Genomic DNA, 144,179 nt, shown 5'->3' on the forward strand with positions numbered 1-144,179 from the left:
GTTTGAAGTGATGTGACAGCACTGGAGAAAATCTAAAACCTGAGTAAGAATTTTGTCTTTTTTTCTTGCATCTCAGTGTGATTCAAACCAGCAGATATATTATGCCTAGGTGTAACTGTATTTATGTAAGATACATAAAACACACTGAAAACACACTGGAAATGGAAATGGACAGTTAGAAAATATTTAATACAGGATACTGTCTTAAAAAAAAAAAAAAACAAAACACCCACAAAAACAAATTTAAAAAAAAAAACCTTTTCATCAGCTAACGATGGTTGAAAGAGCTTTTAGATGCATTATTTCATCTTAGAAGTGATGTAAAATTGCACAACAGTGAGAGATAGAAAATTAAGTGCAAGAAAATGACATGAACAGTTGGCATGGTTGATTTATCTTAAAAAAAAAAAAATCAATACATATTTTATATTTAAGTTATATACCCACTGATGTAGATGGGTTGTTTTCGTTTTATAATGAGATTGCAAAGTCAAAGTCTATTCTTAGAAGAGATTAGAATCCTTTTCTAACACCTTTTAGAAACTGACAAGCAGAAATCACCAGTACCAAAAAATGCAAAACACCAATACTATCTTCTCAAAGTTCTCTTCCCTATCCCATCAACAGGTATTTTATTTCATACACTGAGCAATTCATCATGAATTAGACTTCAGGGCAGATTTAAAAAAATATTTAGGCACCTACCACTTCTTCATGTGTGTTTTCATATAGCCATCTAGTAAATAATTTTCTTTACATAACAATTTTCTCCTGTGTGAAGTTACAGGAACCATTCTGTAGAACTTAGAATACTAAAAACCCCTGTAAAATTTGATTAAGCAGCAGCTTTTTGGAACTAAAGCCTTTCTTTACACAGACATATTAAGATGCTGTAAAGTTCTAACTAAAGTGTATGTATACATGATATATATACTCCATTTATAGTATATACAGACCATTCATCAGCTACGCTACCAAACCTAATTAAATGGCCTTGTTTGCATTTACGTAAAGAAATACGTTTTCGTGGTGCTTTTTCTTTGTTTCCCAAAGGAAAAGTAAGAATAATACTGTTTGTTAACCAGATTAGAAAGAAATGAAAAAGAAGTACCGTGGATAATTTGAATAAAACATATCTAAAACTTTACTGTTGAAAAGCAAGGGAAAAAAAACACCTGTTCAATTGAATTATCAAGAAGTTACCTTCAAAAATGACAAACAAACTATTGAGAAGAAATATACAAATTATTGCACAGGGTTGTAGAGATATAGGCATGCAGCGTGCTGCAAATTAAAGTCGTTTATTAAGGACAACTGGAAAAAATATGTAAGAACAACTGCTTAGTCAACAAACATGAGTCAAATTTTTTGTTGGGGATAAAAGAATTCAATGGGATAGTTTGCAGTGTGTTAACCAAGTATTTGCTGTTGTCAAAATAGAAAATAATACAAATATGACCTAAACACAGCCACTAAATTCATCGTCCTGAACACTCTTAACTACTTCATCTGCAAGGATAAATGAGGACACAGCCAAGAACCCCACTGCGTGGATATACAGAGTTCCCTCCACACTTCTCTGTTCTCTGTCATTATTAAAAAGGTCAATTACTTATGTTAATGATGGGAAAGAAAGTGCTTTAGACAGATCAACGATCTGACAGACATTTGAGGGAGAAAAATAAGTTAGCGAATAGTTCAGAGAAGGAAACTGTAGCTGAAGGATATCCTTTCACATGAAGGATATTGCATTAGGGTTTCTGATATACATCTGGAAGACTTCCATAAAGTCTGCAGCTGCTGAGAAGTTCATCTGAAATTGGGTATAGTTAAACTTGAGAGTTATTTATGTGCAATATGAATGGTTCCTGTTTATCAAGAGTGTTGTATCTCACAAAAGAGCAATAGGATACTATTTTCCTTCTCCTGGTACAATTAATACATATCTGGTAACTAGGTAAGACATTCATAGGTTGGTCAAAAGAAAGGCCTACAAAAAACAAGTTCTTTTGGATCAGTGATAATTTACAGGAAGCTCTACCGCCTCCTTTGGGTTTGCTTTGCCCCTTTCACTTCCAGTTTTGGAGGTAACTCCTCTTTTCTACTTTAGTTGGGCTGACAAAGTGGTTTATGCACTACTTCAAGTGGTGAGCAGAGCCAGAGACCCATTGAGAAAACAAGGCAGGCAGCAGCAGAGGCTTCACAGATGAAAGGGCAGTCCCACCATTCCTGAGCAAGACAAGCAGAGCAGATCTGGAAAGGGAACCAGGCTTAACCCACAGTTCAGCACTAGATAGAGTGATCTGAAAATCAAGCCCCTCAAACAGAGTTTGGACCAGGGCAGGACAGAGGTATGTCTGCCCCATAGCTCAGCCAGGATGACCCTCAGGAGCACTGCTCAGTTGGCTCTCCTTGCAGACACAGTGGTACAGTTAGCTTGTCCTAGTTTCATGATTTTTGTTATTGGACATAACTACAGCAGGTTCCCAGTGCCGGCAGCTAAGCCATCATGTGGAAGGGACGTGTTCTGGGTCCTGACACCAAACCTCAACACTAATCTGTCATACGAGAGGTATGATGCAAGATCACTTCAGATGAATGGTGGAGTACTAACAGACTAGTAGTTGGAAGGTTTAAGAAATGGAAACAATCTCAGTCCTCCTATACAAAATGGAAATTTTCACACTAATGCTTTTGAGAATAATGTCTAATCTTTTAAAAAATCCACACTTTGTCTCATTTTTGTGGTGCTGATAAATGCACAGGTGTACAATAATAATAATATGTATTGCTATATCACATAAGAGAATTCCTAATGGAAAGTAAAGCTAAAATCCGATATTATGATTGTTACAAAATTACCCAGACCCAATATTACAAAGGAGAAAAGATCATATAAGTCATTTGTTATGCTACAACAATCATTCTCTGCTTTCCCTTGCCATTAAATTCTTCTCAATTCTAAAACAACTCTGAAGAGCTGGATATCTATTGAGAACTTAAGTGGAATTATATATAGCGTGTTTTGTTTCATTGTTAAAAAAAAAGAAAAAGATACACTTTACAATATAAACAATAAATTTGAAGCTTCAAATTCTGTATTATCTTTTACTGGCATTTCTTATCATTGCAAGGGTAACACAGGTAATTCTAAATAATGAGTGGTATGGTGGTTATCACGGTTAAGCTCTGTACTGTTTTTATATTGAATGGTAAATGCTTAAATATTTGCAACTAATCCAACAAGTAGACTCAGCAGGAATGAATCAGCCATATAGATGCAGGTCTCTTTCTCCTCTATTTATTTTGCTCTTATAACCAAATTTTCCCTTTCACAAGTGCTGTAATTTTCCTCTGCATTTTTGAAGAGGAGGTTTATTCTTATCTCTAAAAAGAAACATGATACTCAACATTATAGCCTGCCGATAAACCCAGACTTCAGCTAGAGCTGAGAGGTTTCTCACACATCTCACTTCATTACTAGATGAATGCTTACTTGATTTCAGGCATTCAGTATGATTTAGTTTATTTGTCCTCCACAAATAACATGCCAAAGCAGTAGACAAATGTCTTTCGAATTAAATCTAATCAGTTCTATTTACAGATGTCATTGCACTGAAATACACATCTTCTGAATACGATAATTCATGAATTTTAAGATCAGCAAAGATATCTTGTCAAGCAAATTGAAGTAATTTAGTTATTCGAATAAATAATGGATACAAACCAGACATTCCAAATTCAACAGTAAAATATTACTAGAACATTTTTGTGTTGCTCTTTAGCTGTGCCAACATGTAGGTGATAAACTGGAAGTAACATTTACCTCCACACAGGTCATAAATGCTTAGGAACTCAACCCACTTACTTTGGTGCATATATATGAATTTAGCTGCTTTACTTTGGACACATAATAGCTACTTTGAATCACTCAAAACAAGAGCTGGATACTGCATTTAAATGCATTAAAATAATTTCCTAACCAAATTAAGCATAAAAGCAAGTGGTACATTTTCAAAACAGTTTATCCACAAAAACACATTTTATTTTAAGGCAAACATTTATAGTCCTGGGGGATACATGGACTCTAGCATCTGATAATGTTTCACGAAGATGATGAATTAATGATATGACACATTACTCAGATTAAGGACTGGGCCTTCAAATTGCTAGGGCTGCTCCTTTGCAATTGCCTAATTGCCAGGTATGTTTTCAGGTTCATGTAACAGAACGAATTATATTTTGCCAAATACTACATTTCCATTACATTAGGCAATATTTATGCTACATTTTTTTATTGCATATCTGCCTTCATCATAGAACTGAAAGCTGTTTTTTTTTTGGTTGGTTGGTTGATTGGTTGGTTGGTTGTTTTTTTTTTTTTTTTTGCAATGCCCTGCCTCTGCTGCCCAGATTGATTTGTGAAAGGAGATGGCTTGGCAATAAAAGGAGGGGAAGATACTTTTCAAACCTGTCATGGGCATTTCTATGTATTCTGTGGTATTTGAATGGTATGTCCTTTCTGACAAAAAGGCTATTGCCTGCTGTGAAATAGATCAATGGGTGATATTGTGCAGTGATTGCTATTTGTTTAAGAGAAATCTCCCTGACTGACCCACTTCCTGTAATGCATAAAAAATAAATGACAGAAGTAATATTTTTGTTCTTGTTTCACTTTCATTCATCTTATTTGATCAGCACTGAACAAAACTGACATCTCATCAAACCCTAAAGTGTATTTCTACACTGGGTTCATCAGAGGTTGGCATTTAAAACACAGACATTGCAGGAACAAATGTATTTGCTAGCTCTGTCCATCGATGTAAACCTGACCTTTATCCCGTAGATTTATTGACACTGTGCTGCTTTGTATCATATTTCATTACTATGTGGAAAACCAGGAAAGTCCTTCCTGTAAAACCACTTTTGATTCTCATCTACAAATTTTTGCATCTACGGTAGATTATCTAAAGACCAAGAAAACCTTAATGTGTCTCATGCTTATTTAAAACAAAGTGATTACCTACACGTTTAAAAATGGCTGTGCATTGCTCAGTTGTACCAGTCCATAAGGACGTTATGCAAGAACAACAACATCGCTGAAGGGCATTTTTCTATGGTCTCTTCTACCTCTCCCCAGACCAAACATACTGCAATTTCTAGGAAAGAAGAATCTAATACTAAAAATGTTTCAATTAGGTTTTATAGGTTCAAAATAATCAGATAAATTTCATGCACAAAACATGATCTATACTCAAATACCACGCTGCTAAAAGAATAATGGATGTGCCTTGCTGTTAAGCAGTATGCTTCTACTTTGTTCCTACAGTCACCTAGGAGATATGTAAGCTCCTCCATACACAGGATATTCTCAAGCAACATCTGATTGATAAATAGCCATTTTAACTATAGATAACTGCTCTGTGACTAAATATTTTGTTCTGTGTGCGGAAATTTTAATGAGAACAAATAAAAATTAACAAAGCTAAATCTGATCATGCTGAAACAACACATTTTCCTAACTAATTGGCTAAATAATGGTTTGCATTTCTGCAGTATGTTCTCTTCCTAAATCCCCTGGAAGCTTTCCAACAAGCCAGAACACAGAAGCACCATGCTGGTGATCCCTATGTGAATCACATCTGTGTTGTCATTTTCAGCCTCCTAGGCTTGAACATATTGAAACAGTCAATGCTTGGCTGTAAAGCAAATAGGCTGTTTTCCCTAAAAAAGAAAAATCTATTACTTGTGCTAGATTCTCAAATCCTAATATTTACTCTTGTCTGAATGATGGGTAATTGAGCACTAACATAAACTATCTACAGATTTCCTTCAAAATGATTGTTTCTCTTCTTAAGAAGAATTGGAAAGCAAATCATTCTTTCATTCTCGTATTAACTGAGGATGAAAGATTGGAGCTAAGTCCTTGAAGTCAGAGGAAAGACATAGGGCAGGTGGCAGGAAAGAGGGGGAGGAGCATTTCCACTTGTCTGCTTAATCTCTGAATCTGCACCGACATCAGTATCTGAGGTAGCTGTCTGAGGGGAGATCTCTATGCCATTAGAAATAAATAGGCAGTTCCAGAGGATAGGCCTTCTGAGATATCTTTAACATCTTCCTTTGGGATCTGACAAACTGATGCACTCCAAATGAGCTTCAGGTGAAGAATCTCACTGGGGCTTTGAATTTCCTGTTATATGAATTTTTGGGATTTAAAACAAAGTTTTTCAAGGGGAAATTTTACAAAATAACAGAAGCAGGAAAGAAGCAGATTTATGACAGAAAGATGTAAATTCCTCAGTTACTACATTCCTCTAAAACATGAAGATAATTTTCAGCATATATAATTAAGAGTTACTGATTTTATTTCCCTTCATTAATGTTGCCATGCTTTTTGTTTGGCAAATACTATGTGAAGTAAGAATCACCTTCAGAATTAATAACATTTAACTGATTTAATGGAAAACAAACATAAAGGACAACTCTAGCAGTTCTTACAGAGCCCCCCATCTAGTAGGAGCAAAATGGAAGTGCATCCAGTTTTATGAAACCATACTTATTGGCTGGAGATTGTCAGCTTTATGTTTATTAATTGTTAATTTTATTCAAAATATAAAATATAAAATGTTAATTTTATTTTAATTAAATTTATTAATTAAATGTTTATTACTATTATTATTGTTATCCTAGCAGTAGTGAATGAAGTTCATTTAAAATTAAGACTTCCATAATACTTCATTAAAATTGAAGTACAGTACCTTACTGAAGGCAGTGATTCCTGGATTATACTCTCTGTAACCAATTAGACTGTCTCATCTACAGAGCACCATCTTAAGTGATGAAAAAAGTCAGTGTAGAGGAGATAAATTAGATGACCTGACTACTCAGCTCCAGACTGGTTTGAATCTTCCTTTTGGCCTTTATAGACTAGCAAGGAAGTGCTGGAAGTGCAGCCCAGAAAATGTGATTGCCGCCAAAAAGATACAGATGAGGAGGAGATGGGAATAAGGAAGGTGACTGCTTTAGTTGATCAATGAAAGTGGAAAAACAGATGCCTTGTTTCATAGTTCAGATATCCCATCGGGGAAAAAAAAAAAAAGATTATAGAGACATAATATGCACATAAAAGAAGCATGATTTGCAAAAATATTTCTCCGCCATCTCTACTTACAAATAGAAGATCTTTGAGCCCTTTGGCTTAATTTGATGGCTGTCATTCAAATTTTACTGACTCCCAAATTCTATGAGAAACTCCAAGACCAATTTGAATGCAAAATTCTTATAAAGGCTTAGCCAATTGGGCGTATATATGGCAATGGTCTTTTAAAATAAAGACTATTAAACAGTGAAATGAGTTCAAATGAAAACAGTGTTGTCAGTTGAGACTGCTGGAGCATCCCTGAAATTGATATTTTCCTTATCTTATATGAATACACTGTCTTGACACTACTATCCCTGTGTCTACTGCAGAAAACTCAGTAAGTCTATAGAAGCAGTTCATATTAGTTTCTTCAACCATCTAGAATAGTACAAATTTTTAGTGATAAAGTTCTTTGCCTGTACTAATCTTTTCTACTAAATGTACATCTTAAAATATTTTGTAAGTACAAATTCACATTATTTAGGCAAGAGAATCAGACTGGTTTAGTATTAGAGTATCAAGTACTTCAGGCTGTTTTTAAAAACTATTTTTCAAGCGTATCAGAAAGAAAAAGACACTGTATCTTGTGTCTTTTCTGCTCAAGCCTGTATGGATTTTTATAACTATAAGGGAGGGTTTTCAACTACTTGCTTGCACAGTCTAAACACATAGCTGGCAAATAGCAGTGATTGAATCTCCAGCTACTTTTGAATAATCAAAAAACAGGGACTATCATTACACTAGGTAAAAACTATCTGAAATGATATTTAGTTTTTGCTGTGTTCATAGTACTTCAGCTCTGGTTTATAGTAGCAACTATGAAAATCATTAACAATCACCAGTAATTGTATCAAGACAAACACTGTCAGCATTGGAAAAATACGTTATTTGCAGATCACCCCGGACACAAACTGCTTTTTTTACTGCCAGGATGACAACATTTTCTTCATCAGCCACATATACTCAACTGAAGACGGAACTGGATTCGGCAACAGTAATGTTAAAACATTTTCATGCGTCAGCTTTATCCCAAGTATTTAAGACTATTCTATCTGGTTGTCTGCTGTCTTGCTCTTCGGGACATAACACATTCAAGGTATACTCTATGAAAAGCTTAGCAATGATTCCTTGCTTTTGGATCAAGAGTCAAACATTTGCCGATGCTGTTTTATATCCTGGCTCAGTTAACAGGGAAGGGTTGGGAGAAGCAGTTATTATGCGCTTCTGACAAATTGCTTGACTAAGCACACTTTTTGTGCTGTCTGCAGATGTTTATCAGAATCATAGATTCATGGAATTTGACAGAGATTACACTGACATCTCCATATATATACTTGATATATGCAAATACAATTAATTTGCTATAAGCCATGTCAGGGCAGTAATTACTAAACTGCGTAATGTTTCCAGATATAATTCCACTGATATTTACCTGAGTCCTTCAGATTACATTTTTTCTAAGTGTTCTGCACCATTGTCCTTTTTTTCTTAAAAAGGCAAAACTTCAAAGGTTTCCTTAACTCTTTCTTATGATTACAAGAGTTATGATGTTATAATCAGAGTAATAGTATAGAATTAGTATATAGTAATAACGTAAAAGAGGAAACAGGTCCTGTTGAAGTAATGGCATAACTTCTGTTTACTGGATCTTGGAGAAATATGTGCTGATAGCACTGATGCATCTCTTTTATGAAGCTAAGTTTTTTGCTGTCTTGTTCATGCTTTAGCTGAATAATTCCTTAGGTGGAGATGTTCACCATGAAGCATACATACATACACAAGCAGACAATAGCACCACAGAGTGTCAAAGATAAAAGCAACCTTTTTAAGCACAAGAATGTTTGCAATCTAATATGTCTGTAATAAGTTTTGTTCACTTACCTTGACACAGCCAAATTTTCTTTTGCGGAAAACCTGCAGTTCCAAGACACAGAACAATACTGAGAGCTAGAAAGTAGAACAAGAAAAAAGAAGAATCACTGATGGTAGGAAAGAATCATAATCTCAACAAAGGATTGTATGTGTACAGTAAAAAACTGCAGCACTTCTCATAGAAAACTATTTCAGTATGCTATTAGAAAATAAGATAGATCTGGTCCCCCAGTTGACACTGCATTAAGCAGAAAGAAGTAAACAGTTCAGAGGGTGGTTTGCCTTCAAAGCAGAACAAATTCTGGATGATTCAAAGTCCCGGACTGATCCAACTTTTGTAACACAGGTCAACTGAAAAGATTTAATCACTAAAAAAAAATCCACTTAAGCTCAAAAGTTAAATATACATATGCAAACTTTATTCCTCTTATATTTTGAAAATATATTGTAAATTGGTTTACTAAGACACATACAGCTGTTCAAACTGCTGTATCTCCTGCCTCTTCTACTACTGAAGCAATTTTTTTTCCCTGTATCTGAGGGATCAATGATAAGCATCCTTAAGTGTCTGAAGGACATAAATACCCAGAATAGGAAAAAACTTTTTTATGTGGCCCAAGGGGGAGGAAAAATGGAATGAAACTGAGCAAAGGCAGAACTTGGAAAGAAAATGCTAATAAATAGATGTGTCTGCCCATTGAATAATCTTCTAAAGGAGTTCCTTGAAATTCTGTAATATGGAGTATTTGAAAATGCAAAAAAAAAAAAAAAAAAAAAAAAAAAAAAATTGCTGGAAAAAAAAATACTTTGATATGGACACATAAAAAAATGAGTGAGCAAATCTTGCTTCCTGATAACTATTTTTTTCTGTGAATTCTTCTTCCAATTTCAGGGTAACAATGGATTTTTATATATTTAATTGCTGTATTGTTTTCCTACCACTTCCATCCTCTGTTCACTTTCATTCTGACATTTTTCACTTTACTGGAATGCACCAGATTTAGTTTTTGCAAGGAAAAGTTAAAATGTATTTGTACCCAAACTCAAGCACAGCCTGTCTGGAATTGATTCAGGGCAAGAGATCAGGATCAGAGATCATGAAAAGCTTGTAAGTAATATTTAATTATTATTTATTTCACCAAGTATCCCATTCACAGCAAATTGTTTTTTTTTTTTTTCCCCTCCATTGTTAGACATCGTCACAAGGAAAGGAGTTCATGAATGACACTTATAGCAAAGGTAAGAGATGTTTCTGAGTGGAAAAAGAAGGCAGCTGCTCATCTGGAATTCTCTGTTTTTTCCTCCAGAAAACCTACTCTTCTCTTCTCCTGATGCTCATACACAGAATTACTGACGTTGTATTAAAATGCTGCAAAAGACCTCAAAAATATCACTCCCTGTAAACAGCAAGTAATATCCCAATAAATAAAAAGCTTGGCACTGTTTTGCACAAAAGGAATTCTGTAGTTACAACCAATACTATCGATAAACTACATCATAGTCAGAAAGAGAGAAAATGAATGTCAATATAGTAATAATAAACTATAATTCAAAGTAAAGAGTTCCAGAAGAAAACATAAGGTTGGAGAACACATTCTTGTGGTCGTGAGTTTCTTCTTTTCCTTAGCCAATGAGAAAAACTATTTATCACATTTTAGTCAGATCATCTGAGTTCTTCATTTTGGGATACATACCCTTGTTTATATTTATATGAGTTACTTGGATATACCCAAGCTGTGTTTTCCCATTTTGTAAGTTCAATTTCCAGTGACCTTTTCTAAAAATACACATAAATTATGCAAATATATGCAGATTTTTGTCCAAAAGATAAAGTGAAAAGCTCATTAAAAGGGAAAGATCTGCATGACCAGATTTTAGTCTTACATGAAGGTGCATTCATAACATAAACTTAAAATTAATGATTTTAAACTGCATGGCCACATGTGTAAAAGGCATATTTCTGTATGGAAATGCTATGCACAAATATAGAAGTAGTATTCAGGCACTTCAGCTTTAATAGATCAGAGTGCTTTTTTAAATTGTACATTAAAGGACATAATGCCCAAATAGTTATGTAAAACCCAAAGGATTCACAGCCAACCTGAACAGAATCAATTCACTAAGCTGATAGTAAAATCTAACATGGAACTGAAGTTTTATCCAATATGTAGTTTGGAAGATAAAATTATCATATTTATTGAAATTGTAAAATATAGCAAGTTTGTGTTATTGTCCATGTTTTCACATCTGAATTGAATGATTCTTTCCCAAGCAAGTGCAAAGTATACAGAAAAATTTCAGTCTGGAATCTTTCTGTGCAATGGTTAATTACTAAAACAGTGAAATATAGATGAAAATGTTTGGTTTTGTTTTTCAGTATAAAAAGCGGAAATATTATGGATCAAATATAAACAGTAGAACGAGGAAGTACAGGAATAGCAAAAGCACAGAAAGTTTCAATGACTTATTGACTCAAGAGCACATAGTAGGTCAGCCTCAAAGAAAACAAAATGCGTGCAAGCAGTTTTACAACTATTTCTCTGCATTACAAACCAGCTGTATATATACAATAATTTGAATGCAAAAGCTAAGGATCACAACAATATTTCATATTTCCCTGGGATGCATTAACTTTGGTTCAGACCTTTACAACACTGTTATTCTGCTTCTGGTCGGGAAAGATACTCAAAAGTGTCTCCCAACTGCTCTGAGTTGGCAAACAGCTCTAGCTACACAGAGACAGACGTTAAAAACAGTTGTGATATGGAGGGAGAAATCTGGAGGATGGCTGTACTTGGAAGAACAAGTTAATGCGCTCTGGGGACTAGCTTTAATCACAGCAAGAAAGATAATGTCCACTCAAGTGTGATGAAGCATTCAGCATTTCCCCTACAACAGACAACAGACTGGAGACTGTGTGAAAGGCAGCAGCTGTCCTGCTTGCAGCATTACTACACAAGGGCCAGATTCTCACTGACCAGCTCAGAAGAAATCGGTGCTGACCCAAGACAGCACAGCAAAAATTATTCATGATTGCTGTCCAGCAAAAAGAAGAGTCCAATATATCAGCAAAAATGATGAGAAAGAAAAAGCTGACAAATGAAAAAAGAAAACACTAAACATAGGGACTTTCAATCTATTTAACTAATTCAAGGAAAGAAGTGATTTCTCAATGAAAAAGTGAAAAGCAGTCATAATTGTAGAGCTATTGCTCTCGCCCTTCAAAAATAAACTACACTGTACAAAGACCATTTTATCAGTACTTTAGGAGTTGATGTAGACAAGTTTCTCCTGCTGAAGGACTAAATTTAATGACTAGTATAAGAAAAACTCCTGTAAAATAACGCATTGTATGTTACCACACCAGAACAGGTAATTGTCTGCTATCATCATCTTTGATTAGAAATCAAGAAGGAAAAACAGCTTTTTAGTGTGCAGTGATAAAGATTAAAACAGCAACAAGCTATAAGCAACTATAAAGGAGTCAAAGTCCAATGTATTTACCAGTTTCTAACAGTTTAACCCAAACAGCGTAGAGCAATAACAGTAAGAAAACAAACTTCTAAGTGCTGGATTACATAAATAGATATTAGGCTACCCAAATTCCTACAATCTTATCCAAGTTTTATTAATACTGTAATACAGGTAAGTAGGTGCTGGAGTTTGAAGTAGCTAACACAAAAATCAAAACTACTGATGTCTAGAACAGGAGCTCTCTAATGTTAGACTCATTAAAAATAAATAAATAAAGTGAATAAAATTATCACAATCCAATCTCTGAAGTCCCCTGACAAACCTAGAATTGAATGGATACAATTCATTAAAACCTAATTACCAAGAAATCAATAGTGCAATTTAGCCCAAACCAAAACTCATTGTAATGCAATGAACATTTGAAAACCCAGGTCATTATAAACAGGGTTTAAGTGACATTGTATATTACATCGTAGAGTGTCTCTGTACAGCAATTAGCACAGGCTGCCTGACTTTACTCAAAAAGGATATTACTGCATGCAGTCTTAGTAGTAGTGCATCTGTAAACACCCACTCTCAAAGATGCAACATAAAAAGAAACAACCTTGCTAACAATAGTCCAATTAAATCCAATTCAAAAGAAAAATCAACTACCCACAATCCCAAATACACACCTCTCAAAATTCACTTTTGTTATGAGTGTCTGACGAACTAAACAGGCACACTTTTCTTTTAGCTATATATATGTAAATGCACTGACACCTCTGACAATGAGTAAAAAAAAAAAGTACAATTGTGTGCCTACAATCACAATTTTCAGAATTGATAAAATCTTAATTAAACACAATGGAAGAGTAACTGAAGATTATTTTTCTACTACAGATGCCTATAGAAGTCTCTGAAATCATATACTCTGGCTTCTCATTCTCCAATAATGCTCGGGTATCATTTTAATCCATATGACCTTCCCTCAAAGTAAAAGAACTGATGCATCATTTGAAGCCATGCAATAAATTGTATACATTGTCTAACTCCTCAATATTTTGAGCAGACAGGTGTATCCTCTGGTCAGTCAACTTTACTTCAATTAATGATGACCATTCCCCATTGAAGCTTCATGTGGATCTAAGTAGAACTACATGGAACTAAGGCAACTCCATCTCAGCCATGTCATTCTCCTACACTACTGAGTGGAATGGCTATTTTTATTTTCTGAGCCAGAGGCATAAACATAAGATTCACCATAGGTGAGTCCTTCAAGTATTGGGAATCTGCTCTGCCAGTGTACTTCAGTGGTGCAAGTAATAATGTGAGCTGGTTTAGGAATCAGCATGCTGTCCACCATCTAATTCTGTAGAAGAGTAAATTCCCAGAATTTAATGGGTGGAAAATCTGTGTAATTAAAAAAAAATAAATAAATGAAGGCATTTGTATGGAGGGCATTACAAGTGTATGAATCCTGAAAAACGAAAACAAAACTGAGATTAGCTTACACATAAAAATGAAAAGAAGAATGGCCTAGGGTGTTAACGAAGAACTCAGGAGACATGGATTCAGTTTCAAAATGTTTCATGAGTCAGATGCTGCAGTACACAGAAGTTTATGCTAATGATACTTTTGGGAGCACTGCTACACAGTGCAGTACGGGGTGAGGATACAAGATCTGTCCCATTAGCACTCCTCAGTCAATCCCAGCTTTGAGTTGTGCTTCATCTGCATGTATGGACAGTCCTGAGAGACTTGGTTTATGAACCCAGGCACAGTGCCACCACACATGCCAATCCCAGTTCTCATCTTGATATGGTCTTCACTATTTGGAGTACCTCTGTATTCCTAGGGCTGTATGCCTCTAATCTTAGAACGAATTCACATAATAATAGAACCATAGAATAATTAACAATTGGAAAATACCTATAAGATCATCTGGTCCAGCTGTCAACCCCTGGCATATTCTGGCCGTACATATAGTCATACTAGTAAAGGCTGCACAAGTTGTCTGACATTCATGTACGTTTCTATTAAATTTCACTAACCTAAGTGGTAATGTACACAAACAAAAAAGTAAAAAAATCCCAAACAGGACACTGCAGACCATCACCAATGAAACATAATCTTTAAAAAAGCTTTATCTAGTCTGTATCCTAAGCATGCTTCATTATCCAGTTAGAGCTGAGAGCTTAAATAACCTCTAATAAGGAGAAATGAGGATCTAAAAATGATGCATGGTGACAATGTGTTAAAAAGGTAACAAAACATTCCTGCACTAGCTATAATTGCAATGAAAATAGCATATAAACTAATAAGCTAAACATTGAAAGAGAGGACTTACAAGGGCAGAGATAACAAAAATAGTATTAAAGGATAACTCGGTAATGTCACTTAGACTTCATAGAAGGTCAACTCCTTCAATAATTCCTGATAAGTATTTACAAGCAGTTTTTATGGCATTACACCGTCTAAAGCAGCAGAAAGTGTTATCTTTGAATCAGGAGATACATTTTAGTGGCACACAAGGACTACCGAAATAGATGTTATATCCAGCCAGGCTGGTTTGGTAGCAAGGTTAGAAATTTTTTGCATATATAGGCAAAAGTAAATTGAGAATAACGTCTCTTTCTCTTACATGCAATTAATTTTTATGTATTTTTATTTTTGTATGCATTAAACTGACACCGAGCTGAAGGACCGATGATGTCCTTGGGCTACCATTCAAGATCATACACACCAGCACAATTTCATTTGAACTGTCATCACGAGATTTCTGGCACTCATCAACTCATCAACACCCATCAACTTGGGTGCCATCTGATCTGCATACAGAAACCAGGCTTGCATTTATCTTTCCAGTGTGGACCAAATACTCGTATCATCAAGATGAAAGTTGAAATTCAAGAGCATATTATGGATTCAAATTAAAATCTTTCCTTCAGTGGAAATAATCAGCATGCATGAAGGCCCTACAAGTTTCCTACGGTAACAGAGAACACAGAAACATAAGCCATAAATAGGTCTAGAGGCAGGAGCAACACTGACAGCAGCACGTGTATGGCTTCCCCACTCTCACAGTCTCATGAAAACAGCATGTGCTACACTGGGTAGTAAAGTGAAAAAGCCACATTCCTCTCAGCTCTTCTTCAACTACACACATACATCCTTTTTTCTCAGCGATGTTTGCGTAATTCCCACTGGAGTGACTTCCAGCCATGTATGGTAGCAGCCCGCATTATCATGGTACAAAGAAGTCACTAGATGCATATTAATTTATTTTGATATACAACAAAGTCTGCCTTGTGTTTGAAGAAAATAAGTTGTGTGGTTAAGTTGCTAGTTGCAATAAAACTGGTTCCCTGTCGCTCTAAGATCAACACCAAAGGCACAATTTATTTTTTGGTTTTACAGTGTTTGGCTGATATTTTGGAAACAAAATTGCTCACATCTTGCCTGACCATTTCTGCTTAAGAACTTTCCAAGGTAAATTAAATGAAATACCTGAAGTGTATAAAGACTATTTGGTTTAATTCATCAGGTTCTCTTCCTATCTACAAAACCTACACACGCTGCAATTCAACACAAGCTAAACTCTAATGAAAAACTCACAATGCAAACATAATTTTTAAAATCTCAGTCTATTATTTAAAATATGAAGTAGCCTTTTGTATTTATACAAACAACCATCCATTAGCCCATACTAACCTCATACAACAATTTCAATTTGAAAGTGAAAAAAAAGTTCCATCTTTCTTCTGAATTCTTGCAGAGAATTTGGAAAAAATGTACAATGGAATGAGTCTAAAACAATTTCTATAATATGAAGTTAGCTGGAGAATAGGGAGAAGCGCAGAAGCCTTCACTTAAGTTTCAAAATGCTCCCAGGGAAGAGAGTTTTAGTGTTTCCTATGTGGGAAACCAGAGAGAGGAACAGAAATCAGGCAGCCCATGCCCCAACAGACCAAGGAGCTGACAGAAAAGAACCAGTGAATTCCTAGATCTAAACATAATGCTTGTTCATACAAGCTGTATCAGACATTAATGCCTAACCTGCAAAATTAATCATGAAAAACGATGAATTAAAAAACAAATAAATAAAACTAACCAGGTAGAATTTAATGAAAATGCTGATTACATTTTGTGAGCTATTAAAATACCCGAAGTACATAATTATTCCCAAAATATAATTACAGATACTATATATTTATATATAAGCAAATCTAGAGTGCAAGTAGCGCTAAGCTATTAGTGCTCGAAGAAAAATAATCAGCAGTTCTTTGAGTTTTTTCTTTGATAAAACAATAAGCTCTTCAATCTATCAGCAAGGCTCCACTAGGTTTTTATTTAGAGTTTCGAAATTTCAAGGTTACATTGTGCAGGCTAGAAAATTCTGTTTTAACATAAACAGAATTTATTATTTTTAAACAAAACATTAATAAAAAGCTTATTTAGAGACAATCTGATGTTCTTAAATGACTTATTACAGAATAAAAGTTAATAGTGCAAACAGGATTTCAGCCCAGAGCATATCCTTAAAGGATGATTCAATGATAAGGCACAGAATAGAGCAGAAAATAATCGCTCATGTTGCCAAAGGGACCTTGGTAAGAATATGCTTCTCCGGAGGAGTCTTTTAGAAGATGATGCTGGCCACAAGGGATTTCAGCAGAGAACATTTTTTGGCTCAGAGAATACATCTGGATGTGGCTGCACCACTAAAACAGCCAATGCTAGCTCCTCTGCATTGCTTCATTGCACTGATCAAGTTATTCAGAATACCCAGCAGCTGGCAATTACCCAGAGGGTGTTGGGGTTTTGTAAGTACCAGCATATATGCACACAGCCTTCCTTGGCAAAATGAAGAAATGGAAGCAGAAAAATTCAAAGGGTGCTATTAGATCCAGGCCTGTGACACAAAGGTATACTTTCTGTCTGAACCCAAGGAATTTGCAAGTTTAGATCCTATAACCATCTTTCCTCCCACTCTCACTCATCCACCTTTTCATTTTCCTTCTGTTTCCTCAGTGTTTCATTTTTTCTCTTTATTTCCACAGGCTTGGACCATTTGCTTCAGACACAATAATTCTTAAGAACAGAGGAGAGGCAGTCACTAAAATGACGTTTCATGAAAAACAAAAAGATAATAATATATGTTTAAGTATACTAAATCAGTTTAACATCACATTACAGGATTACTTGAAAACATTTCCTCCGTATTTAAGCAGTGCTTGAAGTGTTTTGGCATGTAACACAATTAGTTATGGTTAAAAAATAACAACAATATGCTTTGGAAAGAAAAGAAATACTGTAGAAAAAAAATCTTATCAGAAGAAAATCGTATGACACATAGAGGAACAAAAGATAGACTATAGTTTATAACACTGCCAATTAATACAGCAAGATGTAAAACATTAATACAATCAGACACCGTAAGGTACAGCACAGTGACTAAAACCTCAGTCTTCACAACTCCACAAGATCTCTCTGCAGCAATGGTGCTGTATCTATGTATTACTATTGTTTGAGGATTCATTTTTGGTTAAATTATGAAGATGCTTTCCAATTCAATTGAAACAAAACAAAATCTAATTAAGCCTGATGGCTTCTGCTTTCCAAGGCAGGTATTGTTATATGTGCAATGGTAACTATATGATAATGCCCTCTTTCATCTGAGGACAAAATGTATTTTCATAAAGGTCAGCTTCTGCTAGGAATATATTTTAATTCGCTAGAATTTCGAGGATGATGAAAATCTCACTTGGAAAAAAAAAAAGTTAAGAACCGCTGTTGACAGCACGTCTCTGTTTCTCATCAGAAAGTGTTTTCTATATTTATTTTAAATTACACATAGATTATCTTTTAAACAAAAAGGAGGAGTTTGATTTTTTTTTAATCTCAGCTTTAAGGCAAGATCCTATCTCTGACTGATGGCACTCTCCTTAGAGTGCCTTCAGAAGGGGCCATACTTTGAAAAAAATGTTTAAATTATTAAGGTTGAGGTAAGATGGAACATGGGCTACCGTTTAGCCAAGTTCCCAAGAACCAAACGTTAAAGCATTTATTTTCACCCCAAGCTTCCCCATGTTCCAAATCCTCAGCAGATTAAATGCCAATTCATTTCTAGTAATCCAATTACCAATTACACTGTTGTCACTCTGGAAATATTTCAGAAATGATTAGCCTTCAAGTTTCTGATAGCAAGTTTAATAATCTCTTTCATATAAAAACTGAAGAGCTGATAGGATTCCTAAATAACTACAATTTGCTAAGCTCATTATTTAAAGTGAAACGATTATCTAATAATAATAATGAACGCATATACTATTCCTCAAAAATGAAAGTCTGTAAGGAAGACTTCTCTGAAAATATGGTACAGGGAATAGTTTATTTTTTCCTTAATTAGCAACCAGCTCTCTCTAAGATTATTCTGCAGCTAATCATCCTGCTGCCAGCAGCAAAACAAAACAGACTCCCCTGAAGTAAGTTTGTCTTGGTAAGATTTCAAGATAACAGATTGTGACATAAACCTCCTCAGGTTCATGCATTTCCACTGTTATGCCATTTTAAATAAACACTTCTGTTAAAATGTTTATCCACTAAACATACAAAGAACATTTTCATCACAAACACTGTTTTTAAATAAATGAAGGAGATGGCAGTATATGCACTAGAATCCCAGAGTCTACAGTTTCTTGATATTAAAAGTAAGCATCCAAAAACTTCTGAATGGCTGAAAAAGGCTCTGTCCTCTGCTATAATGAAGTGCCTTTGAATTCTGGATAGCTACTAGTACTCCTAGTGAATAGTTTTCCTACTTCTAAAGAAAACAAAACAGTATGTGCACATCACAGCTTAAAACTCCACCTAAAACTCTACTAACACCTACTCATTACCTATAATTCACTCATTGAGTCATTCTCTCCCTGAAAACTAGAAATAATATCATATACACTTGCAATATTATTTTCACACCTGTGATGAGAGAAACTTGTTGTTTTCACACTCTGAAGAAACCACCAACTGTCAAGACCCTGGAGCCAGCACTTTACTAGTCACAACTGATTCCTACTGGCAACAATCACCAGAAAAATGAACAATGAAACAGATGTCTCTGAATGCACTGAGACACAGATCCTAACATTCATATTCTCACAGATGCCTTTAAAAATTGCAACCTCACCCACGGGTTGCTCAAGAACAGCCCTGTTCAGCTACTGTCTGTTTCTGTGAGATTCTTGAACTGACACAAATGTTCATACAGTTTTTTTTTAGATTTTTTGGTGTTTTTTTTTGTTGTTGTTGGGTTTTTTTGTTTGTTGCTTTACTATCTGCATTCCTAAGCATTTCATGTAATCTTCTATGATAGCAAGTTCATCTACAGCATCACACTTATAAGCTTTATTTCAATATATACTTTTCTACATTAAAGTAAACATTAGTTTCTCCAATTGCTTGTTTAAAAAGTCAGGTGTCAGGAGTACCCTGAGAGAAAGTTTAGTGTGAGAACATGTTTCTTATCTGAGGAAAAATTAATACCATCTAGGTGGGGCTGAGGGCTGAAGTGAAAAGCTTAAAACTTACTTTGTAGTCAATGAAGACAGACAAGCTTTCAGGTAATAATTCAGAGATAGAAAATATGATCTCTAAAATTGGCTGAATGCTTCCTATTCCGTTTCTAGGATCTAGAAGTATGGCTTAGGTGTTTTGAGACTCACAGGTAAAGCTCAACAGTTGAGAATGAGACCCAGGGAGCATTTTAACAAAACAAAGAGATGTTCAGAACTAACTAGCTAATACGAAGGGAAGAAAAATCTGTAATCCCTATCTGTCTTCCTGTGTGGCTTGCCTATCTGCCCAGTACAAATGCTGAGTCTAGAATCCCCAGAAGGCAAAGGAAGGCATTAGTGCCAATCACTTTTCTTACCAGGTTTATAGCCCCAGATAAGCAGCTCTCCGGATCTTGGATTTTGAAGCGACCATCATATCTAGAATCATTACTAAGATAACTGCTGCAGATGTTCAGTTTGCTGAAATTCTTAATTATTGGATGACAGAATGGAAAAGAATGAACCAAACAAACCCAGAAAACAAAAAGGGCAAAACAAAACAGAGAAAATGGCCTTGCTATACATATTTAATGAATCAGTAAAAATATCCTGCACAAAGGCTTAGAGAGTTAACTGAAAATGTGTGTATGATAAATGGATATAATACTGTCTATGTAATGGGCTTCCTATTTAAATTTTGCGAGGATTTAATCAGTTGGGCACAGCTGTGCAAGATGCACCATAAACTATGTTGAAAAATATGTAGACATGTACATTTATCTGCTACAAATTAAGCTCACTTAGAGGTGGTCTTAATGGACCATGTAGCAATCATTACAAGCATAAATTTTAAACTGTCTGTTTCCAGTGAATTTGCTTTGAAAAAAAATTAACGCTCATCCTTAGTGGAGCACAGTAATAAATGGAAGTACCCTTAATCTGTTAAGCACTAATAACCTAGCAATTATTCATTATGAACCCCATGCTGTATAATGTATGTCTGTTTCACTTTTATTAGTGATTCTTTACTTAATCTGTAAAGGCACAATTTTTATTCCAACAAACACCTGGTAATAACATGACGTTTTAAGTGATACGCCATTACATTTACAGAATGACCTGCCTGCTTGGTTTATTATGAGACATTTGTACAGTACAGGACTGCTAAGGATAATAATAGAATAGAATGATTTTTGAGTTTCAGATTTTGCACTTCTACAAAAGGCAGCAACACCCACCTTAGAGATCAAAAAGCTATGACTTGATTACAGTGAGACATATAAGTAACCTATACATTATTTAACACAGGAAATGAGTAACACTGCAATCAAAGTGAATCAGTGACCCAATTGGCACAGTCTAGGAGGTTGCAGCAGTTGTATGTTCCCCTGCTGAAGTAGTCACTTGAATGCAGTGGCACGCTGGTGTATCCCATACTGGACTATCACTGGTTTTCCAGAGATGAAAAAGGAGATCACCCCCATTCACTGAAGGGCCTTTTCTCCCCAGAGACAGCAGTGTTGCCCAGAGTAAAAATTTTCAAACCACAAAGGAGGAAATCCGTGTATTTGAGTAACTTCTGCTGGCTTACTTTCCTGCCCTCCACCAGTTAGAAAGGACGTCATGCACTCTAAGAGAGCAGGTGAACCCATCAAGCTTTTTCTATAAAATACAAAGAAACTTGGAAGTTACAAATCAAGTGCTCAAAGCAGCAACAGGGTAAGTTATTGTTGTGGATAACTGACCTGTCTCAGCCCCATTCACAGCTATAGAAATTTTGCCATTCAGCACCTTCAAGAACACTTCCTTTCAACCTCAGTTTTCAGGAACATTACATAACATTATATTTATTTTAGGTGGAGCAAATAAAGCTATATAATAGGGTAACTAATCCTTTTCTTCACAGAAAGTTGTTTGCTAGTTTCTTTGCCAATTTAACTGTTCGAATCACAGCTTTCCAACACCCGTCTCCGCTTTGCCTTTAATGTATTTGCCAAATTCTCCATCCAGCTTTAACCCAAATTCAAGAGGACAAACTTTGACATTTTCTGCTATTGCCTTCTGAGAAACAAGGAGCTGCTAGCTCTCTGCACCTAAATTATTCCCTCACTGGTACTACTAGCAAGAGAAGCAATCTGACCATAATACAAAAAGAAAGGAACCAGAAATGGTAAAGCACGAGGCATAGTTCTACACAGTGGAAAGGAGGTTAAAGCGTGATCATTAAAGCATGCTTCAGTTAAAATGAAAATGAGAAGCTGAAAAGACAAATGTGTACCAAAAAAAAAAAAAAAAAAAAAAAGGAAGGAAAGAAAACTGACTACATGAGAGCTATTACACATATTGTATGTATAACTAATACTTTAAGTTCAGTGGCTGATTCAGAGACACTGTCACATCAGATTCTCTATATTGCTCTGAAGGATCCTTGTGCTGAAATGTCAGCCGGTGAAATCACCTAAAGGCAAAAAGAAAATTGCCCTAACATTATGCATAGCAATTCTATTGCTCAGTGCTCTGTAGTCCTGTTTCCTAAGAATAGATATTTCAAAAGGAACCTCTTCTTCAGTATGAGCCAGAGGCAGCAGGATTTTACCCTAAAAGTGGCTATTATGCTTTGTAGAAACATTGAGGAATATTAAATATTCCTGTACTTGATTGAGCAAAATTCAGAAGGATAATGGTATCAACTGAGTGTCTAGATTAATCGTTGATGTCTAGCTTAAAAGTAAATATTTTCAAATTAAGGTAACTCTGAAAAGTAAGAGGCCACTAAAGAAAAGAAATTTTTGGATAATCCCCTTTTTGTTAATGTAGGTTAGTAGGTGTTTCTGAGGTCACTATTTCTCATTCCAAACTGGCATCTAGCCATCTAGCCATTTAACTAGAGGGCTATGCCTTGCAATCATAGACTCATAGAATGGTTTGGGTTGGAGGGGACCTTTAAGATTATCTACTTCCAACCCTCCTTCTATGGGCAGGGACACCTCCCTCTAGACCAGGCTGCTCAAGGCCCCATCCAGCCTGGCCTTGAATGCCTCCATGGAGGGGACATCCACAGCCTCCTGTGGGCAACCCGTTCCAGTGTCTCACTACCCTCACTTTTAAGAATTCCTAATATCTAGTCTAAATCTAACCTCTTCCAATTTAAAACTGTTTCCTCTTGTCCTGTCACTATATGCCCTTATATAAAGTCCCACCCCAAATTTCCTGCAGGCCCCCTTCAGATATTGGAAGGCTACTATAAAGCCTGCCCAGAGCCTTCTCTTCTCCAGGCTGAAGAGCCCCAGCACTCTCAGCCTGTCCTTGCAGGAGAGATGCTCCAGCCCTCTGATCATCTTCATGGCCCTCTGGACCCCCTCCAACAGCTCCATGTCCTTGTGTTGGGGGCCCCAGAACTGGATGCAGTACAATGACACTGTGCAGATCTCAATTTCCATGGAATTCAGTTTCCTGTGCTCTGCTGCTCCACCTTTCTCTATAGTCTTTTTTCTTTTTTTCCACGCCTCAATCCATATCCTATCTTCTATCATTGATGTAAGCTGTATTGCTTTAGACACCACATAATAACTAAAAGGGAAGCTGGAGACTGGATGCTATAGATGTCACAGAAAAAAAAAAAAAAAAAACCAATGGAATTATATATTATGATATGATATAAAACAAAACACAGAGGAGGCATAAAAAAGAAAGCTAAAATACACCAATGTATTTTATCTTGACTTCACTTAAATTATTATCAGAAATACCGAGTTGCTAAAAATACCACATGCTATCTCCTTTGTCCAGTAGCAGCATGTTTTCTTAACTGCTCATTTAAAACACTGGTTATACTCCACCTCATGCCAATTGGGGATACCACCTTTTTATAGACATCACTCAAATCTGTGATTTCTCACTACCACAAATCTCATCCTGAATCCATAACATACTGTCCCATACTGACACCTAAATGTGGAAACCAAATTAGGAACTGGGGATTTGTGTTGCCATTTACTGTTGCAATGAAACAGAGAAGCATTGTTGTCATAATACTCTTGAGTGTAATTATGTCTACAAATTCCCAATTTGTGGACATATGTGTGCCGCTTACAATGAGTTCTTAATAACTAAGAATCATAAATATAATATAATATAATAAAACACTAGTGCATGAATACAATGTACAGATATTAAAACCAATTATATTGCATTTTCTTGGCTAAATTAATTCACACTTTACAGTCATAACATTAGAATACTATATATTTCATTACTAAAATTTTATAATGGCTGGAAATTATATTCTTAGGCAGCCCTTCCTTCTGAGTACTCATGTATATGTCTGTATAAATACATGTGCTATATTGCAAATGAGAAACTTAATTTAAAAAACTTAAAAACGAAATAACTTAAAAAAATTTGTGATTCCCTGGCAAAAAGTTATAAGTACTCTATAAAATAAAGGAAATAGAGTGATTTTGAGCTGTTATATAATCAATTTAAACTTTTTTTCTTAAATCTGATCAGAATATAAATCATCTAAATTTGGCACAGATTATATTTTATCAGATTGAGAAAGAGTAAAATATAATCCAGTCTATCATAAGTTGCATTGCTACCTTAGTAGATGGAGCAGCACATCTCCATCTCTTAAGAGGACAACTGATGTCCCAGACAACTAGAAAAATTATAATATATACACATATAGCATATTTTTTTTGCAGTAAAAAATAAAAGATTGCAGAAACTAGCTGTGCCAGAATCAAGAATGACATCAGCCAGTATTTCACGTCTGATTGGAATTGTGTTCCTAGGTGTTTGCTTGTAACAGACACGCTTCCAAGTGAAGAACTATCGTTCTCTAAAAATAAACCCCCTTTCACTAAATTTAAAAGTTTCCTGTGGAGTATTGTCTACAGTTTTATTGTGGTAGACAAATAGAAAGAACAACTACAGTGATATCATACAGTGTTAAATAAATAAAATAGAAAAAGATCCTGTTTCAGTTTTGTATGACTTCATTCATTCAAAGCCATCACCTAACTAGGTAAAGGTTTTAGGGTTGCACTTTGTGAACAACTGCATACATTCCTAGGACACCATTGTAGAAAAAGCACTTTCTTTGGAATAGGAATAAATGAATTAAGATCAGTCTTTGTGTAGTGCAACAAAGATAGCATCCCTTCACCAAGACACTGCAGTTCAACTGCCAAACTGGTGCTGAAGTACTGCTCCCAGATAACAAAGCTGTCCAAGTTTAAGGACACCAGTCAGGCCTCTCATCTTCTTCTTTTTTCCCCTAGTATTACATATATATATATATGTAAAATTATTTTTTTAACTAAACTGTGCCTGAACTAAAGAGCATTCTGCTATTGCTTCCAAACCAAAGTTAGCAAATGCTAACTTAGCTTCCAAAATCATTATTTCATATCTGAAAGCATCAGCTATTCCTAAAAAAGATCCATATCATAATAGTTCTCAGGAAAACAGTACAGTTCAGTGCCTTTCAGAAGGAGATTGGTCCAAATTGCTACAATATGATGAAGTGGTTGCCTAATTAAAAGGTCTAGCAGATTCATTTAGAGCTGTACTCAGGCAAAGTGATCATTTCTAAATGAAAATAATTTAAACAAGGCTGATGATAGCACTATTTCATGGCAGAAATGTCAAGTAAAGAAAGCAGTAAGAACATGACATTAAAGCCTTAGCTCTTCATAAAACCAAGTTACATCTTCTACACCTTTACTGCTGTTGTAGACATCAGGATTTCCCAGTTGCATATTATTTCTAGAACACATACCTTTTATACTGTGCACTCCCCTAGTCCAAAGTTAAGTCCTGTAAATGAAGTCATGCAGACACAAAATAAACCAGCTGAGGTTTGGCACATTTCTGAGGACCCAAAACACCTCTTCGTCTATCTGACAGAACCCCAATGTTCAGTGTTACTTTGCCTAATATACTCAAGACTGCATAATCCTTGATCACCTCATACCATCAGTTTAAACATCCTTGATACAACATGATTCTTCCTTTAGTGAATATAAACAATGAGATATAATAATAAATATCAGGTCAGTAAAGTTTCATAAATGAAGAGTGCACAGTTGCAATGAAACTGTTCTCAAAACCACCTCTAGCTGAAGTTTGTTCATTTACATCTTGGTATCCCTCATCACAACTCAGAATACTTAAAAACTGTCAGAACAAAATGGATTTTAGTTTTTATGTTCTACAGAAGGCCATTAGGACTACCACATCTGTTCATGCCTCTGTAGTAAATCAAAGAAAAACACTTTTCTTCTCTTTCAAGAACTTAATGTTTTCTAATTTTGTTTATGTTACATCATTTCTCATGACTTCTTTAAATCTTAACTTTTTTATACTAATAATTTGAGAAGAGTAGTATAAAAAATTTGTGTAACAATTAGGAAAGGAACTGCTCCGTTAGCTCTTGGCAAGTTGTTTGTGGCAATATGACAACAGAGTACTGAACACAGCTACCTGAATAGTTCCAGACTTTTTTCCTACTGCATACTTACCAAGTCAGATCATTTACAACTTGCCCAGTGGCATATTGATCTATTAACCGAGAGGCTATTCTAACTCAATCTGCAGATAGCAAAGATCAATATAAACTGTGGAAAAGATGAGGTAAGAAAGACCCAGTTGAGGTAAACAATGTGAGCAAGGATGAGGCGTACAAGTAAAAACAATCTCTAATAATTTTATTTTCCCTACGTAGGTGGGAGTAACAGCAAATAACAGTTTCTGTCACAAGAAGGATTGCTTACACTTTTAGATAGACTTTAGTTAGACTTACTAGCTTCATTTTTTTAATACAGATAACACAGTTCATACTGAGGAAATAGCAGAAGAAGCAATAACCCTTAATGTGAGTATTCAAACACAGCATTCCAAAATTGCACGTTGCAAATTTTGCCAGGGTTCATCGCAGTTTGGTAAATACAAAAAATTTTTTATAAATGCTTAGAATTTTCACTAGAAACAAGTTCATGCTTTGTAAAGCTGATTCTCATGTAAAGAATAAGTTTTCATACAAATTGCACTTCTAAGAGTGATGGCAATTTAACAGCAAGTTAGTAATGATAATGTCTATTTAAATGTTGCCAGCACTACTAGCTTCAGCATTCAGAAAAACACCAGCAACTGATTACTGCAGTTAAATTAAACCTGATATACACAACCACAAATCTTCCTTCTAAGAAGCTCTAAGCAAACTCAGATCTAGTTAACGTCACACACATTGAAAACTAGATGTTTCTGACTAGGTCAGAAATCCTACATGATGTGCCACCAATGCAATTCAACATCCAGCATTTTGATGCTTGGAGTGAGATTAATAGAAGAAAATTTTCTGTACCACAGTCATGAAAATACCACAGAACTACCAAACTTCCACTGCCTATAGTGTCTTTAGAAGTGGGAAAAAAAAAAAAAAAAGTCTTGTGAAAAACACGGAACCATCCAGAGAATCAGAAACAGAGGGAAATCAGTCAGAGAAAAGTTACTGGGACAAAAAGAGCAGGGAATGAGCAAGTAGGAGATGGATTAGGAGTAGGAGAGGAGCTGTCTACAAGGAATCACTTTTACAAAAACTTGGAATATCTAAAACATGGATATAAACGACTCTACCACTGAATTCTTGAGATTCTAAGTTTTAATGCCGATAACTATCTTCATGTGTGTGAAAATATTGCAATAATGAATAATATATGTGCAGGATGAATAAATTATATGCATTATGGAAAAGAGATACAAAATATTTTTTAGATCATACGTTCGTTATCCACTGTTCAAAAACAGCTTTGAAAACAAGCTTTTGTTAGAATAAATTCACTAAGAACCAGAGTGAAATTAACTAGATTCCAGATACTGCCAAAAGATTTGGAAGTTAAAAAAAAAAAATTAGATACATATGCATGCTTTTTAGCTTGGAATGTGTACAACATATGAAAGGTAGATAGTAAAAACAGAAGTCCATAATGGGTTTCGTGCAGTCCTGATAGCAAACAACATGCAAGCACTGATTCTCTTTACTGATAAAGTTTATCTTTAAAAGAAAATCCATTCCTTTACAACTGGCTTTACAGCAGCTACAGCAATTTGCATAAATGTAGCAATTCCTGTTATATAAATCATTGGTACACTTAAAGAATTCTTACCATTAAAAGTGTACTCTGACTTTCCACAAAAATTTTAAGCAAACTTGGACGTAAACAATGAAGTTGCATTTGAGGGAATGATGACTTCATATGTTACTGCTAACCACCTCACTACATAAAATACTAACTCATTTAGGTAATACATTAACAAACTGGACCTCCTCACGAAGAATTTAAACTTCTGTTAATTATAAATTAGCTTTTTTCATAAATATTGTTCAATAGAAAAGGTTTAAAACACTTGTTTATGTGTGATTTAGTTTGTGAGATCTCTTAACTTTCAGTAGTTCAATGGTACCACATGCAAATTTCACTCAGCTTCTCCCACATTTGCTGCAAATTGCAAATTTTCCCCAAAACAAATTGAGAACAAATAAAATAAAATAACAAATAAAATAAAATGAGGACAGTAACTCACCCTGCTTAATTTCTTATTCATATTTTCACCTGTTGATGTATTATCTGCACCCTCATTCATGCTGCCTGCTCTTTTTTTTTTTATCTATAAGAAGGTTTTTATACACATTTGGCAGTGGACTAATGTCAACAGCCATTTGGGAGCAGACAAGGTAATAGTCTACTGCCAATGCCTGAGTTCTGGCAGGACTTCAAATCACAACAGTGAGACACTTTTTCAGCATCCTGATCTTAAAATAAAAGGATAAAGATAACACAGTAAGCCTAAGTCATACAAATATGAAAATCCCTCGTGTTTGTCTTTCTTCTCAAGCACAAATATCAGGAAACCAATGGAGAATTGTTTTCAGAATCAAAGGACAGTCCATGATATAACTGTTACATCTTCTTAGAACAACACAACCACTCTTACTAACAATGCATTACATAATGCTCATCAACGTAAACATAAGTACTAACTTATCTGCAATACTTAAGCCACTAATTTCAACACAAGATGGTCATTTATTACAGAAAATTAACTTTTTTATTGAATTGCTTTATTTTTAGCTTTGAGCTGAATTCAGGGAAGTCCACAAAGAAATATTCTGAGATAAAGACAAGAATGGAGAAGCTACATCTATTTTTGAGTTGCATGCAAAAATTCTGCCAAGTAAAAAGATGAAGCAATGACAAAGGGCATTTGTTTCAAATATACCTAGTACAACAATTCTGAAGATTCTAGCAAGGCCTGCCTTTGAAACTTCTTTTGATTATTATTATTATATCTGCGTGAAGGTCTGCTGCATTGATATGGTCTGTAAAGCATTGCCAGTTAGTTACACCTTCTCAAAAATTAATTACTGTATTTTTGTAATGGCTCCCCCTGATTTTGGGTGCTGAAGCATAAATTCTTCTGAACGTAGTACATTCCACTCCTGGAGCACAATATGAAAAGCTCTCATATAATACAAACACACACACACACACACACAAAAAAAAAAACCCAAAAAAAACACCAAAAAAGTAGATCTCCAATATAAAACACTCATAAAGAGTACTCTGCTCTGTTGCTAGCATGCACATGACATAATAAAGAGAAAGATAGCCTGGCAATATTTGCTCCCTGCTGCACGTGTAAGAGGAAAGAGCAACACAGAGGTTAAGGCTGAGGGCAAGTCAAGATGACCAACCATGGGCCATCACTCCAGCAGCACGCAGCCAGTTGGCACTGACACTTCTCAGGCCCTGTGGCTCCTTCCATGAAATGATGCCATATGGCTCTAAGGGAAATTCACTGCTCCTTTTTGCTGCGTAAGTAGGGACACCACTGAGCATACTGTCCCCACCACCTCTGAACCAGTCTGTCCCACAGAATATTTTTGTAAAGTACTATGATGTAATTGAAAACCATTAAATCTCAGTCTACAGACAGTAAAAACAGAATGCTAAATATTACTTTTATATTCTGTAGTAAAGGTATACAATCATTTTATTTGGCAACTGATCTAATCTAGTTCAGAATATGAATAGAAAGCAAAAAGTAAACAATAGAAACAAAAGTTAAGCAGATGATACTTTTTTATTTTTTAGTGTGGTGGTTAAATCTCAAAATGAGGAAGAAAAATCTGAACTTTCAGAATTATTTTCTGAATCCTCAAAAAGAGACGTTTGCATTTTCTCACGTGTTCCATACATTACAAAAGTTACTCTGAAAGTAATGCCTCCTAATGATTTCCATGAAAACTACAATAGATACAAAGAGTACAATAACACTGTTTGATAGAGCAAACACTGCAACAAAATGGCATTTTTCTACAAAGCCACCACCATTAACTACACATTTTTGTCAGCCATGAACAAGACCCCACTTCACACTCATGTGACTGTGCGGAACGTGACTTGTCTTTCATGGTGCTGTTACTGCTGAAATGCATCATTCACAACCACACTGTGCTCACATCCACTGTTTCATCTCCACAAATGTTCAGCAAGCATCAGTGAATGGCAGTGGGTGCCATTTTGTCTCACACTGAGGAAATCAACGACACACCTTTGCTTCATCTGCACTTCCATATCAGACACCATTTGATAAGACTGCCCCTCTGCTGCCATTTGTCACCCAGGAACAACATGTAAGGGTACACTGGCAGTAAGGTATTAAGCCTCTCCTGCCACATGTGAGGTTGTGGGCTGACATAATAAAATAGGAGGCATTACTTTTGGAGCAGCTCTAGTAGATCAATTTTGAATTCAAGAAGTAACTTTGAACTTTATGATAAAAATCTTTATAAAATACTGCATGAAAATGTCAGTGTTTCATTACAGCTGAAATGGTTTGACAAGCTCAGCCTGTAGTCAAAATCAGAGAATTTCATCCCACTGAAATAATATTCTTAAAACAAACAAACAAACAAAAAAAACCAAAACACTGTTGATAAAAACAATTTCTCATATGTATACACAGTACCTCAAATAGCTGATGCTACCAGAAACAGAATGGATACCAGTGTCCTCTGCACAACCTAAATTTGAAAGAATGATTCACACTCTTAACTAAGACCATAAGATATAATTGCATTCCCACTATCAGAATATGGTACCCATCCCACCATCGTCTGCATAGACACGCAAAGTCTTCTAAATCCGATATGAAGCACTGTTAAACAGTATTAACTCACTTGCATTTAGGCACAAACATGGCATATAACTGTAATTTGGATGACATATGAATATAGCCCTAGGAACCAAAACAAAGTACCAGTGGGAACTGTGATAAATAAAAATATCTGAATACATATATATAAATATATATTAAAATATAATAAATACATAATTAATAATAATATAATATGTAATATAATAATATAAAATATGATATAAATACAAGTATAATGTAAATATAATAATTATAATAATAAATATAATAAATATATAATAAAATATATAATAATATATATATAAAAAATGAAGACAAGAGTTTGGATATGCAAAGAAAGTGAGCAGTAACACACTAGGGAGTTGCTTATTTGCACAGGGACAGCGTACTGCAGAGCACCTCTTAAACAGCTACACCCATCTGTGAGCAACAAGAGGGTGCACTGTGATGCTACAGTGGAATGAATCCGTAGCACCAGGAAAACTGAGCTACAAACACAGATTATGGCAACCATCTGAAGTGGTCTGCGCTTTATTTCTGAGCATCATATAATAAGAATTAATGAATGTGTGAATTTTGAGGGGCTTTAAAATGGTTTGGGAAGATATGAAACTGTGCAGAGGTTTTATGCTATAACTGTACATCTGGCACCTTCTTTGGCATTTAAGGCTCATTAAATTCTGAATCTTGTGTTATCTGCCCTTAGCTTAAAATAGTTTTGTGTGAACCTTTCATCTCTAACTTCCTCTTTAACAGAAGTTGTTTCTGTCAGTCTCTTAGCCCCTCCTATCTTCTTTACCACATCATCTCCTCAGCAACAGCAGAGGCTCAGGTTATACCTCTGTCCTCCAGGATTTGACTTCCTTCACGTTCACTTATAGGAAAAAGAACTAAACAGTTTCAGTTTACGTAGGACCAAATCTTCTATGAGCAAAGAATAAAGACATTCCAAAATCACTGTTAAAAATATATATATATATATATTTTCCCAGTTAAATTAAATTCTAAGTAATTTTTTCAAACTCAGTTTAGTCGAGTTTTATTATACGTAGAAGACTCTAACAGTAATATTTTCTATACAGATAGTCTAAGAATTGCCCACACATTTTCTTTTCTTCTATAAAAATGCATTTAAGAGCACTGAAGACGCTGACATAACACAATCCAGTAAGTCTCAAGTTGCTGTGACATGAAAGGTTTCTCGTTATAAATCAAAAGACTCACCACAATAGCAGTGTTACATCCCCAAAGAAATGCACGTTTAATTTAAAGCAACTGCTTCAGATTAATAAAACACGACCAGAAGTCAGACGTTTTTACTGAAATCAAGAAATATCACATTACCGCTTTCCGATTTCAATAACTGTTTGAAGTTACTGGGGAAAAAAAAAAAGACTCATTACAGGTTGGCAGCGCAGATCTTATGACAAATTTCTTCCCCGCTGTAAAGACTTTACAACTGAAAAGGTAGAATGCTTCATAAAATGAAGCATCTTTTTCTAAGATAATAACTGTTAAGGTTTTCCCCAGTGCTCATACGCCTCTAGCTTATTTTGTAATGATATAACACCTGCAATGGATTAAATCTGTACAGTAACTGCAGCAGATAGTGTAAGAAATGTCAGTTCTCATTAGCCTGCATATAAATCTGCCTGTTTTGGTAAGCAGGTTAAAGGAAAGATCGGTGAACCACTAGAAACCCAAAGCATATGTTGTTCACGCAAAAAGGACATTCAGCAGCAGGGATCTTTTCCACATCATACTCTTTCGGAATTGGAATAATGTTTTTCAGGAAGAAACAGAAATGTACAAAAATGCATTATCATCAACTTGTAGCAGTTTTTATAATTGCCTGCTGACACAGCTGAACAGTCATAAAATATCATAAAGAGTAAATGAGTTGATAATGTAAAGCAGTAATTAGGATTTTGTGTGTGTTTATGCTATTTACATATTTTAATGCTTTGATATTAATATGTCAACTTTAATAGTATGTAAATGAATTCCCTTGTGTGAGATTTATCCTCTTTGGCATTGGATGTATTAATTCCCAGCAGCTGTAATTTTCATTCCTTCTTTGTCTTTTTAGAAAAATTTTTCAGGACCTGATACAAAACATTCTCCCTACAACGTCCTGTCCAGATTCATTAAAGAAGTTTATAGCTCTAATGGATAGAACAGCAGTAGCCACCGGCTCACATATCACCATACTATAAAAACACATGCACACAGAGAATCTTTTTGTGCCTGGAGGTTTTACAGCCATCTAAATAATAACAGATTAATCAGCCACCTTGTATTCCTGTCTATTTCTGCATAGTGCTGATGCTTGCTAGAAATCTGATGCGACATATTTAAGCTGAGAAGGATAACAACACATGCCATAACAGTTGATGCCTCAAAAAAGGCATGGCCTGTCATGAAGGTATTTCAAAAGATGCAGGAAAAAACCATAAGAATGCCATTTGATTTTTTTTTTCCCCACTTCACTCCATTCTTGATCTTTCTGTCATCTACATATCTGGAAAGTTTACATCCTTTTGATGAATCCCAATTAATTAGAAATAAAACAGTTGGAAAACAAAGGCATAGTATAATGAAAAAAATAGCACAGCCTAACATCAGCTATTGCTTTACAGTATGCTGCAATTTAGTTCTGGGTGTGCTGCAGAACACTGCATAATACAACTAGAGTTGCCTGGCAACAAACAGCAACTACATCAGAAGCAGCAAAGGTGTGAATGAATAAACAAAAGCGACAGTAACACGAAAATGCCCTGTAAAACCATGCTCAGTACGAGAACGTCTCACCCAGTTTTCACTGTGTTTCAAGGGGAATTTTGGGTCAAATCCTTCTCACAGTTAAATTGGAATTAAGGTAGGTACGTGAGAATTGGATTTGACTAAATAAGCACAACATAAAATCTGGAAATATAATAATATTTCAAAATGCATTATCATCAGTTTGCTACTGAATACAAACACGGTAAGAATAATCAACAGTACCCTGAGCAGATATTATTCATTACAACTCTTGACTCTGCTCTTGGTGGTCATCAGGTAAGAATTCTGGCGCTAAACTCCCAGAAACCAAGCATGCTCATGTACACACACACACACACACACACACACACACACACACACACACACACACACACACACACAGCTTGAAAGCCTCAGCCAGACTTCTTTTCACCCTGAGATACTCAACTGCTTTTCTACTGTGATCTTTATTTATACACAGATTACACTGAAATAATACCTCCTTCTTATCTCCATGAAAACTACAACAGACACAAAGAGCACAATAGCACTGTTTGATAGACCAAATTCTCAGCTACATAATACCATTTTTCAGCACAGCCACTACCATTAATTATGCATTTTCACCAGCTATGAACAAGAGGCAGCATGCCACACTTGTAACAATCTTCTCCAGTGGAAGTAACCCACTATAACCTCTGCTGAAACACACCACCCACTGCCCCCCTGGTTGGTCTCTATGTCCAGCAAGTGGTGATGAATTGTCAGTAGGTGCCATTTTTTCCCCACGTGGGATTCAATGACATCCATTTGCTTCATCCACACTTCCAAGTTAGATAGCATTTGGTCCAACTGCCTCTCTGCTGCCATTTGTCACATGGCAACAAAATATAAGGAAATACTGGTGAGAAGGTGCAGCCTCTAATGCCATACCAACAACATCCACCTGTATGGTTGTGAGCCAAAATAATAAAATAGAAGGCATTACTTTTGGATCAACCCTTATATATTTGTAAGATTCTTTTGTTACGACCATCTCTCTCTCTAACACAAATGGCCCATCATAGATAACTGCATTTCATACCAAAGGGTTTAGCAGTATTGTAGGCACTGATGCAACACATTATTTTTTTATAAAAGCAATCTCATCTTAATATGAACATATAATTAGATGTGTTAGAACTAGTTGGAGATGGTAAAAGTCCAAACATACTGACATCTCTGAGAAGCGTTCTGAACAGGAACATATTTCACATTGAGAAGACTGTAAAATACAATTATGATATTAGCATTATTAGGATAATTAGTCATGATACATTAAATATATGTGAACTGCCCATTCAGCTGACACATATCAGAGAATTTCAGAAGATCTTACAAAGCTAAGGTACTTTATAATAGCTAAGGCGATTTGTTCCTTAAAATGATGCTGAAACATCTTCCTTTTTCCTTTCATGTAAGTAAAACCCTAAGACAATGTGAGCAAGCAGAGATTGATTAGTCAGAATTACGCTGACGTAATGTTGGGGCAGAAAGTTGCATGAGGTCATCTTCCTGAACAGATGGCCTAGAGATATTGGTTTTAACTAGCACATGGTTGAGTAAATAATGTTTAAGTTTTCTTTGAGAGCCTGGGGAGTGAACCAGATAGAGTTGAGCGAAATACCTGTGCCTCCTGCCCACATCATCTGCTACTCCTAGGGTTTTCATTTCCTGCACTGTTTGTGCTTTATCACACGGCTCACTGGACAGGCAGTCTGTGCCCTTGGTTCAAAAGCTCTTATTGGAAGATTGAGGGAGATGTACACTTATTTTCAATTTGCAATTTCTTTATGTATGTGATTTGCTCTTTATAGGCAAAAATACAGTTAACAAAGGCAGAGGTGTATGGCTGTATTGCTTTCAGTCATTATTATTATACCTAATAATAAATTAATATAATAGTTATAATAAAAGTTCATCTTATGAGTGATTTAGTTTCTGTTTAGATACCCATTTGAACACACCTACACTCGTCTCCTAAACAAATTAGTTCTCGCGATTGCATCATATGGGCACCTATATTTACAATTTCAAAAGGACTATCCAGGTTCTTACATTATATCATATTGTTTATATCCAGTTCTTACCATTTTATTTAGAATTAGTTGATGAAAAGTTCATCAGATTTCACTAAGATTTTTAATGCTCTGAACAGGAACTCCTCTAATAAGCATAATCAACATAACAAACTTTCAATAATGTCAGACTAATGTCTCTTCAGCCATATTTGCTTTTCATGGTACCAATCCTGGAAAAGTCATTCTTGTAATGTTTAAATAATCACTCCGTGACATAAAATGGTATATTAAATATGAAAACAAAGCACAGGATTCAAACCCAGGGTAATTATTCACAGCCAAGTAAACGAAGACATACAATTAAGTACTGACTATAAGTTACATTCTAGCTAGCTGCATTGAATAGTATTTTAAGACCTTAAATTACTCCAAATACAATTGATTCACAACTGTAAGTTATTTTGGGAAAACATCAAAATAAATCACAGAATCATAATCATACTGTACACAAAAATGAAAAAAATTAAATATACTTGCACAATGACACAATATGGTAACTATTTGAAACAAATAATGTCCGCATTACCCATTTAGAGGAAGCATTCAGGTGTGCAGGTCACCTATTTAGTTATTCTTATTTAAAAACTTGATACAGTTCTCTTCAGCTTCACTCTTTAAGAACTGTTGAATGCTGGCAAACTTCCACATTTCTATTTTAAAAGAACGCATACATAATTTTCATACTTCACTAATCTCTTCTTGATGTTTATTACAAAGGATTAAAAATAAAATGATGAAGGAAAAAGAATAAAATTGACATTCTGATTTGTCTCATTAAAGCCCACCTTTGATCGGAAGTGATAAAAACAAGAAAAGAGCATCACAGCAATCCCAGAAAAGAAAAATATATACAGCCTGGCCATAAGGCATGTGTAATTTTTTTAAACTACAGATGGCACTACATCAAAGAACTCAAACATCATGCTATAAATGGCCTTCTGCAAACCGTCCAAAGGTACATAAAGGGAAGCAGAAGGGAGACAGGTACTGTTTTATATGTGAGCTACAGAGATTAAGAGTCAAGTAAAAACTTCACTTTCTGATCTGAATTATTTTCCCATTCACATCCCGTCTTCTTTATCACAGGACCATGGTGATCTGTGCTGATTGACATCCCCTCTCATTTTCAACAACAGAAATACCCATTTCCCAATTGTTTATAGAAGTACCTTTATAGTACCCACATAATAAGGCTGAACTCTTGTGGCACCTCTATGGAAAATTTGCAATAAAAAACTTCTACTTCACTAAACTAGATCCCTCTTATAAATAAACCTGACCATCAACCTATTCAGTTTGCAATATCAAGTTCCACTCGAGATACCAGTAGCTAGCTGTAACACCACTGCTAGTATTATTGCAGATAAGTACTTTTCTCACTGTAATGTCATTCTTATTTGACTTCATTGACACTACATACAGCAGAATTGCTTATGACATAATTATGGAAATACGCAGGTTATTATTGCATGATAGCTTTACAAATCTCATGCATGCATCATTATGCAAATATGAATAGTAGAGCAAGTGTTGTTGATGTCAATATGTCCATGACAGAAAAAGCTAATCAAATGAAATATAGACCAATTAGCAGCATGGTGGGCTACCTTAAATAAAAGGAGATGCTCAAGGGAGGAAGGAATACCTAGAAATTAGTGCAAAAAATCTGACATAACTTCTGAAATAAAGTAAAAATTTCTATTCAGTTGATCCCTTGACATGAAAACTCAAGGAATCATGGATATACACAACAAATACAAAGTCCTCTAAAACTACATAACACCTAATTTAACTTCTACGAAAGTCAGAAATCCCATCTAAGCTAGGTTTGTAGTTACCTCTAATGTTAACAGAGAAAATAGGGAGGGAACAAGGAAGGAAGAGGAGGGAGAGAGACAGAAAACTCTGGTGCCACACATGTCTAAAGTAAATTATTTTATTTAAAGTACTACTAAGTTACTTTCTGAAAGTGCTCAAATCCTTTCAGTTACTACAGAGAGAACCCATAGTAAATACATTTCAATCTCTAAAATGAATTAAGACAAATGTCACAATAAATGTTTCACACATCTGTGAAACAACACACATATCCCATTGTAATCCAACTGTCCATTGTTATTTCTCTGATCAGACAGCACAAATCCATTCTATATAGAAAATACGAAGGGAGGATGTGGCAATCTCATATAGATTCTAATGTACCATATTACTTGAAGAAGCACAGTGTTTTTTTCAGCTAAATAAAAATACCACTGGAAGCAAATTGAATTTTGAAAGCTCAATATTCAAGTTTCAAAGGGGAAAGGATGCTTATGCTATCACTCAGCTGTACGGATGCCTACACTGTCAGACTGTTGACTCCTGCCTACTTTCAACCTCTCTCTCCATCTTCAGAATACCCTGAGAAGTCTGGAGCACATGAAAGCACATTAACATTGGAAAAACAGGTTTGCTTGGTTTTGTGTTTGCCATGTGAATAACAAACAGTATATAAAAGCTTGAGGAAAATGACATTTCACAAACTGTGCACTTTTAATCAACAAGGGAGCCAATAAATTTGACGTAAAACCAAGATTGCATTTTACTTGGACAAAAACATGAAAGTGTTCTTTAAAAGTTACTGTGTTTATGGACCACCAGCTACATAATTTCCTATCTCACTGAAAGAACTACACAAGTGTAATTAGTATTTGTTAAGTGCTGAGAAAATATATGTAAGTAAATAACTGACTGATTTTTTAATTGAAATGAATGATAACAAATCACTGAGATTTCTGTTAGATATTTGCTGTTTTCAAGTCCTTTCCAAGCAGATTTAGACAGACAATTTCCAGGCTGCAGAGAAATCACTTCAGAACTATACAACAATGTATGGTGTGAAATAAATAAGTCATTAGCCAGTATTTTTTCTAATCTATGACTGGCTGACATATCATTTACAGGAAAATAACAATTGTTATTCTCCCCACAAATGTACTCTGTTTAAGAGTCATTTAATATTCAGAAACAATTCTTTAACAAGCAAACAAGAGTGACATTAATTCAAATAGTTGTTTGTTTGTTTTCCAAAATTGTATTCATTATCAATTTTTTAATTATTTGACTAAGTTTACTAGCAGAAAATAGGCCACAAGTTTCTCTGTTCCTCCTGATCCCTGGAAATGGTAACTGGAATTAAAGGAGGCTGTAAACTTCTAATGTTTTATAAAGCAAGAAACTCATTTTCTTGAAGACAGGTTTTCTTGCTTGCCTCCCATTCATGCAGGTGAATTTCCTGTATAATGTATTAAGGAATTATGTATTAAAGATAATCATAATAATATGTTAATTAACCAACACAAATTTAACAGCATCAAAAATACATATGACAAATACCAGACTTCAAAGAAGTATTGAGATGTATATCATTAAAATAAGTAACTAGAGCTTGTTGTAGACACAGAAATTTTCTCACAGTACAGAGATACCTACCTGGTGAAGAGCTCCAGATTAATTTGCTATCATGCTCTACAGCTTATTCCACTTTTCCACTAAGGAATCAAATAGTCAAGATATACTGATTTCAGGATATGCAGTATCATATCATTCTACTATTCCAGACACCATCACAAAATAAACAAACAAACAAACAAATAAAAAGCACAAAGAAGCTAGACATATTTGTTCACAGTTACACTATTTCATATGGTACTGGTCACATATAAAATACTATCATCTCATTTAATTTACAATGCTCTTTCAAATCTTCATTTTTTTTTTTTCCTTCAGTCGTGTCTAGGAAAATAAAATTTACAGACTTCATTGATCAACTACTGTCCTCCTGAAGCTTCTGTGAATCAGGAGGGATGCAATGCCTGTCCACATGTGCAGAGTAAAAGAAAATCAGGGAGGACGCAGGAGAAGCAGCAAAAGACATTAAGGACATTAAGCTTTGTTTCTAGACAAGCACCCTTCTTATCAGGCCATCTTACTTATGCCAATCTCACTACCTACCAGCCATGAGCTAAAGTTCAGGGTTGCAGTGAGACTCACTGGCCTGAGCTCTGTTGGTTGCAGAAGAGAGTGGGAGCAGCAGGCATTCCCAGCAGATGGCTATGATTACTGTGTTGGATACAGAGGGCACATGCACTTGGCATAGCTTCTGATTTAATGGAAGCATCTAAAAATTGTATGCAAATAGTTGCTAAGCAATTGGTTTACAAGGGAAAATACTGACACCAGACCAAAAAAACAGGCATGAGACAGCAGAGCTTGGGGCCGGTTTGTCCCTTCTACTCTAAAAAAATCCACAAAAATACCAATACACAGGTTGACAGTGATTCAGTTTCTAGTCCATGTATGATATCCCACTTCTCCTTAGATATGCATCTATATGACCTTAAAAGTCCCATTGCAGGATTTTGACTGTTTTAACACAGACCCTATGCATTAGAAGGAAGGCATCAAGCTCCTGGAAAACATCACCTTCAATTCCTGGATTAAAACCTTGATTACAGAAGTTCAGCTTTCAGGTCCAGACAAGTCTATTTGCCTCTCAAAAAAAATTTGATTAAGAAATTTAACAAAAAGATTTTACATGCATTGATAGTAAGTATATTTTAAATGTCTGAACAAAGTCAGTACAATAAATGGTTCTGTCAACCCAGTTTTGAAACCCAAAGAATATTCGATTAGTAGATCAGCTCTGGAATCGAACTGGAATTTTGCTATTAAGTATGGATGCCACTCTTGGAACTTGCCAGCAGAAGTTGTCCATTCTGTGATACCACTTCTGCACTGTTGATCGTAGGACTAGCTTGGCATTTAAGTCATTGTCAGCAAAAGCTGATAGCTAAACTTTAACTTGCACTATTTGGAGTACCCTACAGCTATTCCTCATCTTCCCCAGAGATCTATATCATTGTTTGCTATGCCAGTTTAACAAGATAAGCATTTAATGCTTTTTAAAGCCATGTATATTTAAAAAAAAATTTCAAAGCACATTATTTTTTGGTATTTCCAAGATTACAAATGGTCTACATCAAAAAATTATACTCTTCTGAGTGTACTCGGAACAGTTTGCAGGTATATCTTGTATACACATCCTTTATTCTTTTGGAAATGAACTGAGTACAATATTTTGCCTAGATCCTGCTCTTTATCCATTGACATGACATATTGCAGAATGTCCACAATATAGATTTCAATTTTGGTGCCATCTTTCACCTGTTGAACTCCTATAGTGACAGAGGATGAGAAATCTTTTCTGTTCTTTGACACAATTGAATCACACAATCCCACACCTACTTCACTTCCTCAGAAAGACAGGGTTATAATTATGACTGATATCTTTGCTTAATCACCTCCCTCAAACATAAACGCTTTCCTTCAGCATCAACTGAGATACTTCTAGCTCACAGGTCATTTGCTTAATCAGCAGTTAGATTAGTTCAACAAACAAGCAGTTCAACTCATTTAAACTTCACTTTTTCTACTATCTTGTGACTCAAATTATATTAATTTAAACTAGTGACTTTTGTGTTCTTCTGTGTCCTAATGTAACTGTATTCACTGTAGAAAAAAAAATCTTATCTGAAACCACCTGTAATTTGAAACATTGAGGACTCAGAAATCACTGGGATTTGACTGTTGGCCAGCTGGCATAATAGATGCATTAAACAAACTTCTTAACTGGAAATCATTTTTTGTCATGCTGAAAAACTGCACAAGATTGTTTTCTATAACCACTTACATCAGTTAACAAATGTGATCAGTGTCAATGCTGAAAACCATTAAGGTCTTAAACAATATTTCCTATTACTGCTGCAAAGCAATCTAGATGATCCAGGCAAAACCTAGCATTTCATCACTGGTGAAGTTAGTGATACTGCACAGGATGTACAAATTTTAGCAAGAAATTTTGGTACAGTTTGCTTTTAACATCCTCCAGAAAGTGTCAATATTATTGGAAAGAACACATCTCACTGTATATATATGTGTGTGTGTGTGTGTGTGTGTGTGTATGCAGGCCCTATTCTTCTGTATCCTATGAAGATCCACACAATTGAAGTGGCCAAGAGTTATAAAGCACTACTGTTGCCCAAAGACTATATGATAGAGCAGGGTTGGGTTATAATTGAACAAATCATTCTAAGGTATATTAAAAAAAAAAATTGGCTGATTTCATTTACACAGTAACCTGCTGAAGATACCATGAAGTCAAAAAGAAAATTAATTTGACTACTAGCTCATCCAAATGCCCTTTGTACTAGCTATTTTTCAACCAAGATGAAACTATAAAAATACAGCAACTTCATAGTGGGAAAAAAGTGTTTTTGCATTTTAATTTTTAATGTAGTATCACAGAATGACCTGGGTTGGAAGGGACCTCAAGGATCACGAATCTCCAACCCCTCTGCCACCTCCACATTTAATACTAGACCAGGCTGCCCAGGGCCCCATCCAATCTGGCCTTGAGCACCTCCAGGGATGGGGCATCCACAGCCTCTCTGGAAAGCCTGTTCCAGCACCTCACCACTCTCTCTGTAAAGAACTTCCCCCTGACATCCAACATAAATCTTCCCTCCCTCAACTTAAAACCATTTCCCCTTGTCCTGCCGTTATCTACCCTTTCAAAGAGTTGGTTCCCCTCCTGTTTGTACTTTAGGTACTGAAAGGCTACAATGAGGTCACCCCGCAGCCTTCTTTTCTCCAGACTGAACAAGCCCAGCTCCCTCCGCCTGTCTTCATAGGGGAGGTGCTCCAGTCCCCTGATCATTTTCGTATCTCTCCTCTGGACCCTCTCCAACAGCTCCCTGTCTTTCTTGTTCTGGAGGCTCCAGACCTAGACACAGTACTCCAGATGGGGCCTCACAAGACCTGAGGAGAGGGAGACAATCACCTCCCTGCTGGCCACCCACTCTTCTGATGGAGCCCAGGATACCATTTGCTTTCCTAGCTACAGGAGCACACTGCTGGCTCATGTTAAGCTTTTCATCCATCAGGACCCCCAGGTCCTTCTCTGCAGGGCTGCTCTCAAGAACTGTTCCTTCCAGTCTGTATAGATCCCTGGGATTCATCTGGCCCAAGTGCAAAACCTTGCACTTTGCTGCCTTGAACCTCATGAGATTCCATGAGAAAGGCCCACCTTTCTAGTCTGTTGAGGTCCCTCTGAATGGCATCCCTTCCTTAATATGAAAGCTCATGTGGCAAGTACAACTAGCAGATAATTACCAACACTTTACAGGTTTATGAAACATTGTAATTATTTCAATCATTTGTTAACAGTAGGCTAATTCATATTTGTATTTGAGTACCAGTTTTAGAACAACTGAACAGGTTAAAACATTTATCTTCCACAACCTAGTAAGTATTCAAAAACTCCTATTGACTGAAATGGCCATGCTTTCTGCTTCCTATAAAGATGTCTAACAGCACAGATTGTTAGCAACTCCAGCAAGGAATTCTCCCTGCTTCAAATTCTCTTCTCTAAGGAATGTCACCATAAGCTTTTTTGCAAAAGTCCCTTTTCTAGGGGAGCAAGGATGCAGAGAAAAAGTGCTGGTCTGATCTGGGGTTAACTTCTTTAAGGTTGTATTCTGCTCAACACTAGGTACATAAACCAGGTATGTCTTGGAACTACTTTTAATATTAAAATTATTTTACCTGAAGTAGTTATGAAAACATTTGTCCATGCAGAAAACACTGAACTGAACATTATCACAAAGTGAGTTTAAAGTGTTAAAATTCTATTAGCTTGCTCATTTAATGATCACTGATGGCTACTTAGCACACAATTTTATTACAAAAATACCTGTTTTAGTCTAGCATAGCATTTGGGAAAAATGAGAGGAAGCAAAGTTCCTTCACTAAAATGAACCAAAACAAAATCATAGTTCTATTTTGCCTTTTGTTACTGGAGGTGAGAAAAACTGTTCATATATACTATCAAAAGTAATTGAATTCATGAGAGAGTGAAAGAGGGAAGACTTACAGTACTAACAAGGAAGGAGATTTATCTCTGATCTGTACAAAACTGTGACATTCTCATTGAGACCATAACATGAGAAATCTTTCAGTGAAGGAAGGAAAAATGAAATATTCTCTGGAACTATCTACAATGATGATCATGACCTTTGCTTAAAAAGATGAACTGGAAAAAACATCAGCAAGGGTATTAGACTGAAAATATACATGGACAGCTTGAAAGAGGATGGTAAAAGAACTTGGCTCACTCAGTCCAGCAAAATGAAGGCACAGTGGAATATGATGGCTCTCTCTAAATAAAGGAGGGGAAAGAAGCATCACTGTGAGAACAGCGTTTCTTAAGCTTATGAACAATGGTGCCGTAAGACCAAATAGAAGCAAGCAGAACACAAATTAATTTAGGTAAAAAAATTTAAAAAGAGCTTTTGAATAGATAGAGCGTCAAAAAATTGCTTTCAGTCATATTCTAGTTCCTTATTCATGATTTCTATTCTAATCGTCACATAAAAACCAGGAATTAATCTGCTAGGCTGTATTGCACAAATACTATTACCTCTGTATTACCATGGAGAAAGGCTCTCCTCAAAGACAGCCTTATGAAGACCAACTTCCAAACCTTTCACAATCCTAGTATCCATCCCAGCATCCCAGTAGATGCAACTTTCCATTTCTATCCCATCTTAGGGCTCCTACACCTTCTCATCTTTTTTCTTGGGTAGCAGATCTCTCTATTTCACTAATAGCAGTTCTACTGCTAGCAGCCATGTGCAACAGGGGCAATAATCTCATCTGATTCCATCCACAAGTATTCAGATGTTTTTACAACAAATATCCTAGCACTCCCCTTTCAGCAACGCTACAGAGACATCAACCTTGACCCTTTATCAAGCCAAATAAGAACAAGAAGAGTATTCACACAGGCTCCCCACAGTATCACCGTAACATGACAGCTGAGAACCATTTCGACTGTCTGGTGATCACTCAACATTTATAATTGTAGCTATATTTCAACCTGAAAAATCCTGTTTGGAAAAGAGAACTGACAAAGAGGGGAGTTAGGAATTTAGGAGCCTTTAGACAGTATAACAAAGTCTTCTACAGATAAATCATGTCAAGAAAAACTGTCTCTCATTTATGTTTCAATATATTCCTGTGTAAATCTAGCTTATAACTATTTTCCTTCTTTCTTTCTCTGCCAGTGGCCATAACTGTTTTCATTTTCATGAAAATACGCAGATACAAACATCCACAAACACAAAGGGGAACAGGGCTAAAAGTTGAATAGGGATAATGAGGAGCCATTGGATATTATTAAGAGAAAACATAGCTACTGCATCTATCAACAAACATCAATCTATTAGTTCACCAGAAAGCCTTCCAAGAGATACCAGAGAAGTTCTGTCACTGGCAGATTTTAAATTAAGTTTGGCTTAACATGAAGAACATCATTATTTTGGAAGGAACTCTGCAAACTCTCCTAAACAGACTAAAAGCTACTTCTTAAAAAAAAAAAACAACAGATCTATAACCAAAAAGACTACTCCGTACCAAGATGAAATCAAAATCTTTCAAAAGCAAACTCCCAAACAGTAAAGCAGACAAGAAACACCATTGTGCTACGCAGAATACGTTGACGTAGCCTTTCCTAAGGTAAAGTCCTCATTCAGATACCTGTGAACTGGCAAAAATTGTTGCTGTTTATTTAGTTAAACTCTGACTGAATTTGTGACCGAATGTGTTTCCTTTGTAACATCACATTTTGCACTTTACATTTGTACACATATTTTCTTCCAAGTTCTTTATAAGAATGCTTTAGATTATTAAACACTGAATACTCTCTCCCGCAACTAAAAACAAAATTGCATCTTTAATGCTAATTATGTATTTGCAGGCAGCTTAAACAACTAATGGGACTGAAATCTGATTTTCACAGGCAAGTCATCAGTTCAAAACCTAACTCAGATCAGAAGCGACTGAAAGATTCTACACTTCGATAGCTGTTCAAATTACCTTTATGAAAGAATATAATATCACATTCAACACTACACAGAAAAGCACCCATGTCTTAAAAGTCATGCTCAGAACTGATTACTGTCAGTTGAAATCTGTGCTACTAAACTCAGAGAGGAAAGCAGATCTGGAAACTGAACTGACTTGTCTCACTCTGCAATCTCCTCTAGACTAAGAAAAAAGTAAACCTCAAGGTGGACCAGAAAAGTTTGTACTCCTATGGCTTCTCTCGTTCCTGATTCAAGAGAATAGAAAGGGAAGGCTTATGCAAGAATGCGTTCAATTTCAAAATTAAAGGACAGTATAGCAACAGGCCACAGACTACTACTCTATGCTTGCAAACTTCTTTTTTCCTGTCTAGGGACAAAATCATCATCCTTATAAGCCTTCCTCAGGGAAGAAATTACAAACAAAAACCCCACACAGATTCCTTTAGAGAAGGTAGTGAAATTTTTCATCAAGTGCTATCAACTCTTCAATTTTCCCCTTATCAGGCTTTCTAAAAATTAGATTATTGGACTATACACTAATCTTATACTAACTGTTCTTGTTACAGAACAGTATCAAAATGCAAGTGTGCTGGAAACCTCTTTTTGGCTTTATGTCAAAATTTCAACACTTCTGTGAATTAAAAAAAAATGACAATCGAGACATTTTTGACTGGTGTGAATAAAGGCAAGCTATATTCTCCTATATTTCAAATTGTGCCCTTGAGCAGTGTGAAGAGCCAAAATGTAGTCATATGGATTTCCTCTATTCCCTGAGGGAAGGGTTGCTATCAACTCACTTACAAACGGAAAGAGCTCGCACCTCCACCAACTGCAGAGGCAGCCAAGGAGAGAAGAGAGCTGGTGAAGCAGAGAAGTGTTTCACTTTCCCATATCAATTCTCAGGTGGACTGGTACTTCTCTAACTTATGCAGAGACCACAGCAACCACAGCTTTAGAATAAAGTCAACCATTTTTCCAAAAGAAGTTCTCACCTTTTTACACAGATCTAGTTACAAGGACTTAACTCAGAAACTCCAAGGATATTTATGACTCGGCTCTGCAAGTTACCGTTATCACATAGCCTACAATTCTCAGTCCAAGTTTTATGAGGCAGCAATTGTGAATCTCTGCAGTTTGTGAGTAAAAAGGAAATGGCAGATCTGATGTGAATATGCATTCTTGGGATTAACAGAAACACAAGACATCAAGATTTCTACGTATAACCCCATACTCATAAGGACACCCCCAGCATGCACACAAAATATGCATTATTTGTAGCTTCTCCTTCTCTTATTTGATAAATCAGAACATGCAGTTTCATTAAAAAGCTCTTAGAGTACTCAGGCAAAGATATAACCAAAACTAAAATATCTTTGTTGTTTTGAAGCTGGTGGGCTTCACGTTTTCAAAATACCAAAAGCCTGTTATAAAAATTTACTGCCTACAAAATATTACTTTCAATTCTTAATCATCAACTGACACACATTTAATTAATACTTTTGCAAATGACGAACCATATTGAATTACTATAAAATTAGTCTTGTTGAAGACATACTGAAGATTGCATTGTACACAATAGTTAAAATCTAAAATGTTTAAGACATTAAATGACCTGCAAAATTCAATTTTGTAATGAAAAATAAATCTTTTAACAAATGGATGCAACTGAACAAGTTTTTCTACTCTGCTGCCTTGTGAATACACAGGTCAAATGCTAGGAGGCATCCCTAATGAGCTCCTGCCACAGAAGCTTCACACAAACATCTTTGCACTGTTGTCTCATCTTAAATATAAAACCTACTTTCGTTGCCATAAACATCTGCAATTGCTGGAACCTGGTGACCAAGTACAATTTCAATGCATCAGGTTATTCAGGCTCCAATAGGAAACTAAAGGTCTAGGACCTCAGCTATCTTCTTCAGGGATGTAATTATTTTGTAGAAAATGGGCACACAAAAACAGTAAACCAAAGGGCTCTACCTTTTCTCAACCGGCCTAAATTTATCATCTGAAATTTTAGTCTATTCTCAGAGGCTACGTTAAATTACATACATTTAAACATGCACAGTTCTTGGTCACCTATATTGCTAAGGCAGAAAGGCAGCTGGCAAGGTGACTGATAAACAGTCTGTAACCTGAAAAAAGAAATAGTGCATCCACGCTAAACGAAATTCCCACACTCTTTAAATATCTCAGCAAAACCTCCTTGGATTCTTCTTTTTTCTTCTTTGACTTGTCTCTGATTATTGAGCAGTGAAAAATTGTTTAGCTGTAGTAGACAAAGCCAACTAGAGTTGACAGAAACGGCAGCAAAACCAGTCTGCTAACTTTGGTTGATCCTCTTGCAGTAGGCTAATCATTAACTGAGGAGAATGACAAAGGCACCCTCCCCTTATTTAGTCAAATTCACAGTCCTAGTGTAAATATTCAGGCATAACCAAAATCATGGTAATGTCAGATTTAAAATTAACTTCAAAGTTCAGAGTTTTCTTGTCCTTGTTTTTAAAAGGTATTAAACAGCAGCTGGCAAAGGAATTTCATGCCAGTAACAAAAATACACTGAAAAATAAACAAACCACAACAAAACAAGCAGTGAACAAACAGCAGAGACCACAAACAGCAATGGAATAGTAATAGTTTTATGATCCCTATTCTTCAATAAAATTTAGCTAGGCAATGACCAAAAAATCTGGCTCCGCTGCAGCTAAGTCTTCCACGATTGATCGAAGTATTGATATTGATTTTTGTTCCCCATCTTTTATCTGCTTTCACTTCCCATACCGCAAGCTGCTTCACATAGAAATTTGATATCGCTATGTATGTATCACATTTTGCTGCCCCTCAGAATTATCATCTTTATTTTTATACTTAATGTATTTACATTTTTAAGTGTGTGTAAATGAAAATAAGATGAAGCTGTGAGACTTTTTTTTTTGTTTTTTTAACTGTCAAAACTCAAAAACTGTTTGATTAAAGAGACTTCATTCTTGGGCATATACAGAACTCCACTGGACGCATCCCTGAGCACACCGGCACAGCGTACCCTGCTTTGATTAGCAAAGCACGGGACTGGGCTCCTCAGAAGTCCTCTTCACAACCTCACATACTTTTTGATTCTATGGTTTTTAATTCTGTAATTCTGGGAATAAGTTAATAATTCCAGCAAATACTGTATAACAGGAACTAGACATAGTTTTAATATAAAAACTGCCTCAGAATACAAAAAGAGTATTAGGAGAACTCAGCATTATTGTATGTGTTATTTAAAGCTATTTATTTTACATGCCACTTTGGTAAAGAGCTGCTCCACACAAAATCCAGTTATGTTCTATAAAGGTGTAAAAGCAACATACATTCATATTCAAATATCAGATTAGTTTATTAGTAATAGAAATCACTACTTATATTTTCCTATTGTGAAAATGCAGCTCAGCACTTGATCAATAGTGCAGTAAGAATTTGTTCCTCACTGGTTTAATAAGCAAAAGTCTCCAATAACAGTTGTTACTACTAACAGATTTATTTTTCACTGAAAAAGATGGATGCAGAAACACTTAACCAAGAACTAAACCTTTTTTGCTTTTTTTTTTTTTTTTTTTTTTCTTATTTCTTTCCTGCTATAAAGAAAAGCACTTTCTTATCTGCTTTTGGAAATATATGAACTTCACAGGAAAGGTCAACTATAGACCCAAGACCTGGAGCATCACAGTACACCTAAGCTACAAAGCTGCTAACTTGAAAATACAGCACCTACCAGATCCTGCTCCAGGCCTATCTTACACACTTCCCTCAGGCTCCTGCACTTTGCAAAAGAAATCACCATACTATGGCAGAATCACTGCTCTCTACTTTCTGACAGTGGGTCTCAGTCCCCTCTGCTTCAGTACATACAGAACAGTCATCATAAACAAGTCTATAGGCAGGTTAGATAAAAGGAAGTTTGGCAGGAAGATGCAAAATCAAAACTTTATGACTATTTATGACAGGAAAAAACACACTAAGTTCAGGGGATAATGGAAGGTAGCACCCTTACAGAAGTCTTTTGTGATGGAGTCAAATAGGGAAAAGCAATAACAAGAAAAACTTCTAATGGCACAGTCACCATAAGTCGCACAGAGAAGGACAGCAACAGTACCTGTTGCAATAGCTTGTTCCACGCCATTCTTCTTGCCAACCTTCTCCTCCAAAGCCTTGGATTTATTTACGTTAGTATTCATTTAGTTATTTTGCTTCCATTCTGCCTGTTCGGGACAAAAACATTTATACTGCAGACTGTCACATTTTCCTTTTTACACGTGATCACTGAGAGGTACTTTCATATATGTTAATGGAATTAACCTAGGTAAAGTCTACAAGAAAAACAAATCCTACAGGTAATAATCTAAAAAAGTTTCCAAAATTAAAATCTCTTGGTTTGCTCTTGAAACTGTCAGGGACATCTATCTACACATGGCCTGTTTGCCTTTGGAGAGTGCATTTTGTTTCCCCTGGGAGGCTCCTTTCTATTTTTCTAAACTGCAGAGTATTCTTGCCTCTTGTCCTCTTTTCTCCAGATTAACCGAAAAATCCAGAGAGGGTGACAAGGAAAATTTTTGTACCTAATGTATCACTAATAGAGCAGGTTGATAAACTTAGATCATACATTTAAATGGAGCACCCAGGGGGAAAAAAAAAAAAAAGAGATATGGCTACTTCTGAAGACAAAGCAATTTATCAAAAGTGAATTCCTAGCATGCGGTAACTAAGCAACAGTCCACCTGAACAGGGTCTTTGATCACTTGACAAAGCAGATCAGAGCAGCACAAGGAGATTACAAGGGAACAAAAAGGCCTTTTCTTGGTTTAGCAAAGAGAAAGATAGGAAATGTACCAAAAGCAGCCTGGTGGTTTGGAGAAAACAGCAGCTGGAGAATGAAGCTTGTGAAAATTTTAGTAACCATAATTTATACTTCTGTTGGCCTCTTCCACTTCAGTATCTCTCTTGCCTCTACCAGCGATGACAGGAACATTTGGGAGACTAAGAACATCACCTCTTCTTAATTTCAGTCTTGACGGAAAACAATTTTCTGCCCTTCACACACCTGTTACACATGTGGAGAGAGACCTTGGCCAGTGAAGAAAAAAAAAATGGATGTACAAAATATCATAGGAACTGCAGAAAAAGACCAGCAGAAAAACTGGGGAGACAGCTGCTCCTAGAGCAAAATCCATTTCAGGACACAGCGATTAGGAGCACACAAAGAATTTATAGGTGGGGAACTGTCTCAGTGATGCAGAAAAAATGCACAGGAGATTAGACACAGAGATGCAAGGTACAGGAATTAGAAGAACATCTACAGCAATCACTGTCACAAGCTCTAGAAAAATTACAGATGGCAAAGCAAAAGACCTCCAGATATCTTATAATTGCATTGAAGATAACATGTCAGTTTAACTGCTGAGGCTAGGAATACAAAGCAGTCAATAGCATAACCAGGAGCAGGGAGATGATCGTCCCACCGTACTCAGTTCTGGTGAGGCCACACCTTGAATACTGTGTTCAGTTTTGGGCCCCTTACTACAAGAAAGACATAAAGGCTCTAGAGCACGTCCAGAGAAAGGCAACAAAGCTGGTGAAAGGACTAAAACACAAGTCCTGTGAGGAGAGGTTGAGGGAACTGAAGCTGTTCAGACTGGAGAAGAGGCTCAGGAGAGACCTTTATTACCCTCTACAACAGCCTAAAAGGAGGTTGTAATGAGATGGGGCTCAGCCTCTTCTCCCAGGTAGCTAGCAATACCATGAGAGGAAACAGCCTCACGTTGCACCATGGGAGATTCAGGTTGGAGAAACTTCTGCTCCAAAAGAGTGGGCAGCTCATTCCAATGCCTGACCAAGGAGGTAGTAAAGTAACCCTCCTCAGAAATATTCAAGAAATGTGTAGGTGTAGTGCTGAGGGTTTAGAGGGCAATATTGATGGCAGGTGGATGACTGAACTAGACGACTGTAGAAGTCCTTTCCAACCTTAGTTATACTATTGATTCTAAGGTATGCATCAAATTACTACTATTTCTCTACCAGGATAAAGCAGAACAGTTCTTAAGCTGCTTCTCATACGAATTAAAACTGTATTTGCCTTCAAAAAAAGTTGAAAACTGGGAAAGAGAAGATTAGGACCTGGATATGTAAGTATTTATTTTGGAGAGAGAACCTGTACCAGCCTCACAGACAAGAAATGAAAGAGTTATAGCATCATGAGGTCAGTAGTCAGACTGCTGCTTCTTTTTATGAGAAACTTGCTATCTTTTCTAGTGCTTAACGAAGTATCTACACTCCTGAGGGAAAACAGAGGAGAATATTTTAATTAAAAATGAACAGCCACAAAACTTTATAAGCCATTTTTGCAATTTCATTATTCCATCTATGTAAGAAAGATTCTAAATTATTTTCTAAATTATTATTATCCCTTATTATTACATCCCTTAAAATATTTATTAAAGAAGATTTAAATAAGGTCAGTCCAGCACTGTTGGAATGATTGCATTTCTTTGTTATATCCAAGGTAAGGAATAAAACAATATTAGATTAATGACATGAATATTGGTGAGACAGTTAAGTTTCAGGGGTTCCAGTGAAGAGTTTATTTTCCTCAGTAATTGATAACTATAAAACCACAGAGTTTCTCCTTATTAACTGCAGAGTCCACTCAAGATCCTGGGGATCGTAAACACTGCGTTTCCTCAGCAAGTTAAGAACTGCTGCACATGACAATGATGCAGCATAAAATGTCTTATGTGCGGTGAGAACAATTACAAATTCTCTCTCTGTATTTGTTTGAAGAGCGACAGCTTGGCCAACAGGGCAGCCAGGTTTATGCAGCTTTCTATAAGCTCATTGACAGTTTTCCCTGTGAAGCTCTCATCCTGGCTCTCTTCATCAGGTAGAAATCCTTCTGAACCTTTGTCGGACAGCTCTTTCAAGAGCAAACAGGATGGGGAGTCCCACCATGAGCAACTATGAAGTCTCATTAAAAAAGTCTTTCACACCGTTGTCCTTGTTCTGCATTATAATGATGGTTTGCCATAAAGTGCAAAGAAATGTTATTCTAATGAACAAAGGAGAGTCATTGCTACACCAAGGCATGATTAATGAGCTGAAGTCGTTCATGAAGTCATTCTACATGTCTGGCTGGTGACCTTTGAATTTGAAGAATTTTATTGCATGTAAAGTATAATAGGAGGAATTATTTGGTTAGCATAGCATGTATTCATGGTTTAACAAAGGGATTTGGAATGGGTTACAATCCAGAAGGAAAGGCAATCTTGACATAAAAAAACAACAAACATGAAATTACTTTCTTCCTCTTCTCTTTTCTCATCCTTTCTCAATTCAAATGAAACCAAGGGTCCACTTCTGTGCCATGAGCTCACTTGACACTGTATGCACTTGCTCATGAGCTAGCAAGTCTTTACATGACACACTTCCTCCCCCTTGGTAAGACCAGGGGACTGCAGAGTTCACAACAGCTGAGGAAGGATTCAGCTCTTGAGTTGCCAGATGACACATAGTTAAGAAAAATAAGACTTTTTAGAAGTCTGAACACAGTTGATGAGATCATTTCGGAGAGTCCGTAGCTTTGAGCCCCAGACTGTGCCTGTAACTTACGGTTAGAAGCAGCCAGTGAGGCTCCCTTCCATACAGGATCACGGTCAGTGGAGGCTGATGATCAGACTGTCAGATGACTGATACAGAAATAACTGAAACTGCCTACACAGTTAAGGACTGCCCCAGGTCCAGCAGGATATCCAGGAACCTTAACTTCTTCCCTCCTCAAGTCTACGCAAAGCCAATAAAAGCACAAACCACTAACCTCCTACTTAGCTACTTTCATATATGAGATGTTCAGTCTTCTTTACGCAAAGAAGAAATGGAGTTCAGAAGTCTTTTGTGCTCCAGAAATTTTCTTATCTGCCCATTTCTTACATCCCTGCTTCTTAGCACAGGGGGTGTACTTCATCGGAAAGGAAGCATAATGACATACAAAGTATTTCTCACATGAACAGAACCTGCTGTGGCTCCACAGCATTCCTGATTGACTGAATGGGGTGCCACCTGGTAACAAGAACACCCCTTCTCTCACAGCAGAATGGCAGGCCCACCCACTGGTGCCGAGAAGACCTTTGATACTATTTACTGAACAGTTTTGAATATAAAGGAAATGAACAAAGCTGATAGCAGGCAGAATGTGAAGGACACGATGAGAAGGGATTGATTAGCTACTTTGTTCAAACTGTGTAATGATCAAAATGACAAACGATCAAAGGCAGCAAAGGACACTACGTGTGGCACTGCAAGAATTCATCTACTGCCTTATACACCGCTGCTTCCAGCGCAAGGTTAAACCAGAAATGCTAACCACTCTGGCATTGGCAAGAAGGAAGGAAAAGACATCAGCTAAAAATACTACTAGCCTATTTAAAAAAATCAAAATACTGCCTTACATTCTATGCAGAGGGGATCTAAGCATCTACGTTAGTATTTTCTGGCTCTATTGTTTTAATTCAAAATTAATTAATTAAAATTAAAAAAGGAGGAAAAAAAAAAGAAACAGACCTCAACTGTGAGGGTTTTCTCCACCTGCCTGCTATCTTCTGGCTGAGAAACTGGTCTTTTCCTAAACTGAGAAAACTTGCACTGGACAAAATGGTTTGAGTATGGAAATGAAAACTCTTTGGCACTTCACAGTATCCACATCAGGGAGACCAGCAAGGAGAGAGAACAGAATAAAAGTTTCTCTGTTCTTTCGGGATTTTCAGTGTAGAGACAGTTACAATAATACTAACTTGTACCTTCTTTTGGACCTTTTATTTTTGTGTATGAATGAACAGGGGGATCACATTTTTTTCCCCTTTTCCCTGCAAAAGTTATTACAAATTCTCACAATCCAACTCTCCTTACGGTTTTCACTTACTTTCATTTGACTTGGGCTTCTAGAGATTTGATCACAATATTCCCACAGTATCAGAAAGACTTAAACTACCAGAAGCCAATCTTTCCTCCCTCCCTCTCTCTAGATTCAAATCCATACATTCTTCCCTTCCTCTGTAGGAGAATGTTTGCAAAGCCAGGTGGTGAATCAGATCAGCAAACCAGCAAGCCTAACCAAGCCAAAACTAATCTGGTCTCCACCAGATTAATACAAATACCTATATATTTTAATTAAAGTATTTCAACACCCAATGCACAGCTACACAAATGCTTTAAAGCCAGTTACGGTGCCAAGCTACTGTTATAAGAAAAACATATACACTACTACTTTTCCAGAGAGCCCCACCACTGGAGCCAGGCAGTCTGCCTCCTTGCAGACTTAATGGAACAGTACAGTGACAAAATGTTACTAGTCCAAGAAGTTAGTATGACATCTATAAATATTTGAGAATTCACTAGTGGGAAACTACATCAGGGATTTTTACTTCCATGGTATGAAATAGTACAGTTTGTCTAATGAGAGCAGCAGAAGAACTAAGTGGAATTTGATATTTTGCTTAATGAGGTATGCAGAAAATTGCTAATGGATTTAATCTGCATAAATTTCTTTCAGCATACATATTTCCATGCCCCGCACAAGTTCACTCTAAAACTCAGTTGTTAATGATGAATTTCATTTGTTTCCATATCAGAATTAAGAATATTTAATTATAATGAATAGTCAGTTATCACATTCATAGCTTAGACCCCATATTGATGCTGGACTGGGGAACAATGTTGCCCTTTGTTACATTTTATACCAACATACTTAGTGTGGCAAACACGTAGCATAAATACCAGCACTTAAAGATGAGGCTCGAAGCAATGGAATAAATGCTAAGCAACCAACGTACATTTCCAAGGAATTTATTTATTTTAATTTTGCATCACCTTTAGCAGATAATATATTTTCCTACAGGAGGAGGCACAAAAACACAATCCGAGTGGGGCAAAATTATCTGATAAGCTTGTGACTGACAAACTCTTAGAAAATTTGGAAAATAACTTTAAAATGATTCATTGGTTACTAGAAAGAGTTAATTACATTGCTAATTGAACAGAATACTACACAGAAGGAAGGCAAGAAACAAAACACTTTCCTCAGCAAAGAAAATACACGCAATGCATGGAGTAGCATTCCACAGATTTTCCCTCTTGGGGGAAAAGAGGAGAGGGAATGTACCAATAAGGCACTTCAGATGCATAAGCACAAACCTAAGGCTGGAACAGCTTGAAATTAGATACTTTTCTGTCTTAAGACTTCTACTGGTAACAGATTTAGTTACAAATCTATTACAGTAATAGATTTGATTTTAACATTAACAAATTCCCCTGCTTGATGCAAAATCACCCCAGCTACATGGCTTTGAAACTACCTGCTTGCCTAGGTAAAGATGAAGTTACAAACCAAACAAATCACCTGTGGTTAAAGAGGGGAGTTACTTAAGGGATGCATCTGGCCCATTGTTCATTCGTTAAAAACTAATGTGCGCCTAATTCCTTTGAAAGACACTTACGTTAGTCAACAAATACGTATACTATATAATAATTAGTAAGGTATCTCAGGATTATTCGCTGAGTCACAAACTTTAAAAGGTAGAAGAAAATTGTAAAACAAGTGTTTATCAGTGAGCTCATACAAGCTTCATAGAAGCCTGCTGCGCTGTTTGCATTGCTCTTATTTCCGGATATCCTTGTGGAACCAGCCATAAAGACACAAGTAGAAGAGAAAGGTAGAAAACAAATACATTTGGAGGCTCCCAGTACAGATTAATGTAGTTGAAGAATGCAGAAAAAAATTTTTGGACTTGCTGAATACAGGCATTAATACAACTTACAAGAGATTTGTATTCATTAGCAACACATCTCCAAATCTCTTTTAGATCCTATCATTACCTTTGTTTCATTGTTCACCTCTTCTGCCTTATAAATTTATATTTCAAATTTACTGAAATTTATTGCATAACTTGCTTTTCATGAAAAATAGCCCCAAAATGCACTATGATGATGACTATATTAAATTCAACAGCAGATCATAAGATTTAACTGAGTTTTTTCTTATTAAAAATTAAATATACTAAGTGTTATTCCATAACTTAGTATTGTTCAATATTTTTAGTTTTAGTTTTTAGTTTGTATAATCTAGCTTCCTCAGGAAAAATATTTCTGATAGTAATTAAGACAAAACCAGCAGATTTAAATGTCAGTATTCTGTGTCCACAAATAATTACATCTCAGCTAACAGTGAGCACTTCTTTCCTAAGGTATCTATTATCTATTCACGTGAATGAAACAAGACCATCTGGCTACTTACAAAAACAGTTACAGTCATCACCTTTGTTACTTCTGGCCTTTGCAGGGAAAAGTGCCCAGACTCAATATTCCAGATATAGCCAACTTGAGGAAAGAGTTACAGACTTCCCACTACACACAGGGAGCAGACAGTTTGTTCCTATCTTTAACCAGTACATTTCAGGTCTCAAGTACTACTCAGATGTCCTTCATCAATAAAGTTCCTCCATAATAAAAAAAAGGTGCATAAATTTCAAGTGAAATATGCATTCAAAGCAACTCTATGGACTCTGCAGTGTTACAAAAGCATAAGACACCTTCATAGCAGGAGTCACTTGGAGACCAGTTTCTTATTTTAGGGAGACAACTGAGTATATTCATGCTATATTTTGAATAAATTCCAGTCAAATTCAATTTTAGGTTTGCATTGTGGCAAGCTTCAGACAACCTGATGAAGTAAGTCCAGTTTACATGAGTACATACAGTATATCATAATGGCTACTTTTTCTGTAATATGACCTACTTGATACTGAAGTCCCGCACCATTCCTGCAAGGGCTTCATTGCTGCCATCCTGGCAGACAGATGTGATCCGCACCAACCTACAGACTCCCCACAAGCAGCACTAGATGGACTAAAGTGTGTCAGGGCATAAAGCAAGTTTCAATCTGCTCCCACCTTTGGCCATAAAGTTCAAGCGCGTTGAGATGGCCCATATAAAAAAATACCAACACAACTCTTGTTTGCTGCTAGCAAACATGCACATTTAGAAAATGGTAAGGAACACTATCTATGCTTCTAAGCTGCCACAAGAAGGCTTTTCTAGGTCTAAAACTCAAGCAGTAAAATAAACTTGCTTTTTCATAGAGAAACAAGTCACCACCTGCTAATGCCATTTGTAAAGACAGAACTGTTCAGATTTGTTGTGGTCTTTTACCCTTCGTTGTGCAATAGTAGCACACAAAGACTCTAATGATGAAGCTTTCAATAAAATAGCTACTCACTGGAAGGGAGCATTCCAAATAAACTCACAATGTCCTGTAATACCCTTGAAATTCCCCTATTCTACAACCCCTCCACCCAATCCTATGTATTAAGCTACAAGGAGCAATTATTTCCTCATTCGTTGATTTCCCCCCTTGCTGCCCCACATTGCTCTGCTTGATTATTTTTGCAGGTTTTTTTTAAGATGTGAAGAACATTGCTGTTTTGTCCAAGTTAAGAGAACTGTGGGAATGTTCTTCCGGGGGGGAAAAAAGCTTTATTATACTAGACTTCAACATAAAACAAGAATTGCACCTGGAAATATCTGCACTCTACACAAAAAGAAATCTGAATTAGATTATACTAGCGAAAAATTACTAGATAGCTTTATATGCATCCATAGTTCTTTTCCTTAGAGATTTATGAGATTATTTTTACCTTAGTTTCCATGTACTTCTATGGCTGAAGCTCAAAAGAAAGAGATCCAGACTCCTTTTTGCTCCTAGAACTCTAAAGAAATAAATTTTCACTTTAGTGTTGCAAGAAATAAATTATCAAGACCTGTTCATATTATTCTTAGTCTCCAAAAACAACTGTAACAACTTTGATAATGGTTTGCATGTACATTTTTTGTTCAGGTGATTCCTATGCATGAAATTCCTTACTCCAGATTTCAAATGTAAAGGTAACGTAAAGCACGATGATTGCCTTCTGGAATCCATAATCCAGACCATTATCAGTAAACATTTACATTGAGTAGCTTGAAAGAAACCATAGCACAGTTTTGACTCTGGTTGTGAACGGAATTCTTCTGCAAGAGCTGATAGTTGTATCAGTTGCTTATAAGAGTAAAAAACTTCTAAGCAATTTATAAAGTTCCTGAAACAAACATTTGCAAACACATTCTTTGTTATGTGCAGTATTAATAATTTTTCCATATAAAACACAAGTAGTGCAATCATAAGAATAAATTCTAATTTTAAGGTGTATTTGTGTGGCGACCAGCTTCCACTGAGGAAATAAGAATCGTAATTACTACAGAAATTTAACACTCTCGAACCTAATTAATTAGCTTTCTATAGACAGGAAAAAAAACAACAAAATTGCAGTACGTATATCTAGTGGAGTGTATAGAGTTTTTTAATGTTATTTTTATTAAATACCACTTTAAATGCCATTTTAGGAGGGCTAGGATCTAGTCGTAGGAAGTGGTTCTCATTAATTTAGAGAAACATGATGGCATCAGGAAAGTAAATGGGAAGCAGAAGATGAGCAGAGACTATTTATAATTCCTTGAGTAAGCCATCATCATGGTTATTTGTAGGAAAGCCTCTGGGTAGCGCCCCTGTTAATTCTTCTGTAGCTTAAAAAATAAAAAAGAAGTCAAATTTGAGCTAGTCACAACACCACACAACTGTTAGGCAATTTATAAGCAAGCAGGCAAAGTGAAGAGTATTCACTAGCTAGGTTATTGACCTTTTACAACTAAGATAATTCCCAGGTAAGTAAACGGAAATAATTTTATAATTGCACACTATTCATATTCAGCACATCCAGAAAGGGTACACAGAAACATCTATAGCATTTCTCACAAATAAACAAACTGCTACATTTTGTAATCGGTTTAACACCAAATACCTCACCCAAATGTTGACACAGGACAGCGGACTGACAGGGCAGTACAAGAGAGTAAACTTATTGGAAATGTTTATTAAGTTTTTATGTTGGCCTATCAGTTATGTCACACTAGGTTATGTCATTCACATCTCATTGCATCACATCACACCTGTCAAATTATAATGGTGCCTGACTGGCAAAACATATAAAATTTGATTATATCTTACCTATTTTGGGATTTTGAAAAGCACAGCAGATTATACGTCCTTTGAAATATTGTAACTTTCACCATAGGTTTGTTTATGACTGTTCATATCAGGTTGTCTGGCTCTACAGCGAGGTCTCTCTCAACAAAGAGCTACAGTAAAATCCCTGGTTTGAGAACAGTCTCACATTTGTCCTTACATTCGAGAACAGACAGATCTAGAACTCTTGCTTAGAGATGAAAAAGCTACTAAGAAGCATCCCCAAATCACACAAGATTCTCTGTTTCCAAAGATGTCCCAAATGACATCTGCATTACACTGGAATGCATTCCTGTTTCGTAAAAATCAGCAAATAATGTCTTAAATATTAAAAATATGGAAATATTACAAGAGAAAGCACCTTCCATATGAATGTACACCTACCACACAATATATTGCTAAAACTATCAGATTAGTGCTTCTTCCATAAAATCAAACTGTTTACACTATCAATATTACGCTAACAACATAAATCACATTTTAAGCTTGTTCAATGCATTTCTTTTATCATTTATAAAACATTACTCCTGTATGTGCCATTTCAGTTGTAGGCATTACGCATTATATAAAGCAAAACATCTGTGCCACTAAAACTATCTAGTTTTGTCTAAGAAAGAAGCCGATTTTCTTTAGGAATGGATTTGCCATTTGCTATGTCTCCACTACAAAAGCTAAAAACAAAAAAACCCCACCAACCTGAAAATATCCAGTAGATTTACTCACAAGCTTAAAGTAAATACCTGAGCAAGAGCAAGTAATGGATGCCACCCAAACTGAACACCTATAAGATTTTTTTTTTTATCCTTTCCAGTACACTTTTCCTGTTGCACCATAGCAAAGGAAGGGAAAACTATTCCTTCAGCTGTTTTTCAATGTTGTGCTGCCAGGAATGTGCTGCCATGTTCCCAACACTAAGTAGTATTTTCTGCTGTAGGCAGAGCAAATGAAGAAACCTTTTTAAATAAAACACTACTCAACAGAAGCAAACGTGGCTGATTCCAACACAGAAAAAATTACATTTACTTGAAATAGATAACCTTACTTTTAATTGATTTTTAAGTCTTTCACTACCCATAAATACTTTATTAACCACTGATTCGCAGCACATTTTCTTCCTCCTTCTTAAAACTTGGCTACCTATTCAATTTACATACAATATTTTAAATGCATTTAACACAATGCCTACACCTCTGTGCTACAAATTGCTTATATTTGTTATGAATCCTCGTGTTCATTTTTCATCCTGCTGTAGAACATCCAGCTACTCCCGAGTCTCTTTTCCCTCAGACTGTGATATATTGGAATAATTTCCCCAGGCAGCAATCAGCATTGATAAAAGAGTTTGAAACTCAATTCGCAAATAGCATATTTATGTGTAAGAGAACCAGCACCTCTTTCTATCGCATACCCAGAAAACAACAGAAACACGTTTCAGATTGAACCAAATCCATGCAAGCTAGGAAGACATAGATCAGATTTCAGAAACAGAGCTGACTTACAGCACACAGCAGGCTTCCTATCCTTCTGGGAACAAAGTTCTGTGGCCACAAGTAACAGAAGAGCAGCGCCTTCCAACACCACAACACACTGACCCTGGCCCCGAGGTGGGCTCACCCAGCCAGGCCCCACTTCCATCCACAGCTGCCCCTCAGCAGCAATCTGCGCCAGGAACATTGAACATCCACCTGCTCCAGTGCAGGCATCTGCTCCCTCACAGAGCAGAGCACCTCCTATCCTGACCTTGGTATTCTCTCCTATTTTTTTATTGTTATATTACTATTATTTTTAAAACCCCTCCTCCCAGTATTTTCCAGCATTTTCTGCCATCACTCAAACACATTTCCTCAGAGGCACCACAGCACTGCTGACTGGCTCAGCTGTGCTCAGTGCCAGGTGCTGCAGAACGATCTGGAATGTTTCAGAACCCATCCCTGCTGGCTGGGGCCCGCTCAGGCCCCCCCCCCCCCAAAAAAAAAAACATGCCAAAGAGTCACTGCTTCTTTTCAAAATATAACCAAGAAAAAAAGTGAGCCACCAAGACAATAGAAATGCAAACCAAAGTCACAAAACAGGACCCAAACCTAGCTGCAAAATGCAAAGTCAGCCTGACCTTCACCACATCCAACTGTACAGATAGGCCAAGCTGGAGAACATTTGTTGCACATGTACCACTAAAAGCATACCAAAAAGGAGAACAAAATCAGAGTACAATCAGTACAGCTGCCCAGCTCTGGAACATTCTCTTGCCCTTTTCAGTTTGGTAGGGAATTGTAGGGATAAATACAGTGGGAAAGGCATTACAACAGAGGTGTGATAGCAGAAGGACCAGCACAACAGGAAGGTGCTATAAAGGAAAGGAGCGAGATCGCTCACCTGTAGCAGAAAATTCCAGTCTTACAAGAGAAAACTTCAACGAGGTGGGATCTCCAACCAGAGATCCTGGCCTGGGGGCAGTCAGCCCTTAAATGAGTTCTAAGAGAGGTGCAGCCAGGCTCTACCCCTGCCTGTCACACAACTGAATTGCCTTCACCTGTGCTCCCAGGGCTGCTTGGGTCCTGTCACCAGGTGCTCAATCAGGGGTTCAGGCTGTGACTCAATTCCCATACAGGATCATAGTCAGTCCTGAGAGCCACTGTGTCAATGCTGGCTTCTTGGGATGCCACAAGGCACTTAGAATTGTAAAAGAACAGCTTACATGAGGGAGAGTCCCTGACTTTGAAGTTACACCAATCTTGCCATGCTTTGTTACCATTGCTGTGTCTCTTGAGCTTTACTTTGGTACATTTCCATTTGTAATAATGACTGGAGAGCTAAATGCTACTGGCTGATGAACAATAGAAAGAACAGCAGCAGAAATATTTGTCAAGCAAGCTGTCCAGTTCTCCTATGTTCTTACTTATAGCAAACTTGATACAGTCTCCCTATTCACTTCACTGGAAGGACACAAATGTAGGTCAACATTGCAGTGAATCATCCCCATCTATTCTCTGCTATACCTTCTCTTTTTTTTATTTTTCTATTTTTTAAATCAGAGTATGTGCAAATTATGCTGGCAAACTTCAAGAAAGTTACCAACGCAGTCACAAACTGAGCCTTAATGCTCCTGAGTATTAGGATCATTCTGTATTTGTACCTCTCAGCAGAGACATTTCACATGCTGGCCGGTTTAGGAGATGAGGTCAACATCCCTAAGAGCCAGGTAAATGCCAGCGGAACCTTTCACAGGCGCATCAAACTGGAACACACACTGATAGCAATCACACTTATAAACCCCACTCAATTACAGGCTTTTCAGCTCAGGATGAAAAACATGCCTGCCCTAAAGAAATGCATTTAGGCTTTCTCATTTCTGAGCAGTGAAGGAATGATGTCAACCATCCATTATTGATCTCCTCAGGAAAGAAAGCATAAAACAAAGCAGCTCTGAAGACACTAATACAACAATGGAGTTGTACTGATTTGCTACCTCCTTTTGTGTTCCTCTTTTAGGAGTGTGAGTGCACGCATTCAAATAATGGCTTTGATTGAACAACAATTACTATTATTTCTTAATATAAACAACATCTTTAGGTCATTTGTCATTACAATATAGATGTTTTCCATAAAATACTACACAGTTAGTATGAAATCTTTTTCTTCTCCCACTGAATGAAAATGCATAGCACATCTACTCCATTACATCTATAATGATGGAACACTTAATACTAACAAGGTATCTGCAGATTTTCTCATCTCTCAAGCAGTTGCACAAATCAGATTCAGGAAATCCAACTTAAAAAAAAAAAAATTAAGTTAAAAACCACATCTTTTTCTGAAATTTTTAGAATCACTATGCAAGTACATTGTTCACACCATGAAACCTTCTCATAAACTACAATTTACCAACTATGAAAGCAATCAGAAAAATAAACTATATGACAATAGTTATTAATACATGAGAATGTGGGCTTGAATCCCTTTCCACAGTCTCCTGGAACGTGAAAACTCTATTTCATAAGAAGAGTACACACAGCTTAAAATATTTCTAAGCAATAGATCATTAGCACAGCTTTCTTGTCTGTCTGTAGAGAAAAACATGCACATTACTACATTGCTCTTACCTGGACTCACCCCCTCCTTGTGTTTCCAGTCTCTAGTTAGCTTTTACTACTGTTACATAACAATTATTTCTTATTCCTTTTGGAAAACAAATTCTTTCTACCAATTACTAAGATCTCTTATGTGACTACAGACATTTTGCACAGCAATTAGAAACCACCTGAATAAAAATACTGTATTAATAGAAGATTACTATCATGCTTCCCTCAAAATTTCTTTATATGTCTCACTTTCCAACTGCTGACTTTACTTAGATTGGCTACACTTGCAAACTGTGAGAACAAAGGCACACCTGTCCCAACACCAGCACTTCAGATGATTTTGGTGAGTTCATCAGGCATTCATCTAATAAGCTGCAGGTTGTTAGTTATTTTCACACACACTTTCCCTGCCTTTACTAAACTATTGCACTGTGACTGCAAATTCCTTTTATTTACTCTTCTCTCCCTTTAGAAAAGCTAAACTTTATTTCCACCCATGAGCATTTGAGGTTACAGTTAACAACTACTGGCTACAGTGTCTTTTTCAAGTGAATTAACTACCAGTATGTCTGTAAAATTTAGTAAGGCTAAGGTCAATTTAGTGCACTTTTATGATAGACGTTTTAGGAACATGTCAGCAAAACAGAACAGCAAATTAAATTATTATTTATGCACAAGTAGCAAAATGTGTGCACTGGAACCTTTTGACTGAATTCTAGAAGAGTGCCCTTTTCAATACATACTCTATTTTTCTGGCAGATTTTATATCAAGCTCCATACAGTAATTGTCTTAGACTTGCATAATTATGACTTTACTCTCATTTGGACATTGAAACAGAAATAAATAGAAAATCAGTTTATACTGAGGAAGTTATAATCTAGGCTGTTAAATAAGTCACATTTTGAATAGAATATTTTTCAGCAGCATGAAAGGAATAACACTTAGGGAAAGGTTTGTATCAGTAAAATACTAAATATGAGAAAACGTTCAGGAAGGCAATTTAGAACCTGTAGTTAATATATGAAAAGGTAGCTGGCTTTTATCCACAAAATTAGACATAAGTACTTCTACTTGTGGAAAGTTACATTTTACCTTAAAAACTGGGTATGGGGGAAATCTCATTTCTGAAAACTGTTCTAGCTCTGATCAGATTGATCACCTCTTGGATATTGACGACGACAGTTTAGAGAATTGACCTCTGGCAGAGGACTATCACTGAAAGCTCCTGTTGTTTAGTAACTGAGGACTTATTACATATTATTATGTGGCTGAAGACAGAGGAATGGCTTTCCTTTCTCATTCAGAATTAAGTAAGTCTAGTTTGACCATCAGGGGCCAAGAGGACGCTTCAGCTTCTGCTCCTGTGAATGTAGATCTCAGCTCTGTTTCCAAGAGTGGTCCTGGTACTTGAAGCAACTGCTGTGGCTATCTTTGCCAAAGGTACTTTTGAGGCTGGCAGATGTCAGTTGGCTTTTTTCAGCCCCATAATCTGAGCACCACTGAAATCATCTCTGATTATGGGCACCAAAATATAGAATTTTCAGAGATAAATTGCTTGGAAAACCTGGACTTGTGTCACAGGCACAGAAAAAAACTGTCACTGAAGATAGGAGCACCTGCAAGGAACCAAGTTATTCCTGCACACTGCACAAAATGTGGAGAATAATAAAACTGTGATCAGCCCATGACATTGGCCCAAACCTCTCATATTTCAAGCAGCCAGGTTTGTGCATTTTCCCTTGTTCCCTTCAAAGCTGGAAGGCTCTCCTTAAATACTTTTTGCCAATCCATTTATAAAATTCACAGTTGCTGTCATAAATGAGAACCTCCACAATACTGAAACTACCTGCAAATACAAAGAAACAACTACATCCATCATAACATAAATTTGCATACGTACATTTGACATTGTACTCATGCAAATAAGGATCAAAACAGAAATACTTTTTGAAAGCTTAGTGGGAAAAAAATTCAATAAATAAGAGAAAATGAGAATTAATTTGGGAGTTTGGAAAAAGATTGCAAGTATTTTGAGTTGTATTGACAAACAAAACTGAAGATTCATACAAATGAAGATTCAAAATGCAAAATCTCATTTTATTACCATATACTCAAAAAAAGGGATAGGAAGAACCCACACCATCCTAAACTACTACACGTAGCAACTGAGTAAAGCCTAATTTGTTACTTATTAGTAAGCTCAGAGTAGTGCTACAGAAGCGCTTACATGAATTAAGATATTCTTTAGCTGTTGAATTGCTATGAATATTAAAATCATTACAGCACTGGTATTTACAGTCTTCAACTTTACATTTAGGGATAGAGTTTAGAGCCCATTTGACTCAATGAATTTAAGGATCCATCTAAATAATTTTTGTTTCTCTCTCTACCTTTTTGTTTAATAAATCTCTGCCTTAGAAGACAAATAATTTTTTCTTTTTTCATTTTATTTTTTACATTTTAAGTATATAAAATTGTGAAGTAAACCTTTGTGAAACAAAACTTACTTACTGAAGGTTGACCAAAGGGGTAACAACAAGCTGTCCCGGTTTCAGCTAAAGTCAGGACAGAAGCCCATCAATGAAAAGTAGCAAAATCATCTGTTTACTACTAACATTGCAATCACATGTTTAAAATTCTCTGGCTATCAAAATTGCCTGCTTCCTACCTACCATCTGGACCACACGAAGAGAACTAAAAGACACATTAAAGACTGGGAATTACAATTTCATCCATACAAAAGTTTACACACAATAAACCTCAATATTCTTTTATTCAAGGCTCTATATAGTCTTGATTTAGGGACAGGGAGGAGCTGTGTCAGTCAATTAGCTATAATTCGCCAGAGAAATGAAGATAACTAACAAATATATGGTTAAAAAGCCACCAGCATAAACCTTGTTTCTGTTTAGGCTGCTACTGATACTAGAACTGAGGCAGCAAAACTGTTCTTGCCATTGTGAGAACTCACTGTAAAGATTTCTCCAGCATGAGTCTACTTTTATGGATGAAAATATTAAAATGTCCAAGAATATTTTACTGATGTAAAGGTGTCAAAAATTCTCCAAGCTCGAATAATTTCTCTGAGATCAGAGCTCTGATTACATGCCAACAAGCCTAAAGAATGAAAGCAGTTACTGATTCCTTTGCTCTCTAAGTATCAAAATGAAAGCTGCTTACAAACATGAGTTGTACTGGGTTTCTGTTAAAGTGCAGACTCGTTCAGAAAGCTTTCTGGATGTGAAAGAGGTATATTTGAAAGCAAAAAGGAAAACCAACAATGCTCTGATTTTTAAAAAAAAAAACTAAAAAAACCCCCAACCAAACAACAACCAACGACAAAACTGAGAACTCTCTCTGCTCTAATCTGCCATATGTAATTTTACAGTTCTGTAACACAGCACACCTTAAGGAAACATTAAAAGGATATCCTTAAATTTTCCTTCTGGGTACCACATAAGAGTTCCAGCCTCTGAGTTACTAGTGAAATCCTCTGGATTCTGAATATACAGGATAAAGTTCTCTTTAAAACAGAGCTGGTTCTTTGTAAAGTCCCCAGCAGAGAAAGAAGTGGTTCAGATGCACAGCCTCTAAATGCTCCTGTGGTCATTTGGATTGGCCACCACCGTCTTTTGTGACTATCAGTAAGAAGATGCACTGTGCCTCGTGGAGAAGACAATATTCTGGATAATCTGGAAGAGTGGCTTGGACTGAAAAACAAGCCTAAGTTTGTATTTCTGAAAGAGAAAATCTGGTCAAATCACACAGTATTTTTGTATATTTTCTTATTTTACACAGTGTATTACTTATTTCCATTGTTTTAGGAACACAGCTATAAATCTCATCTCTCTTCTCTCTCTCCTCTCTTTCTTTATTTTTTTAAATCAGAATTTGCTTCTTATAGTCAGTTCTTTTCTTAACTACTTCAGCTGTTTCCAGTCAAATCTATAAATTGCATTTTACAGAAAATCTATTCCTGCCTGATATCCTCCAGCACTATTCTCACATTCAGTTCTCACACACTAAAAATCTTCCTTTTTTCTCCCCTAAAAAAAAAAAAAAAAGAAAAGCCTCCAGCTTTCCTAGTGTCCCTTCCCTGGTCATCGGTAACCAGGGAAACCAGATACTATGGTAACTCAGGGATGGAAAACCACACATCTGGTATTCCTTAAAATCTAAACTGTATGGAAGTTTCCCTTTCTTCTCTCGGTGGTATAATAACAACAGAAACAGTACTAGCAAATCCTCACCTTTACCCAAATCTTATAAACTACGTAAATATGTATTTTCTGCATACTTCTCTTCAGTTTACTTAGTGCTTTGTTATTTTGTTAGAGCAATTTCACGTTCTGTTCAGATTGTCACAAAGGACGTGTATTCTGAACGCTCTCATCAAAACTCTAATGGCAATTTATTTATTTCAGTGTCTGAAGTTATTCTAATTCAAATATGAGGATGCTCCTTTTGACTGGGGGCACTGGGACCCTTCCCAGGTCCCGTCTGATTAATTTTTGATCCTCAAAACTATCAAAATCAAATATCTCAGCTGAGATTTATTCTTCAAGAATGAGTCCATGTGGAATCCCTAATGACTAATAAGAGATTAGTTTAACTGTGGTCTTCTCTGAGTAAGAGTAAGAGCATGGTTCAGTCTCTCCAATATGTACTATATATGAACTTAATATCTGAGACTTCTATGTCACATATGTTAAAAATGGTCAATGTTTCGAATTTTAAGGAGGCAAATGCTGTCATAAGGACAACTTTTTTTTTTGAGGGAAGTGGCTTCAAAAAAAAATCAGAGTTAATTTCTAGAGGACCTATGCTGCAGAAATGTTTTCTCTTGCTGAGAAAAAAGAACATTGTTACATCAAGAACTTCCATAGTTTTATAAGAAATTTACAGCAAGAGTTCATTTGTTTAAAGGCAACACTTTTTTTTTTTTTTTTTTTTTTGAGCAAATATATTAACAGTGAGAGAACAGCTAGAAGAATCTGCAGCCTTTACTGGGTGTGTTGGGGACCAGTGAAGAAAAGGCTGAGGTTCTCAAAGCCTTCTTTATATCTGTCTTAGTAGTCAAACCAGTTATCATCAGCGTACTCTATCCCCTGACCTGGAAGTCTGGGAAACAGCTGAAAACCTATTATTCCATTTGGAATGTGGTATTCCATGGACTGCCATGGGCCAGACAGGATCTATCCAAGGATGCTGAGGGAGCTAGCAGAGGTGATTGTATTCCTGGTTAACCAGATCAAACTCAGAGGATTAGAGGGCTTGCCAGTGTGACTCCCATCTACAAGAAGAGTTGTAAGGAAGATCGAGGGAACTACAGGCCCTTTAGCCAGACCTCAGTGCCAGTTATGGAACTGATCATCTTGAGTGAGATCACATGGCATGTATGGGACAACTGAGGGATCAGGCCTGGCCAGCATGGGCTCATGAAAGACAGGCTCTGTTTGACCAACCTCATCTCCTTCTATGACCAGGTGACCAGACTGTCAGATGAGGGAATGGCTGTTGACAGTCTATCTAGATTTTAGCAAAGCCTTTGACAATTATTTTCTAATTTTAGGATAAGTTTAACAATATTAATTTACCATTAAACAGCCTAATGTCTTAGAAATCTCACTAATTTAGAAAAGCAAAACTTGCTAAAGGAGATTTACCTCCCTCTTGGCTATTTGGTGGAAAATGTTGTGACACCTGAATAAAAGGAACAGTCTTCTTTTCTCTAGTTCTAAATGAACATAAAGGATTCAGCCACCCTCTTTGTCCGTTTAAGTGTACTCCGTATGTCATCACCATTGGCAAGGTTTAGGAGTGATCAAAATGTGAGATGCCAATGTCAGTACTATTTACTGAGCCTAATAGAGAGGCATTCAGAAACAGATGTGCAAAAAGGCATCTAAACAAATGTATTTTTAAATTATTTTTAATTTTTACGAAACTATTCAATACAAAACTGACAGGGATTGCAGAAAATGAATACAGGACAAGAATCTGTCCCTGTGCTTGGAAAATGAATGGAAAAAGACTCCAGGATCACTCCTTGCTCAGCTAGTTGGCAAGACTTGCTGCAATTACATGTAGCAGAGGAGCAAAAAGAAAAGTAAAAATACTTCATCAATTTTGTTCTGGTGTATGTAAACAACCTTATTGTCAGATCTCCCTATTTCAAATGGAAAAAACAAAAAAAAAAAAAAAAAAAAAAAAAAAAAAAAAAAAAAAAAAAAAAAAAAAAAAAAAAAAACAACAACAAAAAAAGCCCCAAACTGTTGTCTTCAATTTGGCAGGCAATGTTTTTTATGATTTTTTTTGTTTTCATATTTCACAGCTTTCCCACTCAAGACAATGAATACAATAGCAAGAATAACATGAATTTTATTTAGTTGGTAATCTATTATATGGAGGATTTCAAAAAGCTTTTAAACTCTTAATAACATTTTCTCATCTCACTCAATATGGTGATGTAGGAAAAGAAATTTTGTTGACAGATTTCAAGTACCTCTATTCTACGTTTTGATTGTCAGAACTGTAAATACAGACTTATTTTTTCTGTATATAATGTGAGTAAACAAAGATCCAACCTGCCAAACATCGTATTTGTCTTGATTACGAAACAAACACTGTTTTATTGGTAAAATACTCTATGCAACGCTATTTTTGAGGGAAGAATACACAATCTATGAATAACTGGAACCTCAAGGAGGTTCATTTTTAAACCAGCATCATCTAGTGTTTGTGAATTGCTAGAAATATACATGAGGACAGTCACTTGAGGGCAGAAGTAATAACCAGCCTTGTCATTTACCTTAACAAGCTTAAATAAATACTGATTTTCTGCATAGCTGCAGAAAGTATAATCAGCATACATTTAAAGTGTTAATAAAAACGTGATCTATTGGACTTTTCTCACTAAATCCAAGTGCCGAAAATAATCTAAATAATTCTATGAAAATTGTTTGTTTGGCAAATCCATTTGCAAAAGATCTGGAAATAAATCAAGGGTTCCTTGATGTGATACGGTATATTTGAACTAACAGATCAAACCAAAACAAAAGCTACAATTCAAACAGCTAAAACTCAGTCTCATTACATACAAGAAAAGCAAATTAGATAAAAATGAAATCTTACTTAGATCTTCTCTCAAAAGAAACTCAGAAGTTAAAAAAAAAAACAACAGCATATTTTCAGTGCATTCACTTCAGTGAATAAGTGACAGACACATGAAAAATGTAATTTTGCCAAATTCTTCATATCTCCTGCTAGTCAAAGTAAAGTTTTTCTTTTCTGTGAGTTTAAGAATAAATCTCTCAAAGCATTTCAGGATTCCATAGTAGTGTGATTATCTTCATACCCTAAATATCCAGGCTAGAAAAATTTCAGGTGAAATGCTGGGCTTTGTTATAAACTTGTTTGTTATAAACTACCCCAAATTTCATGTGACTGTGCATCACTAGTTCTGATCTTACAGCTTAGGTATAGTTCAAACACTACACAACATTTGTATCTCACATCTTGTCACAATCTCAGCTCAATTCATGTGCTGCTGCTACCTGTGCAAATTTTAGGAGTTCTGATCCAAGTTTAAGGTTGCAGACTTTTATTCCAAGAAGAAAATCGGCTTTCACAAACAGTAATATTCAGACAACTAGTACTTATATAACTAGGCTTATACTTCAAGTGGTATCTTCAAGACTGGTCTATAAATATGTTTTAAGCTTTAGCAAAATTAACAATTAACCTGAATTACAGATAAGAGGTTAAGTTCTGTTTTAAATTGAGCCAATTCTACTGCACAGGCTTCAGAAAAATTAGGTAGGCAAACAGCATACAAATTGAAATATACTACTAAGCAAACTCTACAAAAAATGCACTACCATATACAAGTAACATTGTAGTATGATACTGTTGTAAAATAATCCATTAATCTGTTGTGAAATAAAATGTATGCATCACTACCTCCAATTTTTAAGGCCACCAACATCTATAATGGCATTCACAAATTTTATGGTTTTTGTAGGAGTGCTTTCACAGTGAAAGATCCTCTTTAAAATGCAAGTATAAGAAATACATGGCTTTAAATAATGATAGATAAAGTAATTTATATTCTGCAACTCAAGAGAACTATAAACTAAGCAGTAAAACCCAAGCAAAAGGCGAAGACTTTTCAGTTGAGAAGCCAAAACAGAATTACAAGTAACAATGAAAATGATTATCCTCAAGCCATAGTCAAAGAGAAGTTTCCATCTCTATCGCTGCTGTTACAAAACTGAAGATGTTTTCATGCAGAGCAATGACTGCACGTACTTTCACCTCAAATAACTACATTTTCCATATTGCCTCTCTTCAAGTAAGAAAGGAGCTAATATTTGTGGATAAAGATTCTATTCACAGCAGACAAGTAATGAGTGACTCAGAAGCAGAAATCTGGCAATTGTAAAATGTACTAACCTGATTGTTACAGGAATGTTCTTAAATACACCTAAACAGTATAACAAAGATGAATAGCCCTGGCATGAGAATTAAATTCTTGAAATGAACCAGTGGAGACAACAGCAGCAGAAGTATCTAAAGGCCATTCTGAGGCCACAGAATAGAAAAGTATGTGCTTTTCCCACACTTCAGAGAAGTGTTACCACTTGTTGGAACATCTCATACAAGGTGACCGTTTTAAGCACAGCAGTCCAAGAAAAACATACCGGTCAGGAAAATCTGACTAGTTAATAACAACCCAGAAGTGCTCTGCTCTTTATGGTGCGTCAGCTTCAGATAAATAAGATATAAATATTTAATGTCTGTTCTTAATTTTGCCTAAATCTCTTACCCAAGTACAGAAGTGTTTTCTTTCATTGCTGAGATCAGTGAATTTCTGCTATTCAAAATTGGAGTAAGAGTGTTTGGGGCATGTTCTGCACTTGTGATGGCAAAGCACTGGCATTAGCGCTAAGTTTTGCACTAACACCAATCTGAAGTCAGCAAAAACAACTATACTCTCCAGTGCTAAAATTAATTTTTACAGCAGATAACAAAAAGTTTTGTTACCACCGATGCAAACAAGTAGACTCCAGATTGATACTCAAGAAATGAAAACATCACATGAATGTCCAGACGCTTTACCTTCCACTGCTCTGGCAAGTACAGTAATCAGATGAGCTATAAGGGACCTCCAGTCTCACCTCAGTCAATTTCTCCTGCAGTAAATTTGCTGGATTTTTAGTAGCGCTAGCACAGAAAAGTCTGTATAGCAATCAATTTTTTTTCCCTGTCTCCCTTCTAATTTGTCTTGTGTCGGAGATATTCACATGAAAAAGAAACCTAGAAATGAATAAAAGCACTCAAAATTCTGAATATCTGTATTCAGATTCTTGTATTCACAGGAAAGAAAAAAAGGAAAAGATTAAAAACCAAGTGTTTACAAATATATTTTCATTGAAATGAAAAATGTTTTCAACCAATGAAAATTACAAAGAAAGCACTGTTACAAACTGATTGATATTTTCCAATAAAAACTGGTAATTCTCTTTTAGTTTTTGATTCATCATTTTCTTCCACTCAATACCGTCTACTTGCTGAGGTCAGAAATAGCTGTAGGTGTTTATTCTGGCTTAATGTAATTATGTAAACATAATGTAATTTTGTTTCACCTAACAAACTAGAAGTACAAGCCTCTTATATAACAATGGTCTACTTGCAGTTATTACAATAAAACATCCCACTGTGATCTTTCCAAATTCTTATAAAAACTAGAAATGTACTTTATGTATTTCAGCACAAAAAATAACAGAAGAGCACAAAACAGTAACTTTTCTTTTTACAGAAAAAGTATCCTCAAATAATTTAAAAGAATCCTAACATTAAGAAACCAGAGATATTTTCAGATAACAACAGATAATAAAAAAGTGCATTTGATTCTGTATTTGTTATATAGCTTGGTTTTTGCGTTAGCTAATCTAAATAATAAAATCATAGAATTATTTGAATTGGTAGAGATCCTTGAAGGCTAACTATTCCAATTCCCCTAAAATGAACAGGGACACCTACAGCTCAATTAGGAGCTCAGAGCCTGGTCTAGCCTGATCCTCAATGTCTCCATGGATGGGGCATCCAGCATGTTTCTGGGCAACCTGTTCCTGTGCTTCATTACCTTTACTGTAAAAAACTTTTCCTTATATCCAATCTAAATCTCCCATATTAGTTTGAAACATTTCCCATTGTCCTACCACAGCAGACCCTGTTAGCAAGCCTATCCCTTTCTTTCTTTCAATCCACCCTTAGGAAAGATTGCCTTGTGCTGTTTGATATCATCAAAAATTTGAAAAAAAAAAAAAGATGTAAATATATAAAAAAATCATGTTCAAACCTACTAAAAATTGTTGCTGTTAGACTGAAGGAGGGATGCAATACATTACACTTTCACACAAAATAATTTTGTCACCTTTAAATTTCTTTCAGTGTCATCCGATTAAGAGAAACATCCTTTGCTCATAGAGAGGGAGAATATTAAGGAGCTGTACATAAATGAGTGTGCCTCTCTTGCATCAAATCCAATTGAAAAAAATAAGTACATTTCATAAACAGAGGATGCATCTCTAAAATTTCTATTATTTTTCTTTCCTTGGTTGAATTCTAGTAGAATAGCAGATTTTCACCACAAATTATTAAGGGAGTCAAAGTTATTGTGAAATGATATTAGTAAGCATGTCAGATAAAAGAGAGTGCATTACAGTAACATTCAGAGATTGCTATTTCTCCTAAAAGACAGTAAAAAGTACCGAAACACTGTGACAAAAGCAAACCTTTTTCTTCTAGTGACAACCTTCAGTTCCTTCAAAGTGTTGTTGCTGCCACAGTTTGTAAGAGTCCCTCAGTTTAACTGCTGGTATTGATTCTGAAGATCTGAAATACAAATCTAACGAAGTTTTTGCTAGCTCCTTAGGTGTCTTTTATTAAAAAATAAAAAAATAAAATAAAAATTGAGGACATTGATATATTTGTTTTCTCTTTTAGAGAAATACAGATAACTATCATTCTATACATCACCTTCATTGATTGGTCTTTTTCTGAAGATATGTGACAATTTACCTGCAGTACACTTGTTCCTAACTCATTAAGAGTGATCAGTAAACCCTGTGGTGTTCATTACGTAGAATGTTCTGTACACAGCAGCAAAAAAAATATTTCCTTGAACAATTGTTGAGCCACTGTAAGGTGGCTGTAAGGTCAAAGAAATAGATAACAAACACATTGAATGTAATCCCTATTGTATCTTCTTATTCTAATTGCATCCTCTAAACATAAGGGTTTGATTCATGTATGTTTATATTCACTCTAACCATCTTGCCTCATTTTTAATAATATTTATTTTGTGGGAGCTAATAAATTCTTACATTTAGAAGAGAAGATTTCTGGTGAAGTAATGAGCCAAAATATGACAAAACATCAATCAAAGAAGCTGGTGACTTCTGACCCTTACTGGGCTTAGTTTTATGACTTTCATATCTTTGAAGTTATGAAAAGGAGACAAGATATGACAGGTGCTGCGCTTGGAGAAACCACTTAGTCAATTTAATTCCAGCCACCTGTGAGTAGCACCACAGAACTACTTCAGCAAATTCAGCTCCCAGTTTCCTTCCTCAGTTGTAACATGCACACAGTGCAGTAGCATAAGGGTCTACTTGACATTCTTGCAGCCCATTAAATAAAGAATTCATACAAAAATACCGCATCATGGTTCTACAATGCGATGTATCAAACATAAAACCAAAGACAGAGATCAGGAAGTCTAAAAATGCAATCCCAAGCTGGTTGCACGAAGCCGCAAAATAGTACCACAGCTTGTTACTTCTGTGTGACAAATGAAACCTAATATATGGTTAGAGGATGAGCCAAATAAAGGAGAACAAAACTCAAAGAAAATGAATCCTTGTATAGACCGTAGGTTGAATCTTCAAGGAGGGCATTTTGAAAAAAATCTGAAATGTTAAATCATTGCTGCTTGATCCAAAAGTAAAATACAGATGGAAAGTAACATTGATTTTCATTTTTTGATCTTCCAACACTTGAATGCAAAAAACTTCTACATCTTCTTTAAACATTTTGTGAACGTTTGGATATTTAAGCAGCCTGAAGAGTAAATTTCTTATTTTAATCATATGATTTTAGTTTGTACCAAGTAATAGTTCTTTTTATGAGCCATATTGAATCTTTCTGAATTCAGTGAAACTGCTTTAATTTTCAGCAGAAAGTAGATCAGTGTCATAGGGGAATAAAGGGACTATTGCATTATACCATTAGGGGAGGCTAGGGCAGGGGTTTAATGGAGAATTTACTTGAGCTACAAATAAAGAAAGAAAAAGCAACAGGGGCAGCTTCCTTGAAGACGTGACTGCTGCCGTGGGAGTGGCATCCTGCCACAATTTCAAGTAAATGCTTGATTGACTGAATTACAGAGAGATAAAAATGCAGACAAAGATGTTTCCATATTTCTTTCACATTTGAAATGCTTAAAGTTAGTACAGCAAAAATGACATTTCAGAAACCAGAGTTCTGAAATTCTGTGGTACATTTGGCGAAAAGGGTAAAGGCAGCAGGAAGGAAAGGAGTGAGAAAGTAAGCGTGTGTCTTTTTCTGTCAATTTTCTCTCCTGCCTGAGGCTTCCACTTTGGTAATAACTCGAGTTTCTAACACCTTATATTACATAGGAGGCTCAAGACTCTGAAAAGTTATGTACAATAAAATCTGAGAAATGTGTAGAGTGTAGCAGTCTGTTAAATCTCTGTTAAAGCTCTGTTAAACCCAGGCTTTCTGGACAAGAATGAGAGAGTCAGAATGCTATCATTCAGAGGCAGAAAGAAGATACTTTTGGATTTTTGATTTGATGAGAGAAAAGACATTCTAGCCTGTGAGCAGACCAACATTTGGAATATTTACCCAGATACTGTCTCAACAGATCAGAATAGTCTTCAACATTTATGAAAGATTTGCTCAGCTACATAATAATTTCAATGGAAATAAATACACAGCGTCTTAAGGATTTGATTATAACAATAATAGCATTTACATTATTTCTTCTTCTAAACAAATAGAACAGGGCTAGTTTCCCATAAAAGTCAGTGAAACACACAACGCTTTTGGAAGCTTCACTTACGTGTAAGTACTGATTTTTTTTTGGCACAATACAAATCCAGAACAGAAGGTAGTATCCATAGTTGTGTCCACTGAGCAAATATAATAACATGGTGGTTGCTTTCCATGCATCAAGCATCAGAAATCTTTTACACTTTATGAGTATAATCTTTTCTGAGACTAAGCTTCCCGGAGGAAGAAGAGAACAGATCAAAAAGCAGTGAGAATGAGGTATGGAGCAAGACCCAGATGTTCTACTCCATTTATATAATCTTGTCTTTCAATATTGTGAGTAAAGTCCTCAACATGAGTGCAGACCATAGTGGAAGTTAATTCTCAACTGTGAGATCACAAAGAGGAAAAATGGAAACTTTGTACACACAGTAACAGGGATAACAGGGATGAGCATTGAGTCTGGTCCTCACTGCATAACAGATAAAAATGTACTTGGGACAGTGAGCCTTGCTCCATGGTGCTACTGTAAAGGTTTACTCCAGGAAAGCATCATTTACCTGAGAACTTTGAAAAGCATTCATTTGAACAGTAAAAACAAAAGAACACAAAACTCCACTAGTCACTTACTGGTAAGAAAACATATGCTGAGGTAATGTATGTGCCAAATTATGCAATACAGTCATTACTGCACTCGAGCTTGTATCATTTCCACCTTTAAACATGATTTTTTACTTAAAAGTTTATATAAACTCATAAAAACACAGAAATGGGCATAAGTAACACACAGGCTGATTCCTTCTGAGGAAGCTGGGATTGTTCAGTCTGGAGAAGAGAAGGCTCAGGGGAGACCTCATTGCACTCTACAACTTCCTGAAGGGAGGTGGTGGTGCAAAAGGGTCTGGCCTCTTCTCCCAGGCAAATAGTAGCACCCGAGGAAATGGCCAGAAGTTATACCAGAGGAGGTTTAGGTTGGATATTAGGAGAAACTTTTTCTCTCAAAGGGTAGTCAGGCACTGGAATGGCTGCCCAGGGAGGTGGTGGAGTCGCCATCCCTGGTTGTGTTCAAGAGGCACCTGGATGAGGAGCTACGAGAGATGGTTTAGTAGCTTGTGGCACTGATAGGAATGGGAGGGTGGTTGGACTAGATGATCTTGCAGGTCGTTTCCAACCTTGTGATTCTGTGTGCAAGTAAGATTATGCTTGTTCTAGGACAGAAAATGATCACTGTGCTACAGAAACCATGCTACGTATACATGAAGACCCATAAAGAAGAAATAATTATTCAAACATTGATTCCTTGAGTCATGGTCATATTGGGAATAACATCTTTTTGTGTGTGTGTGCCAATTACAAGATGCAAGAGCCATAATCTTGCATTATTAATGAGACCTTTTCAGAAACAGGTTTCTAAACCTGCATGTAGATTACAGGATGAAAATGTTAGGCTAAAGGCAGTATTATGGATTCTAATAATTCTAGACACAATCATTGATTCAGTAAGAGCAACACAGTGTTATCACAGACACAATTGTATGTGAAAGATATTGTCAGTAGGTGAAATTTTGGCCCTGTAGACAGAATTTCAGTTGGGAGCTTTCTGGTCAGTGATGATGACTAAAATGGTCCAGCTATGTTACAGATCCAGTGTGACTGTGGGAACAAATCAGGAAAGAAAAAAAAAAAGCACCCTATAATTCCTCTGTGGTCACAGTTGAGGGCAACTTCCCATATATTATCTGAAAAACAAAATGTGCCCCATTTTTTCCCCAGCTGAAACTCAGAAATAGAGGAGAAATGAACAGAGGCAGTAAGAGAACAAGACGACTGTAGAGGTCAAGTACAAGTACAGTTAAGAACAATTTATAATGATTATATTTAAACATTCCAATTCCAACAGTTTTTGTTTTGTTTTTTTTCTTCTCAAGGTATTTGAAGGGAGTACAGAAGGATACAGAGCTTATGCTTAGTTCTGAGATGCCTGGAGTCAGCCATCTATATCTTCTTTGAGGTCATATTAAACTAATGTAATAAAGTAATGGAAAACCACTGATGGATCTTGGCTGAAGACATAGATGTCAAACTTTCTTTAGATAACAGAAACACTGCTTGACAGAGAAAGGTATTTGTTAGTGACTTTCTATCTACTACAAAGCACCTTGAGTTGCCTTGGCACAGTGACTTGCCATATGGAGTGATGTGTGACCTGTGTTAATTTTGTTCCTATCAAGACATTTTGTTCAATTTCCACAGAGATGTAGTGATGGAAATTGTTGGCTACATATGGCAGCAGAGATGCATGAAAATTTGCTGCCTTTTAAGGCCACTCAGAACTGATCATAATTCCACACCAAACTCCCAAGAACTCTCTACCACTATTACTTTCATTAAAAGAAAATGTGGCCTCATGATAATAACAGTAATACTGCTTAATTTCCTAGTAATCCGATAATTAACTAAGTTGGCTTTTTTTTTTTTTTTTTTTTAATTGAATATATTTGAATATTCAGTCACAAACACTACGTTCTATTTTAGGGGCAGTAAAATTTCTTTGGTGAAGATGGTTCCCCTTCACTTGAGGCAAGAACGACTACTTGCAAGGAAACTTTGATAACCTTCCTTCATAACCCTGTATTGGGCAAAGCTGTTTTGCTCACTGTTCTGAATACTGTCTTTTTTGTCTTCATTAAGGCATAGCCATCTTTCTTCTGAATGGCAATCCATCTGTTTTTACCGAATAACATTGGTCACTCTTTACAGCTCTTTAACTCGCTTGTGTCTGCTTCCTCCACTTTCTTAAAATCTCCTCTGTGAAACTACGATTTTCTGTTTATCCTGTTCTTCTCCTAGCCACCTTCTCATTCATTCGGAAGTGGCACAGCCTCTATTACCAAGAAAACATAACACTGTTGTCATCTTAAAATGGCATTAGCCATGGAAACGATGCTATGAGAAGATCTACCAAATCTTACTTCATTTATATTGTTTATACTTTCAGTAAGATAAATTATATTTGGTATATTGCTTGCAAAAGTGAAGCTACGTTGTAAAATTATACCATCCTATTTTGCAGAGTAAAAAGCAGAGGGAGATATTTTATCAAGATACCAATATACTATTCCCCACCCACCAATATCTGTTGAATTTCAGATGATCACAGATCACTTCAAATAGACCACTATGTCAGCAGATGAGTTCCAGTTTGATTCTGTAAGTACCTGCTTTGAGGACCAATGTTAATCCATAACTACTGCATATGAAACACATTGTGGACTTTCCCTAGTCTCTTAAGATTAAATTATATGTTCCAATGCAGAACAAAACTCATCTATTTGGGAATATATTGCTAAGAAGTACTCATCAGAATAATGATTATAGATGTCCAGAGTATTAAAGGAGCAATCCAAAATCAGAAATGGATGTCTCAAGATTTCGGCTGTTTTTCCTTCCTTTCTTGGTAATTTCTGTCCTTACTGTGGCAGCTCTAGTGCTGCTCAGTTGAAAGTCTCTGCTTTCCAGCTAGTTCAAAAAAACTTCCTGTCAAGAAGAATATTAAAAAAAAATAAAATTACATTTTTGTTCACATATATATCAATAGCAGCAAAATCAGAAAAACAAGAGGCATCATTTCCAACCTTTTTATTTATTAGCTAATTATATTTGTTTTGGAAGTAAATGCCACCGTGGCTCTACTTCATCTGTCACTGAGTGAATACATGTTTATTGTATTGTATTGTATACAAGAAATATGCCACAGAATACCCCAAGTACAGAGTAAAAGGTGAAAAAGTGACATCATAAGACTTGAGGCCCCCACACAAAATAACAACCTGCATCTCACACAAGTAATAGAATTCAGGTAAATGCAAAATACCAAAAAATATTCTGGTTACCTAAGGAACCTGTGGGAAGTGATGCCACGCATTCAAACAATTTTAAAATAGTAGATTACTCAGAAGACAGCTCAGATACCATTCCCTTCCCCTACCCTCTTTCAAGCATTTTTATCTATAAAAATACTCATAAAAAAACCACTATTCTTTTTTTCCCAGAGCAATGTAACTTTATCCAACACCTCAGGTTGCCATCAGAAGTCTACTTTAGCAATACTCCTGTGTACGGTGTTTATTACTTTGAGGAGAGAAACAGAACTAAGGCTATAGAAACTGAAATATTTTCAACATTCTGATTATAAACTAATATTCTTCCTATAGACCTAGGATCCTTAGAGCCAATAGTTTCCAAAAATAACTTGTTTCTCACCTTCCATATTAAAACAAAAAACATTAACAATCAATCAAGAGGTCAAATCTTTTTCTTCACTAAATGTTCTTAAAGCACTTTTGGTTCTTCAGATGGAGACCTAACATTAGAAAGCTTTAACAGGCACAGCTTTACATGTCTTTGCAATACACTTGAATTTAAATCATGGAGTCATGCGCAATGATGACATATGTGATTGTAAATATTTGCTACAGTAAACCTAATTTATTCTCTTTCCTAAGATTTTTTACAGAGGCACACCATTCTAATTAAGGCCCTGACCCAGCTAAGCTTTCCTATTCACTGCTGCACTTTAAATCCTGAATGTAGGATATGGAAATACTTAAACCATGTGACTTTATGTGATTTGTATTTACACATGTCACTGACTTAGAAGAGCCACTAAGTGTTCAGGACAGGAAGCTGCTCTGAAGGTACATTTGTTAAATGTATCCTGTTTATTTAGTAGATACAGCATTTTAAATGAGTATTCAGTTGTACAGAAATAAAATCTAATATCAATAAAAATAACTGTTTCCTAGCTTCACGTTTATGTAATAAATACATTCATCAGCTGCTGCAGATTTTATGATTTTCTGCATTTTTTCAAGCGAATAACTACCAAAATTAAGAAAAGGAAACAGTTTATTTTATTACAATAGGAGAGAAACTCTACTTAGTTCAATAATTACTATCCTATAAGGCCTCTTAATTTAAATTCACTGCTGAAGAAAAAGTAATTGGAAGAAAGAATACTTGGCTTTATCTTTTCATCTCTTTGTACTTCCATCCAAACTTTTGGAAGAAATAGCATGCTCTCCTGTGATGAAAATGCAATGAGTTCTATTTTATCCTTCCCCATCTTTTCTACAGCTCTGTACAGTTAAATTAATACTGTTACGAACGGAGTGAAACTATTCTACCTCCACTCTGGAACTTCAAAAAGGAATGACTTGGCAAAGCTCATTTGCACTCAGAAACTGGGCTAAAATTTACCTTGGGACAGACAAGAAAACTGTGAGAAAAACACAATTACTACTAGCATGGACTACCTTGTAGAGCACTGGGTTTTCCAAACAATGATAATCACAGATAAAGCTTAAAAAAACAAATAGGATTTGTATCAAAAATTAAACAGGCAACTACTAACAGCATAGTTAGTGTCAATACTTCCTGAACAGTGAAGGGAAAGCAATGGTTGCCATAGCTCCCACTGTACGATAACTATTAGGACGTGTTGACAACTGACCACAGTATGAAGACCTGACAAGCACTGATTGTTGTGTATAATGGGAGGTCATATTAACATTGCATGAGAGCATTTACTGCATAGTAGTACAGAAAGGTACTACATAGTACACAGTACTACAAAAAGGTAGAACCAGGTAGGGAGAGCTATGCTATTCATATTCATTTTGTAAACAGTAAGAAGATAGCAAAGGTTTGGGCTCAAATTGTCTCTCTGCTGTCAGTGCTTTAAGCTTCTCATTGACTACAGCAAGATTATTCATAAGTCATCTGCTGGAATAAATGATGAATTGGCAACTAAATGCTCACTGTAACCAATTCCTACCACTACCAACAAGGTACAGCTGTAGTTAGAACACTGATATTTCTGCAACAAGTTATTTATCCATGCTAGAAAACTTTTCTTCTTCCAGTATATTGCCATGTATAAGCTTTGGTAAGAATCAATGGGAAATATCTGACAGGGAAATATCCAATTATCTATTGCCCACATTAATGTTAAATGTTACTCCCCCCAAAAGAATAAATACAATGTAAGGTCAATGTATGAAATCTTGAGTGACCATCAAATCTGCGAAACATGGATTTCAAGGTATGAAATTTTAATATGAATTTTAATATCTATATTTCGCAAACAGTATTAACCCTGTTTCACAGATAACAGAGAAATTCAGACATTGTGTGTTTACTAAAGAGATGCATGAAGCCCACGGCTGAACAGAAGTTGCATTGACTGATACCGTCCTCTAGGTATAATAAGGCGTATTTTTAAACTTCTTTACTGCAATTTCTAGAAATTAATTATTTCTAAAACAGCTCATTGCATCCATTAAAAAAAGGAGCAACTAAATTGTTAGTTCATTAGTGAATCATTTACCATTTTTAAATTTCTTAGTAGAAATTTAGGTAAAGGTGATAATAATATTTAGTGTAAGTAAATCTAATCACAACTACATAACATAACTATTCAGATGGCCCAACATAAAAATTTAAAAATTGATGGACTTAAGAAAAAACAACAAAAAACATCTATTGTGAGTCCTACAGCTTTAGATGGTTAACAACAAGGCAGGTACCAATTGGCTTTTTATGTTAAGATGTCAATCAATCTGTATATTTTTATTCTATTTGTCACACAATAAATTATTACTGAGATTGAAATTTTGTTTAAAAAAAAAAAAAAAAAGTAGCTAAGAACTTGACCTGTTTGTTGCAGACATTGACATAGTCTGTTCACTCCATTATTCTTTGGAATGTGATCAATAGGTCCTCAGCTCCCCGGCCTCATGACTCATTGCATTAACAGGCAACAATTAGGATAAGCAAAACACTGTAGAATCCATATGGCCCAGAAAGAGAATGTATTAATTACACTAATCATTGCACTCTTAAATAGACGGACACAAAAAAATACGGATTTATGTGAATAAGAACACAGAGAGTTATTATTTAGTATATTTAAGAATAATAAATGCAGATTAACACACATGAATATATGTAAAATGAATGATAACAATTCAAGAAGAGGAAAAAAAGTTAAGCTACTCATCTGCTGCCAGGAGACAGTGGCGAACAATTGATTACAATTTTCTCTACATCACAATTGTATCATTTAATTTTTTTTCCCACACTGAGTAACAAAGGCAATTTAGTTTGTGGCAATACAATTAGAAATGAGAAATTACACTGAGACATGAAAACTTTAGAAGAAAAAAAAAGCATAATATAAAAAATCAAATATTGGCAGAAATACTCAGAAGGTTTAATGATATTCATTTTTCCGTGGACATCAAAATACCAAATAGAAACACCAAGGTTTTCTGTAGTTTTCAGCTTACACTTCAAGCCTTTCTAACAATTACTTTAGATAATATGCATACAATGCTGATTTAAGTTCTTACTTAAGTAGGGAAAAAAGTTACCAGATAAGAGAACAATGCGTCAAGCAGTAATGCTTCTGAAATGCTTTAAAATTGCAGCTCTTACTCAAAGTTCAGTGGCCACATGCAGAAAGCTGATCTGAGGGAAATATCCCCAGAAAAGCAAAATCTTATGCTAGAAACAACACTAAACCACAGTGGAAGGTACACCATTGGAGATGTGGCTTTTCTCACAGCATTAGAGGTCAGTCAGCACTGTGAGAACAAAACCCCTGTATTACTTTCCATGATTTGAAGGAAAGAAGAGTGGGATTTTTCACTTCTAAGCTTAACACTAACTTAAAATCTCTCTAATAATGATTTTCTATAATCATGTGAACATAATAAAAAGCAAATTTCAGTACTGAAAGTGAAATAGAGCATCCTAATATGTGCATCGCAGTGTATTCTATACACATGTACCTGCGAATGTAAATACTGCAACTAATACAACCTTATTTGAGATTGTAGACTGTAGCAGCTGGGAAGCTCTTAGAGGAAAAAAAAAAACAACTTTAAATTATAAAAATAAATAAGTATTTTAGGCAATAAGAAGATTACTCATTATTCTTTCTAAAGGTTAAGTCAAAAGGACCTGGAATTAATGAATATCTGCTCCTTCAAAATCCGAAGTACATTGGTCACAACCCCCCTCTTTCCACATTTTATTTTTCTTACATTAGCCACCAAATCAGTCAGTAGTAAAGCTGTCAAAGAAGTTTTCAGAAACTGAAGAAAATAAAAGAAAAGCTTTATTTTATTTGCTAAGCAAGCATTTTAAATAACTGAAAGTAAAAGCAAAAATTCATCCAAAAAGAAAAAAAAAAAAAAAAAAAAAAAAAGTATTTCATAAAAGTCTGCCCCTAAGGCAAAAACACTAGTTTAGCACTATGTTTTTAAATGCTTCCCAACAGTTTCTACAATCCAGAGACCCTTCCTAATCCTGCAATTTATGGCTCTTCAATATCAGACAGAATACCTACTTTTAGCTGTGTTGCTTTTAGTTCTTATACTGACTGAAACTCATGTCAGCAGAAACTGTTTCTTATTTTTCTTAATTCTGCCTGGGAATGTAGCTCAACAAATCTTCGGATGAATCCGAAGACAAGGTAGAAAAATCAATTCTGAAATCTCACTGTTAACTTTCAGGCGTTTATATAGATATTATACTCCGTGTGCAGAAAGGACCCTCAGTTGTATTCAATACTTGTTGATCTTCATAAGTTCTTTAATTCTTGAAACATAAAAATGGCTAGAGCATGGTAACTTGCATTAGTCACATATTTGCATGTGAATTAAGTGGACACATTAAGGCAAAATAATCACTGGGATACTCTGTATTCTGAACATCTAAAGAGTATTCTGTTGTGGCTGCAGTCACACCTAGAGCTGTGTAACTCGAGGTAGCTAGTTCTGATGGATGTCACCCAGTTTGTGTTCGAAGTGGAAGAAATGATAAATGCTTATAGAAAGGTATTTTGCCTGACTAAACTATAGCTATTAAAATTGATTATCATTATTAGAAACATAGTTTTAATTATACTAACTGTAGTTAATATTAACTATTTCTTAATGTCTTAGCAAAAAAAAAAAAAAACAAAACAAAACAAAAACCCACAGTTTAGACAAGAAATGCATCACAGTAATATTTTAAGATTTTCCCTTTTTTAAGATCATGGAGCAGATACTCCACTAGTGTGAACTATGCGACTTCCCTTGCTTCACTGCAAAATAACTGCAACGACACCATTACGACTGGCATCAATTCAAGCCCTCTAAGCAATTGACTAGGAAAATAGAGTAACAGAAAATTCAGCACACTGTGGGTTACTGACAAGCCATGATTTCCTAGTAAAGCTCAAGTCTCTTAAACAAAAGGAGGAATCTGGTATCTGCTGAAGCCAATCGTGTCTCTCAATTTAGGCAGTTCCAGTACAACACACTAAGTAAGCCACAGAGATAGGCATTAAATCTACTGCTTTAAACACTGCATTCTCTCATTCACAGATTTTCATTAAATAAATCTGACATACAGCACTGAAAACTCTTTACATGCTCCAAGCATTTCCTTACAAATCAACAATAGTAATGAAACTCAAGCTTGGTCTTAAAGCTTTTATTTTGAAACTTCAGTGAGGAATTGAGTTTTAATCTCATCCAAATTGAATTAAGCGCCTTAAATTAGCAATACAAATTCAGTATTCCTGAGCTCTCATGAATCTAAGTGACAGGTGAAGAAAGACCTCCAGCTCAGACACAGAGTACTTGATCAAGACAGAAGTGAACACAGCTCACTCATATTTAAAACATTCTTTCATATATTTTTAATAAAACTGATACAAATTCAAACCAACTTCATAAATCAAACATTATTCAATGTATGAGGCTTCAAGGTTTCCCCTGTTATGGCTGTGAGCATGCCTGTCTCTGAGACAAGGGTTTTGCACTTGAATGCTTGAGGTTTTATGAAAGGTTTATTGGATTTCATAGTCCCTTAAGGGGAAACCCTTTAAATGTCTTTGCAATTATAAGTCTAATAACAATTTCAGCTCTTGGACAGAGCCTTGACTTGACAAAGATAAGGAACTGGAAGTTGCTCAGTCAATACAAAGCTATTAATCTCTGTCACCCTGCTGTCATTGTGGCTCAGGGAAACAATGTAGTTTCTTGACCTAGGTGAAGTCATGTAGTGATTTTATTCAGGATGTCAGCATTCATCAGTACAGATTTTGTCACACCCTGACTCACTTGAAGAGCTCCCAGTTCTTTATCTTGACTGCGTTGACACCATTCAGATACCAGTAGTTTGTTTCAGCCTCTGCTTATTATTATTATTTAGCACTTACTCATGTGTAAAAGCCTCTAAGAACAAAGTTTTAAGCTGGCATATAGGCAGTTTCATCACTGTCTTCTGTGTCCTCAGAAAAGGACAGTTTCAGGTTGCCAAATGCTCTATATGCTGTCCTATTCAAATGAAGGTTAATTTTGTTCATCTTAGGTAAAATTAGATTATTATTTTTCCTTAGCAGTGTGCGTTTTAATGTCATCATTTTTCTGATCTTGACACAGTGTAAGAAAGTTCAAACTCCATAGCAGGTTATCCAGCCAATATTCATGAGCTAGAAATGCACAACTATGATGAATTTAGTTTAAATGCGCCAAATTTAGCTTTCTCTATTTGTTAGCCTGCCCATGCTACACAGAAGATAGAAAATATATTACTTAATGAACTTATTTTGAAGTCTTTTTGATTAGCAACAAGACCTCTGTTTTCTTCTAGAAAACTTAGGAGCAGGCTACAATTTTACTGTTTAGCAGAGATATGCCAGAAATGTGCTTACATAAATATTAAGGCTTCAGAAAAAAAAGAAAAACCATGTAAAACATAATATAAACAGTTCTTACAGAATGATAATTGCACTCAAATCTTTAATAAATATTTGCTAAAGGAATTACTGAATCATAAAAACATGCAGCACAACAAAAGCTGATAAGTAGAATAATGTATGAATAATAGATGTGTTGTATAGACTGTCAAACAACTATTTGTGATATTATACTGAACAACATATATGGCAAAACCTAGAAAACAATCTCCGTACCAGAATAACAGAAAAGTATCTATTGTATCCTTGTACAGCTGTAAACATAAACATCACCAGCTTCATCAGAACAATATGAGAATGCTCTACATGAATAAATACAAAATGTTCAGAGTGCAATTATATTCTATCAAATCTGCGATGCTGATCATTTTGTATTGTATCATGAATATGAATAATACTGTAAAATAGTAGGTGTTTTTTCCTGTTTTCTTTCTCAGTGGAAGTGCAGAGATCTACAAGAGAAAGCTAATTTGGTCTTAAAATAATCTGATATTTAAAATAATGCTTAGGTCAGGTAAACTCCAACTATTAACTGTCTACTCTATAAAAAATTAATATACATCTGTATATTCACCCAAGAATATTTTGTATAAATGATTATGAAGTTCAAATTAGAGGCTGAGCAATATATTTCTTTAAGATAGTCTAGTGCCATTCTGTTTTTAAAGAAATCTCTTCTTCCTCACTCTTTTATTTACTTGTCTATTTCTGATATTCCCCTGTCTGTCCTATTATCCTTGTATTCTTACTCAGCTCTGCCCTTGCATCTGGCCTCTACTCTCCATCTGTTTTGCTGAACAGGTTGCAGAGCAACTTATATAATAACTTTCAAATCCTCCTGCTGAAATTGGCTTTCACCAGCCTGCTGATCTTACGCTTGCTGAGTCAACCTGCTCTTCTAGATGTAGTCCTTCCAGTGTACAAGACTGACAGAAGGCAGTGCTGGCTCAGCAAAGTCAACATGAATAGAGGTGAGAGCAGGCAGTTGTAAAATAGCTTCAGATGAAGTTTTAGGCGATGTAGGCTTCAACGTATGAAAAAAAATATTTTTTTTTTCATAATGTAGACAATTAACTGTCATTTCTGCATTTCCATTACTTTCCCTTTTTATACAGAAAAATTCTGAAAAATAGCTCACTCAGAAGACATTCATTGAATGTTCTTGTTACTACAGAATTGAAGTGAATGAAGAAACTGGATTAATGTCTCATTTGTCATTTTCTAGATTTAATCCTGTCAAGGCAGAAATCTATGCTTACTGAAGTCTATAAAGCTGTTTTCAATAACATAGGATTAGAACCCAAAGGTATAGCTGGAATTGTTATTTATCTCCATTCCTCCACACCAATATATCCTATATCAAATCAATTGCCATTGTCTTTTAGTTTATTTTCTTCCTCAACTGTCATTCTCCCTCCTTTCAATCTTTCTGTCATGTGTATCTTTTTCTCTTCAGTTTCATTCATTACTTTTTCTGGAGTTACAGCAATTATTAAGAAATACCACTACTTAGAATCATGATGCATATAACGTAGTGTGCTAATTTTTTCATGACTCCTTAAGCCAAAGACCTTCTCAGTATTTTCTCTGTATAGATATTTTGTCTGTGTATATGAACACAGAGGTGTATTGATGTATGCACATGTGCAGCACCTTTCGTAATCAGCCCTGAAGTAATATACAATACAAACAAATTCAACAACAATAATAATGAAGAAGCTATTAGCTATTATAGAACCAATTATCGGTTCATATTTATTATTCATGTTACTAACACTATTTAATTATTACTTCCCTTTCAAGACAAGCCAGTATGTTTCATACTTCTGGACCAGTGCCAGCTCTATGTTGCAGTTTGACAAAATGTACTGCAAAATTTACTCTCTTTCTCATGCACTGATACACTGTGCACAGCTGTCATCGTCTTTTAACCTCTTTCAATGCAAATTAGATGGAATTGTCAGGAGAGCACAAAGGGATTTCAGGCAGTAACAGTTTGGTACAGAGTGATCCCCTTATGTTGGTATTTTCTTCTCTCTTTCAGTCCCCCCATTCTTGAGTTCCATATGGAGGTTCCAATCCTTTGTGACATTATCTCCTTGGATATATTTAAGGCCTCTTACTAACAATAAAGCCTAAGTTATTGTATTCACTGTTCATTCTCTTCACCAGTACTCATCTATCTTCCATTTCATATGGCTGAAGCAGATTTTCCCACAACCTCTAGGTTTGCTAGGAAAGTCATGGATAATATCAAATGCAATCCATCTGGAAGGCACTATGAATTTATAGCTGCTCATCCTGTTAGAAGACACTTAAGTTTCTGATAAGAACATCACTGTGCATGTGATCTGGAGGTGCCTTTTATAAACTAAGTGGCCCGTTTTCTGGCAGCCAGATGTTGCACTAAGTATCTCCATATAACTACTCCTCCTCTTCTTCTCCATCACTACTGTAACAATGAAAGAGATCATATAATATCATAAACACAAATGCTTTCACTTCATTACCCATACATCTAAAGCCTCTTCCTGTGGTTTTACTACAGTTTTCAGTCTCATTTATTCTTAAAACGTCATTTGCAAGTATTTGTCTCATTAAACAAGAGTTTTACATTTGAAATATCAATACCCCAAATTTAATAAATGATAATTTACAAATTCATACCCTCATTTTCCCACTGCTTTTATCTTAAGGCTAAGACCCTCCTGCTTTAGTTTTATCTTGCTAGGTGATAATTTTTATAATGACTGAGTTATTAGTGCTCAAGAAATACTTTTAGTGTGAACAGCTGAAATACTACCTAGAGTCCAGGTGCTATCAGAGCATGTTTAGGTGTGACGTTCTGAAAAAGAGACCTCTGTAATAAGCAGCAATTTAATTAGAACAGGTCTGTTTGATAATATATAAACAGTTCAGAAGCTCTTCAGATACTTGCATGAATATAACCACTGGTTCATCCAGGGTTGGAAAAGACCTTCAAAGATCATCAAGCCCATGAACTTGAATTACCATCTCCCATCATTAAACTATGTCCTTTAGTGCCACACTCACAAATCTCTTTTCCTCCAGGGATGGAAACAACATCACTTCCCTGAGCAGCCCGTTCCAATGCTTCAAGAAATTCTACTACCCAAACTAAACCTCTGGCAAAACTTGATACTGTTTCCTCACATCAAGATACAATTTGCTTGTAATGGCACAAAAACCCTCTTTGTTCAAATTGGTGCTTAATCTCTCATTCTCTCAGGCTAGATGTTAAAAAAAACAAACAAACAAACAAAAAAATCAGTAAAAAAAAAGCTTTAAAATCATAGTCTTGGCAAAATCATCATATCTGATAATTTCAATTTGATTATATGGTGATGACAATGTTTCACTGTGTAACTTCTTTATGTAGAAGTTATTTCATTAAAAGTGAGATTGCACTGAAAACCCTTTCCCCTTGCATTGAGCAAAACAACAGAGGCATATCCAGAGATGCTTCCTGAGCTGTAGAAGCTATAAATCAATGGAGTTGCACTGTGTGGAACAATATATCTCTTTCAAATTGCTTCCAGAAAAAAACTGCTCCATCTGCTTGCTTCTTGGTAATAAATTAAGGCGACAAGAATAAAATGGATTTTAAAATAATTGAGAATGTACTATAAAGAAAAAAAATTAAGTCAAAGTATTCCTATGTTGTTCCACATCATCATTACAAATCAACACTTCCAGTAGCGTTTTCTTTTGCTCAAGCATTCTGACACAACACTGCCTCTTACTGCATCTTAAACATTTTTGTTTTTTTTTGAAGAGCAAACGAAGTTATTCCTGATCATGATATTAGTTCAGAGCAGACTAGAAACTAATCTAAGGTCAGTAAATTTTCCCAAACCAGTGCCTTAAATAAGCCTCTTGTTCTCTGTCTCAATAAAATCATAAACGCAAAATGAACTTATTTCTTAATATCTATTCCTTTTGGGAAGTCATTCACCTTGTGCATTTTGAAAAAAAATCTGATTGCTTAAGGCTGCATTGTATATAAACACAAGCATACACAGATTTGGACAGATTTTCCAGTATTATGAAAAGCTAAACAAAAGTCAATCAATGTTTCTGTCTTCGCAGAATAGACGACGTTTCTTGTTTCCTTCAGACCAATATATGTCTTAGAACAATCTTAGTATGATAAATCTTTATGGGATATAAATCTTAACATAAAATCACACCTCTTTTTTCCTAATTATGCCTACTGTTGAGTGCTTTAAAGGAAACTGTCAGCCCTTGAACATGCACTGAATTTGCAGTCAGAATATTCTTGTTCTCCAGAGCAAGTTATTTATACTTCTTGTAGCTTACTTCATTCAAGCCTTGCATCCAACGGAAAATTAGCTATCAGCCTAATCCAAATCTCATTTTTTCCAATCAGTATTTAATAAAAGCTGATTAAATTGTATTAGATGTTGCTATTACAAAGAGGTATTTACACTGTAGAAAAAAATGCCTCAAGGGAAGCAGTAACTATGCAAGGTATGGCTGCAGCAGGAGCAAGTAGAATTCTACTGTGTTTAAGTTTGACATTCTAGATTTTCATACGTCTCATGAAAGAGGAGCGTATTTGGGTTTTGGCTAATTTATTCATAAATTATGCTATGTTACAGAACAGATTTGATCTCATTCAGGGATAAACCATTCCAGAATGAAAAATTATTATGCATTAAACACCCCTGTATAGCTGCTGAAACCATTTGCTTTTCATCTTATGTCTCATTATTCACCTTACTGCAGATCTGTGGGTGTAATAACCATAAAATGATCCTAATGTCCTATTGTATATTATTACTGGAATGTAGCACTGCGGCTTAGATTCAGCTTACTCCTTGACCACTAAGGGTCTGCAAGTTGTTGCTATGAGCAGTAATGCCTTTTTACATGGGAAATTTCAACACTCATGAGTACTATATCACTGAATTAAAAACAAGGTCTTAGAAATTAGTAAGGGTGGCCAGGCTTGAAAATAGAGTTCCTTCCTTCAAACAGATGTTATCTACAGAAAACCCCTACACCAGAAACATGAAATATGTAATTAAAGTTCTGCACTGAAAAATAGCATGCCCTGATTACACACGGTCAATGACAAAACCTTTTGAAATCTTTCAATGAGACAAGACAGTGATACTCCATAAAAAGACTGAGGAGAAGATTGAATTATATTACCTCAAAATATGAAATTACAGAGCTCAGGAATGTATCCTAACTTTGGCAGTGAACTACAGAGCTTGCAGTTATTTTACCTACGCTGAAGGCAGGTGGATACCTTGTGGTCTTCTACGAAAGTCTTTTTGTGTCTGTTTTTAACCTGTAGAGTTTATGCACTGTATGAAGAAGCCCAGTCAGGAAGTATGATGGATTCACCTCTCTTCTCATCTACCTGATCTCTTTGCTATTACCTCTGACCTCTGCAAAAACTGGATTTGATTTTAAGTTGGACACCTATTGTATCTTCATAGTCTCTTTCTGAACTATTCTGAAGTCAAATATTTATACTAAGAAAAACTACTGTTCTAAGATGATCAATAAATTATCTTACATTAATTTAAAAAAAAAAAGTTTTGCATCTACACTTTGAGTAATAATAAAAGGAAGATAAAGCAAATCATATTAGAAATATTAAAACCAGCCATAGTTGTCACCCAAAATATCTTTTTGCCTTTAACACACAGAATTCAGCAAAAAATTTTGTGTGAATCAGGACCACAGCATTCACCAGGAAACCCATTCCCAGCTCCAGATGCAAAGCCAATCAGTACGATTACAGTCTCCATAAATTTTACTGTTATTCAGAAGTTACAAAATATATTTGAAACTGGTCTAGATTGACTGGAACTATGCAACTATGCTTACAGCAGGAGAACATCAGGCCATATTTTACTATTACAAAGAAAAATCGTAACGAAACACTCAGGTTTGCTTTACAAACACCACACAGAAAAGAAGTCAGGAAACGATGGCACAAAGCCAATGCATGTTTGACTCCAAGAAGCATGCAATTCTAAAAAAGCACACACCTTACTACAAATTCTGCCAGAAACCAGCTAATCTCTCAAAGTGTCATGTTCCCCTTGAACAAATAGATCTGTTCTACAAGGCAGCTTAAGCCCTTGCTTCAAGGAGTTTGTGATGTCGCAGTGCTTGTGGCCTCTCCCAGTGCATTTTTCCTAAGGTTAACTTACAAACCGTTAACTGGAGTAAAGTCAAGATAGGAGTACGAAGAAGAGGTAGAAGTTCAACAGAGCATCATTGCAAATGCTGAATGAGAACAAAGGCATGGTAGCTATAGCAAACAGTCTTCAAGAAAAAAGAAATCTTGCAGAAAAGCTAGATTTTAGTGGAAAATAGTTGCCTTGCTGTTAATGGAAAAGATTTCAACTGAAAACAATTCTCCTTAATGGGTATAGAAAACTTTAACTCCAAATTATGACTTCTCAGTTGCTTGCAGCCATATTTTCAGCAATTAGAACAATCACCAAATTCTTTTTTTTTTTTTTTTTGCGAGAACGCACACGTATTCAATCTATTTAAGACATTCATATTTAAGAAATGTAGCATAAATATGCAATGCCTTTCAAAAAAAATCAGTCAATAATGAAAAGACAAAGTGCCAATGACAAACTTCAGTCAGAGGCACTTACAAGGATACCAGTAAAATATAATAAAATAAAAATAAAGTATAAAGAGAAATAAAACCCCACAACAATGAAATGACTAGCACTGGTACAAAAATTTCCTGCTGACAGGCTGAATCTGTTTAGAGAAAAAACAATACTTTCCCATTTATATTATTGAATTCATTATGAAAGTTCCAGTAATTCCACTCTCTGGGACCTTTACAAACACTGAATTATACTGTATTTCTGAGAGGAAAAAAACCTCATTTCCTCAAACTTTTACGACACTTACTACAAATAGCTAAATACAAATACAATAACTGAATTACAAAAAAATCTTTTATTGTGGTGATTCTCACATTTGCTGTTCTGACAACATAGATGTGACTTTCACTGAAAGATGAAAGATTGTAATTGGAGTAATAGAAGTAATAGGAATGAGAATGATGAACAGTATAAGCAGCAAAGGGATTGCCAAGGAAACTAAGAACAGGTTCTAAAAGGGGTAATGTTTGTAACGCTAGTGAACAGGATCTGAGTAGCTCTAATTCAGATAGCTCAGATGGAAACAGCCCAAACTAAAGCTCACATTTGAAAGGGTGACTTATATCAGTATCATAACAAGCTAGATTAAAAGCAGCTTGGTTATGTTTAGTCACACCTTTCAATTGGCTGAAAGGATGCCAGACAATTTCAGTGTAGTTATTGCTAATCGTAATGGCATAAGTAAACGTAGCTGCCACAAAGTTTTCCCAAAGATTCCTAAAGCAGATCAAGATCTAGGTTTGGATCCAGCATGAATACCTGGCTAATAAATATTTTATGGAAATTACATCCTCAAAGATGAGAAGATCTCCAACTCTGAAATAGACCTTCCCTTCAATTTACACATAGTTGGAGTCACATCATGTCTGTATTTGGGGACTGTACTATTTCGGCTGTATGTAGGTTACTCTGAAAGTAATGCCTCCCATTTATTTCCATGGAAATGACAACAGATACAAGGAGCACAACAACCAGAATCACAGAATCACACAATTGTAGGGGTTGTAAGGGACCTCTAGAGATCACCGAGTTCAACCCCCCTGCTAAAGCAGGTTCCCTAAACCAGGTCACACAGATAGGCGTTCAGGCAAGACTTGAATATCTCCCGAGAAGGAGACTCAACAACCCCGCTGGGCAGCCTGTCCCAGTGCTCTGTCAACCTCGCTGTAAAGAAGTTCTTAACGCACATTCGTGCGGAACTTCCTATGCTGCAGCTTATGTCTGTTTCCCCTTGTCCTGTCTCCACGTACCACATATCACCCTGCTTGATAGAGCAAATTCTCAACTGCAGTCACCACCACTAGCTGTGAACTTTTGCCAGTGATAAACAAGAGCCTGCATGTCACGCTTGTAAAAGTCTGCAACAACAGAGGTGACCCACTGTTGCTGTCACCACTGCTGAAATGAACCACCCACAACCTCACTGTGCTCACACCCACTGTTTGGTCACCATAAACATTCAGCAAGTGTCAATGAATGTCAATGGGTGCAATTTTTTCAACATGGAGGAATTCAGCGACACACTTTTGCTTCATATGCACTTCCATGTCAGCCACCATTTTGTCAGACTGCCCCTCTGCTGCCATCTGTTACACGGCAACAAAATGCAATAGAATATTGCGAGGAAGGTTTAAACTCTCCTGCCATCCCACCAACATTTTCCCCTGATGTCATGGGCCAACAGAATACAATAGGAAGCATTACTTTGAGTGTACCTCTGTGTACATTTCTCTGTATAGGTACATATATGTATTAAAAAAAAAAAAAACAAACGCTTTGAAGGTGCAATTACTGAGACTGATAAACAATTTTGATTATTTTTCCGTGTTGGAAAAGAAGTATTGAACTACTGAACTCCACCTCAGCTCTAAGAAAGAAACTTTCCTCTGGCAAGAAGGAAATGATATTGATTAGATGAACTAAATTCATGAACAATATAGGCAGGATATATATCACTGGCTTCAATATACTGAGCTACTTGATTATGCTCATCTTTTTCTTAACTTGTAAAATAATTTGAATATCTGAAGTCCTCAAAATGTTTTAAAACTTTAGTACAACAATATTTATCACTGGAAAACCTGCTTAACCACACCAGCAGATAACTCAGTTTACCCTCAGCAAAGTCAGTGGGGTAAAGTTACAACCCCAGTGTCTGTGAAATACTTCCAAAAAAAAAAAAAAAAAATACTAATTAACAAAATTCTATTACCTCACTGTTTTAATGTTTGTATGATAAACCTTGAAGATGTTAGGCAGAATGAGTGACTGGAACAATCACAAAACTTAAACAGAAAACATTAAAAAAATATTCAAATATAACTTCCTTTTTCCTATAACTCACTGAAGTTACACTATTCAAATCCTGCAGAACAGCTTTAAAGATTTCCTCTGGCTTTAAACTTGGGCTATTCAAGTAGTTGACTATCTAGTTAATTCTAGGAACAACTTGACCTTCCATTTGGGTTGTGATGTGAAAACCACACAAACTGATGCCAGGCACAAACTGCCATCAGTGCTAAGGAGCTCTGTTCATTATAGTTGTGTGCTAGTGAGCTATAATTTAAAGGGTCAAAAGCCTTGTTATTTTATTATGGGGTTTTTCTCTTTTGATGACTGCACTAACAGACCTTGTTCTATTTATTCATTGACATTTATGTTTATCTTCCATGGGGGATGCTCATCTATCTGCCAACCTGTGTCAGCAGAATTATAAACCTGTCAGCGACACGGTATTTTAGTAGTGACCTATGTTGGCTGTAAAAACAAATGTAAATGTTCAAACAATTACTTAGCAATGAAAATAGTACTTTCTAACAAATAGAGTCAAATAAATTAGTGACACCAGTCATCCTTAAAATAATGAATTTATATCATCTACTTTGAATTGTGTAAATGCTTTTGAAAGGCTCTATTTCACTTACTACCTTAAGAAAATTGCAGGTAATTTTACATGTGTCTAGAATGTGGTTAAAGATGCAACTACTGAATAACACTCATAAACGTTTTGCAAGGCCCTGCTGAATTTGAATCATTAGAACTGACCAAGTTCCAATATTCAAAAATTGTCTCTCCTGGGCCACAGATGTTACTAAACTGGGAAATGCCATCTCAACATGTCGGTAGGTATTTGCATATTCAGCTATAAGGAACTACTTACTATTTGTTAAACCTTTATGATCCACATTGCTCATCTAACCATTAAATATGGAGAAGAAGAGATTGCAGGAGGTTATTAGGTGTGTGCTCCTGTGTCAAGGTTTTATAGAAGACTACTTTTTGCTGAGGGTGGTGGGAGGGAAAGGGAGAGCATCAATTACTGCCAAAGTCTTTAAATTAAATGTGAAATGAATCACAGCATATTAAAACTACAAAACAGCTCTTGTAATGTGTGCTCATTTTAAAGATAAGCTAAATCAGCATAACCACTACAAATTAGCTCCATTTCAGGAGTTACAAATACAAACAAATCCAGTCCTTCAGTCTGCGCACACTAGGATTATGAAGGATTTGATTCACAATAGCCAGGCTAATTACATTTAAACATGACATTCTCTCATATGAGTTCTCAATTACATTGAAAAAATAAAAATAAATAAATAAAATTAAGGTTATAAAGTCTATCTCTCAATCTGCTAAATATTAAAAAGGAAGAATTTAGATCTACCATAATTTTTCCACTTAATACACCATGTATTTTCCTAGATTTAAAATATTTTGTAATTGAAGAATCAGAAAGTTTCTCTCATTTAAAGTTTCAGAGAATCAGAATCACCGAAACACCAAGGTTGGAAAAGACCTACAACATCATCCAGTCCAACCACCCACCTATCACCAAGAGTACTCACTAAACCATAACCCTCAACACAGCATCCAAACGCTCCTTGAACACCTCCAGGGTCGGTGACTCCACCACATCCCTGGGCAGACCATTCCACTGCCTGACCACTCTTTCAGAAAAGTAGTATTTCCTAACGTCCAGCCTACATCTCCCCTGATGTAGCTTGAAGCCATTCCCTCTAGTCTTATCACCAGTTACAAGAGAGAAGAGCTCACTACAACCTCCCTTCAGGTAGTTATAAGAGCAATAACGTCTCTTCTGAGCCTCCTCTTCTCCACACTGAACATTCCCAGTTCCTTCAGCTGCTCCTCATAAGGCCTGTGCTCCAGACCCTTCACCACCTTTGTTGCCCTTCTCTGAACCCTCTCCAGGGCCTCAATGTCTTTCTTGCAGTGAGAGGCTCAAAACTGAACACAGTGCTCAAGGTGCGGCCTCACCAGAGCTGAATACAGAGGGACAATCACTTCCCTGTCCCTGTTGGCAACACCATTCCTGATGCAAGCCAAGATGCCATTGGCCTACTTGGCCACACGGGCACACTCCTGCCTCATGTTCAGCTGAGCATCAGTCAACACCCCCAGGTCCATTTCCTCTAGGAAATCTTTGTTACTTTGTTTCTGTGTTACTTGTTTTTCCCATTAAAAGGAAATAGTTCTTGAACCACGTAATTTGATGTTTCCTATGAGAGGGAAGAATTATCGAAACCAGTTATCTCCTGGTTTTAAGATCTTATTAAAAATACCTTTTTTAAAGCTTTGAGCTGTGGCATTTCTTTTAGAGAAACTTTAAAAACAAACTAACAAAAACCTTTCCAATAAATGCTACTTTTATTGTCAACTAATAGCTTCAGAAACATAGTTTGCTTTACTTAACCATTAATAAATTTATTTATTTTTTTTTCTGATAGAACTTCAACTGACTATGTCCTGGACTCATTAATTTCAGATACTCCGAGAGTAATGAAAGCAGAAACTACAGAAGTAGGTCTACCATCACACTATTTTACCTATGATCCTATGACAGGTAAGGATTATTCTTACAATCTGCTTGAATCCTATTTACCCCAGACATCATGGAAGTTTAATTATAGTTTCAGGCATCCCCCATAAAAGGGAGAGAATATCAGAAGAACAAGAGTTATTGCATTCACAGGTAAAAATGCTCTATTAGTGTCTCTTCTTAGGCATAGATGTTTATGCTTCAAAGAAAGTTCTATCATATAACAGTTACAAACAGATTTGCAAAAGAATTAAGCAATTTGGTGGCCAAAGTCCCTACGAACTTTGATTACAGGTGTTACAATGCAAACTGTGCTGGTGAGTTTAAGTGGAAGTCTGGTCCTGATACTTGTGTCCTAATGGAAATTAAGATCTTTTAAAATTCTCTCTATTTATAAATGCTTGAAGATTTTGAAGATGGGCTTTTCATTTTATTTTATATTGAAAATAAATCCTTTCCAGAGTTGCTGAGCATCTGTCCTGCCCAAGGCCCATGAACACTGGAAACTCTGCACATAGTACTGACAGGTGCATATCCATTTCTAGAAATTCTGGTTATTCATTATTGGAAAACGATCAAGTCTGTTACACCCCTTTCTCAGTCACATGCTTCAGCAAAGTCGCTTCAAACTGATCACTGTTCCTTGTGACCCTTTCAGCATTTAAATGCTTTGTTTGGGTTTTAGTTGTTGGCTTGTTGTGTGTTTTTTCAAGTTGGTCACATGCCAAATTAACTGCATACTCATTATAAAGATATTCTAAATGACATAACATGCTCCAGAAAAGCTTTTGACAAAGGACTGATAGGTGATTGTTGCCATTTCTGAGTGATGCAGCTGCCAAAACTCAAAGGCTTCAGGATGTTTGACCTTGCACAGACAGTGATCTGTCTTCATGAAAACTGACTGTCACATGCACATGCCTCAATTTCACAGAGGAGGAAATAAAAAAAAAAAAAAAAAAAGGAAAAAAAAGAACCTTGGACGTCCCTAAAGAGAAAAAATGCATAAAGCTTTAAAGCTTTCAGGGTCTCACAGCCAAATTTAACTCTGAATCTCCCAAGTGGATGTACTTCAATACAAACAGATTTTCCACAAATCACAGCGTTGACGTTATTTCATGGCCATCACAACTGCAAATGAAAATTTCTCTGTCCTACCAGAGCTAAAATGCTTTTAAGTCTTCATTAGCACAGAACCATTTTTTGTCTGCAAGGTCAAAAAAAAGTTTCTAAGACAAGGAATCATTCAACATGACCAAAAAAGAGTACATTTTTTAAAAAACACTCAGCCCCATTTAATACCAACCTTCTATGATGATCAGATTTCTTTTTTTTCCCTATCACAAAATATGTAAGAAGCCATCATGAGCCGGTAGGGCTAATGGAAATAATGCCTTAATTACTTTGCTTCAGGAATGTTGTGGAAGCTGGTTTTGCATAACATGCATGCTAATGGTTCAAACAGGTTTATCTATTAACAATTATATTAAACAATATAAATGAAGGAAGGATGCATTCGCAGAATCGCAGAATCACAGAATCACCAAGGTTGGAAAAGACCTACAACATCATCCAGTCCGACCACCCACCTATCACCAAGAGTACTCACTAAACCATAACCCTCAACACAGCATCCAAACGCTCCTTGAACACCTCCAGGGTCGGTGACTCCACCACCTCCCTGGGCAGTCCATTCCACTGCCTGACCACTCTTTCAGAAAAGTAATATTTCCTAACGTCCAGCCTAAATCCCCCCTGATGTAGCTTGAAGCCATTCTCTCTAGTCCTATCACCAGTTACAAGAGAGAAGAGGCCAACCCCCAGCTCACTACAACCTCCCTTCAGGTAGTTCTAAGAGCAATAACATCTCCTCTGAGTCTCCTCTCCTTCACACTGAACATTCCCAGCTCCTTTAGCTGCTCCTCATAACGCCTGTGCTCCAGACCCCTCATCAGCTTTGTTGCCCTTCTCTGAACCCACTCCAGGGTCTCAATGTCTTTCTTGCAGTGAGGGGCCGAAAACTGGACACAGTACTCAAGGTGCAGCCTCACCAGAGCTGAGTACATTGTTGATTTGCTATGTTCACCTGGGATCCTTTTAGAGTGACAAGAATGGCATATTATTGAGTGACAGAATTCAGGGTGAATTTGAAGGAATGCAGGGATAATCAATATTGCTCTGTACAGAAAGTAAAGAATGTATTTATTGACATACTAATTTTCTCAACCATGAGAGCAAACTAAAACATCGTCCCCTTAATCTTGGGAAAATTATGTCAATGTTTTAAAGTCAGATTTCTCAAATCATCAAAATTAGGCACATCAAAAAACTTAAACCTTCAAAAATAAGAAAGAATTCCTTTTATTGGAAGAAAAAAAAGGAGAGAATGTATGAAAGAAGCAACTTCATACATGTTGGAATTCAATATTTTTCACTGTGATGGGTCTGATCACTGGACTGCATTGCTGTCAGCCTTGCAGGTACACACCATACAGTTTATGACTGTTTTGCTGTGATCAGAGGGACTAGAAAGGGAAGCTGTGCTGGGTCAAAGCCTCACATGGCTATAGTATTTTTGGTTAACCAGAAGTCCATACTGAGCCACAGTCTGAATTTTCAGAGTTGCAAACATTTCTAGAGCAAATTTTAAATCTTCTTTCCACTGGCACTCAGCAATATTGTTTACATCACAGTATCATAAACACTTAAAGCTGGCATAACACTGTTGGTATTCCTAAAAAGTCTGGTTTAGACAGTTTAATCCTAACCATTACCACTGGCACCAAACCCTTTATGCCATGGAAATAATTAGTGAAGGCCAGGGCTCTGCTTTTGATTTAATTTTTTAAAGAAATAGTAATGGCTTATGCAGGCTTTCATGAATTGTACAACAACGATATTAACCGCATCATTGCTGAGAAAATTTGAACTCAAAAGAGTTCAAAGCACAACTCAGATGATCAGGAACGCAACTGTAAATTTATCCAAATCTAATAATCACTCCAACTTCAACCCTGGCAGAAAACTGCCCATGTTCTCACAAATAAAGGATCCCCCCACGGGATCCTTTAATGGACTCAAAATATTCAAATACCTTTTTTGGTCTCAACTGGAGAGAAAAAGATGACACTGTCATAGCAGAGAATCCTCTAACAGCCAGGTTATCAGCTCAGTGACACAGGAGGAATAGTGCCATCTACTGAATTAACTGAGCTCCTTAAAACACAGCTCAACAAGAACGTCATCTTTGATTCATTGTACATAGGTTGTTGCCCAGTTAATTTTATAGTAAATTGCAATAGTAAAGATACTTCAAGTCACATATCACCTGCTGTTTTCCTTTGCCATCAGTGAATCTCAGAAGGTTATTCACAAAAGAAATAAGGTTATTCCTTTCAAATGTTTGCAGTGTTACTGTAGATAACCTCGCATAGGCACAGAATACTTGCAACAATCCCAAGTGGAACTGTTGGTCATTAAAAATTAAAAGAAATTATAAGCTGTAACATGAAAATAACTGGACAAAAAGGAAAAACAAAATACATTTACTGTTTTTTGTTTTTTGGTTTTTTTGTTTGTTTGTTTGTTTTTACAAATATCCAAGGAAATCTGGAAATTCAGCATTTGGCATTAAGAGAAATGTGATGAAATAGACTTCCAAGGGTTCACATCACCAAAGAGAAAGGAGCAGGGTATCCTGCTCAGTAAATAGCTACTGTTTATAGCATTGAGATGACGCAAGCATAAATGGAAAGTATAAGATATTACGGAGTTTGCAAACTGAGAGAATATTGACTGAACAAGCAACACTTATGCATATAAATGAAGTCTCTACAAATGTTTTATCATCAGTTGTGCCAGGAGGGAATTCAAGGAATTGGCTGCCATAAGGATTGCCAAATGACTAAGGAAATGTGCACATAACTGAATCTTTTACTTGGTTAAGCAACTAACGTGATCAGAGGCTATTCTACGGTTAGTCAATGAAAATAAAACAATGAAGCAAGTATTTTCTAAATCCACACAAAACTAAGGAATGCCAAATAATCATAAAATTAGGTTCAGAAATACCTTCAGGTATTTTAGATCTGATAGTACAGAATTCAAATAAATACACTGTTCTAAATTACGAACACTGAAAGAAACATCTCAAGAAATATTACTTTAGAAGATACAATTTCATGGATAGTTGTTATAGAAAAATGGAAGATCAAAGGAAATATGTAATTTAGAAATGCATGAATGTTTCTGTTCTGCTAATCATACTGTGCACACTTGTTATTCTGTAGTTCTCATACACTTTCCCCAATAGGACTTCTGACTATAAGAAATGAAATTCAAACTGTGAACTACTAGCTAACAAAATAGGTATAATATATATATGTATATATATATATAATAAAATAGGTACAACCTTAACTACTAGAAACAGTGTTAGGAAGTCCTTCTAAACAGTAATACTACGTATTGTAATTACTAAAACTTTTTCCAGATTAGATTTTTCCATTTATATGTAGCATAACTTCAGGAGTTTAGGCAGTGAAGCGATTTTAGAATGATAAATGTTAAAACTATATTGAATATTTAATGAATTTAAGAATCTACCATGTAAATGTTAAATTGCTTTGTGCAGACGTTTTGGCAAATCCACAGAGGTTTCAACAAACTTTTACAGGAAATGAAAACATCATGGTACTTATTCTGTTAAGAAAACATTTTCATCTTTGAAAACTCTGTAGATTTTCAAGTTATCTTGTTAAGCAACAGAAGCCCTATGGTATGTGCAATCAGCCCAGTCACACAGCATGAGTAGCCAGCTGAGAACATAGCTTCATCCCACACTTATCGGAGTCAATGGAAAAATTATCTACAGAATTTTGTAACTGAAGTATATAGGAACCTTTCCAATTGTTTCAATGGGCATCAAGTCCATCCCATCACCAGAAGCAGAAGCTATAGTCCGTGAGTAATATATGAGCTATCCTTAGGCTGCAATCTATTTGCATAAACTTCTGGTTGAATTACTCAAATAAAGAAAAAAATAAATCAAAATTGAAATCTATTCACAGTTAAATGGCAAGCTGGAAAAGAGATTTAGTGAGTTAAATTATTCATCAAGCTCCAGTGAAAGCATATTTCAGAGATTCATGTTCCCAAGTGAACTCATGCTCTGCCACAGCCTAGCTAAATTTAGCATGAATAAGCTTCTCTGGACAAACAACAGCCAAATAAAACAGGTGTCCTAATACATGCACTCAACACCTGTTATTTCGCAGAGAAACACAACCACAGACACTGTTCTCATTTGATTTATTAAGACTCTCAGTATGTACAAAGCTTTTCTGTACTGAACACCCAAACAGGGCCTTGCACCAAAATGGATTTCTGATGCTGCCCTAAATACTAGATTCAAAACAATTTGCTTTTTTGTTCCTTCCCACACCTGACTTATAAGCTTTAAAATATCAGTTGGTTACCTGTACTATAATTGCTGTGAAATCTTTTTCTTTCTTTTGTAGTATACTAAGATAAGGTGACCAGAATCCAAATTCATGTTAAGTCATGAATTTGCCACTATGTCACGGCATTTGCAATTACTTCCATATCTTTTAACTTTTTTTTTTTTAATAATTTCAGTAACATGGTTTTATAAACATGGAAATTTTATTTCACTGATTCTATGGACTTTTCCATTCTAGTGCTAGATTCTTCACTAAAGCATCCTTCACATATAATTTATATGATTTTTAATTTAATTTATATAATTTACGTGGAGCTGTTGGACAGGGTCCAGAGAAGGGCCACGAAGACAATGAGAAGGCTGGGGCACTACCTCTATGAAGACATGCTGAGGGAGATGGGCTTGTTCAGTCTGGAGAAGGCTGTGATGGGACCTCATTGCAGCCTCTGCACTTTTAAGAACCAAAAACAAACGACTCATCTCTTAAGAAGGGTTCCTGCACAAACACTCAGGTGAGAATACCAAAGCAGTCACATCTGCTTGCACAACCCCTTCACTATCAATTTCTGAGAGGACATGTAAACATAGATGGAGAAACAATGCCATAGAAATACAATGAAGAAGCAGAGTTCAGCTCTAAACATCTGTTTGGAGACTGTCAGAAAGCTCAGGTGTCAGGGGAGCTCTGACAGGAGTCTGGTGCTGACAGACGAGGTGGGCTGGAAAAGAGCCCTGGGTATAAGGAGTACTAAAGGGTGAAGAAACAGGATACTAGGAAGTGAACTAGAAAGTAATACTGCTTGAAGAACAGTAAAAATCAGAAACAAGTGCTGACACTAATAAGCTGAATGACTGGCAGTTTGACCAAACATTGTTAGAAGACTGATATGCAATTCACTCGCATTTGCCAGGATAAATGTTAATTTTATGTTAAAGAATTTACTATCTTTTTGTAGATGAAGTAAAAGACAAATGACTAAAACATCAGCATGTGAATGTGCATAAAAATATAGATTCTCAAGAACGAGTTAAAGCTGCTAATAACAGTCCTAAATGAAAATTAAGTCTTTGTTGAATTCTAATGCTTATGAAAATTTGTAGATTTCCACAAGAAAAATAATATTAATAAGGACTCCAGAAACATACTCACTTCAACATGAATAGAGAATATCTAAGATAAGCCACTTTTATCCAATAGAAGGAGTCATAAAATAATGGAAAGAATTGAAAACCAGTAAGATAGCATTAATATGTAATGACTGAGAAGATGAAGAGTAGAGAGCTTAGAGAAAAAGCAAGCAGAAAGAAAAAAGGGGGAGATAAGCTGAGCTGAAAGCCCCGAATTTTGTTTATTTAAATTAAGTGAAGTGAAAGAAACAAAAGTCACTGAAGTGAAACTAACAATGGATATGGGCCATAAAACGAGTGTGAGAAGGATCAATCTGCTAATGGTACTGACCTCTCTACTCATGCTAAAGTGGTCAGGGCAAAATACAACATTTGTACTTAGACATGGTAAACAGCAAGAGAGCAGATAATTGCACAGGCACGCTTTCTCAAATCAATGGCATTTTTTCCTCATAGTTTATCTATGAGGAGATAAAAGCAGAGGTAATGATCTACTTAGCTTACACATTAATTTGTATTCAAAGAGCTAAAGCGCAGTAAATAATAATTACCAACTCACAGTTTTGCTCTAAATCTTGTTGCAAAACTCTCAGCTGCCAATAAGTACTAATTCATTTTGCAGATTTTTTCTTCTCCTTTTTAAAAACATTTCTGCATTTCACCCACTTTGTTTTCAGGAGACAACTGCACTGCAGAATAGCTAAGCATTAAATAATGTCAAGATCTTCAACAGCATAAAGATAGAAGCAGTTTAACTCTCCATACATAATTTCACTGGCTTCAGTGAGATGCATAAAGCCAAACAAGCAAAATACAGGATCAAATTATCAAAATACTTTTTTCAAAACAAGACTGTCAAACTCTACTTGTAGGAAAGGCTTTTAAAATTCTTTAACTGCTATACTATATCAAACTTGCTTTGATCTCTTTAAAGAAATGCAAGATCAAATGTCTAAAATCAGCTATTGCTCGATTCTTTTACTGCTGTGATAGAAGCAGGAATCATGCTGACACCTAGCATTTCTTTTTCTCCAGAAATATATTTCTGAGCTGCTTGTAATACAAACTATAATCATCTGTTCAGATAGTTTAAGAAGGTTCATATCTGCAAAAGCAACCACATTTGTTCTAAGCAAGTTTTTTGGTCTGGCTAACAAGACTGAATAAAATTATCTACTCTGAGCTACTCCAAATTTCTTACTAACTCACATTTCACTATGAGCTTATATTAATCCTAAATTTGCTATATGCCTAATCTGAAAGGAAATCAGAGACAGTTTCATTTAGGTTCTTTGTTTTCCATCTTTAGCTTCACCCAATATAGTGGAAAAACAATAAAACAATTTTTTTTTCTGATGTTAGTTCTGTTTTGTTAACGTCATCCCTTTTATACTTTCCTACACCACCTCTGTAACCTGTACAAAAATAGATACTAATTTGTTTTGATTATTCGCAAGTCTGGGAGTAAGGAATCACACAGATTAACACCAAAAAACCCTATTAAATGTGATGAACATCGAAGTACAGAACACAGGAAGTTGACACATGGATCGAGTCCACAAGAAATATAGCCATACTGTTATTAAAGTGTTTACATGATTCTCTCTTCCAAGAAAAAAACAAAACAAAGCCAACACAATTCCCTTATCATTTAGATGTTTTCACTAATATTTTACAGTTACACATACAAACACATATACAGATATACATATACAAATACATACACAAAAGTCTATGGTGTCCCTCACCACATCCTATGCACAGAACGCACTTTCAAAATATTCAAAGATTTATAAGGAAAAAAAAGCTATCAACTTTTACCAACCAATTCACTGAGTGGCCGAGTCCTACCTCTCAGTAGGAATTTAAGCATTTTTACTCCTCTTCAAATTAATTGGAGTTTGAAATTTAAGTGATTTACCCAGCATTTCACAGGGTTTCTGTATTAGGAAAGAGAACCAAGTTCAGCTCTCTAGAGTATGAAACTCATCACACCATTATTCCTTTCCAATGAAATATTTCACTTAAAAGCTCCTTTTCCCCTTTCATTTCTAACACAGAAAAAACATTTCTAAGAGATATTGATTGAATTAAGCCTTACCTTGACATTCTGTCTGAGCACAGCAGGAATCGTTCCACAAAGAAGGGAAAATGACTTGCTTTGGCACATTACAACTTACTGTTTAAATAAAAACTAATAAAATGACTTGGCTATTCATGATTTGTGCACCCATGTATTCCTTTAGATCATTCAATTCATTCATCTAACCCCCAGTAACTCCACACGTAGAAGACAGAGGAAACAAGCAGAACACATCTCTGCACTGTTGAAGATGAGGCCCATTATCAGAGGTGATCTGCTAGTGACTTCTGCAGGAGTATCAGATGGTTTCAGGTCATATTTTACAGGCCAAGAGCAGCAACATGAATTTAGCTTGCAAATTAATTGGAAGCTTTGGTACCCGTAGAACTCCAGCACACCATGTTTGTGATGGACTATTTAGCAGGCAGGCACACGTTGTATTAAATTCAATAGCCATATTTTCTACTCAAAAGACAAATACTATGTCATCACATGCTTTTGCTGAAATTGTCAAAGAAATTCCAGTCTTTAGATTATGAAAGATTGTGATTTCAGTATAATTCCAACAATTTTATGCCTATAAATTAGGTATGTTTTTAGATTTTTTTAAAAATCAATTACAAAATGCCCATGTAGTACACACTTAAGAATTAAGAGGTATTTAGTTTAAAAAAGGAAAATGTTCTTCTCCTATCTAAAAAGGCAACGAAGGAAAGGCTACTGAGGAATATCACACTGTCTGCAAGGGAAGTTTCGTTGGATGTGTTTTAGAAAAGCAACAATATATGCAGTAAAAGGATAACTCAAAGTGAAAAAAAGCAAGAACAAATAAAACAAAACAAACAAAAAAATAACAAGAGCACAGGAAGCTCCTCAACAGGTTTAAAAGATAAAAGAAAGAAAAAAGAAAAAAATTGGTATGGGGAATTCTTCCAAAGGGAATTGCATGTTTCCTACATAAGAGAGAATTTGTACAATATGTAAACACAGCAACATTAAAGGTATACAACCCCTTGAGAAATGCGCACGTTTCACTGGGCTGTCCTTCAAGATCTAAATGTTTATGGCTAGCCGTTTGTGCTCAAGGATTTCTCAATCTTACAGTACAACACAAGGCAGCAATTTGCCAGCAAGCAACAATCTGAGTTGGCATATTTATATAATGCAAAGCCATGTGTAACTACTAACTTAGTCCCAATAGTCATATCGCCCATTCTCTTGAACTGACACTCTGTCCTCAGCAGGTCCTCCATTTAGCTTGAGCGTTACACCACAGTAGCACAGCTGTTTGCTCCTGGTTCTGGAAACAGGGCAACAGTATTCTGTTCCAAGAGATGCTATATGAGGTCAGCATGCCTTTAAGCACTTAAATTTGAAAACGTGCACCAATATATATATAAGAAATTATAATGTTAATATATCATACATGAAACACCATCCTTGACATCAGTCCTTTGAATATTTTTTCCTTATTAATATGATGAAAAATGTAGAAGAATAAGACAAAAGAGGAGAAACCCTAAAAAAAGAAAAAAAATCCCCTTTTTCCATCATCTCAAACTGCAGTGTCATAAAAATAGGTTGACTTTTCTTTTTTAAATCCTGCAAGGCAAAGAAAATACAGTAGTTACCAGTGCCAACCTGGCACCCACCGGGTCTTCTGCCTTGCCAAAATCTTTCATTGAGCTGCTAGTTGAAAGTGTGAGGAGCATGCTGATGCTGCAGCTGCCGCTGTGTTTATGTCCTGTACTGGTGGAGCTTCTCCAAGGATTTCCTTTAGAACAGCTCATCTTCAGTTCAAATACAATAAAACTCCACATCAAATAAATCTTTAAAAAACAATTTTAAAAAATCCCTTTCAGTAATAGTGATTCTGACAGCACTAAAATGCAAATCTAAGACCTAAGCAGAGCATTAAACAACCTAAACTCCGTGCACATTTCAAACAACCTCTCAACACAAGACGTTAGCAGTTAGGCCATTGCTAAATGCAAGCTAAAACACATTTATTTTTCAATATTTGCCAGCTGCAGGTCCTCCCTCTCTCATTAGCTAACATACACTAAGTGCATGGATGATTCATGATTTTATACATCTGCATTGCATCGACACAGGAATACAGAACAGTTTAGATTAACAGAAAAGTTCCAAGGCCACTTTTTACATTATGACTAAAACAAACAGCGCAACATTACCAAACCTGAACACAGGACTAACAGAATAAATAATTTTGTCTGCAGGGATTACTACAGAAATTCTACTATGACAGACTACAAAGGAAGAAGCCTTACGCCTCAAGTGTATGGTGAGCAGTGTGGGAAAAAGCACTGCCAGGTACCTGACTGTGGCGTTGGTAGAAAAATCCAGTAAAGAGCAGCATCAATTCACCACCCCCAAAGTAAACTGGGAGCCAAGATGCAACTCACCAGGTCAGCAGCTCCATAGCTTCTGCAGATTATTTCCCCTAGCATGACAACATATATCCCCTTCATAAAATTGTTCCGAGAAATGGACTGACAAAAAAAACGGCTGTTTGAAACAGAATATACGGTTGTATAATCATGTCTGAAAATGCTTTGACAGTTGTTTTTAATTTTGATTAACAAAGGAAAGGGAACTTATGCAACCATTTCACAGTTTGGAGTACAATTTCCAAGGAAGTTTCTATATGACATGAAAGATGATAATGATGTGTAAACTAAATGGAATGTCCAATAAATATCACATCCACACGGATACAGCTTTCTTTGCTGCCTAAGCTGCAAGCCCAGTCTGTTCTAACTGCTGACACAATTTTGGTCTCAGGGCATATCCAGGGCTACAAAGCCACAGACTGCAATGGACTCCAAGCTTGGTGGTTGTGAGGCTGAGCTACAAGTGCACACCAGATCATGATGCATGCTCCATATTTGTCATTGATCTGACAGCAACCAGGATCAGGGAGAACCCGGGAGCAAGGAGAGCATGTGCCTAAGTACAGCCTAATAAAGTGAGCCAGAGTGAGAGCTTCAACTTTTAGAGGAAGCACAAATGCCTACTAAAAAAAAGTGGGAGGAACAACAGGAAAAGCCCTGATTCTTATGAAGACTGCTCTGAAAGTACCACCTTCCATACTGTAACTCAGAGTACAGCATGATCATTCCCCAGAGATACATATTTTAAAGTTGATCTCAGAGAACTCTTAATGTACTTGTAACATTTCAATTACTATGATTAGAATTATTTTAATGTAATACACGTTACACACAGAGAAGTTGAGAAACTTTACTTCATACTGTCGTCCCTTGGAGTTATAAATGCTCAGCAGCCATGGAGAATGGGCCCAATATCTTTTGCTACAGCAGGGCATGCTGAAGATTTGCATTATTTAAATCATAGCAATTTACCTAATGGTTTGTAGTCACTCTGTGTAGGGTTCTCACAAAATTTTAACATCACTGAACAAAAACAAAGTTTAAAAATTGAATATTGGTCAAATTCCAGAAAAATACATTGAGATCTTTTTTCACGATAGAAATTGTTTTCAAATTACAAGGAAAAAAGAGCTTGTATGAAACTAACAACTATGGAAAATTGCTATGCTTCTCCCATGACATCTATGGGAAATCCTAAGTAGTAGTGGCATTTTGTATCTCCACAAGTAGACCAAAATTAATTGGTTCTAAAATGGTGTGTATGGAATTCATATGATACGTAAAATTATTACCTTTTTTTAATAACATAAGTCCTTTTTTCTAAAAGAAACTCACCAAAAGAAGGTAGTATACTCTTGTCTGATAGCACAATAATGCAGGTAAAAAACATCTAATCTAAATTTTAGAGTAGTTCCATGATTGGACAGTCATTTTTCTTAACCACATAGCTGGCTGGAGGATATTTTTCTGGCTTCAGGCTATTTTATGCATATTATATATGTATTCATTATTGATTGTAAATGAGTTGCACCTATTTTACCATATGAAACTCCTAGCTATGCTCCAGATCAGAGATCAGCAGCACAAATGAATTCAGACAGAGATACCCATTTGGCTGATTTGAATTCAAAAGAAAACGCTTTTTGATCTGTGTTTAGTGTAGGGAGAAAACTGCTGCTTCCATAAAATTTAAAGCAAGTAAACACAGATAGGAATCTTTGTTTATGAGGAATAATTAAATATACGTATGCATGTATTTCATTTTAGGCCACAGTGTAACAGCACTTTCAGATAGCACTACTTACATTTTAAGCAGATATTCTACAAATAATACTCTTCCTATTTTCCTACAAACATGAAAATAGGCTTCAGCTCCTGACCTACCAGAATGTCCTGAACAGTAAAATTCATGTTGTTTCTACTATTTGGTGAACAAGACGGAAGCAAAGAAAGACTACTCCTTAGTACTAGTATGAATCCCTAATGACCATCAGTATATTGTCCCAGCAGCTAGGGCCCAGGATCTATTGAAGATGCTTGGGCTAAATTTGCAGTGGTGAGTACAGCAAAGAGAAAGCTTCTGCTCCAGCCTTTCAACACATGCTGAAGCTGTTGGTGCAAAGTGTCCTACTGTGCAGACCTTCAGGAGATACTGGAATTGTTTCATCTGTGCCCTAAAGTTAGAGCAGACACAGGCATAGACATCAGACAGCTTGCTCCCACTTTGCACCTGCTTTAACAGTAACCCTTCTGCCACATGCTTGTCCAAGGTGGCAGACATGAAGACTGCAATAATCGTGCATCTGTGTGATGCTGCATTCCTGCAAGTGAGGTTCTTTTGTTAAAGATTGCATCAGATTTTTAAATTATAAGGCAGAGGCTGAACAATCTAGCCATAAATTCTAGACAAGAATAGAGGAGATGAGAGTAGCAGCATGTTGAGGCAGTTAGGTTAAAGACCATGTCAAGAAGCTGAAAAATCACAGAAAGACTAAAAAGCCTGTCAGACATATTTTCCAGCAGCAACAAAAGTGCAGAGACCGGCTTGAAGATCCTCACATTTGAAGGAATATGAGGGTTAGCAAGCAAAGTGACTTAGCATTAAAGGCCAAGCCTCTGTGGTAGTCTGCATGGTACAGTGCTACAGAAATAGCACTACTGATTCTCTATGGGAAAAGCTCAGATGTCCAAGAATGGGACACTCACTTTCCCTCTCTTTCCTGCACTACTCCATAGATAAAATCAATTTCTGCTACATTTTTTTTTTTTTTTAAACAGATGCTCAAACAACATATTTCTTAGATACCAGCTCTGAGATGGACTGTGCAAACTCTTCAGTACTTGTCAGCAATAGCATCAAAATCTTTGCTTTTCCTTAGGCAACTGCTGCTTTAAATTCTGTTTTCATCTTATACAATGTGCACTGAAGGGCTGGGGACACTCTTCCTGACACACTTCATGAAGTATATTAATAAATAATTACTACCCTGCACAGTAGAAGCAGCCTGCAGCATTTCTAAAAGACAGACAGACAGACAGTTAATACACTGCTGTAATCTTGTCTCAGCAATCAAAGCTCTCAACCGTTTCTTTCAGCAGAGAACAAGATGATGTATCAATGATACTGCAGATAAAAATAAAAATCTAATCAGACTAAAGCAAAGATAGACAAGATGAAAAGTCAGTGGAAAAAACCTCACAATCCAACATCTGAAAGAGTGAATAGCATCAACCCTAGTAAATCAATAATTTCTAGAGTTATGAAGGAGCTTTCTTCCACTGTAGATCATAGATCCCTTACCTGTCTACAAAATGTGCAATTTGGGTACGCGCAGCCTGTGTGAGAAACCTTGGCTGCCGGAGAAGTCTACAACACTTATAGTAGGGCAGGTGTATTTATAGAAGCTTTTTTTTTTTTTTTTTCCCCCCATCATTTTAGAATTTGGGGAGGGGAAAGACTCTCATCTTACAATTACAAATATCCATGAATACTTCTAAACTAATATTCACAGAAACAAGATACATCATAGAGAGATATGGAAAGTATTAGAACATTGTTATTTATCTTGAAGTCCTGCTCTTCTAATCAGAATGCTTCTTTTAATGGTCTTCTAATCCTACCTTCTTCCAAAACAAGAGTGTAGTCTAAAAGATGTCAGCACAAACTTTTTAATTGCTTTCTATAAATTCAGAATTAAAAGTTCATAGGAGATATCTCAAGCTCATTTGTACCTTGACCATGTTGCTTTTTTCATTACTGTGCAGCTAGCAACCCAGGAAAGACTAAAACCATTAATAATCATTTGATCCTGTGCATGCACAGCATATTAAGCCCAATAACATCAAACCAACTCAGAAATGAAATTTTATTTACAATGTAGTCCTTTAACGGACCAGTGTGTTAAATGATTCTCAACTAGTAAGTGCTGCAAACAAGAGCTGTTTGAATACAGGTACAAATACGCTTTAACTGTCATACGCCGTGTTAAAATTATTCTCCACCTGGATATTGTAGCCAATCAAATCTTCAGTCACCACTTTCCCACTTCCCACTCCCCCTATCCCCCAGCCATTATGCTATTCATCACTTTCTAAGGCTTTAACAGTCCTGATTCTGCACAGACTATACACAAACTATATTCCATTTTAATGAACTTATAGGTTACAGAAGCTTCACATTCAAAGTAATAGATCAAGAGCTCAAAGTGATGATGCTCATAACCTTACTATCTGTTTATGCAATATTATGTAAACATCATAAGACTCTATGAAGGATGGATTTTCTATTTTTCAGAGGCTTAGGTCTAAGATATTCTGAACATTTGTTTGGTTTTTTTTTTTTTTTTAATATTCAAGAAATTATTCCCAGACAACAGTGAGGAACATCGTTGTTTGTGCTTTGTACTTGTGCATACTAGGCCAAGCTGTGGATTATCAGTAGACTGCCCAGGAAAATACACAAGTGGAGTAGCTAACTGTACTATGCAGAAATCTGATATAATGGTACAACATTCTGTTTATGAAAGTTTGCTTCAGAAATTGGCTACCCTATACAGTAGTAAATACATTTTTAGTTACCCTTTCCTTTTGTCTCTTACACATAACATACCTTAAATTATTTCACAAGACACATGAGATTAAGTAATAATGGATCATTATATAAATAATGGGATCTTTTCCAAAGCTAGTGAAGAATGACACTTTTTAAAAATTTGCTTTATTAGTTGCTATTTCATTTTTTTTATTTTTAATGTCACCCACAGAAACTAGAAATTGAATCCGACTGCATTACAACTAGGAGAGAAAACTCAGTGATTTACTAGGTAGAAAACTGTTCTAAAGCCCATGGGAAATGTAACATCTTGTATTTAAGAATACCGTATTCATGGTAGAAATTCAGTATATTGAGATAAGAGCAGTGAATAATCAGAAAAAGAAATGCAATCCTGAGGTAAAACTGTCTACTAGAGTGATATTCTCTAAGCTGTTTATAGTTTTCTAAAGTTTAAAAATATATTTATATATTAAAGTTTTCTGGATTAGAATCAATGATAATTTGATATACATGACTAACTTTTGCAGAAATAGTGGTATCTCTGAAAATTAAGGCCAAGAATAAATAAAGTAATATAATTAAAATACTGCTGTTGTGAAGCTGGAATCTATACAAACTTATTTACAGCGACTTTTAAATCTAATATATTTACTATCACAATAATTCCCCAAGTTGCCATCACTCGTTATAAAAGCAAACAATCAGAGATGTTTGTCATTGAGATGGTTTATTTGTTTGGTCTCATTTCCCTGCATTAAACATTGAAGGTATAATGGGATGAAGAGCACAAGTGAAGTAGAGTTTCTCCTTTGGCCAGAACACCAAAGAGTTGCAAGCAGAAACTCTCAGTTGAAACAAAAGATATGAAGTTACAAAGAATAAAAATGCTGGAGGAAGAATAATGAGTCAGGAACAGATACAGACAAAGATGGAAATGGTTAAAGGAGCTTCATTGCTTGTGGGACAGGACTAACCCTACCAGTGAAGCTATAGAGTTGCTGGATAAGCACTCCATACTTTCATATTGATAATGCAGCCCTTGCTAGCTGTCGTTTCGGCAGATTATTCAAGGGACTGCGGGGCTCCATTAATGTCCTTCAAACTATTTATTATCAAAAAATAGAATGTTTCTTTACCTGATCAGCAGAAAGTAGTACCAATCTATATCATAATAGAAGGCAAAAATTTAAGCTAACGTGACCATTCACTTTCAGCTTTTCTATTGACCATTCACAAAAATAAGATATGACAGTCATCTCCCTGAAGTACGAACAACTAATTACACAAACAGAAGCTCATGTAGAGCAAGACTGTATATAAACAGAAGTTACAGTCAGGTGCTATGATACCCAGTAGATGATCCTTGATATTAACTGAAGAGGCAATATTTCACCTAATTCTGTCCTGAGGCTTCACTCAGGTCACTGAGCAGATCTCAAAAGCAGATTACAAACTGATTCAGCCATATTTGAGCACAAGCTCTTAGTGCTGCCCAATACACTGCTGGCCTTGTTTCTTACCGTATCAGCAGGCCATGGTTACAATGAAGATTTCTTTATGATGATTAGAATCAGTTGTGTATTGGCAAGTTGAAAATACCCTCAGACATGTAACACATTTTTCAATAAGCTTAAATTAATCAACAGATACACTGTGCATATGTAAACAAGTCAGTTTAAGTTAAGCAGCATTGTAACAGTATTATTAGCACTATAATTTCTACAGTATTAACAATAACATAGAAATATTTCTTATTTCAAACCCATAGTGGCATGTGGCAGAATTATTCTGATTTTTAAACCAAAATCTATTAATATTGATGTACATTTATGGAAACAATTAAACTCAATCTTCGAAAACATTAAGTAAGGCCCGTCATTCAGGTTTTTTTTTTTTCCAAACCAGATTAATCAAGTCTACCAAATGCTCAAAGTCTATACAACACAGTCATTGCAGGTACGCTGAGAAATTATCATTTGCTCATCCCATCAGTGTGTTTTTTGTTTTTGTTTTCTTTTCCATTAATGTAGTAACTAATGAAGACAAAAAAAATATACCATAGCAAAAAGTGCATTTAAATAGCTTTTTTAATTTTATTTTTCAGTATATTCATTAGAGTTAGCATGCATGGCCAGAATAGCAATTCCAGCAAACCTTTTTTAATTGCACATTCTATTTGCCCCTATTGCATGCATTCAACCTGCAGAGAAGAAAGACATTTAAAGATTACCAAGGCAAGTTTGTAATGAAGCGGATACCTCTTTGTCTGTCCTTGCGCCAACAGCAGCAGAAGGGATACTAATTAGAGGGTGAATTATTAGCTTCCCATGGTGCACTGCAGGGGCATTAAAAATGAGTGTAGTTTGTTGCTTTCCTCTTAGATGGTTAGTTCTGGTTTAATATATTCTTGTTTCTAGGTGAGCAGCAGGGGACAGTTTTTATGATTATAATTGTTGCATAATTACTGGCCTAAGGTTGCCTATTGTTAAATAAAAATGCTGAGATACTAATGTTTTATTGAACAGTACAAGTAGATAAAATTGTAATGTATTTTCCTGAACAGTATAAGCCTGTTATCTGGCAGCTTGGTGACAACTCTTAAGTTGTCTTGTGGATAAAGACTGATTTTTTGCAAAGGCTAAAACTAAAATGCTTTTTTGAAAAAGAAAAACTGAAATACATTCATTTTCAAAAAAAGTTCTGTTTTAAATTGTTCCAAAGAAAGAACCTAAGTCTGCACACCTGCTCAACCCTAACGCTGTCAGGTTTTGCACATTAACAAATGTTTAATTCTGAAGTCATTTCTCAATTTTCTGCAATCACAAACGCACCAATGTTTTATAAGTTTTCTGCCCATATTTTCCCTTGCAACAATTTAAAACAGCTTAACAACGTAACTAACCAAAATAAATCAACTAAAAGAAAATTAAGAAATTTATATTCAAGAAAATGCTGAACCAGAAAACCACAGTATCTTCTTTACATCATACATAGCAGAAGAGTTACCTGAAATGTGCAGCAAAAAAGGTCAGTACTGAACAGGCTACTTGGATGCACGGTGCTTTATCCAGGTGGAGATCTATCTGCCACACAACAGAACTGCCTTTAGAAAAGCATTTTGAGGTTAAGAATCAGCTACTGACACTCACGCCTATATCATGTTTACACAGACTTTTCTGAAATGTGCAAATTCCAAATGTCAGCTATCAAATAATTAACCTGAGTAAATGAAATATTTAACTTCATCTTGTTCATTTTACAAAGAAGGTGCGAGAAGACAGGGAAAGGCAATCATCTGTAGCAGTTATTGAAATAGAAGTCATTGTCATTAGATTTTTCCAGTAGGCAATTGGAAGTGTGTCTAACGTTGTGCTACAGATTGTGAATTTCCAGTAAATGTTACTCTTATTAACTGTTCAATTAATAGTTAACTATTAAATGTTAACTTATTAATTGTTCTATTAGTTCAGGATAGAAAAATAATTACAAATAGTTACAACTTAAGAACAGAGTGGAGAAACAAATCAGTTGTCGTAAAGAACCTTTAGTGGTCTTTCAATGTTCTTTTCTTGTTGAGCCTGCTCTTCTTAATTGTTTTTCCTTCAGATAGCATAGACCTTATTCTCATATCTCCAAACTGAACAGGTCCAGACCTCCAAAGATATGGAGAAACCACCTTCAGAAGTCATCTTTGCTCTTGCTGCCTTCGGGCTCTTAATTAGAATCCCCATAAACCTCCAGTTTCACCAGCTCATTTGAGATATGCTATGGCTATTAGGATTTTTTTTGAACAAAGCAAACACTTGAGCTTTTACTAAGCCACTGTTTTAATTTTTCCTGAAACAATGGCAGACATTTAATATTCCTTCAAAGTAAGTACTACAAGTAAGTGCCTGTACCTAGACTCCTCTTCCCTAACCAAACACACAAAATGTTTCAAGGAAAGAAGAAAAACATTAAACCCTCCAAGTACCACAGTGATTGCAGGCTTTTCTTCAAGATACTTGCCCTACAAAGGGAGATAAGTCAACTCCGTCCAGATTAACGCCTACTATTTGAGTGCTATAAAGTGTCGGAGATAAATAAATGAAGATAAGCATGATATAATTGGTAATCCAGTATAACCATAGTTAGCATATTAGTGGTTGGAACTTCAAATATAAAAAAAAAAAGTATTCTGTGCATTAACAGTCGCTGAAATATCATGCCCAATAATTACCTTTCCCTACTCAAAGCATTAGTAACCCTATTTTCTTAAGTTCTTTCACCTTGACCTAGAAAATACTTCAGTTATTTTCTATTTTTGCAATGAAATGCTGACCTATGCTAGCCTGAGCTGCCAGCTTTATACAATACATTCACTGCAACAATCTGCTGGTTGCCAGTTTCAGAAAACCCCTTGGTGTTGTTAAACAATAAGAAATCACTGACCTTTCCTTCCTCTCCAATGAATGAACGATTTAAAAGCTAAGGCCACTGTAGAGATAACACAAACCACAAAATTGATGGCAGGTGTCATCAGTGGAGTGTAATGCTATTGTGATTAGAAGTGTACGAGTCTGCTGATTTATACTGCACAAGTACCACAAAGAAAACACAAATGGAAAAATAGCTGTACAGGTTTGTATACTTCATTTAAGTAAAAAGCTTGGTATATCTATCTAACTACATTTCTGCTGTGGAACCTTCACTATCAGAAAATCTTGCAGTTTGCAACAAAATCCCTGGTGTAACTTATTGTTGCTTTCTTACATAAACAAAAATATCTTTAAGTAAGAAGGAAATCTACACTGTGTCCTTAATTTCAGAAAATTTGGATCACTCAGCATACATATTCATAATTTTTTTTTTTTTCCTTCCTACTTGCAGCAGCCTCATTTACCCCTTCTGCCTTCATATTTCATTGGTTTGTGGGGAAAAAATTGCACAGAAAAAGGGGAAAACCTTCAGTCATTTAATTTGCCAAGCTCTGTGTAACTTCCCATAAACAAAACCAATAGGAAAATTTACTAATCACTTTAAAGAATGCATTAATTTTAACCATCTTTTCAAACTGCATTCCAATAAATTGATTTTAAGTACATGCCTAAATTGAATGAGAAAAAAAAAACAAAACACATTTCTCAATTGCAAGTAGTTATTTTCATTTCAAGCTATTGACTTTTCCTATGATTTCCTGCTAAAGAATTTAAGTTGAAGCAGAAAGTTAAACATTTCTGTTTACATGTTTTCATAATAATACTTTATCAAGGCTTTTTACCAACACTGCTTTTCTTACGCATTGAGTGAGGCCTCAAATGTAATAGCCTTATCACATAACCCCTTTTATTTCCCAGAGCTACATTAATAAAACCATCTATAGTTTGTTGACGTCAGTGTAATTACAGCATGAAAAGCAAGCAGATGGCTTTTCACCTTACCCAGGTTTTAAAGTTTGAGAACAAATATTTTTGTGTGGTTTGTTTTGTTCTAATTTTATCATTATTTAATAATTGAATGCACTTGCAACTAGAAATGTAAAATAAGATGCTAAAACACTACAAGAAATTTAAGCACAGAAATGATCATACAAAAGCTAAATTATGTCTATGATGTTATGCCACAAAGAGGAAAGGAAATAAGCATCCTCTATCAAACACCTTTGGAAAGGACTTAGCATCTTTGATTTATTGGTACAGAGTGCTGACTCTCAGCTTCTCACTCCCCACAGCTGAGATATTGATAGTGATGAGTGCCTCTACTGGCCAGGGAAACACATCACAAAAAAGGACTCTGATGCAATGCAATTGAAGATTTTGCTGAGTCAACCTCAAAAACAAAAGACAATACTAGAAGAAACGGTTGCTCTTTCTTCTAATTTATGTTAAAGATCAGGATTGCTGTTCATCTGCTTGAATTATTTATGAAGATACCCAGCAAAACATGAAAACAATCCACAATTAGTAACATAGTTTAAGAGTTAATGTTTTACGGCCTCAGAAAGGCAACCAATTCCTATCACCTTTCGTTGCACCAAAACTGTGGGTTATTTTTCCCCTTTGCATCAGTATTTATTTATAGCCTGCAGACTCCAGTACAGCAACAAGGTTCATAAATCCACATAGATTCCACGAAGACAGGTATATGAACAGATATTCCAAACTAAACATCAAATAACCTGGACTTTTCAATTTAAGTAAAACCCTATTAAAAAGTAGTTTGTGTTATTATCATAATTTCTTAGAAAATTAAAAGAATATTGAGAGCCATGCAGAGCTTTGTCCAGAAAGACAACAGTGATCTTCCCAATTGAAATACTTTCATTCCCTCCCTAGAACTGACAAACATTCCTGTTACTGGTAAATCAGTAAGTATCAGAATGAGACCTCTGTCGATACAGTTAATAAGTAGCTGCATGCATAGGCTCTTTTTCATAAATATAATGACAAGTGCATTTGTGCTCTCAAATTCTCCGAAAAGAAAGACCAATCTTTGTCACAGCAAGACCAAATAGGATTGGGTGGCAACTTAAAGGTCTCATTGCGTAAGCCTCACTGGATTTGCTTTCATCGTATTATTTAAAAGAGAAGGGATTGCCCAAAGCAAGGGTAATCAAGGCCTAAAGAGTGACTGCTTAAACAAAATGACAGACGAATACAGCCATGGTAAAAATGAGAACACAGCACTACCGAAAAGTCAATTTCAAATAAGAAAGCAGAGAAAATAACTTCAAATGTTTTCTTTTATGAGAGACTTCTTGGCTGAAATTTGATCATCTGTTGCCCTGAAGCTTGAGACAGTGAGGAGGAAGAATCAAAATTTAGGATCAGGAAAACGCATTTCATTCCCTAAGCTGGATTTATCTTTTTCTCACTCTCTCCATACAATAAGGAACATCAGCTCTATAATTAGATGTACAGCATATTAGATAAATAGCTTGATTCTCTTTTCTAAACATATGTATGATATAATTTTTCCAACAAAAATTAAGAAACGTGGAACTCCTTCCACAGAGGCCACCCCTGCAGCCCCTTATGCTACTCAGACATTATGGCCTACATACCAGTATTCAGTGCTGCTTATCTGTAAAAAGCTAGAGAACATTATTTTTTATTTCTTAGGAAAGAGAGAGGGAACATGGCTTGAAAAATTAAAGGAGGTGCTATGGTTATGAATAATAAATTAAAAATATAAGGATAGAATTAAACTTTTTCTCCAGTTCATGGAATCATAGAATGCCACAAGTATCCATTGAGGCAGTTTGTTTCGAGAACTTGGAATAACATTGTAATGATCACATAAAGAGTTTAAAAGTCAGGAAAAAATAAAAAATAAAAAAGGAAAAATAGGAAAAAGAAAGAAAAAAGTAGGTAGTCTTGAGTTTAATTTCTTGAACATAAAGTCTAACAAACTTATTCAAATAAATTGCTTTTTTCTTTCCTGTTTATGGAAAGAATGTATTTATAATTCCATTTAAATATCATTTTAAACTATTATGAAGGAAAGAAAAAAAAAATCTTGGGAGGGTTCCCTTCACCATCCCTTTAATAAAAATTGACTTTAAAACACTCCAAACGATTTTAAGACTGCTGGCCTTCTTATGTTTCTATGAAACTCATGGATCACTAATGATGGCATTTTCACCAGTGACATGCTAAATTGGACTATATCCTCTCGGCAAATTAACAATGAGCATTGACTATGAAGCTTCAAGACAACATCATTGATACAAAGCAAGGACTTTTTGAAGGAAGATAATTAGAAGAGGAACAAAGAATCTTTAATGCTGATTATTTTTTTTTTAAATAAAATGGATGCAAAATTAAACATGTAAAACATGACATGAAGAAGCCAAAAGACACACACTTTAGTAAAGTATAAAACACAAACTGTTCATTCCTATTTATCACTACAACAGGGAAATGTCAGGGAGTTTTAATGCTTAATGAGCCCATCAAAGCTTGGAATGCACCAATTGTAACATTTTCGCTAATTGGCTACAATATTTTTGTCTTCAAGGTCCATCCTCCACACCGCTTTTCTCCTCCTCTGAAACAGCCATGCAAAAAGTCTAAGAAGCTTTTCCACACTAAGTCCTTTGTTGTTGCTACAATGCATGCTGTATTTTAAGGGGTATTTTTGAAGAAAGAGGTTTAGACGAAAATTCAGAAAGGATTTTTTGGCGCAGCAAACGTTCGTTTGAATGGATAACAATACAGCTAATGTGATAGAACAATAATCAATTCAGCTTAAGTATATTGCTTCACTCTTTAATAAAGTTCACATTAAAAGAAAAAACCTTGCTGAGCCATTCATAGCAGATGTATAGCATTAATATCAGATCTGTAGAAAAAAATCATTACAGTGTCATTATAGTGGTCAATATTTTTAGAGATCTTTAACCTCAATACAAATTCTGGGACAACGAGGGAAGATGTGTTTTTGACTTATTAAAGCCAGAATTTATTTTAGTAACCTGTATCTGCACATACCCAACATGACCTTCTGCGGGCAGATATATATGGATACAGGAGGACCTTTGATCGCTGTGACTACAGAAGGAGTATTTGATATGGAATATATACTTCAGAACTGGTGAAGAAAATGAATTACCACACAGACTTTCTGCTTAAGTTGTTGCAATCAAAAATGCAGCGTAAATGCACAATCTTTCCAAGCTCTCAAGTACAGAGACCTACTTTATGTAGCACTTTCAAAACATGTCCACAGATGACTGTGATGCTTCCTTGGAGGGATCCAAAAGAAACAAGTCAGTTTCAGAAGGTACAGAAGTAGCTCATGTAGAAGAACACCTAGTCTAGACTACATTTGCCAGGTCGTGGGCAGACACTGTGATACTCGAAAAGTCAGCTAAGTCAGAAATAGGTAGGTTTCAAAACCATACAAAAAAATTTAGAGGATATTTGGTCCATAGTAGACTTGATACAGAAAAGCAAGTATCTGAGTCCAATTACTAATAAAAGAAAACACTGAAATAACCTTCCACATTGTTAAGGTTTTTATGATGAAGAAATGGGAAAACAGCAGTTCTGTGTTGAAGTTATTTTCCTGCAAGGTTTAGATGAAAACAAATAATCACATGCCTAATTACTATTTTTCTAGTTTATTGTTTTCTCACTGTTAAGCAACTTAGTGATTCTCTTCAGAAACAAGGCATTTCCAGTGCAAAAGAAAGGCAGTCCACACCTAATGTGTGTCACAACATTCCATTTGTGGACTGTTACAGGTTTGGCTGCATTCTTTCTATTTAGAACTGGAAAAACTACCATTACAAAACAAATTGCTCTCATGGTATAGCCAGATAAAAAACAGTTAAGAAGTATACTCAAACACATGCCCAAAACTCATTAAAGTCAATAGCATCATACTATACTAAACAATTCATTTTATATATATATTTAAGCATACACGCATGTGATTTTCTGAAGTCTGTCTGAATCAAGAAATTTTGACTTCTGAGTCTCTTTAAAACAAAAATCACTTACTTACTATTCATAAAGATTTCAGAAAAATCTGATATTCTGATACTTCTGAGAAGTTAAATATACTTTCTAAAAATCAGTTATCTTACCTGAAGTGATATTGCTTAAAAATAAATAAATGAGAAAGAAAGCAAGAAACTAAAACTAAATAAAATCAACTGATATTGCATAGACCATGCATTGGAGTCTACACAGAGAGAGTTCTTGCAGCAAAAAAAAGAATCTTTTTTCCATCAAGTTTCTTGGAATTATCTTTCTGACATTGGATGTGTCAGCTGGTATTGGTTGTTGGCTGAAGATTACCTATTCAACACAAGCTTAAATTAGGATAGCAGGGAACATTTCAGCTTCTCCCTTCCATATAAGGCTGTCCCTTTAAATCCCAGTAAATAATTTTGATTGGTAAGAGACTGGAAAGATTAAAAAAATCCCAACAAAAAAAAGCCATGCTGAGTGATTGATTCACATTACCATAGTTAAGAGGCAGCTGACACCAGCTGGCCTCATGCTCCATCCAACTTGCCCATTAAACCTGCCTCACTGATCTGAATGTTCCCATATAGTCGGGTCTCACAAAATCTTGGAATCTTGTCAAGGCACACAATCATAACTATTAAATATAGTGTGCATAATTGTATCGAACAGGGAAACAAAAAATGATTACTGAAAAGCTAAAAGGTACAGAGCTTTGCTGAGTAGCATTAGCACTTGAATGTTATACAGTAAGAGTGTCTTTCAGGAGTGATCCTGGTTGGGAAGCACTCCTTTCATCCTTTCATCTCCTCAGCAGCTAAGCCTTATCAGATTGCAAAATGACCTAGTTAAACAACTCATAAAATAAATAAGTAGAAATTAGATAGAAAAAGGGGTGGTCAGAGAACAAAATCAGAAAGTAAATGTAACTGATGAAGTGGCCGAAGCCACCACTTCTGTGTTATGTATTGATTCTCGCACTTTTAATTTTTTCCATTTGATTGATGACAATGGTGTTTCATGCCAGCTCAAGCAACAATAATATTTTACAACCATGTTTGTGAGAGCTGAACTAAATGAGAACAATTGGATCAGAAGGCCCTCAGTCACATTTCTTTGATTTAGAGAAGCAGGAGCCTATCTTTATTGTGCTGTTGCTAAAACCATCAGTAATTAAAGCTGAGTGCTTAAATCTTTGAAGTTCATCAAAAAACATGTCCAACATGCTTGTTTACTGCTAGAGATTTACTAAACCTTCAAGTCAACCAACCCAGCAAAAGTGGTATAGTATAACATTATAGAACCTCAGTATTCGTTTAAAATAATTTAGAAAAACGTCCATTTTCTTTAAGTTAGGATTCAGCAAATAGTTCCTAAGTTGTACAAGAAATGCACAAATAATTAGTTTATGATTATGCTTCCCACGTTAATTTTCTGCTGAAATGGATGAGGATTACATTCAAAAAGTAACACCAATTAAAATAACAGTGAGATTCTGACTAGAGAAACAAAAATATGAGTATATATGCAGGGCCAAGGCCATGCAGAAACTCCTGAGGAATTTATTTAAGTCTGAAAAGGACTTGAAGCATATTCTTAAAATTAAGAATGTTTTTCAAAAATTGTTGAACATGGGATCAAAATACTGCATTGAAAAGATAGTAGTGCAATTTTTGGACTTCCTCTTTAATATCTTCATTAACACAGAAGTGATGAGCTCTGGTATTATTTTATTGCCACCTCTAGTAATAGCATTTTCCTTTATAAGGTCACTATTTTTTTTTTTTTTTTAAAAAACAGTAAAAAAGTAGAAAAGTAGTAACTTGTAATCTCCCCCGAACCAGTCTTCTAGACCTAACCTCTGCTTAACACATCTTGAAATATAAAAATTTCACCTGCTTTTCAAAGTTACACAACCATTGAGGATCTCTATAACTCACCAGTACTTGTCACTATGAGGCAAATTAATATTTGTACATATGCAGAATAAATCATTAATTTATTTAAACTGTGACTGGAGAAAAAATCTTTTGTCAAGCACGGAAGTTCAAGGAAGGAAAAAATATACAGCTAGGAATTCACACTGAAATTGTCCTATTAACAGCTTACTTTTAAGGGGACAGAATCAGGCCTCATTTTTAACCCTGCTCCAATAATAGTTGAGTTTTTCACGTTTACTCCGCTATAGATGTGCTACTGTTAGTTCACTGTATTTTGGTCAGCATTAATGGCTTTCTAAGAAAATCATAGAAAGCAGTCAGTTCAGCTGTAAAGTTGTAATTTACACTATGTCACATCTGTACAGGATGGGCTCTTCCTCTGCTGGTTGTGATCTACGTGAGAATGTGCTCTTGAGATCTATTACAAGAATGATTCATATCACCCTAGGAAGGATCTCAGTAGCAATTGCCTTCAACTGTTTTATCATATTTTTCCAAAACTATCCTGTATCGTGTTAAATTTCAGAATTCCAGTTTTTAATCAAGTTTTAACATGACTTATCTGCCAGTTTTGCCTCACTTCTTGTAGAAGTACATTTTCAGGGTTTTTTTTTTAGTCAGTTTCTCAAATTTTTATCATTTAAAAATGCACTTAAATGAAATATGCTTGAATAATTAGTAATGTTTTACATGTGCTTACAAGTGTTAAAACGATTTCCATTGTATGCCCACTAGAATACTAAGTAGTTTGTTTGCCACGCCCCCCCCCCCAGCTATAAGTGATATTTATTCTTTACTTTAAATTTAATGCAATGTAAAATACAGTATAAAAAAAAAAAATAATAAGTCAACACTATAGGTTCCCTCAGAAGCAACATGTACTTCCATCTCTCCTGAGAGAACAGCAGACAAAATAAAAGGCAGAAAAGCAGTCTCAATGTGCAACTGCAGCAGTATAGCAGTGCTCTGTGCAAGGAAAGTAATCAGCATAGCAAAATTATTTTGTCACATTTTGTTATGCTAAAATAAAAATTTAGTCACTGCTTAAAATAGTTAATTGGGTAAACATGAAGTCAATTATCTCACCTGTTTAGGACAGTTAACTGGCTCACATCTTCAAACAATAAAAATAATCTTTAATTGACCACATTTGCTAACCACTGCTCTTTTACCTTAACTGAGTTAGTAAAAAGGCAGTTTAGTACCAGCAGTGTTCGACTTAGAATGAGGTAGTGAGGCAGTAAGTACATTGAGTGGCAGCTAACATTTTGTCATTCACATGAAGAATGAAAGGAGTCTTTTCTTTGCCAGGAGTAGATTCTCTGATGAGTAACAGAGTGTGGAATTTTAATTTTCAGGAAACCACAGATGTATCTTTCCATACAAGGACTCTCCAGCAGAGCATCCCGATCTGTTAGAAGCGCTTTCCCCTCCCCCTTCCCCCCCCATCCTGATGACCAAAACTCTTCTCAGGATAAATGAGCTCCAATATGCTCATTCTGAGATATATCAAGGACAGTTCTGTAACGTGAAGCATCTTTCTTAGTAAAATACGAAAACATTCAAGGTTTCTCTAACACTCTCAGGCTAGTTTTAATGCTAATTCCAATCTCATTCTTTTTACACGATAAATTTAAGTCTGTATAACAACAAAAGGTAGAATTTAACTACTTCTCAGAAACTAAATACCTAACATTTCCAAATATTTTCTGGGGATGAGCATGGCAGATTGAATGGAAAGCTGATTTTCTCATGTTAAGTGTTCACCTGGTGGATCTGTGAGGCTGAATGTTGGTTACATGCAGTATCTGGACAATATGGCAAATATGCTATAGATTTTCAGGTATTTCCTAAAGCAAAAGACTGATCCAGGCACTGAACTAGATGATACAAAGCCAGCAAAGAAGAGCGCATGGCAGAATTATTACTTCAGTTTACATCAGGAATGGAATCCCTGACCACTTCAAATAAGAGAAAGATTTACATAAATTTTAAAAGCAACAACATAAAATGTAATTTAACTAGTACGTCCTGAAAAATCCATACATTTCAATTGCTAAACTGCTGCTAAGAGATTGATACGAGAAAATATTTCATGGCATGCAATCACAAGCAATTACTCTAGAAGATATTTTCACCCTACTTGATTTTAAAAGAATAGAAGCAAAGAAGAATTCTACAGGATATTTTGACACAGTGTTTTTTATTATAAAGGTAGAGTTTAAAAGTAGAAGCAACTTATTCTATAGGGAAGATTTTGAAGTTGCCATTTACTGAATTTAGATACATTCTAAGCTGGTGTCTAAAAAAGAAAATCAGAGTAAACTCCTTCAGGCTTTAGTTATATTCTAAAGACTTAAGCTTCTCAAATACTTAAGTTTCTTCAATTTAATTATGTTTATCAGTGTCCAAGCTATTAAGAAACCAAATGTGCTTAGAATTAAAAAGATTGGAGTAGGAGAACTTATTAAAACCTTCACGTCAAAAAAATACAAGACATTTTTAAACAACTGTATATTCCTTCCCAGCAAGTTGTTTTCATGAAGTTTTACATGAAGTTACAGAAAGTTTAATTTTCAATGCTGTGTATCACATACTCATCCATTTATTTTGTGATACACAAGAAGACACAAGATATTATCTTATTTAGACAGAACAACACGAATATCTGTCACAGGAGTATGTCACAGGAGTCACTGTTACTTTTCCAGTTTGCATCCTGTTTATTACTTCAACATGACCATTCCTACAGCACTATCCAGCAGAATCCTATAGCACAGAGGATCCATCTCTGTACTTCCTCAAGTATTTATATCAGGAACTGTGAAGGCAAGATGTGGGAGGAAACACAAGCCTCTTGAAGAGATGTTTATACAACCATCAAAGCATGTGCTGGAGGAAATCATCTTCCTTACAAGCAGGGAGATGGATCATACATCCCTCATTACATCATAAAGTCCCTCAAAAATTATCAGATCTCCTGTTAGTCAATTTGAATTAACTACCCTGTATCACCTGCAAGTAAGCATAATTACCTTTAAAGGGAAAAGGACAGAGTGCTAAGTACCAGCCCAATAATAAACATAGATGCACTTATTTTTCCAAATAAAATGAACCACTGAATAAGAGAAGAACTTCATATAGCATACAGACTGGACTGGTGGAGCAAGTCAGGAAGTGTTTCTGCTTATCTTACATCATAAAAAATGCGGTAGAAGATTGAAACTTTACCTATTTGTTTCTTTACTTGTAAATTAATTTTTACTTATCAAAATAATATCGAAACTCTGATGGAAGGAACAGACTGTTCTTTAAAAAAAAAAAAAAATCAAACAAGACAGCTTGGATTTGAAAAGGACAGACTTTCATTACATTGGAGACCTCAGTAATCTTGCAGATATATTCATGAATTTATCACTAAGATTTTTAACAACTCATGCATTTTTCAATGCCACTTTCTCAAAAGAGTACAGCAAATGCTTATTAAAGCACAGATCTTTAAACTCAGTGCATCGGGAATCTCTTTCACACACAGTTAACTGGACAAAACGTGTGACATTAAAGTTTCTGTAGTCTGCCAAAACCAAAGACAACTGTGAGTAGATGCTAGCAGTATGTCACCAGATATTAACAGAACTAAAACCTGTTAACGAAACTACTATACACATCATAAACAGTGGGAGTTTTGGAATGCCAAGCAGCTTTTAAATTATTAGCACTAATTAGCCAAATCAAAAAAAGATCAGGAAACATATTAGAAGAGATGGCAAGTCTACCTGCATTGCTGTGTCAAAATTACATTTCCAAACAACCAATTAGTGAAGAAGACCTTTCAGCCCAATAAGCCATATGTAAAGTGGGACGGCTTCATTACAGTGGCTTCCTAATTAAAATGTAAAGGCTGCTGATCATTGCATAATTAAACAATGTGTCATGTGTTCTCATCTGGCAATCGCAAGCAGCTAGGCCTAAAATCATTAATGACTAAGACATCGTTTAAATGAGACCAGAGATTGCAGAACTACGTCCTGTCAGAACAGAGAGCATCCTATGGTCATTATGGAGATAATATCCTCCAAAGGGACTGTTATGTACAAAATGGTGAGGTTCTCTCTCTCAAAATGACTGACTTTTTTTATATCCATCTTTCTTACTAATTAGCCTAAAAGAAAAGGGCTAGCAGGGCTAATTAACTTCCAACTACTGTAATCTAAATATGAAGCTACAGAACCAAAGATTTTCCCTGTGGATATTCTTTAAGTATCTCATAAGCAAAAGCTCTGGTATTGAGAAATCATTTGTTAGGTAACCTTATGCCTTGATTGAGAACCCCTTCTCAGTTTACAGAAAGCCTGACAAGTAGACCTATTTGCAGCAATAGTTCTCTGTGTTCCCTGTACCAAAAGACAGGCCATTCACTGCATCAGCTCTCACTGATGATGCAGAGGAATAGTAAGAAGCAAACAACAAATCTGTAGCTCTGAGACTTTACTGGTGGCAATGTGAATGGAATTGTTCTGAAAACTAGAAATACCAGTCAAAAAGAACAGTATTATTGTGAAGATGCATACACAAGGACCACAAGGCTTTGGCACTCAGTGTGGGGTGTGCGGAAAAACACAGATCACTGCCCAAACAGTGACTAGCCACAGGAAAAGAGTGTGTTAGCTTGGGAATGCAAGTAAACCACCTCTAGCTTCTGCATGTAGCTGGAAGAAACTTGTCTGTGAGAAACTTGCTTGCCAGGAACTGGTCTGTAGCTATAACTAATTCTCCTTGCTTTCTACAAGTAACCTTGCTTATCCTGATACATGATACTTTACTGTCTCCTACTGATATATATATATATATGGCCACAATACTAAGAGATGGTGCAGACATCTGGCCAGCCACCACCAGTGTCTGCTAAAGGTAGTCCCAGGGCAGACACTATACTGGTTGGTCATCGCTGGAATTTGGCAGAGGTTCTACTGGCCAGCCACCTCTGGTAACATGAGAACCTCTCTATTAAACTGATGAATCTGAGCTCACCTCTGCGTATTTTTTCAAGATCAGTAAACCTTACACAGAAGCACTGCTCTGTTTGCATTACTAGGGCAAATGACTATCCAGTGGATAAAATATAAAAGGATCACCTATCTTTTTTTTCCCCTCTATAAGAGAGAATACTGTTAATGTAAGGATATATTTGTAGTTGATCATTTCCACTCAAAGTCGATGTATTTGTGAGGTTGCCTAATTGATTATATGAGATTACACAAAAAAAATTTCATGTGCTTTCACAGACCACATTACACCTGGACATTCTATATTCAGTTTTAAAACATAGCATTAAACAAAAAAAACCAACAAACAATAAGTTCCTTTCTAAGGAACTTTATTTAAAGGCTTTAAGAGTTTATGCTTCACGCATAAGAGCTAAGAATTTTAAAGACCATTGTTTTATGAAAGAGAGGCCTATTGCTAAATGTTTAACTCCAATATGGTGTTTATGCAATATTCAGAATGCCAGTTACTGTTTCTTCCAGAAAAAAAATAAATTGTATCATACCAGGAAGTCTTTAAATACACTGTAAATATGAAGTATCAAATGAAATTCTTATTAAACTTCAATAGCTGTATTAGAGGCCTTGCACAAGTAGACAATATCAGTTGCCCTTCCTTTGTCCAGCATCACAAATTCTTTATTGTTCACAGAATCAACCAAGATGGAAGGTATTATTCAACATGGAATTACATCCTATACCTACTAATAAGTCTACTTCTAATTTTTAATATTGAAGTGTGAGCATTCTTTTTCTTCTTTACATTTCCATCTGATTACTAATTTACACACCATTCTTCCTCTGCTAAGATCAATCTGACATTTCAAAAGACATTTTTATGTATCAATCATGCCACTGTTATTTAATGTTATCCCATAGATAGACACATTAACTGGGGCTAAATGTGTCTTTCCTATATAATGTATTTTTTGCAGTAAGCCACTTGATTTAAGTGTATAAACATATTAAGTGTACCTGAAACAATTCCTTCATTCCCGCTACAGCAGCTAGATGCATTTAAAGTGCTATACTAACTTGATTTCGAAAAAGAATGTGTGCTATACATGTACATTTCCTTAAACAGATACATGCCTTTTCTCAATCTCATTAAAACTGTAGCAGCACAATTCCATTTAACGAACTTTTATAAGAAAAAAAGCAGCAGCAGTTCTTTCTCTAACTACGATGGAAGAAGTGAACCACAGTGCAAATGGGGTTGTGAGACTTCTGCTATATGAAATCACTAAGCTGACTGAGAACAGAGAACTTCCAAAGCATTTCACTCAAAGTAGCATTCAACTACTTTCAACCCAAAAAGCATTCAGAACAGCAGACATTTGTATCTTTTTTTTTTGTCTCTCAAAACTCTGCTTTCTCACTGCTCATTCTTCTCCCACGGGACACTAGAACATTGGAACTCTGGTACCCAATGAGGAATACAAGTTTTGGCAATAAATACTAAGCTTTAGAGAGCTCAGGAAATTAGTGGTAGAAACAGCAGTCTATTAGATCCCTTTCTTCCCTACTGTCATCCTTCCATAAACCAACTCCACAGACCTACTAATTTCCAATGATGGTAAAGTACCAATAAAGGATACCTAGATCTATATAGATCATAAGAAAAGGAAATGCTATGCAATTTCACCTATTTCTCAGGGATGGAGAAAAGGCAAAGATTCTGCACATATACCTCTCATTTGTACCTTTTCAGTCATATTCCTAAGGAATTGGAAAAAAAAACTTGGGATTATTAAACTTTGACAAAATCATTATCCCCTGTGCTGAAGGTTGAGCCTCATGTTGAAAAAAAACCAACAAAAAAAGAAAAACGTGATTCAGAATGCTAACTTCCCCAAAGGCAGAGAAATCTGAATGCAACCACTTCATTACTGGGAAGCTGGTAGTGCCATACTGGGAAATGGTGCAAAATGTCAACAAAATACAGCCTATTTTTATATAACTAAATATTCTTGAAGCATATGAAATACAACAGTAACAGGAAGAAATTTAGCACAGCTCATGAAGGTATACGGTATAATGATAAGAGGAAGCAATATATACTAAAGGGTTGATAGTAGTTTTCTTTTATCTACACTTATTCTAGAACTGCTCAGTCATTGATCCAAAATCTATTCTCTTTTATACCTTGATAGTTTCTCATTGCCATCCAAGTACAGGACAAAGTAACCACTGAAGATTCCCTTTATGCTTGGTTTCTAGGCAGTATATTTAGGATAAATACTCCAGGTATTCCTTTGCATCTTTTCCTGATTCTTTCCAAAATATTTATCACAGTAAGCTGATCTTATCACATATAACATAAACAACAATACAGGAATGTCAGACAGTCACGATACTGAAATATATACTTAAAAAAATCAGCCTTCGGAACTAATAATGCAGTTACCAACTCTGAGATAAAAGTTGATATCACAATGCTGAGTCTGTACAGTAACAAAGGAACATGAAGAACCATTCTGGAGCAGGCCTAACAGGCAAGCTCATAAAGATAAAAATGTTTAAATAGACAGGAGAAAAAGAAACATTCTGGCCTAAAAACTCTGAAACAAAAGGAATGTGAGTGAAATTGCTTCCTTATCCTTTCACTCAATTCTTTACCACCCCAGTTGCGCCTTCATTATATCTTGAACATTAGCTGGAAATATAACAGATATGCATCTAACTGTGACCCATTAAAACACAAGGTATTAGATTAAAAAGTTCACACAACTTCCAGCACCTCAACACATTGAAATATTAGAATAATTCTAATGTACAAGCAAATTCTATGCCCCTGTAATGCCGCTGGCTTTCTGACTTTATTATGCTTTGCCTAGCAAAACTTGTTAAGAAAAATAATTCACTGACAACAGTGGGGAGAATGAACAGAAAATCCTGAAGTTTCTTAAGTGCAGTGAATACTGTTTGCCCCTGAAAAACATTATTCATCACATTTTCTGACCATCCCTACCAATACAGTCTCCTATTATGTCCTTTTGGTATTCAGATTAAATATTCAAAAGTGTGTTGTATGGACGTCGTCAGATGCTTAAACAATGATTTTAGATCACTTTGGCAACAGTATTTACTAAAAATGAATTGCACCATTTCAGGGAATCAAATAAAACAGAATTTAGTCCTGCATTGTACCTCTTTATGGACAGAACGTCCCAAAGCACTTTCTCACACAACAGCTTACTGACAGCAAGTGGGTACAAGAAATGCAGTAAACAACATTTTCAGCAAAAGCTCACATAAATTCATAAGCAATAGAAATTCTTTCATTGAGAAGACTTGTTGCCCAGGAACATAGAGTTTATTTCTGTTCTTTTTCACAAAAAAGACCTGAGACAAGTTTTTCTTCAACAAGATAAGGATCCTCTCAGACTCTTCACATCAAATTTGTTAACTGGTTTTACTGAGGTTGTGTGAAAGAATTCCTCTTCTAACAGAATATTGCAAATTGAAGCTTGAACAAAATAGTGCTGAAAATATTGCTACAGTGCAAGTATCCTGATGTTTAGTGTAACCAATACTGCTGGACTTCCTGGAAAAATATAAATATACATACCTCTGCTGATGACAACACAACATAAGATTCCTAGAGCAGATTTAGTTTAATTTACATCAGTCGGTGAAATAAGAAATTTATGCCTACAAACACATTATACGCATACACCCACATTGCTAGCAGATGTTGCATCACAGTTAACATATAGGAAACAACAGAATCTAAGTTGCAGAACTCAACAGAAATGAGACAGTCATTCTGGGATTCTTCATTCCAACTCTCAATGGTTTGCGAAGAGAAAAACAGAGCCACCAATTCTTGGAAAAAGGAATTTTTCAGACGCAGTCATATACTTATCTTCATTATATCATAATTGCAAGTATCAAGATCCCCAAATTTTAGCTTCAGAGGTGGGTATTTAAATACCTCTGAAATTACAATCACATAACTGCCCATTTTACCTAGCCCACAGGAACATTAATTTCCAAAGTCAGGTTCACCTTTCTCTGCTCATTTTCCTACTGTCTAACACTCTACTTACTCCACTGACTGATCACTCCAATTGCTGTATGTAATTCCATCCAAAGAGACTTCATTGTCTGCTCTTGCAACAAGTTTTGGTTTGTATGCATGGTGGAGGGGGGTGCTATTGGAGAAACTTTGATAGTCAATTCCAATCAGGCTCTTGAGTTGAAAGGCACTACTTTTGTAGCATGAAACGGACATCCTGGAGAGTAACCATGGTTTAATATTATTGTTCCTATTTAAAATACCCAACATTAACATTTAATGAAATTAAAAGCACTTGGAGCAGTATATCCACTAAGGGTCAAAGACAGCATTCTAGAACCTAATGGAAGCCTTCCTTTATGCTAGTGCTGTCCAAATCATTATTTGTCTTTTCTTCAGTGCTGCCTCCAAACTTAATTACTTGCCTTCCCTTAGGGCTGCAAACTGAGGCAGCTTCAAAATGAGGGTGGCTTATATTAAACATATTTTAATTACTGTCTTCTACAACTGTAACAGTGAAAGTGGTTCTGATAGTCAAAGGGAATGAGTTTTCATTCACTGAGATCAGTAAATAGTCTCTTTTGGACATATACAGAAATACCTGGTGCTCATGCTTTAAATAAATTATATAACTACTTCAAAAAAGAAAACAGGAACATCCATGGAAATTGCTATCTTTACAGACCTAGAATCCTAAAAAAAAAAAAAAAAAAAAAAAAAAAGAAAGAGTACAATTCTCTTCGGGCTGGCTGCAATATTATTTAAAAAAGCTATTAAATTCAAGCTGCTGAGTAAAAGACCAGAAGTCAGTGCTGGAAAAGGGTATTGGTTTTCAAAGTAAAATTTGGAAAACCAAAAACATTTTCACATTCATTTTTCTCAACATTCTTGAAGACATTTAGGACTTATTTGATATCATTTGAAGAAAAAAAAAAAATCAAAAGTGTTTCATTCTAGAGCTACTCAACAATTAAAATAATGCCTAAATATCAACAAGTTTCTGCAGCTTTGAATTAAATCACGTGGACTTTCATACAGTCATGACAGTGCAGAAGAATATATATATGAACCTGCCAAACCCACAATCCTTTAAACAACACTATCTACTACAAACCATGGCAATAGCAGAGTTTTGCTAGTCAAGCTTCAAATATATTGGATGAGAGAAAACCTAAGCAGATTTTCCTGTAATGAACATGGAGCAAATTGCAGTTTCACTGAACATTCAAATTTAGTAGATATGGGGTTTGGACTTTTTCTACTGTTTTTAATTAATAAAAATAAAATTTGTTTGAAAAAATATAATAGTTCAGTCTGTTGGGTTTTATTCCCCCCCATGCAACAGATACCTGCACTCATTGTGCATCCAAATACAGCTAAATAAATGGAAGAAATGAAAGAAAAAGGAAATAAAGATTTAAAACATTCACCAGAAGGGAACACAGGTAAAGTAAGAAACAGAAAAGTTCATTATTTAAAAATTAACAGGCAAGTACCCTAGGAGATAGGAAAATGGGAAGAACAGCATCTTTTCATCTTTTCTGTACATTTTAAAATGAAACAATAACTGGTATACTGTGAGAACACTCTTAACATTCTATTCGATACAAACATTACTGGGCATCTGATGGGAAGCTAAACAAACTGAATATGATCACACGCAGAGTTGAAGTCACTTGGAAAATATTTTATGTATTTTAGCTAACTCTAAACTTCATTTTCTTCAACCCTTCATTACAACTAGCTGGGAGTTTCAAGGCTTGCATATTAACTGTCTGAACTATTTTGCTATTTTGGGATTAACTCGCTTTTCCATACTGACAGTTGACTTTTTCCTTTAATAACAATACAGAAATAACTTGGCATTAAAACTTACAGTAAAAGCAGCAGGACGAAACAAAGTTCTTCTCAAACTATTCAGATCATTGTCCCCTTCTTTTTATGGAGCAAGCGTTCCATATCTTCAGGCATTCTAGAGCTACAATAGAAAAAAGAATAGGATCAAAATCTACTGCACCTTCTGACAATCATTAATATGTCACTAAGAATATGATTTGAAGTCCACCGAATTTAAAGGCAGCCATCTTAAAGACATAAAATGCCTTAATGCTCTTCAATTAATCATTCAATATATACAAATTAAAGAACAAAAGACAAATTGCAATTTTTATTTTGGCACACACTACTTCTATATTTGTACTTCCAAGTCACCTACCACCAATGTTGATCAAATATCTAAGTGAAGGACCATATCTACAGTTCATTCCTTCAGTTTTCAGCAAACTCTCTGTTCCAAAGAGTCTTGTTGAGATGTATGGAAACCAGAAGCTCTTCAGACAGCACTGAGACACGATTAAGCTTTGACATCTCAACTGTCACTGCTAAGAAATGCATACCAAATGCAAACCTAAGCTAGCTGGCTTACAGGTATACAGACTACACTTAAACCACAAACCCAGCTATGCAGTTACTTTAGATGTGAGAAGGTAATCTGAAGTAAGCACACAAACACTGCGCTTCTTTCTTGCAATATGGTTAGCCATCTCAACACAACACTTTTATATTGAAATATAAAGAACAATAAAGAACACCTTTTTATTGAAAACAGTGGCCAAACAATGACATCTGCTGATACTGCAGCCTGCTAGACATTACTGGAAGCCCCCAGTTCGTATTCATATCCTCACAGTAGCCTACAGAATCACTTCAGGACATCTGAGAAATTGTAAAAGCTTTGGGTTAATAACTCATTCTGAATAGCCTATATTTTCATGCAGTGTGCATCCAGGTGGTGCTATGCTTAATATAAACTTAAGCTGTCAAATTTGAAGAAAAAAAGGAAGCATTTGTTCTTTTGTTTTAAGTGTGAACCCTGGCATAATTTATTCATAATACAACAATAAGCTGTCAGCTACCTTGACAACTGAAAATGAAGAGTACTGCACTGCTTGAATATTCCCAGAAATTTCTGTATTACAAAGAATAGAGAGAAAAGACAACACATTGAAATCTGCAGCCAGACTCCACATGCAAGGAAACTTCATTCAGATGCCACTGCATTAGGATCTGTAGAGCCCTTAAGTCATAACAGCCCATCAGAAAAAAAAAAAACACATGAAGCAATCTCAGCATATCTAAAAATGTTCATCTGTCCTTTTGAAACAATAATTCAAGTATTTAAGCTCAGAAGAAAAAGAAATTTTGACAGAAAATACAAGGAAAAAGCATGTTAGTGGAAGAGAAACTGCCTTAATTGGGTAGTTATGAGTATTTGATAGGATTATAAAAAGGCACAACTGTCAGAATGCAATTCTTCTCCTGACCACTGGCCAAAGCAGCATAGATTTTAGAGAAGATTAAAAAATTACCATAGTTAGCACAGCCTCTCTCACAGAAGAAAATTTAAAAACAGTGCTTTGCTTTTCATTTGTATTCGTGTGAGAGGTAATTTTCACTCATTTATAATTTCCCACTTAATTTCTTCAGCTTTCAAGTTTCTGTTTCTAAAAGGGAACATGCCCCACTGAAAAGCCACTGACAGCCAGGAGCACCAGCACACATTTCCGGTGCAGATAAGCAAATTCTTTAACTGCACCAGGAGCATTTATCCCTGTTTGAAGCATTATTATCCTGCAAAGAATAACTTTACTTATCTGTACCAGAAGCTGCATCAACTCAGGTGCACCAAGAACTTAGCTGCAGTTAGAGCAAGTGTCCACTGCAGAAATGCTCCAGAATGATTAAAAGTAATGGGTCAAGAGAAGCTCCCTGCTGCAAGATTTTTATTCATCCTTATCCACCGAAGTGCTTCTCTTCTCCACATGAGCCATAACTTTCCTATTCTCCAAATTTTCACTTGCTATTTTTAAAGGCTAACCATTCTGCTGACCTAAAAAAGCCTGCTATAGCTAAATAGAAACTCAACAGAAAGGGAAGGAGAATGAAGATCCTAATCCATGTTCAGTGCCACTGAGATGTGACTTTTTTTTACCATCCACACAGTGGAAAGAGGGCATTCCCACTTATTCACAAAGAAGAGTCATGGAAGACCTTCATGTATGCTGCCTCTGACAAGTAAGGAAGCTTTTACTTTTTCCCTATAGCTAACAAGTTTACTTACAAGTATTTTCTAATTACAGTTTCTACAACAAAGGGCACAGAGAAATACATGAGAAAAAATGAAGATGTACATTTGCACATCAGGAATCAGATGCATATTTCACTGGATCTCAGCTTTCAAAAGACTAGTATTTGACGGTCCCCACATACATACACACTTTATCTACAGCAGATAGCACATGTCACACAGAAAAAGCTGAAAGAACAGTGAGTTATCTCAAAGAAGAAACATTTGAATTAAGAAAAAGGCTTCAGACTAGTATTTTGATAGCATCTGCCATTTGTTGCAATCGACATAACATGAGGGATTAAAGTCCGTATATGGCAACGTACATACAGAACCAACACGTTCACATTAGCACTTCTCTTTCCATTCTTCCCATTCCAATCCCTCCTACTATGAACATAACCTCCCCAAGCAACCTGGGAAAAAAACATGACAGCAAAGGAAGGAGCAGTTACTTCAGCAGCACTTCTGTGAGCTTCACAGGGTCAGTTCCTTCTGAGTAGAGGAATGACACAGCATACCTGTATTACTCTTGGCCCTTGCAGTCAAGGCAGCATTTCTTCAGCAGTAGCGTCTAACCAGTACAAACATTCCAGAAGAAATATTATGTCTTGTCCCAGTACTCTGCCATTTTATTTATAGCCATAACTGCACATTAAATACCAATAATACCAAAAAAAAAAAAAAAAAAAAAAAAAACCAAAAAAAAAACACCTTTTGACTATCCTGAGAATGGTAGGAATCACACCACTTTGCTGTATAAACCTCATGAATACCACTGCCCTTATCAGACTAACATACCCACGTACTATCTGTTATCTTTGTATTTCATTCTCTTTTCAATTATCAATACAATTTATTTCAGTTATCAGTTACCAACAGTAACACACTCAAAAACAGCAACAACAATGGGGCAGCAAAGTCCCAGGCTACAACAACTGAGGTTATGCTCAAACACAACAGCCAGGGACACAGAAACAAAGGAAGGAAACTGCTTACATTTAGAAGGCCACAGGAATGCAAAGATCTCCAGCAAGATCCCTTCACCTCCACTGCCAACCCTTAAATGAGGTCTGAGAAGGGGCACACCCTGGCTCCACCCCTCCCAGTCACTCAGGTACATTGCATGCACCTGAGCTCTCCTGGGTTGGCCCTGCCTTCCCACCAGGTGCTCAATCACTGTTTCAGGTCACGACTTAGCATTTCCACTACACCAATACTCCGGTATTTCCAAATGCAACAGTTCTGCTAACACTACCAGGTACCCATAATAGTGGAGAAAATAGCTACTGAACAAAAACACATCATCTATTTACTGTATGTTAATGAATCAAATGCACACGTTTGGCATCTATCTAGAAATTCTTAGCATACAGGAGAAATTCATTTCCAAATTGCAATTTTTACAGCTATTCCAACAATCAGTATGCAAAGTAACACTTCATTATCATTAGCTGAAGAATTCCTGTTTTATTCCAGTGTAAGTTAGCATACCCTGGTGCTCCAACCCTATGAGAAAGATTGCCTTTCTTGGGATTTGGTATCTATTAAAAACATATTTATTTTCATATAACATATTACATTGTGAATAATAGTTTAGCACAATACATTTTCTTAGTTCACCAAAAACCAGCACACCCTTCATTTTTCACACAGCTCTTCTGTGCTCAAATGCAGCAGGCTAGCCTATCAAAAAGCAGTTAATCTTTCTGAACAGGGGGTGTGACATTTCAAGAAAATAAATCCCTTCTTTTTTTTCCCTTCAGTATCTCTAGAATAATTTCTTCCTCCTTAACACGTACTTAAGCACATCTAACTCAGTATAGCTGTAGTGTGTGAGACCATAAATGATGGTACCTTTAACTCTTCCTGTTACATTTTCATTATCTAAAATAATTAAAAATTAAGGGAAGTTACAAAGAATATCTATGAAAAACCAGCTTCAGGGAAATTTTCAGTTATCCTTCCATAATTTTGAGGAATCTATTACTCCAACAATTCATCATTTTCTATTGTATGCTATAAGAGTCAACTGGTACTGTTGGATTCTATGTGTTCTATATATTCAAGATACTCTAAAAATCTCTTACATACAACTACACTAATCAACTAATCATTTTTTCATTGTTGTGAGCAAGTTTAGCCAAAAGATAAATTTTATTAAGTGAGCTAGTGAAGATTCAAATGTCAGCATATAGTATGGATATAGCCAGCCTCTTTAGCTGCTAAATCATTATTCTAAAATGAGACTGAAACTACTATCAAGTAGTTCTTGAAGACCAAATGTAATGATCATGGGTTGTATTACCATGCAAATTACATAACTGCACCCATTTTCTATATTAGCTTTCATGTGAATGGGTTAAAAGTGGTTAGAGTTCTTACAGCTCATTTTTTCCCTCCTGGAAGATTAAATGAAGATTGAAAAACATATATCTTGAGCCTTTCCAAGCATTAGTACTCTTCCAGAAGAGTACATACAACTTTGATTTTTATTCAAATTATTTTACCTTTTAACTCGTATTTGTACTTCATAAATAATGGCAAGATTTAATGAGATGGTTTCTATGATAAAGACAGGCCTCATTATCAAAACATAACAGGTCTGATATGATGGAAAGAAAGTTTCAAAATTCTGGTCCTACTAAGGGGCACAATCCTGAATGAGTCTGCCTAAAGGATTCTTCCCTGAAACCAAAATGTCTTGCAAGAAATCAGCATATGTTTGACATTCTACACCCTGTCCAAATATCTTGGAGGAATCAGCACTTTCTTACAATATAAAAAGATTATGCACTCACAACGCACGCAATTTAAAAGTATACACTTTTTCTTCCTTGAAAATCATGCTAACTAATGAACCTACTATAAATTTATTCCTCAGTTACAAAACAAAATAACATAAATATATAATGCAAACTAAAAAAACAGTTCTTTAAAATAAACTTAAAAGAAAACTCACTAACACAAAAACGGGGAATTTTTATAACTAACAGAGTCACATACCTGATAAGTGAACAATAATGGCCACAAAAAAACTGTCTGCACACCTGCTGCTAATTCTTAAATAGTCTTTCTCTTTAATTTTAAAAAGCCTTCCTGATCATAATAGCGCAACAAATAGAAATATAGATGTGAACATTTTGCTTGCTTGCTCTGTTTCCATACTTCTTACAGTTTGGGTCTATTGAGACATTCTATTTTACTTGTTTGAATTATATGTGAAGACAAACATTTTATAAGTTACAAAAATTGACTAAAACAAATTTAATAGCAAGTAAATTGTTCTGATTAAAAGACCTATTCACAGGATAAGAACTGGGCTCAGACAATAAATAAATTATGGTTTTGCATCAAGAGATCACTGATATTAAGTGAAATCAAGTACTACTTGTCTCTATTTTAAAGAGAAGCGAGGGTAATGGCATTTACAAAAGAGTCTAGAAATGATAAATTACATCTTACTGTATGAAGTCAAAGGCTAAACTTATTATTGCTCACCACAGGCCAACCTTAACCCTAGGATTAATGCCATAAACAAAATAGAAAATTCAGTTTGCACACATTATGCACTGGGATAATGTCTCTGAAGAATTACAAAAGTGAAATGATGCCCCCTACTGCTTCCAGAAAATGTTTCTGTATAAGCAGGGCCTTTTAGTTCAAAGGGAAATTATCATGTAAAACCAGTGAACATGTATTTTCAAACTAACCAGTGCTTATTAGCATGACATATGCCAAGGACAATTTATTTCTTCTCTGACTTTTAATTAAAATATATGAAGGGCTTTGTGTGGTAGAGGAAACTTGGAAACAAAGTGAATATAAAACGTACGTTTCTCTGAAACTACACATTTGGGTAAAGAAACCATGAAGATTTTCACTATTTGTGCTTGTATTTTTCTTGATGTAATTCTGAATACATCGAATTCCAAGAAATAACTTTAAATAGTAATGATGTTTCTAAAATAGTAAAGCTGATAGGATTGATTTTGCTGTCATCTAGCAAATTGACACAATTAATTAACAACTAACATAGATCACACAGAGCTTTGAGGTGTGGAAGACCACCGTTCAATTCCCAACTCAGTTGTACGGTTCTGGTATCACAGCAACTATTGTAATGAGCTTCTTGGTGGGCAGGGAAAGCAACAGGGTTACTGTTCGACATGCTTTTCAGGGTAGGAGTTCCAATACTAAAGAA

The sequence above is a fragment of the Centrocercus urophasianus genome, unplaced genomic scaffold (assembly GCF_019232065.1).
Source record: "Centrocercus urophasianus isolate 14NV4802_14NV808 unplaced genomic scaffold, USGS_Curo_1.0 seq_2, whole genome shotgun sequence".
In the NCBI taxonomy this organism is placed as follows: Eukaryota; Metazoa; Chordata; class Aves; order Galliformes; family Phasianidae; genus Centrocercus; species Centrocercus urophasianus.